The 142,577-nt window shown below is 50.0% G+C and overlaps 1 protein-coding gene across 5 annotated transcripts; it reads left to right on the forward strand.

Annotated features, from left to right (window-relative positions):
- The first annotated feature begins 7,394 nt into the window (after positions 1–7,394).
- On the forward strand, positions 7,395–113,959 carry CARD11 (caspase recruitment domain family member 11). 5 transcript variants are annotated; one of them, XM_059896604.1, is made up of 26 exons: positions 7,396–7,565; positions 19,905–19,973; positions 76,030–76,151; positions 83,722–83,934; positions 85,499–85,636; positions 86,722–87,047; positions 89,890–90,069; positions 91,019–91,171; positions 91,643–91,768; positions 92,326–92,523; positions 94,368–94,544; positions 95,490–95,541; positions 97,132–97,214; positions 98,265–98,365; positions 99,384–99,436; positions 101,551–101,683; positions 102,222–102,423; positions 102,836–102,962; positions 105,286–105,526; positions 106,169–106,265; positions 106,652–106,747; positions 108,267–108,402; positions 109,185–109,364; positions 109,728–109,852; positions 111,292–111,407; positions 113,282–113,959. In XM_059896604.1, the coding sequence occupies exons 3-26, from the start codon at positions 76,145–76,147 to the stop codon at positions 113,484–113,486; spliced, it is 3,465 nt and encodes a 1,154-aa protein (XP_059752587.1). In that variant the 5' UTR covers positions 7,396–7,565; positions 19,905–19,973; positions 76,030–76,144; the 3' UTR covers positions 113,487–113,959. The 5 variants fall into 5 exon arrangements, with proteins under 5 accessions (XP_059752589.1, XP_059752587.1, XP_059752586.1 ...); XM_059896606.1 differs by lacking the exon at positions 19,905–19,973 and having other exon boundaries at positions 7,395–7,565; positions 98,268–98,365; XM_059896603.1 differs by lacking the exon at positions 19,905–19,973.
- Positions 113,960–142,577: the final 28,618 nt, after the last annotated feature.

Genomic DNA, 142,577 nt, shown 5'->3' on the forward strand with positions numbered 1-142,577 from the left:
TGGGCGGTGAAGGCAGCCTTCACGGGAAGAGAGCGCTCTCTGGAGGGGAGGGGTGGCCGGAGGGGGAGGGCCAGCAAAGGAGGGGTCATTTAAGAGAGGGGAGGACAGAACCGCGTCCTGCCCTGGGCTCCTGGTCTCATTCCATTTTGCTTCCAATGCAACACAGAAACATCTCAAAACACAGCATTGTGACCGGAGCTAAGATTTGGCTCCGGGTAAAACCCATCTCTCATCTTTCCCGTTTCTGATCTCCTGTTGGGGCTCAGAGAACTCTGAAGCTGCGGTGTACAGCGAAAATTTTTCAGCGGGGAGGAAAACTGAAGATGGGGAGCGTTTGGCAGACATATTGAGACCTACAGGGGACCAAGAGTGAGAAAGGGGGGCACAGCAAACAGAGCTGACAATTCCAGGAACGGAACTAATTTCATGACCTTCCTCCAATTATGCAGCTGTGACACGGCTCCCTGCTGTTCTGTCCTTTCCGTTTCTGAGAGGCTGGTTCAAGGTGACCCCCTCTTGAGAGAAGCCCTGTTACACACACCTCCCCCTGGCAGCCCTCAGGCAATGGTTAACCAACCCCGAGCTCCAGTGCTTCCGAGGGGAGCAGGCTAGACTCCAGCTGGGATCACCTTCCCCTTCAGCCCCCCCACCCCCTGTTTGGGAAAGTGGGGTCTCCTGGAGCTCTCCCGATAGTTGCACAAAGGGGACAGAGAGAGGATACTGAAAGGATATCTCTCTCAGGCGTGGGTGTGGGTCTGCCCCTCGCGAAACCTGATGGCCGCAGCCCGTCCTGCAGAGAGAGACCTGAAGCCTGGGCTTTCCCAAGCTCGTCCCAAGCTCCCCGGTGACAGGTGACACGGATGGCGAGTGAGAGCCTGCTACAGCACTCGAGGAGACCCCAGAGCAGAGGCTGCAGGGGGCCTTCGGGCTGGGTAAGACCATGGCAGATGCTCACCCAAGTCAAGAGGGAAGCAGACCAGGACCCTGCTGGAGCCGGAGGTCAGCCCTGAATTCCCGCAGGGTGAGGGGCACCCAGGCCAGAAAGAGACGTCTTCCTCGCGGTCCTCAGGTCCTCCAAGCCACTTTCCTCCCTCACACTCGGGTGCATCTTGTGGGGAACACAGAGGGAGGGGCAGCTGTAGGAGAGACTAAACATTTTTATTCCAGAAAACCTAAAGGGACTGTTAAGTTACTGGATTGGGCTATATTTTAAGGCAGATAGAGCTACAAGTTTTATTTCTCCTACTGACGTGGAGGGGGCCCCAGAAGGAAGACAAGATAACTTCCAGATACAATAGAGGTTTTCTCTGAACGTACATCCGGTGGTGTGAGCGACCCTGCGACCCCAGCAGGGGCTCAGATCATGATAACTTGAACGCAGGGAGACATGGGAACTAAACTGATCGGTTCCCTCCTGGGTTCCCCCACCCCTGTTTCTTGTAGACATGATTTATTTTGATTATGAAAGAATTACACAGTATGGAAATACACCGTTTCTGGTATAGAAGGACATCCAGTGAAGACCCTTTGACCCTCCTCGCTCCTTCCTAGTTCAATCCCTTAGAAATGACCATTTTTCACCAAATACGCCTTTCAGGTCCATCTGACGTCATACTTTGTCCAATCCAGTAACTTCACAGTGCTTTCCAGTTCTTCGGGTGGCGAGGATCTGACTGAAAGCTCAGATACATCCTGACTTTTTTTTCGGCCTCCTGCATAGTTACTATTCCTTTTTATTATTTTCATGGATTTATTTTACTCTTTCCTGGATCCCATGTCTTCCTCTTCCCTAGATTTCTTTTTCATTTCATTGTAGTACCTTCTCAAGTAATTGTTCTTCTCCCCTGCCCCTGCCCCTGCCCCTGCCCCTGCCCCCTGCAACATGCACAGCCTCCCACTTTATCAACATTCCCCAGCAGAGCGGTACATGAACCTGCGTCAACAAATCATAGTCACCCAGAGTCCACAGTATACATTACTGTTACATTCTGTGGGTAGTATACATTCTATGGGTGGTTTTTTTTTTTTAAACCTTTTTTATTTTTATTTTTTAAATATTTATTTATTTTATTTTGGTCTTCGTTGTGGCACATGGGATCTTTGTTGTGGCACATGGGATCTTTGTTGTGGCATGTGGGATCTTTCATTGTGGCGCACGGGCTTCTCTCTAGTTATGGTGTTTTCTCTTCTCAGGTTGTGGCGTGGGCTCCAGAGTCCGTGGGCTCAGTAGTTTTCAGCACGCGGGCACTCTAGTTGAGGCGTGCGAGCTCAGCAGTTGTGGCACGCAGGCTTAGTTGCCCTGCGGCATGTGGGATCTTAGTTCTCCGACCAGGGATCGAACCCGCGTGCCCTGCATTGTAAGGCAGATTCTTTACCACTGGACCACGAGGGAAGTCACTGTTTTGTTTTTCAAGTATCCTTTTCTTTTCATATATATGCCTATATATTTACAGATGAAATTATATGATATTTGGGACGTGACTCAAAATAATCTGGAAATGGAGGGAAGTGTGTTGGAGCATAGTCGAGATTGGTAATGAGTTGATAATTGTTGAAACTGACTTAGGGGTACATGAGGCTTCATTATGTTATGTTCTCTAGTTTTGTTTATTTTTGAAACTTCCAACACTTTTTTTAAAGTTAAAAAAAAAAAGAAAAGTAATTGTGTTTCTGGAGAAGTGCTTGGGGGATAAATTTCCAAAGCCCCTGCATGTCTAAGAATGTGTTTATTTTGCTCTCACACTTGATCAAAAATTTGGTTGAATACAGGACTCTACATTTAAAGTGAGTTTTCGTGAGAACGTTGAAGCATTACTTCATTATCTCGTCGCTGGAAGATAATCCACTGCTGCTGATGAGAATTCTGAGCCCCACCTGAGCCTCGGCATCAGTGTGCTTTTTTCTTCCCCCGCTACAAGGTCTCAGAGTCTTCTCATTATCCATCTTTCCCTTTTCTTTCCTGAAATTTCATGAGACTGTATCTAGAGGCAGATCTTTTTTTATTTATCACATTGCTTCTCACTGGACCCTCTCATGGTGGAGAATCACATCACTCTGCAGCTCTGGCAAATATTATTATCATTTCATGATTAACTCCTCCCTCTAGTTTCTCTTTTCCTGCCTGGAACGCTTTCTAAGCGGACAAGGAACTTTTCGTGTTGATGATTTATGTCTCAACTTTTCTCTCGCACTTTTCCCGTCTTGGTGGGTTTCACTTGTTTTGGCTTCCAGCCTAGGAGACACACTCGACAGACATCTTCTTCCAGCCCTTCTATTAAATTTTATTTATTTTTCCTATGATTTTGGCAATTGTATTTTTAATTTCCGTGAACTGTCCTTTCTTCAGGCAGCCCGTTTCATGGCAATCTGTTCCTATTTTATGGATGTGATTTCTGCTTGCATCTCTCCGAGGACACTCATTAGAGGGTTTTTTGGATCATTATACTCTGTTCCCTTCCCATTTCCTCTCCACACTTGGGAGACAGTTGTCTTATTTGTTCATCTAGATCCCTCACTTTCAAGCTGCTGGTTTCTGCCCGTCTCTGCGAAGGCCCAGCGTCACTGATGTTTCCCGACCTCCTCGTCGAGAGGCCGGCTGGGCTCTCAGGGCAGATGCGGTGCCCCAGCAGGCTGCCTTCCCTCCAGGGCCGCACCACGCAAAATCTGGCCCGTGGACCCGTGTCCTCCTGCACGCTAGTCCTCGACAAGTGCGATGAGAACAGAAATCAAGACTGAGCACTCAGAAACCTTTACAGCATTTTGACATTGCCACGATAACCAAGCGTGATCAGTGGGCCTGTACCTTGAGCATCTGATTTGTAAATCGATTTTCTAAATTCATTTTTATTATATTTTACAAAAGTATCAGTCTGTAACAGATCAGAATTTTTTTTTAAGGCTGGGGGATGGAGGATGTCTTTCACTACAGACAGTTCAGAAAGCACAGCCCTAGGGGGCCGGGGCAGAGAGAGGTCTAGGCAGGCTGCCCTTCTGCTAAATGTCACATGGGGAGGGGTCTCCCTGGGCCGCTGCCCTCATTCCAAGAGCCCTTGACCCTCCCTCAGAGGAGGTTTCCTTAGAAATACTTCTCTGGCTTCGCCTGGGGGAGAAGCTTAAGGCGCACAGTGGAAGGTCAGAGGCGGGGAGTGCCCAGGGAACTCTACACTCAGCAATTCCATCTATCCAACATTCAGTGTCTGCCCCTCATTCCACCCTGCCCTACGCTCAAACCCAACAGATCTGTGGGGTTCCCAGTGAGAGAACCACTCCCATCTTTGCTGCCGCCTTCTCCCCTGCCCGCTCTGAGCTGGGGCTTCTGTTCACCTGCCTTCTATTCACCTGTCCACTCGCTTACTTTCCTGGCACCTGGATTAACTCATCGCCCACTGTTCTTTGCTGTCATTCCAGCAGGTTTCCAAAAGAGGAAGTGAATTTTGCATTTAGTTTGTCGTCTCGAACCAGCGTCCTTCAAAGATGTTCGAATCACCTTCGCCCTGGGGTCACAGAAGAATCAAGTTTTAAAAGGGCATGCCTGGGCAGGAGGGAACTTTCTGGGTGATGGTAGTGTTCTACATTATATCCATACTGTCCCATAAAAATATCATGGAAAATTTAAAATTTTCTAGTGGCAACATTAAAAAAGAAACATGAAATTCATTTTTTTTTCACACACACACACACTGTATTTTATTTTTACAAGAGATAGACTGACCCCAAGCATTGTAAATGGATGACCACAACAAAAGCAACAATGATTGCAATTACCAAACACAAAACACACTCATACTATGTCATAATATTGACATTCAGTCCAGTAATCCTCCACTGTAACAGCTCCTTTACTTTGCAGTGAAAATTGATTTGTATATTCTTTGCCTCTGAGTCCTTGTGGGATTTTTTTTTTTGAAATTCATTTTAATAATATATTTATTGAACCCAGCATATCCAGAATATTATTATTTCAACATGCAATCAATATCAAAATTATGAGTGAGATGTTCTGCATTCCTTTCTACATACCATGTCTTCAAAGCCTGGTGCGGTTTTTACACTTATAGCACCTCAATTTTCCTTGAAAATACTTCACCTGTATTTAGCTTTCATACAATTTACAGCTGAAAAAGCAGATTAATATACTCAAGATGCTCCCAACATACGTAAAAGTTTTCCAATAACAGAATTGAGTATCAGTTTTTAGATTTTAATTAAAATTAAATGGAATTTAAAATATGGTTCCTTATTCACACTACCCACATGTTCAACAGCCAAGTGTGGGTAGTGGCTGCCATACTGGACCACACAGTTCTATATCTTCACAGGGATTGGGGTTACACGGTGTATACACTTGTCAAAACTCATTTCATGATATCATTAAAATCTGTAGATAAATTTCACCTAAAAAAATCTGTCTAGTTAATGATATGTATGATGAAGTATTTAAAGTTGAAGTATGTTGATGTCATCAACTTTGAAATGCATCAAAAAAACAAAAAAACAAAAAAGAAGGATCGATGGCTAGAGGAGACAGATGGGTATGCATGTGATAAAGCAAATATAGCAAAATGTTCATTGTAGAATTAGGTGGTGGGATATATGGGTATTCACTATACAATCCTTCTAACTCTTCCGAATGTTTAAAAAGGTCTAATAAGGTGTTGGGGAGGAAAAGAGACAACATGTCTTCAACAAACCATACCTGCATGTAATCCCATGGCTAAATCTGAAAAACATAATATTGAACGAAAGAAGCTAGACCCAGAAGGGAATCTATGGATGGCTCCATTTATATAAAGTTTCTGAACTTTAGAGACAAGATATCTGGCGAAACTGACCTATGCTGTTGGAGGTCAGAAAGTGATTTATCCTTGGTGGTGGGGAGGGGCTGACAAGTAGGGGTGTGTAAGGGGGAGTTCTGGGGTGCAAAATTCTCTGTTTTGGTAACTTGGGCGTGTTCACTTCATGAAAATTCATCAAGCTTTTTTGCAGAATTTCTATCAGTTTTTGTTGTTGATTTAAGGCCTGCCTGCCCTTCGTACCCTGCATGAGGAAAACCAGAGTTCCCCTTCAAAACTACACGGGCTGATTTAAAGGTTCACCAAGTGCAAGAGAGAGTCCACCCTGGTCCCCAGCGAGTCACTGGGGATGAAGGACCCACGTGCTGTGGGCCTTGGCATTTATTTTAGGAACTTTCTCTCTCTGTGGTTCCTGATTAAGTTTTTGAACATGCTGTGCAGAAAGCAAACTCATGTCTCCTTTGGTTCCTGGCCCATGTGTATCCGTCAACTGCACTCCTCAACACCGCCAAGATTTTAGTCTCCTGTGCTTGGACCACAGCACATCATTTATTGATCTTCGTGCTTAGTTGCTTAATTTATTGAACGCCTTTCCCTCCAGGAGCTCAAGGAACTTTCCTCAAAGGACTTACAACACGAAACAGGAGGGAATGTTCTCCAGCTGTAATGGGGGGGTGCGGGAGGGACAGAAGTCAGGGGTCACTGAGGCAGAGTAGAAGGAGAGGTGCAGGGGCTGGGGAAACCGGTACATGCGCAGAACCCAAAGTTCTCTGGATGTGCCTGGTTGGCCCAGATTTTTAAGTTCATGATTCAGAAAAACCCTTGGGACCTTCCCCCCCTTGCAGCCCTGTGAGAGAGTAACACACCCAGGGGCCTGGACTGCAGCTTTGGGGCCAAATTATTAAACCGATGACATCCAGAAGTCACAATTTCCCCTACAGGTGTTGAGTCTGAGAGCACCGGGCGGGGGAGGGTGGGTGCGGAGGGCCAGAGGCAGTGGGGTGACAGACTCTGTCACCATCAAGGGTCAAGGAGGGGTGAGTGCGGCCCTCGGAGGTGTGCTGACCGCCAGGCAAGCCCCAGGAAGCTTCCAGAACAGAGGCTGCGGGAGAGAAGAGCCCTGGGGGTGCCCAAGGCCGCAGGATCCCTTGCTTCCCACTTCGTTGTGGGAAAAGCCTCCCCCGCAGGTCGCAGTGACGCCTCCGGGAGTTCTTCAAAACGGGGCCAATTCCTCCGAGAGGGCAGCTGCTCCAACCTCCGTCCCACGCAGAGCCGGGAGCGCCTTCAAGGGGGTGACCCTTCCCACGGCCGCTCCGGGCTCCGGGCCGGGCTCGGGGGCGTCGGTGTCGGAGCCGGCTGGGGACTGCGGCCCGGGCAGGGGTCCAGCCTCACGCGGCCCGGGGCCCGGGCCCGGCGCTCCCGCCCCGTCTGCTCGCCGCGCTCCCCGCCCTCCCCGCGGCCGGGACGCAGGCCCCGCCCCTCCCCCTCCCCCTCTTCCTTATCTCTTTTTCGAACCTTTTGCATTTTTTTTAGTCTCATTTCCTGTCGGGTTTTGCATTTCCCTCCCCCTTCCAGCCTGTGACACACTTTCTCTCCTTTTTTCTCTCTTTTGCCTCCTTTGGCCTCCGGACTGCTGCCCGGGTGGCGCGCGGCCCCCTACCGGCCCTGCAGCCCCTGGGCCGGCTGCGCCCCTCGCACGGTCCGGGCGGCGGGGACCGAGGGCCGGGGCCCCGGGGGGAAGACGGCGGCCTGCGCGGAGCATGAGCGGCCCAGGTAGGCGCGGCGGACGCGGGGGTGGGGACACGGGGGACGGCGGGGGCGGCGCGGTCGTGGGGAGGGGGGACGCGGGGGGCCCGGGGTCCTCGGCGGGCGGCGCGGAGTCGGGGCGCCGTGCGGGGGTCTGGAGGGGCTCGCTTTGCTGGTCCCGCGCTGCCGGACCGCCATCCCTCTCTCCCCATCTCTTTCCCCCTTTCCCCTCTGGCTCCATCTCTATCTCCCTCTCCCCGCCTGCCTTTGGAAAACTTTATCTCCACTTTCCATCTCCCCGTATCCCGCCTCCGAGTTCCTCTCGGACCGTCTGTCTCTGGGTGGCCCCGCCTGGCAAAGTCCCCAGCCCCCTCAGAGAAGAAAGGGATGAAAGGGGGGGGGCCGGCCCGGCAGGGCGCCCCTCGGTGCCCCTGTCCCAGAAGGAGGAAAAGAACTTTTCTAAGACCTGAAAGGACAGGAAGTTTCCAGACCACAGCCGGGCCTGACTCGGAGGCTCCCGAGAAGGTGGAGCCCCTGGGAGGGGAGGGGAGGGGAGGGGAGGGCAGGGGGAAGGACAGCCCCTCCCATGGGGAGAGTGTGGAACCAGGAGGGGCCCAGGCTCCCCGCAAAGCCAGGATGAGGCCCCAGCGGCCTCGTGCCTGAAGTCCCCAGCCCCGTGACACTGACCTCCCCCAGGACACTGCCCAGGCTGGAAGGGGCCCCCGTGGTCTCCTGAACTCTCGGCGCAGGGAAACGAGAGGGCTTCTCTGTCCCTTCAGAGTTCAGAGCACAGTTGGAGGGGCCCCAGGGAGACAGTTCTGGTGCAGGGAGCAGGGCCAGCTTGACGGGTACGTGCGTCTGAGCTCCCAGCTTCCTGGCACCTGGTCTGGAGCGTGTCAGCAGAGGACCATCCCCACAAACCTGGTCTTGTGGACCAAACCCACCTCTGCCCAGCCTGCCCCCAAACCTTTGATTTGTGGTAGGAAAAAATTTCTCCTGACATTTACCACCTCTCCTGAAAGTGTAAGGCTACCAGCCTCCCAAGGAAGGAAAGAAACGTTGGTCCATCACTGGACAATTATTGGGTGCCTCCTCTGTGGTTATTGGGTGCCGGAAGTCCCAAGCCGTAGGTTAATGCGAGGACAGGAATTTAGCTACAGTGTTCCACTTCTGTCCTTGCCCTGTGTCTCCACTTCTCTCTAACCCCCAGGCAGCTGTAAGGAAATGATGGTCCCCGCTGTGGGCCGGTGCTGATCAGGGGGCAAAGGGAGCCTGGGACTGACTCAGCCTCATCACATCCCAGCAAAATTGTCTGGATGTCTGTTCATTTTATTAGCACCCATATCGAAAAGGAAGTCTGTTAGCCCCACCAGCCCCTACAGTCCTGACTCTGTGTACAAATGTTCCTTTGTGTGATTTTTTTTTTAAATTGTAAAATACACATGACATAAAATTTACCATCTTAACCACTTTTAAGTGTATAGTTCAGGGGTATTAAGTACATTCACATTGTTGTACAACCATCACCACCATCCATCTCCAGGACTTTCCATCCTCCCAAACTGAAACTCTGTCACCATTAAACAACTCCCCATCCCCTTCTCCAGCCCCTGGAAACCACCCTTCTACTTTCTGTCTCTATGAATTTGACTCCTCTAGGGACGCCATGTAAGTGGAATCCTGCAGTATTTGTTCTTTTGTGTCTGGCTTATTTCACTGAGCATAACGTCCTCAAGGTTCACCCATGTTGTAGCAATTGTCAGAATTTCCTTCCTTTTTAAGGCTGAATAATATTCCATCGCATGGATGGACCACAGTTTGTTTATCCATTAATCCTTTATGTGATCTTTTACTTATTTTTTATTTTTTTAAAGATTTAATTTTATCTATTTTTGGCTGTGTTGGGTTTTCGTTGCAGTGTGCAGGCTTCTCCTTGCGGTGGCTTCTCTTGTTGCAGAGCCCGGACTCTAAGCGCACTGGCTTCAGTAGTTGTGGCTCGCGGGCTCTAGAGCGCAGGCTCAGTAGTTGTGGCGCATGGGCTTAGTTGCTCCGCGGTATGTGGGATCCTCCCGGACCAGGGATCGAACCCGTGTACCCTGCATTGGCAGGCGGATTCTTATCCACTGCGCCACCAGGGAAGTCCCTATGTGATCTTTTAAAATGACTTGTAAACCTAACTCTTCTTCTAAAGGTGGTGGCCCTTGTTTGAATCACTCAGTGGGCACTGTCTGGGTGACACTGTCTGGGTGACGTTACCAGCTACCATCGGGGACACACAGAAGGAACGAGAGACCCAGACATCCTCCCCTAAATAGTTCAGGCCCTACAGTCGTGTTGCCATGACCAGAGCGTGGCAGAGACTCAAACTAGAGGAAAGGATTGAGGGAAGGAAGGATGGCGAGAGGTGAGTGTGGGCGATGGTGGGACTCAGAGAGCCCAGCAGTCAGTGGAAGGTTCCAGGCTGAGACTGTGCTGGTGGGGCAACATCCCAACTAACTTCTCCACTTTCCGACATGCGTTTCTCCACCTTTCCAATGGAAGCCTTGCGGTACCTGGTTTGCTGATTATAGCACTTCATGCGAGAAGGGCCAAATCGAGTCCCAGTGCGCAGGTGATTATGGTGAAAAGGGACACCAGATGCTGATAAACAGAGCTCCTCCCATCAGTTTAAAACTGCCTTCCGTCCTCTCTTGCTTTGTCCCCACATTTGGCCTTGAAGACAGTGAGTGCCTCCTGGTAATCGGGACGATGGTGAAGTCCTGCGAGGGCCAGAATGCCCAGATGACCACCCCAACGCAGAGTGTGACCAGATCTGTGAAACTTGGGTTAAAAAGAGGTCAGATCAAGGGGGAAAGGCCTCAGGAGGTCCACGGTCCGCCTTCTGGGTCGGAGGCCGAGGCGGGGGGTGGGAAGGAGCCTCGGGCTATGGCCCAGACGCAGCGTCCAGCCGTGACTGCCCACCTGGGCCGGCCTGTCATCCCTTCAGCTCTCTGGGAGTCATCTCTCCCCAGTGAAATCTGGACATTAATACTGATTATTTTCAGTCTTGTCAGTTACACCAAGCATAAAATGAGAAAACTCGAGACGTGCCATACTCTTCCCGTTGCTGTTATTCCTGAGATCCGGGGAGGATGAGAGAGGATGGACGCTTAGGTCCGGACCTGGGGCTGGAGTGCGGCTTTCCCCACCCCGCGCCGGGTGGACTTCCTTTCTTAGTCTCCTGCTCTGCAGTCCTAATCTTCCAGGGCAGCCGAGAGGATTGAAGGAAATCTACCCTGTAGTTGTACTGCATTATCCAGGAGGTCTGGAGCATTTTGAATTGATTTAAATATGGGAACAGAAAGAAAAGGAAAAGACGACTATCAAGGAAGCCCCTGAAAACCGCTTTTCTGCTAAAGAAAAATTAGATTGGCAGATTCCCAGGTGCCAGCCTCCTCACCCGTGCCACGGCGCATGGGAAGAGCATGACCTGTGCACTTCACATGCAAGGAACACGCCCCGTACATCTTCCCCCAAAGTCTCCTTGAGCAGCTCCTGCTTGTGGGTCAGTGGTTTTAAGGGGGTGACTATTTCCAGGGGGGGTAACCTTTCTAGTTGTGATTTGTTCAGGGCTCTGAGATTGTAACGGTCGCTGTCAGATTGGTGTAATGGGCCAGTGCCGCGGGGTAACGAAGGGTCCCTGCTCCTGCCTCTGGCAAAAGCGCTCCGTCTTCGCTGGTCCAGTCCCGCAGTCAAGCTCCCCCGGCTCATCTCTTATGTCACGATCCTCTGGTCCTCCCAGCTCCTCACAAGTGGGTGAGCCAGAGCCAGGGCTCCATCCTCCCCGGGTGGTTTCTGTGTCAGGGGTGTAACCTTCCTTCTCACCCCAAATCCAACTCTGGAATGTATGTCCTCATATTCGAGTGTGGCGGTGACAAAGCGGGGCCCCAGGCTCTGTCCACATACCTCACAAATCCTGCAGGTACCACAGCAACACCTGTCAGACTCTGTAGAGTCAGCGCCATCCCCCGGTGCTGGACCCGTCCCCTGAGAGGCAGGTTCCTCCAGGTGGAAAGATCTACGGACTTCTGGAGCCAGGCAGAAAGGGCTTCTGCCCCGGCTCTGCCACGTACTAGCTGTGTGACCTCAGGAAAGTCACCGGTGGCTCTGAGCCTCAATGGCCACGTGTGTAAAATGAAAGTACCACCCCTAAATTAACATAGACCAAAGTGTTTCCAAATGAGAGTGCTCTGCTTTTAAAGGTGTACTACTGACTTGGTTATTTTTGACAGAGTTGGGGGTAGGAGGTAGAATAGAGTGATGAATTTGATGCAAAACTGAATTTATCTGAGAGAGCTATTTCCTTAATTTACAGAGAACTCTCAGAAGAAATCGGTGAGATGCAGGAATCGGCACACTTCTTCTGTAAAGGTCCAGATAGTAAATACCTGAGGCTCTGAGAGCCAGAAGGTCCCTGTGGAAACGGCTCTGCTCTGTCCTTGCCATGTGGCCAGATTTGGCCAGTGGGGCAGGATGGGCAGTGCAGGGGTGGGCCCTCCACTGCAGTTTGCTGACTCCAGAATTAGGGAACTCGACCCAAGAGAAAAATGCTTAAAGGATGTGAACAAACAGAATATGAACAGACCAATCAATTTACAATGAATAAATGCGAAGTAATACAACAGAGACATGCCTTTTTTTCACTGTCCGACTGGCAAAGATCAAAACATTTGATAAAACGTTATATTGGTGAGAGAAACGAGAAGCAGGTAGTCTAATACGCTGTGGATTTGACAATATGTACCAGCATGATAAGTGAATCAACCCAAGAATTCCACTTCTAAGAATTATCTCACGGATAGACTTGTCCATCTTTTTGTGCACGCTGATGTTAATTTGTAGCATTGTTTTTAATGGGAAAAAACTTGAAACCACACAAATGCTCCTCAAAAGCAAGATCCATCCATCCAGTGGAATTCTGTGAGGCCATTAATGAGACAGGGGCATAGAGGGAGTTTCTGGAAGAAAGCACTAGCACCTATAAGAAACTGCTCTAGTAGGACATCTGGGGAATGGTGGCTGGGTGGACGAAGGGGAAAATTCTAGTATTTTTTTTTTAACATCTTTATTGGAGTATAATTGCTTTACAATGGTGTGTTAGTTTCTCCTTTATAACAAAGTGAATCAGTTATACATATACATATGTCCCCATATCTCTTCCCTCTTGCATCTCCCTCCCTCCCACCCTCCCTATCCCACTCCACTAGGTGGTCACAAAGCACCGAGCTGATCTCCCTGTGCTATGCGGCTGCTTCCCACTGGCTCTCAGTTTTACATTTGGTAGTGTATATATGTCCATGCCACTCTCTCACTTTGTCCCAGCTTACCCTTCCCCCTCCCTGTGTCCTCAAGTCCATTCTCTAGGAGGTCTGCGTCTTTATTCCCGTCTTGCCCCTAGGTTCTTCATGACCATTTTTTGTTTGTTTGTTTGTTTTTTAGATTCCATATATATGTGTTAGCATATGGTATTTGTTTTTCTCTTTCTGACTTACTTCACTCTGTAAGACAGTCTCTAGGTCCATCCACCTCACTGCAAATAACTCAGTTTCGTTCCTTTTTATGGCTGAGTAATATTCCATTGTATATATGTGCCACATCTTCTTTAGCCATTCATCTGTTGATGGACACTTCGGTTGCTTCCATGTCCTGGCTGTTGTAAATAGAGCTGCAATGAACATTGTGGTACATGACTCTTTTTGAATTATGGTTTTCTCAGGGTATATGCCTAGTAGTGGGATTGCTGGGTCATATGGTAGTTCTATTTTTAGTTTTTTAAGGAACATCCATACTGTTCTCCATAGTGACTGTATCAATTTACATTCCCACCAACAGTGCAAGAGGGTTCCCTTTTCTCCACACCCTCTCCAGCATTTATTGTTTGTAGATTTTTTGAGGATGGCCATTCTGACCAGTGTGAGATGATATCTCATTGTAGTTTTGATTTCCATTTCTCTAATGATTAATGATGTTGAGCATTCTTTCATGTGTCTGTTGGCAATCTGTATATCTTCTTTGGAGAAATGTCTATTTAGGTCTTCTGCCCATTTTTGGATTGGGTTGTTTGTTTTTTTAATATTGAGCTGCATGAACTGCTTGTAAATTTTGGAGATTAATCCTTTGTCAGTTGCTTCATTTGCAAATATTTTCTCCCATTCTGAGGGTTGTCTTTTGGTCTTGTTTATGGTTTCCTTTGCTGTGCAAAAGCTTTTAAGTTTCATTAGGTCCCATTTGTTTATTTTTGTTTTTATTTCCATTTCTCTAGGAGGTGGGTCAAAAAGGATCTTGCTGTGATTTATGTCATAGGGTGTTCTGCCTATGTTTTCCTCTAAGAGTTTGATGGTGTCTGGCCTTACATTTAGGTCTTTAATCCATTTTGAGTTTATTTTTGTGTATGGTGTTAGGGAGTGTTCTAATTTCATTCTTTTACATGTAGCTGTTCAGTTTTCCCAGCACCACTTATTGAAGGGGCTGTCTTTTCTCCACTGTATATGCTTGCCTCCTTTATCAAAGATAAGGTGACCATATGTGCGTGGGTTTATCTCTGGGCTTTCTATCCTGTTCCATTGACCTATATTTCTGTTTTTGTGCCAGTACCATACTGTCTAGATCACTGTAGCTTTGTAGTATAGTCTGAAGTCAGGGAGCCTGATTCCTCCAGCTCCGTTTTTCTTACTCAAGATTGCTTTGGCTATTGGGGGTCTTTTGTGTTTCCATACAAATTGTGAAATTTTTTGTTCTAGTTCTGTGAAAAATGCCATTGGTAGTTTGATAGGGATTGCATTGAATCTGTAGATTACTTTGGGTAATAGAGTCATTTTTCACAATGTTGATTCTTCCAATCCAAGAACATAGTATATCTCTCCATCTATTTGTATCATCTTTAATTTTTTTCACCAGTGTCTTATAATTTTCTGCATACAGGTCTTTTGTCTCCTTAGGTAGGTTTATTCCTAGATATTTTATTCTTTTTGTTGCAATGGTAAATGGGAGTGTTTTCTTAATTTCACGTTCAGATTTTTCATCATTAGTGTGTAGGAATGCAAGAGATTTCTGTGCATTAATTTTGTATCCTACTATTTTACCAAATTCATTGATTAGCGCTAGTAGTTTTCTGGTAGCATCTTTAGGATTCTCTATGTATAGTATCATGTCATCTGCAAACAGTGACAGCTTTACTTCTTCTTTTCCGATTTGGATTCCTTTTATTTCTTTTTCTTCTCTGATTGCTGTGGCTAAAACTTCCAAAACTATGTTGAATAATAGTGGTGAGAGTGGGCAACCTTGTCTTGTTCCTGATCTTAGTGGAAATGGTTTCAGTTTTTCACCATTGAGGACGATGTTGGCTGTGGGTTTGTCATATATGGCCTTTATTATGTTGAGGAAAGTTCCCTCTGTGCCTACTTTCTGGAGGGTTTTTATCATAAATGGGTGTTGAATTTTGTCGAAAGCTTTCTCTGCATCGATTGAGATGATCATATGGTTTTTCTCCTTCAGTTTGTTAATATGGTGTATCACGTTGATTGATTTGCATATATTGAAGAAGCCTTGCATTCCTTGGATAAACCCCACTTGATCATAGTGTATGATCCTTTTAATGTGCTGTTGGATTCTGTTTGCTAGTATTTTGTTGAGGATTTTTGCATCTATGTTCATCAGTAATATTGGCCTGTAGTTTTCTTTCTTTGTGACATCTTTCTCTGGTTTTGGTATTAGAGCGATGTTGGCCTCGTAGAACGAGTTTGGGAGTGTTCCTCCCTCTGTTATATTTTGGAAGAGTTTGAGAAGGATAGGTGTTAGCTCTTCTCTAAATGTTTGATAGAATTCGCCTGTAAAGCCGTCTGGTCCTGGTCTTTTGTGTGTTGGAAGATTTTTAATCACAGTTTCAATTTCAGTGCTTGTGATTGGTCTGTTCATATTTTCTCTTCCTTCCTGATTCAGTCTCGGAAGGTTGTGCATTTCTAAGAATTTGTCCATTTCTTCCAGGTTGTCCATTTTATTGGCCTATAGTTGCTTGTAGTAATCTCTCATGATCCTTTGTATTTCTGCAGTGTCAGTTGTTACTTCTCCTTTTTCATTTCTAATTCTATTGATTTGAGTCTTCTTCTCTAGTATTCATTTTGAGTCCTTTTCTTTTCTTTGTTTTTTAACCCTGAGCAACTGTTATCATTCTGATTAAGAAAACAAGAAGGAAAAGCCAGGTTCAGAAGAGAACAGCAAGGGTGGTCCCCATGAACTGCTGTCCCGCTTAGTCTTAGCTGTCCTGATTCCCAACCTGCTGGGTTGCAGGAAGAGAGTTCCTCTCACAGTGACTTCCGATTTCAGTTGTGTCCCAGTAAGAGAAATCACAGGGCCTCCGTGCTCCTGTGGAAAGGCAAAACTGATTGGTTAAAAAAAAAAAAAAAAGGATTTGTTTTAAATTAAGGCATAGCACACACACAGTACACGTCCCAAATCTGAAGTGCACTATGGGGGAGGTTTCACACCCACCCACGTAGCCCATCACCCAGATCGAGACACGGGTCCTTTCCAGGCCTCCAGGGGGTAGGGGTCTCATGCTCCTTCCCAGTTGCTAAGCCCCCCACCCCTTTTGCCTGTCCTTGAATGTCACGTAAATGGCATCACACAGAGTGTGCTCTTGTGTCTCCAACTTGATTCATCCATGTGTATAGCCGTCATCGGGGTTTTTTCCTTGCTGTATAATGTTGCACTGTGAGCATTTACCACAATTTATGTATCCATCCTACCGCTGATGAACACGCGCGTTGTGTGCAGTTTGGGGCTATTGTGAGAGCTGCTGTGAACACTCTTGCAGAAGTCTTGGTGGTGATGACCCACTTTTTTTAATCTGAGGGCAAACAGAAACCTTGTGCCAGCATTACTGGAGGTTTAGCCAATTGTTATTTCAGTGGATGAATGCTGATACGAAGTAAAACTGCGTTTTATTGACATTACTGCTTCGTTCCCTGCCTCTGAGTAAGGATTCGGTCATTCACTGAACTTTTCTAAGAAGAAATGGCCTTTTTGAAAAGGGATTCAAGTGTGGCTGGTTCGGGGGGTGTGGGGGAGTGTGCGGTTGAATAATAATGATACCTTGCACTTCTCTCCGAGTCTCCTGGCTTCAGTTCTCAGATGCTTTTCAAAATCAACTTGTGAAGTTCCGTGGCGCCTGGGGAGCTGAGGCCACGGCCATGCCGGTTTGCGGGTGGGAGGCAGAGACGCATGGCGATTCCCAGTTCCTTGTGGGAGTTCTCCATCCTCAAAAATCGTGTCTTCTGTACTCTTAGAGGAGGTTCTGTCACGGGGCCCTGGAGACGCAGGCGTTCTGAGTTTGGGGAGGTTTTAGGCTGTAAAGGAAGGTGGCCCTAGGAAGGAGAGGGTGGTTTCCTATAACTGCTCCGAGTAGGGGAGACCACCCGACTACAGCAAAGCAGAGGGCTGTCCCCAAGGAATGGGTCAATCTCCTTCCCCCTCAGTTTTGTATAGAAATTCTGTATAATGTTGTATCTTTCTTAACTGATTTAAAAATATGCTTTTGAAACCCAACCATTTATGTCGGACTACCTGGGCCCAAGAGGTTCCCGTGCCCTAAGCTGATGACCATCCTTCGTCCTTCAACCCACCAGCCGCCCCTGGCCTCCCCTGGCCCCCGGCCTCTCCGGGCCCCCGGCCTCCTCCTCCACCCGCCTGGTCCTGCCTCCACGCAGGCACCAGAGCCACCTTGTACATGGCAGAGATGCTTCTATAGCGGTTGTCTCCTTTTTCTCCAGTATCATCAACTTTTTTCCTTCTCTCCAGGATCATTCCGACCAGAGTACAAATATGCTGCAGTTCCCCCCATCTTTAAAGAAAAAAACCCAAGCCTGCTTTGATTTCATACTCCCTTGTAGCTGTCACTGCCTTGCTCTGTACCCCTTTTCTGTTAGTCTGTCGGGGCTGCTGTAACAGAGTACTGCCGACCGGGGAGCGGCGCGGGGGAAGGGGGGTTAAACAACTGAAGTTTATTCTCCCAGTTCTGGAGGCTGGAAGTCCGCGATCAAGGTGTGGGCAGGGCTGGTGTCTCCTGAGGCTTCTCTCCTTGACTTGTAGGTGGCCGCCTTCTAGCTGTGTCCTCACGTGGTCAGCCCTCTGTGTGCGTGCACCCCTGGTGTCTCTCTGTGTGTCCAACCTCCTCTTCTTACAAGGACACCAGCCCCCCTGGATTAGGGCTCACCCTAACGGTCTCACGTTAACTCAGTCACTCCTTAAAGGCTGTATCTCCAACTACAGGTAGTGGGGCTAGGGCTTCAGCATATGCATTTGGGGAGATGCAACTCAGCCATCACACCTTTACAGACGGTCTCTTTGAAAGTGTTGTCTACACCATCTGTCCCCATTTCCTGTCCCCGCATTCTGTCCTGGACCCACTTCAGTCAGACTTCTGCCCCCAGAGTCCCCAAGTCCAGGTCCACTCGTAGTCCTCAGGGGCATTAGCTCAGTCTGTCTACCTCTCCTCCTCGGAATGTGGCATGGGTTCCCTCTCTTGGTTTCTCCCGCCTTCCCGGCCACTCCTTCCTAGTCTCTCTTTTCTGATTCTTCTGTGTCCCCTGACCTTTGAGGTCAAAGGGCCTCGGCCTCTTCTCCCTCTGCACTCCTTCCTGGATGGTCTCATCTAGCCTCATGGCTTCAAAGCCACCTCTGTGTTCATGACTCCCAAGTTTATACCTCCTGCCAGTGGTCTTGACTACCCGGACATGGAGTTGATCCAAAACCAAACTTCTGATTTTCCCATCCCTAAGTCCTCTCTTCCATCCTGCCAAGTGCTCAGGCTTTGAAACCTTGGGGTGGTCTTTGATTCCTCTCTTAGAAATAGGAATGTGTCCACTTGCTCAGCACAGAAAACCCAAGTGTTCTGGCTCGGTCACAAAGAATGTCATTACCATGCCTTGTTGGTGCATCTTTCAGGGGACTTGTACCCCTAACAGTTGGGGCACAGCATGATGTGCTGGAGAGAACCCCGGGCTCAGAAGGCAGGGGTGAGATTCGGGTTCTGGGCCACTAACCCATTGGGCCGTATTGGCCAAGTCCCTTCTCTGCTCTGGGCTCAGTTTCCTCATAAGTGAAGTGAGACAGGAGACGGGGCCGGGGACGGCAAATGGGTTTCACCTTGAGGGCCAGCTCCGCGGAAGAGAGTTCTGTGATCGATTGCCCATGTCTGCTGTGGGTGTGAAACTGACAATTGGAGCCCGGGTGCCCCCCATTAGTCATCCCTGCCCTGGCTCCTCACCACCAAGAACCCTTCCAGCTTTAAAAATCTGTGATCGCGCCCTGACCTTGAGCAGATCACTTCACTGTCCCAAGATTTTGTTTCTTCGCAAGCGAGGTGGGGATAAATAATCCCTGCCTTCCTACCACACAAAATTGCTCTGAGGAGCGTATGAGATAGTGGGTGAAAAATTGCTTGGAAAACAACAGAACGTTATATAAATGCAAGGTTTCATTGTTATTAACTGACCTCCCTGGTCATGATTTGTGTTAGTCATGCCTTCCTCTGAACCGTCTTCTAGGGCTGGGCAAGAAGCCTTTGCTTTCATTTTTGCCCCTGCCCCCCACCTCGGGCAAGACAGTGCCATTTGGATTTCCCTGGTGATGATGAGAAAGGAGATCAGTATGGATGTTGGGTGTGGGGGTGATCTTTCTGTGCTTGGACGATCTCAGCATCTTTCACAGCCCCCGGGGCAGGTGAAACCAGGAAGCCGCCTCCAGAGCCTTTCAGCTACTCAGCACCATCTTACGCTCCCACCATCACCCCACCACTTTGTGACACTTCTGCACAACAGGTGGGGAAAAATCTTCCCAAAGTAAATTTCTGTCTCCCTCAAGGGTTCATCTGTATTATCCAGATGTCTGGAGTGAAAGTAATTCCCCGGTTGGGCAGTTGGGAGCGGTGGGTCTCACCGGAGCACTGCTGAGCACAGCGCTGGTTAATTTCTGGAGCAGACACCCGCCCTGCAGCCTGCGGGAATCCAGGGGAGATTTCCAGATACAGCTACTTTTGTTACCTGATGAAAAAAGCATCTCTTCCCTCAATCTACAATTCTCCCCTCTTTCACCTTGAATGTTGTTAATGCCCCGTGTTTTCTGCCAAAATCCCAAAGAGAGTCTGTTTGCAGCTTCCTGTGTGCATTAACTTGTCCCAGAGACCCAGGGGAGCCATCTGTTCTTACGTTATTTGGTGTAAGCAAAGCTTTGGGGCATTTCTTCTTGCCAGTGGTGTGTTCTGAGCTGGTTTCTTTGCTCAGGCTCTTATTTATTGGCGAGCGCGTCTCATTTCCTTCTTCCCTCCTGCAGCCTTTGTCGTGAACAGTGTTCGGCGCGGTGTGAAATGAGAAGCATTCAGAACTCTTCTAAGACATAAAGGTTTGATTTCTTTTTTCTTTTTTTTTTTTTAAGTGGCAGAAAAATAAAGGACTTGAGTTTCCTGTAGGACTGGAAACAGTGAATCAGATTTTTGTTTTGCTTAAAACCTGAAAATCTCAGGCAGCAGTTGAGAGTCTCTGGACAGGGCTGAGTGCTGTGTTTGGGGGTTTAGGGTGATGTCCCTTCCCCACGGGCCATTCCACGGGAGAGGGGCTGGCCACCCACGGAGACTGATTTGAGAGGGACCAGAAAGGCTACCTGAGTCACAGAGCTGCCCAAGGCAGAGTGGGCACTGACACTTCCTGCCTTGCCTTTTCTGCTCCGTGAGGCATTTCAGTGATTCAGTGCCTGGTGTTATCCACAGACTAATGGGTGCAGTGAGCGTGAGCTCTCCCTCTCCCAGCAGGTGACCTTGAGCAAGTCGCTGAAGTCATTGGTGAAGTGGGGATAAGACGGCACCCTTCCCACAGGAAGTTAGATGAGATACCACCTCCCAAGTGCCATGAGGCAGGCAAGACATCCAGGGAGGCACGGTTGGGACAGGTGCACACTCGTGATACAGGTGTGCCATGCTCGTTAGCAGGATGCCCTGGAGAAAGTTCAGAAGGGCCCCTGACAAACCTATAATCTAGCATGAGCCATTTGCTTACATCCCTTGCCTGATCCCCGTTCGTTAACATCCATTACTACCATTATCCTTTTATTCATCCCTTAACGAGTACCCAGTGCCTGCCACTCCCGGGCACTCCACTAGGTGCCAGGGATAAACAGATCTAAGGGCGGGGTCCTCACCCCAATAAGCCTGTACTCAGGTGAGGAGACAGTCAGTTGCAAGATAAAGGAGGCACGCATTGAAGACGTGTGTGAGAGAGAGGGGCACCCGGGTCTGCCCAGGGAGACAGAGACCCCCAGGGCCGATAGAAGCTGAAATGAGACTTGGAAAATAACGAGGCTTTTGCCAGGCAGAGACGTGGGAAGGGCCCTCTAAGGAGAGAAACCGCACGTGCCCAGCCGTGGAGGTGTGATGAGTGTCAGTGTTGGCAAAAAGACGGGAAGATGTGGGGGCGGGGGAGGAGGGGCCACCGAGAGCCCCCGGATGCCTTGCCGAGGGGGCAGATGCTGTCCGGTGGGTGAGCACCAGATACTGGGGCGACTGAGCCGTGACCGGGAGCCAGGATGGATGTGCAGGTTCGAAAGGTCACACACAGCGGTGCGGAGAACAGATGGGAGACGGGGGGCAAGAGGCACGGAGGGCCCCCTCTGATGGGACGTGGGCCAGGATGAGCTGTGTCTTTAAGTAAACTTTGTGGGTGCATGACATTCACGCAGGAGGCGTGCACACATCCTAAGTGTGCAGCACGACGGATTTTCGCAAAGTGAACGCACGGTGTCCCCAGTACCCAGATCAAGAAACAGAACGTGACCAGCTGAAAAATAATATTTTAATGAAAAACAATAATGGCTTTTCATAGCATAGTAATTTTTAGTATAAGTCTGTCCCAAATACTGCACGGGACGTGCACGTTCTTCAAAATGATTGGTTATTCAAGATACAAGTCTAACTCAGCGCCCTGTATTTTATCTGATAACCCTGGATGCATCCACGTTGTTGCAGGTGGCAGTAGTTCTTCCATGTTTTTATTGCCAGCAAGAGTCTGTTTTATGACTGTTGCACGTTTTATCGAGACTACCACTGATGGATCACTGAGTTGTTTCCAATTTGAGGACATCATGAATGCGGCTGCTCTGAGCACTCTTACACTTACCTTTTGGAGACATGGGCTTGTATTTCCACCCAAGAGTGGATTTGCTGGATCTTAGACTATGTTTATATTCAGCTCTAATAAATACAACCAAATAGTTTTCCAAGAACGTTGTTGCAAACTACACCCCATCAGTAGTGGAAGAGCGTTCCAGTTGCTCTACATCTTTTCTCACACAGCATTCATTGTCTGTCTCTTCATTTAGCTATTCCAGTGGGTGTGCAGTCAAAACAAAGCATTGTGCAGTTTTAATTTGCGTCTCACTTGTGGCTGGGCCGAGTGCCTTTTCATGTATTGATCGGCCATTTTGGCTGTCCTCCTCTGTGAAGTGTCTGTTAGAGTTTTGCCCACTTTTCTGTTGTCATGTCTTTTTCTTATTGAATTGGAGCAGTTCTTTATATATGAGGAGTCCTTTGTCAGATAAACGTATTGCAGATATCTTCCTTCAGTTTATAGCTTGCCCTTTCGCTCTCTTATTAGAGTCTGCTGATGAACAGAAGTTTTTAATTTTAATGTAGTCCAGCTCGTGTGGGTTTTTCCATCATGGTTCACTCTTTTTTGAGTCCTGTTTAAGAAAGATATGCCTTATTAGTTTATCCAGTTTCATTACATTTTTTAATGTGGCTACTTAAAAATTAAAATTATATGCGTGGTTCAAAAAAACAAAAAAGAAAGAAAGATATGCCTACCCCAGAGTGTGTGTTTCCTCCTAAAAGCTTTATTGTTTCATCTTTCACGTTTAGATCTATAAACCATCTAGAATGGATTTTTCCTTTAATAAAGGATAACGTACGTACAATAAAACCCATTTTAAGTACACAGTCCAGGGAATTTTGATAAAAGTATATACCCATGTGACCACAACCACAGGCAAGATGTAGAAGATTTCCATCACCCCATAAAGTTGCTTTATGTCCTTTTGCTTCTCAGAGTGTGGTCCATGGGCGAGCAGCATCGACCTCACCTGAGAGCTGGTTAGAAATGCAGACTCTCGGGCCCCACCCCAGGCCGGCTGAATTAGAATCTGCATTTTAACAAAATCCCTAGGTACTTTGTATGCACTTTAAAGTTTAGAGACAATCTGAGTTCCTTTGAAGAAAGGTGACAAGTGAAAAATGCTTTTTTCTATTGTTATTAATGACATCGCCTGAAGCAAGGCAAGGTAAATGATAGATTATTGAGTTTGGGGAAAAAATGAAAGAGAAGAGAAAGACAAAGTTGGGAAGAAGTTTTGAAGTCATTACAGGAGCATCCTCTACTCCTTGGACCACTGCCTCTCCTGGAGACCTGGCCCCGCTGTTGTCCTGCAAAGCTGAGGGACAAGATTTGCCGTTGGGGAGGCTTGGGCTCCTGGGGCAGTGCTTCCTGGTCTGTGCCCTGGACCAGCATGGAGAAAGCCATCCTAACGACCAAGTCCAGAGAGACCATAATTTTTGGTTTGTTGTTGTTTTTTTTTTTTAACTTTTCTTTTTTTTTTAAGTTTAATTTTTATCTTTATGTAATATACGTATTGCTTTAAAATATCAAATACTTCCACGTGGCTTATAATAAAAAAATAGCAGTTCTCCAGCCCACCCCTCCCCACTCCTCCGACATTTTAATCACCTACTTTTTGGATGACCCCTTATCCCTCACACTGGAGTCCGGTTTTCCAGTGAGTAAACGTTCCTTCTGCCAGAGCTGGGGAGAGAGTCTGGGGGTTTAACTGCCCCTTTTACATATCTTCAGCCCATCCTCCTGGTGTTAATCCCACCCTGGTTGTCCGCCTTCTGTGGTCCAAGGTACCTCTATTTTCTGGGCTTTTCTGGGATTCTGCAGAGCAAATTGGCTTTTGTTCCTTCCAGCTCTTCTACCATTAAGCACTTAGGTTTTCTCCTTCTCTACTCACATTAGACATTTTTACATTATAAATTAAATTTCTTTTTTTAAAAAATCAAACAAAAGAATATATACATATATTATAAAGAATACTAACAAAAAGGCTTCATATCTCAGTCTGTGGAATTTATTTTTGTGAGTGGTTTGAAATCCAATTAAATGTGTTAAGTTAAATTAAATTAATTTCCAAAGGGCTATCCCAGCCCCATCCCTTCCCCTCTGACCTGCGGTGGCGAGTTTCTCCTGCATTATATCCCTGGCTCTAAATCTGAGCTCACATTTCTGTTCCTTAGATCTATTTGTCTTTTGCCAAAAAAAAATAAAATACCAGGCTATCTTTTTCCCCCTTTGTTTTCTGCCTTCTCAGGTTTTAAATGAGCATTTCATGATCCCATTTTACCCCTCTCAGCATATCAATTGTACTTCTTGTTAAGTTGTTGTTAGTGGTTGCCCTGTAGTTAAGAAAATACATTTTTGACTAATCCACGTCCCCCTTGAAATGACACTGGATGGTTTCCCATGTAGAGCCAGGCACCTTATAACCCAGTGTTCCCAGTTCCTGCCTCCTGACCCTGTGAGATTGTTGTCCGTCATTTCACTCACCATCCACTATCAGTTACGAGATATGTTGTTACGATGATGACTTTAAAAAACAGTAATCTTGTAGATCAATTAAGAATAAGAAAAATAAGGAAATCCCTGGCGGTCCAGTGGTTAGGACTCGATGCTTTCACTGCTGTGGTGGCCAGGGTTCCATCCCTGGTCAGGGAACTAAGATCCCGCAAGCCAATGGGCGGGGCCAAACAAAGAAAAGATCTTATTTGACTTTTATTTATTCCTGCGCCAATGCCCTTCCTTTCTTTATGTTGTTTTTCTTCTGCCCGAAGATCCTCTTTTAACACGTCTTGCAGGGCAAGCCTGTTGGCCATAAATTTCTTCCATGTTTGTTTATCTGAGAAAGTCTTCATTTCTCCTTCACGTTTGAGGACGATTTCGCTGGAAATTGACTTCTGAGCTGGTCGTCTTTTCTCTCTTAATACTTGCAGTATTTCACCCCACTCCCTTCTTGCTTGCCTGGTTTCTGATAAGGGGTCCACTGTGATTCTTATCATTATCTCTTCATAGGAAAGGTGTTTTCCCCCTCTCTGGCTTCTTTCAGGATTTTCTGTTCATCTTTGGATTTCTGCAGTTTGGATCTAATGTGCCCAGGTGTGTTTTTCTTGTTATTTACCCTGCTTGGTATTCTCTGAACTTCCTGGATCTGTGTGGTTTGGTTACAGATCCATTATTAATTCAACTATTAGTAACGTTCTTGGCCATTATTAATTCAACTGTTTGTTTTGCTTTCTTCTCTTTTGCTTCTCCCTCTGCTCATCACATTATACTACACTTTTGATATCATCCGATAACTCTTGCTTATTTTGCCCTGTTTTCTTTTCATTCTTTTTTCTCTTTACATTTCAGTTTGGAAGTTGTATTGACCTACACTCAAGCTCGCTGATTTTTTTCCTTGGCCACATCCAGTCTACCAATGAGCCTGTCAAAGACACTTTATTTCTGACACTGTGTTTTTGATTCTTCCTAAGAGCTTCCTTCTCTCTGCTTACGTTACCCTTCTGCATGGTGTCCAGTTTTTCCATTAGCGCCCTCAACCTATTAATCATATTTATTTTAAGTTCTCTGTCTAGAGTAATTCCAGTATTTGTGTCATATCTGAGTCAGGTTCTGATCACTGCTTTGTTACTTCAAAATGGATTTTTTCTTGGTTGTCACTTCAAAATGTATTTTCTCTTGCCTTTTGGCATACCTTGTGCTTTCTTATTGAGAGACATACGTGCTGTGTTGGGTAATAGGAACTGAGGCAAAGAGGGCGTTAGGGCTTTAAGTGTGAGGGTATCTGTTAATCTGGCCAGGCTTTGGGCTCCGTTCGGTATTTTTTGCAGCTGTAGGTGCCAGAAGCTTCAGGTCCTCGAGTACCCCTGCTTGTGTCTCCCTTCTTGACCCTGGGCTTCCCTCTGTTCTCCTCCTTAAAGAGAGTCTGGTTTTTTCAGCTCTTGTGGCTGTAACCACCGTGGTACTGGAGCCCTGTTGCTGTGGGGGGAGGGGAATGGTCTATAATCGACGACGAAATTTCAGTCTTTTCGTGGGCTGTGTTTTGGGGCTGAGGCGTTCACGAGGGATTCTCCGGTGATGTGGTTTTTCCCTCTGCCCCTGCCCGCCACTCCCTCCCCAGGTGCAGCATTCCCAGTCTGTCTCCTTGAAGCCTGATTCTGTTGACTATGGTCTCCCCTCCCGCTTTGGTGAGACAGGAAGGCTGGAGGGGTCCAGAGAAGGGAGGAACTTCTTCCCCTGGGTGGGATAAGGCTTCTGAATTGCATCTGGCCAAGTCCTCTCCCCTGGACTTTGTTATGACTAAGGCTCTGGGTCTACTTCACAGTGGTTCGTCTTCCCCTCCCTCTGCCAGAGACACCAGGGGGTCTTTCTGGGATCCTCACCATGAAAACCTGGAGGGGTTCCTGGGGGTAAACCCAAAAAAGTGTGGTGGCCTCCTAAGCCTGTGTCCCCTCCAGTTTTTCACTTTCACGCTAGTCCTCACTCAGCCTCCAGCAATTCATCAAAATCACCATTTAAGTGTTCCTTCCTGTTTATGGCTCCAGCAAATTCTTCTCCCTGTAAGTAGATCTCATTTGCTGTATCCCTCTAGATGTCCCCATCTCTCGGGCTTTCAGGGTGGCCATTTGTCCTGTGACCTTAGTTCTCTGATGGGTCCAAGAAAATTGTTGATTTTCAGTTTGTCCAGCTTTTTCTTGTAAGGATGGAAATGATAACTTTCAAGCTCTTTACATGTTGTAGCTGAAACCAGAGGTCAATACCAAGCTGTCTTCATTACTGTAAGATATTCATTAGGGTCGGCTACGCTGCGTAACAAATAGACCCCCAGATATCAAGGTCTTAAAGAGCAAGAGGTGTATATATTTTTTCTTATGTAAAATCAGGGTGGCTTTCAGGTCAGCAGGATAGCTCTCCTCCATGCAGTGCTTCAGGCACCCAGGCTCTTTCCATCATGTGCCCCACCATGCCTAGGCTACAGTGTTGTTTGCATCTGGGCAGCAGAAAGAATAGGGCAGAAAGGTGCACATATGGGAGGTTTAGTATGGACCTGGCCCAGAAGCAAAGCACAGTACTTTTGTTCACATTGCATTGAGAAGAACTCAGTCCATGCACCCAGAGAAAAAGAGAATGGAATTTCAGGAACAGCTACCATCCTCACCACTTACCACTTTACATTAGCTCTACCAGTCTACTTGACCACGTTCTTTGTCAGATGTGTCTCGACTCTTTTGGTCCTTTGCTTCTCCTTATATACTTGAGATCCAACTTCTCGTGTTCTATTAACCACTCTGTTGGGATTTCAATTGTATTAAATTTGTAGATCAATTTAGGGGGGACTGGCATCTTTATGATAATAAGTTTTTTCATGTGTGAACTTGGTTTGTCTTCCCATTTTTAAAGGTCCTCTATAATGTTTTCCAATAAAGCTTTAAAATTTTCTCTATAAAGGTCTTGCTTAGTTTTTGTTCAACTTATTCCTAATATCTTTTGGTTTTTTACTGCTATTACAAAGAATATCTTTTAAAATTTGCATTTATGTTGTTACTAATGTAGAGAAACACAGTTGATCTTTTTCATATTTAACCTTGGATTCATAACTATACTAAACTCTTTTTAACATTCTAATAATCTCTAGATTTTTTTCATTTTTCTATGTAGATAATATCATTTGTGAATTATGACAGTTCTTTCTTTTTTTCCATTTCTTAGATCCTTTGTTTCTTTTTCTTTTGTTCATTTATTTTTTTGCTGTGCTGGTTGGTATCCCCAGTAAAGCATTGAATAATAGCGGTAATTGTGAGCATCTATGCTTTGGCCTCAGTCTTGAAGGAAAAGCTTTCAAAGCTTCACCTTTAACTATTGTGTTTGCTAGAGGATTTTTGTGGATATATTTAATTAGGTAAGAATGTTTATTTCCTTTCCATTCGTAGTTCGCCAATATATTTTATCAGGAATGCATGTCAGATTTTATCAAGTGCTCTCTCTACACTTGTGTTTTTTTTTTACTGAAACAACTACACAGGCACACCTTGGAGATACTGCAGGTTCGCTTCCAGACCACCTCAGTAAAGCAAGTCATACGAGTTTTTTCATTTCCCAGTGCATATAAAAGTAAATCCTTGTTGTTTATCTATTTTTGGATAATAGTATGTATCTGTTAATCCCATACTCCTAATTTGTCCCTCCCCTCCTCCCTCTTCCCTTTGGTAACTGTAAGTTTGTTTTCTATGTCTGTGAGTTTGTTTCTGTTTTGTGTATAGATTCATTTGTGTTATTTTTTAGATTTCACATATAAGTGATATCATATAGTATTTGTCTTTCTCTGTCTGACTTCACTAAGTATAATATTCTCTATGTTCATGCATGTTGCTGCAAATGGCAATATTTCATTTTTTTAGTGGCCAAGTAATATTTCCACATCTATTTTTTTGGTGACTAATTCTCACCTCAGGTGTATCTATTCTACTGTTTAACCATCCTTTGAGGGCTTTAAAAGCCACATGACTAAGGACAATTTCAAACATACAAAATAGAGAGATTCAAATAAGGAACCCCCTCCCTTTTCCCATTGTCCAAGTTCAGTAATTATCCACACATGGCCCTTCTTCCTGTATATCTTTTTTTTTAATACTTATTTATTTATTTATTTGGTTGCACCAGGTCTTAGTTGTGGCACGCGGGCTCCTTAGTTGCAACTCCAGGGCTCCTTGGTTGTGGCATGCAAACTTTTGCAGCATGCCTGAGGGATCTAGTTCCCTAACCAGGGACCGAACCCAGGCCTGCTACATTGGGAGTGCGTAGTCTTATCCACTGCGCCACCAGGGAAGTCCCTTCCTGTGTATCTTTACACCCCACCACTTCTCCCCTCGCAGGATTGCTTTAAAGCAAATCCCAAATTCCACATCATTTCATCTCTAACCATTTTAGTCATAAAGTTTTTAATTTCAATGATTATAGTTTTTCATTTCTAATTCTGTTTGGTTCTTTTAGAAGTCTGCCTGTTTATTTTGAGCAGTTATTTACTTTTTATGTTTTGCTTCTCTTTTTTATTTATTTAAACATACTAAATATCATAATTCTATATTCTGTGTTTGATCAGCTTCTAATATCTGAATTCCTTGTGCATCTGATGCTGCATTTGCTGTCCTGCTAACTATTGGTTATTGGGCTTTGTTTCGTTTTATGATTTCTTTAAAATCGTGAGCTCATGTTCTTTGAAACTTTATCTCCAGGAAAATTTGGAAGTCCGATTGAGGGTTTGCTCCCCCCAAAGATGATGTGGGTCTGTTCTGCCGATGACTAGGTGTAGTATGAAGGGATCACTGTTTGTTTAATGTGAACACTTTATTGAACTATAACATACATACAAAAAAATACAAATCATTAGTGAACAGCTTTTGTGACCAAGAAACAGAAAGTGATCAGAACTACAGAATTCCCTCTTGCTCCTTCAAGTTACTTCTTCCCTTCAAAGGTCACCACTGTCCTGAGCATAGTTTTGCCTGTTTTCATGTAAATAGAATCATCCAGTCTGTGCTCTTTTTTCGTACCTGGCCTCTTTCACTTAGCATATATCAGTGAGGTTCATCCAGGTAGATGCGTGAGCAGCAGGGTTCATTTTGCTTTGTTGTATAATATTCCATTTTGGTTATCTCTCTATGGCTGGTGAGCACTGAGTGGTTCCCACTTGGGGGATGATGGCAGTGCTTCTACAGACTTCCTGTGCACGTGTTGTGGGAACATACCATGCCCTCCTTTCAGATTCATACGTAGGAATGGAACTAAGGGTGGTGGGCATCCACAGGATACTTCTGCTTTAATACTCACAGTTTTCCAAAATGGTCGTACTAACTTATATTTCCACCAGCAGCACAAGAGTATGGGGTGATTTAAATTAAATCCTCAGCTTGGTGCTATTTGGTCCATGAAGTCGGGTGAATTAAGGTCCTCAAGCTACATGGAAAGCAGTGGCTGCAAATTCAGAGAGAAGACTTTCCCCTCCACTCAGCTAAGGCTGAGACAGATGGGCAGCCTGAGCACCTGTTCCCTCCCTAACTTCTCTGGACTTCTGCAGCCGATTCACTTTCTGCCCCTGAGGACTTCTCTTAGTGTCTTGCCAGGTCAGTTGTGCACTTTAATAAATATTTTAAAGTATTTTATCTGGCATTTTAGCTATATTATGGTGGAAGTGCTTTTAGACCACATAATTTTCCCCAAAATAGTAGTCCCTTTCTGCTTTCCATTTTCCAAAATTTTGCTGACATCTCTCATCTGCTGTGGTCTTCTCCATTCTCTACGACCATGTGAAGATACACACACACACCCACACACACATTTCTTTACTGTTGAACTGGTGCAGTTTCAGGAGAGAGCAGAGAGAAACGTGTATGCATTTAACTGGAAATTCAGCTAAAAGCATTTTTCATTTTTTTTGGCCGTGCCGCGAAACGTGCGAGATCTTAGTTCCCCAACCAGGGATGGAACCCGTGCCCCCTGCAGTGGAAGCGTGGAGTCTTACCCACTGGACACCAGGGACGTCCTAAAAGCATTTTAAGTAATGTTTTTCTCTGTATTTACTGACAACTCCTCTGGTGCTCCTTTCTCTTCTCAAAAATGTGGTCATTAGACCAGCGGCTCTGATGTCTCTTGGATTCTCGTTAGAAATCCAGGCTCCTAGACCCCACCCCAGACTTTCTGAATCATTTCAAGAGCCCCAGGTGAGGGACTTCCCTGGCGGTCCAGTGGTTAAGACCCCGTGCTTCCAATGCAGGGGGCGCATGTTCGATCCCTGGTCGGGGAACTAAGGTCCTGCATGCTGCATGGTGCGGTCAAAAAAAAAAAAAATGAAAGAAAGAAAACAATAACTGGGAAGGCAAATTTATAAAAAACTATTCTATATAGAATGGGTAAACAACAAGGTCCTACTGTACAGTAGAGGGAACTATATTCAATTTCCTGGGATAAACCATAATGGAAAAGAATATGAAAAAGAAGGTATATATGTATAACTGAAGCACTTTGCTGTACAGTAGAAATTAACACAACATTGCACGTCAGCTATACTTCAACAAAATAAATTTTTTAAAAAAAGAGCCCCAGGTGATTCCTCCGTGCAGTGAACTTGGAGAGACACTGGTTGGCACCGAGGGTCTCACCTGGGCCCCTCCCCCTTCCTGCTCCTCCTCCCATCCTGGCTCCCTGCCCTTCTCCACCTTGGGTCCCTGAGAAAGCCGGCAGCTTAGGTGCAGACGGTCTCCGCCTGGAAGTTAGAAGCAGCTTCCCAAACTGACCCTGCCTGGGCAACACCAGGGCTAATCACATCCTTATTTGGGGCTGGGCTCTGAACTTGGTACTGTAAAACCTTCACAGGAGATACTAAGGTGTACCCAGGAGAGGCAGAGATGGTGAGAAACGGCCCTTGACCTTAAGACATTCTCAGCCTGGATCTGGGAGAACATTCTGGAAAATCAGAAACAGCCCCGGAGGGCAAAGAGTAGATTCCTGCACATTTAATGTAAATTACACGCTGTTACACTAGCACTTTATTGTTTTGGAGTCAGACGCCTGGACTTGTCATAAAAGCCCCAGAACTTTGTTTTCCTGGGATCTTGGGTTCAGTTGAAGCTCCCAGTGTTTTGCTGGCCAAGCTCAGGCCTCAGGTGATAATGTCATCCCACTGAACTCCATCCCTTGATCCAGGAGCCGCAGGGGAACCCAGGACAGATGGGAAGAAACACGAGACAAGGTGCCGTAGAACTCCATTCCCTCATGGTCCTTCTCCCCAGACACTCTGGCCTTGCCCTCGGTGGCCTTGTTCGATCTCAGAGGTGGAGGGGCGTCTCGGGTGATGTGAGTTGGGTCACCCCGGCCCCTCAGGTAAAACAAGACTCTGGCCGCCTGACATTCCATATCCTTCTAACGCCGCATCCTAGCTTTACCTGTTTCTAAGAACCAGGCCTTAACGTGCCCTAACGTTACTAAGTGGAAGACGGGCACTCTGAGAGTTCCATTCTCCAGGACCATTGCTTTCTCGTCTGCCAGGTGGATGAGTCACCTCAAGTTCCACCGAGATTCTGTGAGTTTTAACTAATGGTGCTATGAGAGTGGTTTGAGATTCCTGGATGCAGCCTGCGGTGTGTCAGTGCCTAATGTTGGTATTTTAAGTAACGGAGTCTCAGTGCCTTTAATTACTTCCCTGGGCGGGCTCTGGAATCAGAGTGTGGAACCTGCTGCCCACAGAGTCACCTGACTCAGCCAGGTGAGGAGGGGGCTGGCCTGGGAGCCACTCCATGCCGAAGGCCCCTGAGCGGGGGGAGTGCTATGGGCTGAATTGTGTCCCCTCCCCAAATTCATGTTCAAGTTCTAACGGTGAGTACCTCTGACTGTAGGTGGAGATGGGGCTTTACAGAGGTGATTAATGTAAAATGAGGTCACTAGGGTGGGTCCTAATCCAATAGGACTGGTGTCCTTATAAAAAGAGGAGGTCAGGACACAGACACCCGCCCTGGGCGCCAGAAATCATGGTGCAACGTTAAATACCGCAGCTGGCCGCAGTGCAGCCCCTGGGCTCAGCGGAGATCTTTCTCACGTATCTACAGCCCTCGGGTCCCCAGAGCAGAGCGGGAGGGTTGGCTGCAGGAGAAGCATTTAAGGTTCATGCCGTCCCCTCAGCCCCCGCTGCCATTCCCAGTATTACGGAGCACCTCGGTGGGCATCGTGCCGAGCTAATTTTTTTTAAATTGGCTTGCCCGACCCTCTGTGGGAGCTTCTGGGAGTTCATTTTAAAGTCAGAGAGAGAGGAAGCGGGAGCTGCCTAATTCCCTGGTTCAGTCGCACGCGAAATCTAGTTTGGTATCGTCCCCAAGTGACACGTCTCTTTTATGACATTTGGAAGCAGATGACAGCTCTGGGTGCCCTGCCTCTGCACTGAGGGGTCAGGACAAAAGAATGACCTCGTTACGAGGCCCACCGCCCTCCCTCCAGGCCTGTCTGCCTCTTACTGCAGACTTCCCATTATCCACTCAGAGGCAAAGGGGCACTTGGTGACACATGCCCGAGGCCACCTCTGCTGGAGGGCCCTCAGACCACCAGTCAAGTAAGCGTTCTAGACTCAGTGTGTGCACTCAGCCCAGCTGGTCGCCCAGACGCAGGCCCCGCCTGCTCCCAGCTGCAGCTCCGCCCCCGGGTGCTCCCTGCCCGTACCACCTGCTCTGCCATCAGCCGGTGCAGAGCCCACCTGTCGTGTGCCTCACTTAAGCCCCATGAAACCTGTTGTGGCTTTTCCTCAGCACTGCTGCCTACCTTCTCTGAATTTCCATTGCATTTTGTGATTGAAAAAGAAATCATGGTGGGAACGTAAAGTGGTGCAGGCGCTGTGAAAAACTCTGGCAGTTCCTCAAAAGGTTAAACACAGAATTACGATGTGACCCAGCAATTCCACTCCTAGGTAGGTACCCAAAAGAAACGAAAACAGGTTTTCAAACAAATCCTGCACACGGATGTTCATAGCAACACTATTCATAAAATAGTGGAGAAGCCAAAAGGTGGAAATAACCTAAATACACATTAGCAGATGAATGGATAAACAAAGTGTGGTAAAGCTGTTATTCAGCCATACTAAGGGATGTTGCAATGACACAAGCTATAATGAGGAGAAACCCTTACGCTCAGTGAAAGAAGCCAGACACAAAAGACCACTTATTGTAGGATCCCACTTATATGAAATGTCCAGAATTGACAACTCCAAAGAGACAGAAAGCAGATTAGTGGCTGGCAAGGGCTGGGGGGAGGACCTGACTGCTGAGTGGGTTTGGGGTCTCCTTTAGGGGTGATGAAATGCTTGGAATTAGGTAAAGATAATGGTTGCACAGCATTGTGAATTTATGAAATGCCACTAAATTGTACACTGAAAATGGTTAATTTTATGTTGTGTGAATTTCACCTCCATAAGAAGGAAGAAACGGTGGATTCTTAGAGCTCGAAGGAACTTTGATCCAGTCCAACCTTGTAGGGGATGCAGGAGGACACTGTAGGGTGTCCCCGACGGTCTCCCTACCTAGTGACCCGTATGTATGCGAGGTGACACCTGATGAGGAGAGGGGGCCCAGGCAGGTGACAAGCATTCAGGTGTGGGAAGGTGGCCCTCTCCTCCTTTCCCTCCTTCCCTCCCCTGTTCAACAGTCGTGTGGAACATTACCAGTTCTTATTTTAGCCTTTGGTTTCCCAGCAACGGCAGGCAGAGAAACAGCATGATGCAGTGGCTATGTTTTTTCACCTTTGGGGCTGGACAGGTTCGGTTTAAATCTGGCCTCTGCCAATAGGAGCTCTGTGACAGTGGGCAAATTCCCAACTTCTCTCTTAGCTCTGGTTCCTCTTCTGTGAAATGGGGGTGTCATCGGGATCTATCAGATACATTTAGGTAAGACGTCAGCTCTGTGGGGCTCAGGGCCACGCCTGGCACAAAGCACCCAAGAACAAGGTTAGTCGTTGTTGGTATTTGTGATCCCAAGTCCCTCCACTGTCCTTGTTTGGGTTTTCATGTTAATCACCAGCTCCATCTTCTCCTGGGTAGTTAGGGTGACCTTATAACTTACTGTCCAAACCAGGACACTTTTCGTCTTAACTAACATATAGAGGATTGACTCCCTTTAGTGTGTAGTTCTATGAATTTTGGCCCATATATGGATTCAAGTGACCACCACCACAATTCAGATTCAGAACAGCTCCATCGCCCCAGATAACTCCCTGAAGCTGCTCCTTTGCAGTCCACTCTTCCCTCATCGCAACCCTGGCAACCACTGATGGGTTCTGACACTATAGTTTTCTCTTCTTTAAGAATATTGTATAAATGGAATCATTCGGTATGTAGCCTTTTGAGACTAGCTTCATTCATTCAGCATAATGCCTTTGAGATTGATCCATGTTATCGTGTGTATCAATAATTTGTTCCTTTTTATTGCTGAGTAGTATCCATGGTATGGATGTACCATGTTTGTTCACTCATTGGTGGATACTGGGGTAGCTTCCATTTTGGTAATTATAGAGAGCTATTAGAAACATCCGTGTACAGGATTTTGTGGGAACATAAGTCTTCATTTTTCTAGGGTGAAATATCTAAGAGTGGGATTGCTGGGTAAATTTATATTTAACTTTATAAGAAACTGCCTAAACAGTTTTCCGAAGTGGCTTGTATATGCCAGTTTTCAGTCCCATTAGCAACGTGTGAGAGTTCGATTTGCTTCACGTCTTCACAGGTACTTGGTACTGTCAGTGATTTTTATTTTAAGGATGCAGAGAGGGGTGTCGTGGTATCAATATCTCATCATGGTTTTAACTTGCATTTCCTTAATGGCTAACAATACTGATGTCTTATCATGTGCTTATTTGGCATTCATATATCCTTTTCGATAAAATGTCTAAGTCTTTTGACCATTTTAAAACTGGGTTGTTTTCTCAGTGGTAACTTCTGAGAGTTCCTTTTGTGTTTTGGATCAAGTCCTTTGTCTGAAAGGTGATATGCAAAAATTTTCTCCCAATCTGTAGCTTGTATTTTCATTCTTTTAATAGTGTCTTTTGCAGAGCAAACTTTTTAATTTCCAAGAAGTCCAGTTTGTCGATTTTTCCTTCCATGTACTGTGCTTTTGGTATCTTGTCTAAGAATTCTTTGTCTAACCCATTCTCACAAATATTTTTTGGTTTCTTCTAAAAGTTTTATAGTTGGATGTTTTATATTTAAACATGTGATCAGTTTTGAGTTAATTTTTATATAAGGGGTAAGGTATCTGTTGAAGTTAATTGTTTTGCATAGGGCTGTCAGTTATTCCATCACCATTTATTGAAAAGACTGTCTTTCCTCTATTGAGTAGCTTTTGAACTTTTGTCAAAAATCATTTGGGCATATTTCTGTGGGTTTAATTTCTGAACTCTCTTCTGTTCTTTTGATCTATGTGTCTATACTTTCACCAATACTCTGTTGATGACTATAACTTTATAGTAGTTTCAAAATCAGGTTTTCAAAATCTTTTTGATTATTCTAGTTTCTTTGCCTTTCCATATAAGTTTTGAAAATCAGCTTGTCTTTATCTACGAAAAGTCCTGCTGTGATTTTTATTGAAATTGGGTTAAATCTGTAGATCAGTTCGGCGAGAATTTACATCTTGTCCATGTCAAGTTTTTAAATCCATGAACATGGTATATCTCCCCCTTTATTAAGGCCGTCTTTGATTTCTTTCATCAGTGTTTGTTCAGTAAATAGATCCTGTTCCTGTTTGGGGAGATTTTTACCTAAGTTTTTTATTTTGAGTTTTGGTTGTTTTTTGTTGTTGTTTTGGGTTTTTTGTTTTTTTGTTTTTTGTTTTTTTTTGGATCTCCTTTAAATCAAACTTACTCTTAAGACTAAGAAGAGGCACTGTTAATAATTACACCAGGGCAATAGGCATAAGCCAGTGTCGTCCTGGGCATATTGGGAAGTATTCTGATAGAGCATGATGCTCAGACTGGACACAGAACTCCAGATGTTTTCTAACCTCCCAACACACAGTGGGGCTGTTATCTCTTAGGACCTGGGCACTCTACTCCCACTGTTATGAAGTAGCCAAGATTGCATTGTTGTTTGGGTTTTATATATATATATTTTTTTTTTTTCTAAAAACTCATCATGAAAACATTCTTTTAAATTTTTCAAGTAATGTAGACAAAGCTCTTAGGTTTTCCTTTACAAGCATATCATCAGTGCTGGTACACAGCCTGAGGAGGGCTGTCAGTCTGGTGTGGCACCTTCCAGACCTCTCTCTAGGCATGTGTGTGTAGCTACAGAAATACATGTTTTAGTTTAGTGGTTTTTGTTTTGCGAAGTAGCGTCATACAATACTTATTGTTCTGCAACTTGTTTTCTTCACTTAAAAATACATCTTATAGATCTTTCCATGCTAGTGTAAGTGCCACCTCATTCTTTTTGACACCTGCAAGGTCTTCTGCAGCATAAAAGCATTATGTTTAATGTAATCAGCCCTCTATTGATGGGCATTTAGGAATTTTTCCAGTCTTTGCTCTTCCTTGTCTGCACATGCCTCCTGTGCAGAGAGGTGAATGTTTCTCTAGCTTAGGTGCCAACATGGAATTGCCAGGTATAGGGTACATGTATTGTGTGTCTTAATGGATGTTGCCAAATTGCCCACGAAAATTGGCTGGACCAACTTATATTCTCACCAAGACAGTGTGAGAGTATTTTTTTCCTCACACTCTTGCCAGAACTTTATTTTACCAAAATGGAAATTTTTTGCTGCCCAGATTGCTGCAGTGTGCTAAAGGTAATCATAGCTAATGCCTATAGATTGTTGATTATGTTCCAGGCACTGCCCCAAGAGCTTTGCTTATATATATTGACTCATTTAATCCCATAACAATCTTTTGAGGTGGGGTTTTTTTATTGTTCCTGTTTTATAGCTGACAAAACTCAGGTGCAGAATGAAATCTTATTGTTTCAAATTTTTCCTCTATTATTCCTGAGCCAAAGTATTGCTTCATGTTTATTGATCACATAAAACTCTATAACTTGCTGGTTCATTTTCCTAATTTCCTTTTCTACCATATTCCTTGTCTTTTTCTTATTGTCGTTCTGCACATTAATCTTTATTTCACATATTACAGATGTTTTCCTAGAACACAGCTTATGCATTAACTTTGTTGCACTATTTTCCATCACACAGAAGTTTTAAATTATGATGTACTCACATTCATCAATCTTTTCCCGAATGACATTAGCATATTAATGCCTTGTTTAGGAAGGCCTTTCTTATCCCAAGGTTATAAGCATATTTTAAATTTTGTTTCCTATAAAACTTTTGGAATTCATTATTTAATTTTTAAGTCATTGATCTATCTGCAACTTATTCCTGCAAAGGGTCAAAGTAGGAATTTAATTTTCTCCAAATTGTTAGCAGATTATCCCAACAGTTATTGAATACTCCTTTTACCTCTGTGTTGATTTAAAATGTTACCCTAATCATGCACTAAATTTCTACACATAGGTGAGTTGTTTACCAGGCTTTTGTTCATCGATCCAATTATCTGTTTCTGTACCACTATAGCCTATTGTTTCTCAATATGTTTTAATATCTGGAGAGATATAAGTTAACTTGTATTTAGCCACCTTACTGAACTCTTATATTCTAGCAGTTTATGATCTCCTTATTGTTCCTTTAAAAATAACTTTTAATTTATGTTTTTATATTTCTTTGGTGTATAGATTGGAGATGGTATTCTGCAATTTTAAAAAAATTTTATATTTTCATCAGCAAATATGCCACATGTTATTTCTGCTTTTCATTATCGCTTGAATTTTTTGTGGCTAATACATGGTGAATTTTTGTAAAATTTCCACATGTATTTGAGAAGAATTTGTCTTCCCTGTTTGTTGGGTACAGAGTTCTGTAGGTCCATTAGGAGCAAACATCTTAATTATTTTGAATCCTCTATAACCATGCTTATTGGTCCCCTTCTTAGGGGCTTTATGAAATCTGTTACTGTGACAGTGTCTTTGCCAATTTCTTCTTGTATTTCTCTCAGTTTTGCTTTATGTGCTTCAAAGCCATGTTGTGAGGCACATAAACATTCATGATAGTTGATAGTTCCTCTTAGTAACATAAAATCTCCTTTGTCCCTTTTAATGTTTTCCCTCTCAATTTTCTTGTTAACCCTTTTATATTTGTTGTAATTTATGATGCATTGGACTTATTCTTAATACCTTATCTTGTGATTTTTTTTTCTCAAAGGTTTTTTTTAAGCTTCTTCCCTTTTGCAGAATAAAGCAAGTTCTCTTTGTTCTACTTTTTCCTGTAACTATTTGCTCATCATTGTTTCTTATTGATCATCTGTCTTGTTGTTCTATTCATTATTAAAAGTGGGTTACTGAAGTCTCCAACTATTACTGTAGAGCTTATATTTTTCCCCTTAATTCTGTCAATTTTTGCTTCATATATTTTGGGGGCTCTGTTGTTAGATGCATATGTGTTTATAACATATTTAATCAATTGATTGACCCATTTATCAATATATAAAATCCTTCTTTGTCTCTTGTAACATTTTTAACTTAGAATCTATTTTGTTTGATATTAGTACAGTCACCCCAGCTCTCTTTGGTTACTATTTGGATGCAATATCTTTTGCCATCCTTATTAGGACCCCATCCTAACGGCCTCATTTTAACTTAATCACCTCTTTAAAGACCTTATCTTCAAATACACTTACATCCTGAGGTACAGGGGGTTTGGCTGTCAGCATGTAAATTTGGGGGACACAATTCACATCATATCGGGCAGGTACCATTGTTGCTTATGTCCTATTTTTTCCCCTTGGAATTTCTTTCCTCCTTAGTAATGTGCATCATTTGGTGATTGTTTAATTAAAGGTATGGATGGATGGTAAATATTTTGAGTCCTTGGATATGTGAAAAATATGTTTTTTCCCTATTTTATACTTGAGTCATTGTTTAGCAGAATATAGATTCTAGTTTAAAAATCATTTTTCCTCAGAACTTTAAGGATAATGCCCCCATTATCTTCTTGTATCTGGTATTGCCAATTAGTTGATCTTATTCTATTTCTTTGTAGGCAGTATATCTCTTCCAGCTTTTAGGACTTTTCCTTGTGAGCCTTGTGTTCTGAAACTTCATCACAATGTGAATAGACGTGGTCTTCTCTCTCGGCATCTTCCCTGTACTTTTGTGTGTCCTTTTAAGCTTTTTTCAATTCTGTCTTTTTTCAATTCTGGAAATTTTTTTTCTTAGAATGTCTTTGAGTTTATCTTCTCCATTCTTTTCATTTTCCCCTTCTGAATCACCTATAGGAGAAATGTTGGAACGTCTGGGATTCCATTCTCTTGACTTTTCTTTCATTCTGTCCAGACTTTTTTTTTTTTTTTTCTGGATCCTGGGAGAATTCTTCAGTTCAGTCTTCCAGCTCAGAAAGTCGGTTATGGGCTGTATCCATTCTGCAAATTCAGTCCACCTGCTGGCTTTTGTTCCAGTGTTCTTTCTCCATTCAGTCTGCATTCGCTGAGCCCATATTGCTTGCAACTTTCTGGGGACGTTAAGTGTGCGTGGTCTAGTGATTTGTTGTGCTGGCTCTGTGAACCACTTCCCTGGTGCAGGCTGTTTGTTGCACGTGGTTGTTCCTCTGTCGTGGTGTTGACTTGCCTTGAATGTCTGGTGTTTCTTGGTGAGGGGACTATATTTACATTGGACATTTGTTCTCTATAAGCTGTCTGCCATGGCTCTATCTGTTCACTGCAGCCTTTGTGTGAGACATGATCCCAGGTGTGTTGTGGGGAGAGATGCTTCAAGAACGCCGTTTCTTGGCTCTGAGGCCGCCTGTTCCTCCTGGGTTTTACCTGCACACCCTATCCCTTACCCCAGATACTGCCTTGCCTCTCTGACCCCCAAGCCCATAGTCACAGCTCTCACGTGCGGGAAGATGGCCCCAAGGTTTGCTGCCTGGCCATGGGAGGTGGAGGGGTTTGCAGCGGGTCAGCCAGCGTGGCAGCTCCTGCCCTGGGCTGGGTTCTAACTCGTCACCCTAGGGCCACTGCTGTATCTGGCACTTTCAAGCTTGGAAGTGACCTTTTCTGCTGCCATTTGGACTTACGTTTTCTCATTCAGTCTTCTAGTTATCAAGAGATTCTTCATAATTTCTCATCCACTGGGTTAGGGATGGGAGGAAAGGGAGAAATTCCATCATGTACAGAATTTTCCTTCTTCATACAATCTTACATTATTTTTTAAGTACCCGTTTTACATTATTGTGTCACTTTGAACATTAAGTTAATCCAAAGAGCCCAGGATGTTGTTTCTTTTTTTCTTTTTTTTTCACAAGTCTCTGCCATGCCAAATCTCCCTTATCCTGGCCTTGTACACTTTTTCAGGGCAAAATTCAGCACTGTACATCTATTTCTGTTGAATTCCATCTTGTGATTTGGGCCTTATAGTCTTGGCTGTCAAATCTCTTTGAATATTGATGAGAGCATTTATCATAGTAACTATCTCTTCCAACTCTGTGTGACCTGTAGAACTGATAAGATTCTCCTTTATGTCTCCACTCCCCTCATTGCCAAAAATGTTGAACACAATGGGGCTAGAAATGAGCTCTTTGGTGTCACCGCTTGAGACCTTGCCCAAGGTTTATTTATTTATTCAACAAACATTTATAAAGACAGAGCTGTTGTCAGTACCCCTTAGGTAATGCTGTTCAACAGCTTGTGAGTTCACCTATCAGGAAAAACAGTCGATCCAAATTCTATTATCTTACCTTCAAGGTTATCATGAAAAATTAGTCAGAAGCTACCATCGGACTGTACTGGTTGTTAATCCTAGCAGATTAGCATGAAATTGTCTTGCTGTTTCCCGGTTGCTCTGGTGTGTTGGTTTGCCTTCCCAGATGGAGAATGGGTTTCGTGGGGAAGGGTATTGATGTCATTTCCTGGGGGGGGTGATGTAGAGTTATGCACACACGCTCATTCTGACATGGAAGCCAGGGCAGCCTACGTTTTCTGCATATTAGTATTAATATTAGTATTAGTATTGATTAATTATTTAATTCACCACACCACGGTCCTGGAGATGTTATGATTTCGATTTTATAGGTGGGGAAGTACCTTGCATAAGTTACCCAGCTGGTTATAGGGGAGTTTGTTGGACTGTCTGTCTCCAAGCCCAGGCCTCTGCGTTGCACATCCTTCCTCACGATTTGGGAAGAGGTTCAGAAAATGCCATCCTCGGAAATTCCACCTGACAGGAATTGAGGTAAAATGAACGAGCTGATCCCCAGCGGGGGTCACCCACCTAAAAGGTCAGTTGAGCTGGCTTGCTGGAGTGACTGGCTCCTTCCCGCACCTCCCCAGCAAGCACCAAGCCAAGTTGGCACCGAATGCAAGGTGATGTCATGCACTGAGCCTGTCCGTTACCAGTACGGCGCCGTAACAGACACGGCGCACTCTTACCTAAGGGTAAGAATTGGCCGCGTGCTTTGTACCTGAGCCACCCTGGGGACGCCATGGCCTGAGGCTACTGACAAGTTCCCACTTCCCAAACAGACGCAGAAAGGCCTGGGGGGGCACCTGAGTTCATCAGGCTTCTCCAGGTTGATCGATGCGTGTCCCGAGATGGTGTTTCTCAAAGTGTGTGCCGCACAACGCTAGCCCTGTGAGTTGTCTCATGAAACAAAGAGTCCACGGTCAGACAGCTTGGGGAAGGCCGAATGCTGCGCCTCCCTCAGGGAGAGTCACACGCAAAAGCTTTGAAAAGTCCTGCAGTGACCCAGGTTTCCAATCAGTTGGACCGTATCACATACTGGACTCCTCGCCTTTTTTTTTTTTTTTTTTTTTTTTTTTTTGGCTAAACACACTTTGAGGGACGTCCTGACCCTGAAACCTTCCTTTCTTTACTCTCATTTGAACTTATCCATTGGGCAGGTACGCCCCTCCTTTATCCTCTCTCTGGCATAACATTCAGTTTACTTCCTTCTGATCTCTTATCACAGTTTCTTAAGATGGGCTTATTTCTTTCATGCTAGTGCACCACCACTGGACCGTAAGCTCCATGAAGGCACGAATCACACTATTTTACTCACCACTGTAAACTTAGTGCCAAGCAAAGTGCTGGCACATAGTAGGTCCTCAGAAGGATGTGTTGACAGAATAAACGTGTTGCTGAGTTTCCACGTGGCAGGACCTGAGCTAAGCTCTTCCTACACGTTATCCGTTTACTCCTTGCAGCCATCCTGTGAAGCTCATACACTGTCCTCGCTCCCATTTTACGGGCAGCACCTTCGAGGCTCGGGGAGTTGAAGCCCTTTGCCCCACTCACTCAGCTAACAAGCAGCAGAGCCAGGTTCAGACCCAGGCCTGCCTCACTCCAAAGTCTGCTGTGTTGTGTTCCCCTAGGGGAAAATGACCACGTATAATGATAATAAAAATAAATTAGTGTTTATGAGTCGGCCCCATAAGAGTCCAGTGGTCCAGATGACCCAGAACGAAGGGGAAAGTATTAAATTCCTCAAAACTGAGCCCTACACCCCAAGGGGAAGGTGACCCCACGAAAGCATCACCAGCTTCCTGGTCTCTTTCTGGAGATTTCACTTTCCTCTCTGTGGTCAAATTTTCCTGCCAAAAGAGACCTAGCATGGCACTAGGCATGTTAAAGCACACCGTAGACAGCTGCAGAAGCAACAGTTGAGATTAGCCGGCATGAGTCCTTATGTGGGGAGGCCTGTGGGGTCTTCATGGCAGGCTGGGACGTTGAGGGAGCTGCTCACCTCTCTCCCAGCCCATACTTGTGCTTTACAGTCAGCGTCTGATTTCTTTAGCTGGCTGGAGTTTGGCCGTCGGTTACCCTCAAAACGCCCAAGGATGCTGCCCTCGGCTGAGCGTGCTCCCAGCAGGTGATCTCAGCTGTTTCTCCTCTTTTGGCCTCTCTTGCAGTTTCTTTCCCAGACCGTTTGGAGCTTTGAAATCTCCACTCCAGCTGGTCCCGGGTCTCGCAGCCCCTTAACCCATAACACTCATTCACCCGGCAACTCTGTGAATGTCCTGTCCCCGTGGGGACCAGACATCCCATCTCCATAGCAGCCTGCAGAAAGCTCGTGATGGCCTGGGACCTGGAGTCCTTGGATGTGGCCTCTCCCCATAGGGACCCCAGGTGGAGAAGAAGTGATCTGGGGGGTGGGGAAGAGGAGGCCCCAGTGCCTTCTGGGGCAGATTGGAGGCATCCTGGAGGTATCCTTTCCTGTGCCCTTCCTGACTTTGCGTTCTTACCAAAAACACATCATGGAGCTGATGTGACACTGGATTACGGCTAGTGAGAGGCCCTTCAGGCAAAGATTCATTATTAATAGGCCAGGCTGTGATGATTAGTTAGGCAGGAGAACAGCAGACCACCTGGGGAAGCTCGTGCAATCTGCTTCAGTGCATACGGCCTCCAAATGACTGGGGGCTCAGAAGCAGGTAGGACTCTGCCAGCACTCGGAGACTGTTTAATGAGGTCTGGGCCAGGCACTAGGGAGACAGAGGTGAGTGAAACGGACGAGGTCTCCAGTATCAGGAAACCTTCGGGGTGGCAACAGCAGTAACCTCTTGTGTGTGCACACCATCCGGTACCTTAATAAGGTCCTTCTCCTCCATGGAAACGGTCAGCCCTTCCATTTCCACTGCCAACATCCGACGTCCAAGGTAACTGTCATCCTCTGCCTCCCAGGCTGTCCCCCTCCTCCATTCTTGTCTCCCCAGAGTCTGTTCCCCACCTGAGCCTCTTCAATCTGTTTCAAATGCAGGCCACATCCTGTCACTCTCAGACCCGAAACCTGAATAGCTTCTCCAGGGTCCTTCCCAAGACCCTCAGGGCCCCCCTGACCTGGCCCTGCCGCCCATTTTGATGACACATCACGCCTCCTCTCCGTGTGGTCCCAGCACTCCAGCCCCACTCACCCTCCGACAGGTCCTCCCTCTGTGCCGTCCAGCACGGGGGCTGCTCCCCAGCGAGGCTGTTGGGCACTTGAATATGTTCTGTCCAAACCGAGATGTGCTGTACGTGTGAATACACTCCGGGTTTCAAAGTCTTAGGATGAAAAAGAAAAAGGATGCAGAAGATTTCATCAATGTTTTTTATACTGATCACATGTCCAAATGATCATATTTTGGTTATATTAGGTAAAATACAATATGTTGTTTAAAATTAATTTTACCTATTTTTTTTTTACTTTCTTTAACGTGGCTGATAAGAAAATTTAAGATGACATCTGTGGCTTGCATTCCTGGCCGACGTCTTCCTATTGGACGCCGCTGTCCTGGACCACCGCAGGCCCTTTTATTCTGTATCTTTGTGCCAGGATCTCTGGCCCGCTGATGTTTCATTTAGTTGGTTCCTCCTCACCATTTGGGTCTTGAATTAAGACTGACACAGGCCTCCCTGACCTCATCTAAGTGCCTGCACCTCTGTCAGCACCTGTTTGTTTCTTTCCTGGCACTAGTCACACTAACTGTTGCAATTTATTGTGTCTGTTCCCCAAACACACGATGTGCCAAGCACTGTTCTAAGTCTTTTTTCTCAGGTATTCAATTTCTAAAGCCTCACCACCACCCATTTTACAGATGGGGAAACTGAGGGATCCCCACGCAGGGGTCTGGCCCCAGAGCCTGCTGTTCTGACTTAGCGAGGGCAGAGACCCCGCCTGCCTTGAGTTCCCATTTGGCACATGTTGTGCAAAATAAGTGTTTGTTAACAATCCAAATGTCCATCAACAGATGGACGGACAAGCACACTGTGGTCCATTCACACAATGGAATACTATTCAGCCATAACAAGGATGCGGTGCTGACGTGTGCTACAGTATGGATGGACTTGGAAAACATTACACTGAGTATAAGAAGCCAGACACCAAAGGCCACGTGTTGTGAAATGTGCACAGAGGGAATCCATAGAGACAGAAAGCGGATTAGTAGCTGCCAGGGGCTGGAGGAGAGAAGAAATGGGAGTGACTACTGATGGGTATGGGGTTTCCTTTGGGGGTGGTGACAGTGTTCTGGAATCAGATGGTAGTGATGGTCACACAGCCTTGTGAATAGATTAAAACGCACTGAATCATACACTTGAAACGGTGAATTATGACGTGAATTAGAGCTCAATTAAAATAAACAAACATATGAATCGTGTGTTGATTGGCTGAATCCTCACAGAGGCAAATGGGAAAACCCAGGGTTCATCACCTTTCTCATGGAGCCACCAGGAAGCTGTGCAGATGCAAAGAGAAGTTGTACCCGAGTCATTACTCATCGGTATTTCTCCTGCATCTGCAAAGATGCCGGGCACGTTGCCAGGCGTCATGTGCGCGCTTCGAATAAGACAGATGGGGTTCCTGCCCTTTGGGCTCCTGCAGGGAAGACAGGTGGTTCTATGAGTGCTTACAAGGGAGTGGGAGGAGTGGGACCCCGGGGCAGGGTTTCTTAACCTGGAGCTCAGAGGCCCCCCTAGGGATCCACGGATAGAATTCAGGAGACCCGTGAACTTGGATGGAAGAAGTTACATCTTCATTTTCGCTAACTCTAACGAAAATATGCCATTTCCTTCAATTATGAATTCAGGTGACAAGCCATAGTAATATCAGAGGCACTTTTAACTTTGTCGCCCACAGAAATCACAAATATTTTCTTTCATATCCCATTACGGTTTTTGCAGATACCGCAGGATATTGTTTGTCTATCCCTATTTCAGAATCGGGGCAGTTGTTAGGCCTCAGTGCTAGATATTATTTCATGCCTTAATAAGGAGGCACACATATTAAAACTTCACAATTATTAAAGTATTTGATAACTCTGTTTCAATATACTAATTTGTAATCCTCTGTATGTTCTTTTATGTATTTAAAAACATTATTCTGGAAGTGGTTCCAGATACCAAATGGATTTCAGAAAGTTAAGAAGTGCTGCCCCTCAGGGACAGGCTCCTTGTTCTGTAATGAAGGGAGGAGGCAGGCCTGAAAAGGCAGAGGACTGACAAATGGGGGCCCACCCAGGTGGCCACACCAGGGCCCAGAGGCATGATGCTCTCATTCTAAAAGTGGCCGCAGGGCAGAATGGAGCTTGTCATGTCTGGTCCTCAGTGGGCCCCAAAGAATGTGAGTTGTCGTGTGTTGACAAAGGACAAGATGACCAGAGAGTTCTGGGGTCCTCGGGCAAAGGACAACTTCTTCAGAAGGAAATTGTTCTTCTAACCAGCCTTGGGTTGTAGGGTTTGGCCTTTGTTGCTTGAAAAACACTTTGAGGAAGTGTAGATGGAGAAAGCTCCAGGGAACTTCCTGAAATACACAGTCAGGGTTGGCGAGCCTTTGTCCACTCATTCCAGTGTAAGAGGGGAGCCTCCACTTCAGGACGGTGATGAAGTGGTCCCACGTTTCTGTTGCAGGAACGGCAAAGGCAAGGAAGGCGCATTACGAATGGCGCGTCAGCCATAACTCTGAGTTTCTTGGTTTTATTGGTCTGTGTCATAACCTTAACGTTACTTAAATGTAATTTGGTGGTGTTTTTTAGTACGGTTTCCCCTTCTTTTCCTCACGGCCACTAACATTTCCTGTCTCGGCTCCCCACTCTCCCTTGTCACCATTATCCATTACTGCCACCGCCCCGCCAGGATGTCCTTGGAGGGGACTCTTAATGGAGCTGTCCTGGTTAAAGAAATTCAATGTGATTGAACTGCAGCGAAGAATCAAAATCCAAATATCTGAAAGGGATGAATAATAACTAGGTATTAAAGCATATTGGTTATTTATTACTGGCAGAAGGCAGGAAAACATTAGCATGTAAAAAGCTGTAAATTAATCACAGCTGGGGATAGGAAACCTGAAAAAGTCACCTCTATCTTTGTTAACTCTGTTTTGTTATTCTTGATGTGTTCCCACGTCCCTACTTCTGTCCTTCCGTGATAGATTTTCATCCCAGCTGGCTAGCTGCAGGCACGAAGAGGGGAGATTAAACCCAAAAAAATGGTTAATCTCATGTCACCTGGTGTTGAAAAGAGGGCGGCCGGGGGAATGTGCGTCTGTGAGCTGACCTAGATTCAGACCGTGGCCACACTGCTCACTAACTGTGACCTCGGACAAGTCACCTGACCTCTCCAGACGTCGGGTCTCCGGTCTGTCAAGTGCAAATGATTGTAAAACCTTCCTCATAGCACTGTCATAGGGATTAAATGAGATCCTGCCTTTATGTGTTTAGTCCCGTGTCTAATGACTGCTGTTGGTGACAAAGGGACAAAGGCCTTGCCAACTCAAAATGCTATCAGTGGTCCAGCGTTGCATTAAAATGCCGATTCCCAGGCCCCACCTCTGGCCTCCTGTATTAGAGTCTGCATCCGACAAGATCCCTGGGCGAGACAATTAGACCTTAACGTTTGAGAAGCCCTGACACAAGTGTTCTTGTACATATAAGGAATTTTTTAGTGAACTGGAGAAAGGGTGTTCTGTTTTACGATAAAACCAGGAAAAAGATTATTCACGTTCAAAGAATGCATTGACTATTGGAGCTGAAAGGTACGCTGGAAGGCTTTGAATCCTGCTGTCTTTACCGTTGAGGACTCTGAGGTCTGGAGAAGTGAAGCATCTGTCCGAGGCCACAGAGTTGGTGTTCTGGTTAAGTGCTGTTGCATAAAAATCACTCCAAAACTGAATGACTTGAAACCACAGTGATAATTTATTTCGCTCACGAATCTGCATCGTGGGCTGAGCTTGGCTGGAAAAGCGTGTCTGCTCCACGTGCCAAAAGTTTGGGGAACCAAGATAGCGCGCTCCATGGCCGCGGGCTGGGAGCTGGGCCTGAGGGCTGGGAACCTCCCTTCCTCTCCAGGGGGCCTCTCCCCGGCTGCTTCAGCCCCCTCATAGCATGGTGGCTGGCTGTTCAGAGTGCGTGTCCCAAGACACAGGCCGTGGGAGCCGCCAGTTTCTTACTGCCTGGGTCCAGGCCCTGGCTGTGCATCCCTCCACTTTTTTGTATGGATCAAGGAGTTGCAGAACCCAGATCCAAGGGAGGAGACATAGGCCCCACCTGTTGATGGGAAGAATGGCAGAGAATTGGGGGTCATATTTTAAAAGTGCCACAAGTAGCCATTAATAGAACTGGGATCCAGCATGGAGCTCTTTCTACAGTTCCAAGTTCAAACTTCCCTCCTGATCTTTCCTTGGGGAAGAGTAGACCCTGTCAACTTGATTTTGCATGGGAACAAAAATAACTCCATCTTTTCACTTTACAGTGTGAGCTCAGAGCCCAGGGCCTAGACCATCATCCTGTTCCTAGACAGAGCCCCCAGGAGCGGCCATGGGGGATGTCTCCGCTCTGGGAAGCTTGTTTTTCACGGCACAGGGAGGCGGCGGCAGCTGCCTTCCCTGCCAGGGGCCTGCTGGTCTCAGGACTGACTGAGTTAACACAAGCCCCCAATAAGACGTGGCATCAAACTTCGGCTAGTTCTGCCCACCTGCACCAGCCCAGGGCTTTGCTCCTCCCTCCCACGCGGGTTGGGCTGCAGGGGGCTTCTGGGCTTCCCGACTTCGTTCTCCCTGAGAAAGGGTGCGTGTCCATCTGCCTGGTTTAAGGTTTGGGGGTGGGGCTTTGTGTGTGTTGTTTGGTTTGCATCCAATGAGCCTTTGTTGGAGCTGGGATTTGAGCTCAACTTCACCTGCCCACAGCTCTGTCTACCGTTCCAGACCATGACGTCATCTGGGTTCCTTCAAAGTGGTCTGTGAGACAAGGATTTGAACTGGGATCACAGAGCAGGGAAGTGGGACAGGGAAGGGAAGGCAGATGATCGATGAAGGCCTTGGTTCCACTGGTGAAAAGAAGGGTCTCCTGCCTCAAGGGCAGATCCTTGAACGGAGAAGGCACGTGAGCAGAGTACAACCTGATGTGACAAACGCTGTTCTGAAAGTTGCGTTTTGGGAGACACGAGGGAGGGAGCCACACTGCTGCTGGGGGGGGTTCAGGCAGTGGTGGCTCTGGGCCCTGACGGGTGTGTAGGAGTCTGGCAAGTGGACACAACAGCAGAGGCATGGCTAAAATACTTTGGCACGGCTGCTGTGTGGGCTCTATACCTTTTCCAGGGATGATGTCACACACACAAAATGATTGGAGTCCTCTCCTTTTGCAATTGTTTTTCAAGCTTTAGGACTGTAGCTTGTAAACTCACTGAGAGCGTTTCAAAGGAGTTTCCTTTGAAACAAACTCAAATTTGTTGAGCAGTTGCAGCGTTGTTGGAAAGACTGTCTTAAAGGACTGTGTTCATTTGGGTGTCATCAGTGAAGTCTCCTTTGTTTAAAAAAGTCTATTTCGGGGCTTCCCTGGTGGCGCAGTGGTTGAGAATCCGCCTGCTAATGCAGGGGACACGGGTTCGAGCCCTGGTCTGGGAAGATCCCACATGCCACGGAGCAGCTGGGCCCGTGAGCCACAACTACTGAGCCTGCGCGTCTGGAGCCTGTGCCCCGCGACGGGAGGGGCCGCGATAGTGAAAGGCCCGCGCACCGCGATGAAGAGCGGTCCCCGCACCGCGATGAAGAGTGGCCCCCACTTGCCTCAACTAGAGAAAGCCCTCGCATGAACCGAAGACCCAACACAGCCAAAAATAAAATAAAATAAATAAATAAAGTAGCTATAAAAAAGAAAAAGTGCTAAAAAAGTCTATTTCGGTTCATACATCCCGTCATGTTGGGGGAAGAGGAGGGATGTTGAGTTACTGCTTAGGGACTGAATTGTGTCCCTCCCTAAATTCATACATTCATGCCCTAAGTTCCAACATGACTGTATGTGGAGAGGAGGCCTTTGAGGAGGCAGTTAGGGTTAAATGAGATCATAATGGTGGGACCCTGATCCAGCAGGGCTGGCATCCTTATGAGAAGAGGAAAAGACACCAGGGGTAAAGGCACCCAGAGAAGAGGCCATGTGAGGACACAGTGGGAACAGCCGTCTGCAAGCTAAGAGAGGCCTGCCCAGAAAACAACCCTGCTGGCACCTTGACCTTGGACTTCCAGCCTCCAGAACTGTAAGAAAATCAGTAACTGTTGTCTAAGCTGCCCAGTCCAGGGTGAGCTGACCAATACAGTTACCAACAGAGAACTCAGCATGTTTAAGGGGGGCATCTTTAAACATTCTTGCAGACTTCTGAGCTCTGTCTGGCATTCACGTGTGGACACCATTACAGCTCAACCCTTTACACATACGTTTTCTCGCGTGTAAACAGTGTTATGTTTTTGAGGCCCCTCCTTTTCTGGAAAAGTTCTGCCCCTCCCCCACCAACACACACACTCAGATCCCTGATGTTTGAAAACCCTCAGTCAGGCATAGCTATTTTCATGGTTCCGGAACAGGTGTTCATAGACGAGCTGACCAGCTGCTGAGCCAGACGTACCTGAGCGGGGATGGGGCCTGGCCAGTGCCCACTATGTTACTTGGGCAGGGAATCCATGTGAATTAATGTGCACAGGAATATCTGCATCCCGGGGGTGTGTGAGCCCGTTCCACCTGGAGAAGGCAACTGGTGGCTCTGAGTCTCCCCTCTCCATGCCTCTCCTGAGAGAGGGTCTTGATGGGACAAGATTAAAGAGACATAAGGACTCTTGAGTACTTGGTGGATAGACCGGGGGCCCTCCTGCCTGGAGAATGAAGAGGGGTGGGGTGTTGGGGTGTGTCAGGGCAGGTTTACTGAGAACCAGCTCTGCAGCCAAACCTGCAGGAGGTTCCCCAGCTGAGGAGCAATTATTCACCCTGCGAAGGTTAATTCCTCTATGGCGAAAGCAAATGGCCTTAACTCCTTCAAAGAGAAAAGGTAAAGGCAACTCTGACCAGAGCAAAAGGCCCAGCCTTTGGCTCTCTCTGTGGATGGGGGCTTCTCCCCGGCACAGCCCACTCCTCTTTCCTGCAGACTTAACAGATGTATGTTTGATTTTATGAGAACTGCCAAATTATGTTCTGAAGTGGCTGTACTATTTCACAGCCCCACCAGCTGTGTTTGAGAGTTCCAGTTGCTCCGTGTCCTCACCGCGTTTGATGTCATCAGTTTAAAAGTTTTAGCCATTCCGCTGGTTGTTTGGGGGTATCTCATTCTAATTTGCACTTCCCTGATGACTAATGATCTTGAGCTCGTCTTCATGTGCTTATTAGCCATTTGTATTTCTTCCCTCCTGAAGTGCTCATTCAAGTCTTTTGTCCTCTTTTTATTAACTTGCTGCTTTTAGTTTTTATTTGTGATATTCTTTATATGTTGTGGGTACAACTCCTTTATCAAATATTTATATTGTGAATATTTCTTCTATGACTGACCTGTTCATTTTCTTACTAGTGTTTTGTGTTTTTTTGAAATAATTGGGAGTTTAGATTTTTTTTTTAATTAATTTATTTATTTATTTATTTATAGCTGTGTTGGGTCTTTGTTTCTGTGTGAGGGCTTTCTCTAGTTGCGGCGAGCGGGGGCCACTCTTCATTGCGGTGCGCGGGCCTCTCACTATCGCGGCCTCTCTTGTTGCGGAGCACAGGCTCCGGACGCGCAGGCTTAGTAGTTGTGGCTCACGGGCCTAGTTGCTCCGCGGCATGTGGGATCTTCCCAGACCAGGGCTCGAACCCGTGTCCCCTGCATTGGCAGGCAGATTCTCAACCACTGCGCCACCAGGGAAGCCCCTTACTAGTGTTTTTGATGAGCAGTTTTTCATTTTTTAAGTTTTTTTGTTTTGATGAAGTCCAATTCTTTTTTTTTTTCAGTTTTGTATTTAGTACTTTCTGGCTCTTGTCTAGGAAATCTTTGCCTACCTCAGGGTTGTAAAGGTGGTCTTCTTTTTTCTTCTAGAAACATTGTAATTTTGGATTTTATGTTTAAATCTGTGATCTACTTTGAATTAATGTTAGTGTCCCGTGTGACATAGGAGTTGAGGTTTATTTTTCCCATGAAATGGATATCCAGTTGTTACAGCACCAACTGTTGAAAAGACTTTCCTGGCACCTTTGAATTGTTTTGTTGACTTTGTCAAAAATTAATTGACTATATAGCTGTAGATCTATTTCTGGACTCACTCTTCTGTTTCATTGATTTATTACTTATCTTTACACAAAAACCACACTGTCTTGATGACTGTAGTTTTACAGTAAACCTTGAAATTGGGTACTTATATTTATATATAAAATATTTATAATATATAAATGATAATATAATATATAATACATAAATGTATATAATTAATACATATATTAATGTGTATTCCTCCAATTTTTTTTTCAAAATTGTTCTAGCTATCAAAGTCTCTTTCTTTTCTATATAAATATTGGAATTTGTATATACTATACCAAAAAATCTTGTTGATATTTGATTGGAATTTATTGAAGTTCTAGGTCAATTTGGACCTAACTGGCAGTAATATTGAGGAGTCTTCCAATCCATGAACATGATATATCCCTCCATTTGAGTTAGGGCTTCTTTAACTTTTTTAAGCAATTCTTTGTAGTTTTCAAGGTAGATATTTTACACGTCTTTCATTATATTTAAATCCTAAGTATTTTTTTTTTGATATTATGTTTTTAAAAATTTTTGTATATTGACCTTGTATCCTGTGTCCTTGCTAAATTAGTGTATGATAATTAGTAGTTACTGATTATTACTGATTCTGATAGTAGGTTTCTTTTTTATAGATTCCTTTGGACTACTTTTCTATACACAATCATGTTGTCTACAAATAATGACAGTTTTACATCTTGCTTTCCAATCTTTGTTCCCTTTAATTCTTTTTCTTGCCTTGTTGCACTATCTAGAAACCCTAGTACAGTGTTGAGTATAAGTGCTTAGCATGAATATCCTTGCTTCATTCCGAATCTTAGAGGAAAAGCATTTAGCCTTTCATCACAAAGTATGAGGATAGTTGTTGCCAGGTTGAGGGCAATCTATTGCATTTTGCTGAGAGTTTTTAAATATGAATAGATGTTGAATTTTGCCAAATGATTTCTGCATCTATTGAAATAATCATATGTTGTTTTCTTCTTTATTCTCTTAATATGATGAATTATATTGGTTGATTTTCAAATGTTGAACCAGTCTTGCATTCCTGGAATCAGTCCCACTTGGTCATAATGTATAATCTTTTCTCTATACTTCTGAAATTTTGTGCTGAAATTATGTTAAGGATTTCTTTGCATCTATCTTTATGAGGGGTACTGGTCATACTTCTCTTTTCCTGTAATGCCTTTGTTTGGTTTTGGAATCAGCATAATGTTGGCCACATAAAATGAGATGAGAAGTATTTCTTCTCCCTCCATTTTATGTAAGAGTTCATGTAAAATTGGTGTTATTTCTTCCTTAAATGTTTGATAGAATTCACCAATGAAGCTATATGAGTCTAGAGCTTTCTTTGTGGAAGGGTTTCTGATAATAACTTCAAATTCTTTAACAGAAAAAGGGCTAACTCAGATTTTTCTATTTCTTCTTAGGTCAATTTTGAGAATTTGTGTCTTTTGAGTAATTTCTGTGCTTATCATCAGTGTTGTAGAATTTATTGTCATAAGGTTTTTCATGATATTTCCATAATATCCTCTCAATCCCTGGTGGATCTGTAGTTATAGCTCGTCTCTCATTTCTGATATTAGTGATTTTGTTTTCTCTGTTTTTCAGTCAGTCTAGCTAGAGGTTTATCAGTTCTGCTGATCTTTTCAAAGCTTTTGATTTCACTGGTTTTTCCACATTGCTCTTATATTTTCTATTTTATTGTTTTCCACTCTTATCTTTATTATCTCTTTTCTCTACTTACTTTGGCTTTTCAGGCCTCTTCATGTAGAAACTTAGATGATTCATTTTAAATCATTCTTCTTTTCTAATATTAGCATATAAAATTATAAATTTCCCTAAAAGCATTGCTTTAGCTGCATGCTAGAAAGTTTGATATTTTGTTTTTATTTGTATTCAGTTCAAAACATATTCAAATTTTCCTTTTGGTTTCTTTGATCAATGGGTTATTTAGGACTGTATCAGTTAATCTCCAAATAGGGATTTTCCAGATACTGACATTTAATTATCAATTTCTGATTTAATTCCCTTTTGTCAGAGAACATATTTTATACAATTTTTATCCTTTTAAAGTTATTGAAACTCATTTTATGGCCCAACCAAAAGTCTTGGTGACTGTCCCATATTCACTTGAAAAGCATATGTGTTCTGCCGGTATCCTGCAGTTGTTAGCTGGAGTGTTTTATAACTGTCAGTTAGTTCAAGTTGGTTGCTGGTGTTGTTCAAATCTTCTGTATTCTTAATTTTTATCTACCTGTCCTAACAATTACTGAGAGAAGAATGTTGAAATCTACAACTGTAATTGTGAATTTATCTAATTCTTTCCGTTTTATCCATTTTCGCCTTATGTGTTTTGAAGCTCTGTAATTAGGTGCATTCAGCATTGTTATATTTTCTTGGTGAATTGACTCCATTATCATTATAAAATGTCCCTCTTTATCTCTGATAATACTCTTTTTCCTGAAGTCTGCTTTTCTGGTAATAATGTATCCATTGCAGTTTTTATGAATAGTGCTTCCATATTTTACTTTATCTGTGTCTTTATATTTAAAGTGAGTCTCTTATAAACAGCATATAGTTGAATAATGTTTTAATCCACTCTGATAATCTCTGCCATTTAATTGAAGTGTTTAATCCATTTACATTTACCATCTAAGTGTTTTCTTTTTGATGCATCCATTCTTTGTTTTATTTGTTCCTCCTTTTCTGCCTTCCTTTGGATGAATCAAGGTCTTTTTTGATATTTCATTTTATCTCCTCTGTTGACTTGTTAGCCTATTTCTTTGTTTTATTTGTGTACGTGTGCAGTTGCTCTATGGTTTATACAATGCACCTTTAACTTACCACTGCCTAACTTGTATTAATATTACATCACTTCGCATATAGTGTCAAGACTTATGGCAGTATATGTTCACTTAACCCTCTCTCATCCCTTGTGTGATTATTGATTGTCATGTATTTTATTTCTACATATGTTATAAACTGCACAATAGATTGTTGTTAGTTTTGCTTTAAGCCATTAATTATATTTTTAAGAAATTGCAAATGGAAGAAATTTTATCTTTACTCACCATTTTGGCACTCTTCAGTCCTTTGTGCAGATCCAAGTTTCCATCTGGCTTCATATTTCTTCACTCTGAAAAATATCATTTAACATTCCTTATACTGCAGGTCTGCTGATGATGGATTTTTTTCAGCTTCTGATTTATCAAACAAAGAGCCTTTATGTCATCTTATTTTTGCAAGGTATTTCGCTGGATAAAGAATTCCAAGTTGGCCTTTTGTTTCAGCAGTTTAAAGATGTGGTTCCATTGTCTTCTTTCTGACATTGTTTATTATGAGGAGTGACCAGTATTTTTATCCCTATTTCACTGTATGTAATGTGTCTTTTTTCCTCTGTCTGCTTTTAAGATTTTATTTTTATATTTAATTTTCACCAGTTTATGATATGTATGATTTCTTGTTTATTTTGCTTACAGTTCATTGAATTTCTTGGATCTGTGGGTTGATATTTTTCATTAAATTTGGGGAAAAAATTAAATGATTTTTCTTCCACGATTTCTCTTTTTCCTCCCCTTCTAGGACTCTAACTACATGAATGTTAGACCACTTGATATTATTCCTCAATTCACTGATTTCCTGCTCATCCTTTTTAGTCTTTTTTCCCCCTCCATGCCTTAGGTGTGTAGTTTCTATTGCCCTTTTTTCAATTTCACTGATTTTTTTCTTCTGCAGTGTCCAAATGGTTGTTAAGCCCATCTATTGAATTTGTAATTCATATATTCTAACTTTTAGGTTGAGAATTTCCATTTGGTTATTTCTTGTTTCACATCTTTTTCCTTATTCTGTTCATATTTCCGTTAAATCTTTGACATAATAGCTGTTTTAAGGTCTTTGTATGCAAAGTTCAACATTTCTGTAATTTCTGGGTCCATTTCTATTGACTGGTTTTTCTCCTTGTAATTTGTTGGCTTATGCACATGTATAGCAAAAATTTTTTATTCAATTCTGGTCATTGTGGATGCCAAGTTTCTGGATTTTGTTGCCCATAAGTTGTGATAAATTTTGATCTGGCAAATAGTTATGTGTGAATAGGCTTGATTCTTTTGGAACTTACTTTTAAACTTTGTTGGTTACATCTAGAGTGGTCCATATTCTGGAGTTAGAGTAGCCCTGCTCTTCAGGCATGGACTTTCTAGGTCTCTGAATTCTCAGGTGACCCAGTGAGGTCTTCCAAGTCTGGCTAATTGGAACCCCAGCATTTGTCTGTCTTGTGTCATATGAAATCTCTCGGTTCACAGCCTCTTGGTACTTGTTCTCTGCTCAGCTCATGGAGTCTTACTTGCACATGTGCAGTTTAGTATTTAGCCAAACTCTATTTCTCCGTGTACTTCCCTCCTCTTGGTACCCCTCCTCCCAAATTGCAGACCTCAGCAGCCCTGTACTCTGGACTGTCACCTCAGTTTGGGCTCCACCCCTCTGCCCCGTGGTATGTAAAGTGCATCCAGGCAAAAAGCCAGCGATCACGAGGCTTACCCATCAATTTACCTTCCATCAGGGTCATCCTGAGCCCCCTGTTGTTCAATGTCTACAAACAGTTGTTTCAAATATGTTGTTCCATTTTATAATTGTTCAGTGTTTTAACTGTTGTTCATAACATGTTACTTTCCACAAACCTCACAACTGATCTGAATTCACCAGGCCAGATAAGAAGCTATCATAAAAGATTGGCAATGAAGTAGGTTTCATTGTATGAAATATTAGATTTTTATAAGAAATAATTGTGAGGCGTAATTCTTACTTTGCAGAAGCCTTCACTTTACAAAAGGGCTAGCTGCAAGTAAACAGTGTTCTTCCTTAACCCATTTAAGAGATTGGAAAATGACTGTTGAAAGCAGAGCTAGGTGATGGGCAGCAGAGCCCTCAAGCCTGTCCTGGAAGTTGCTTCCAGGTGGAGCTGTCAGTCAGGAGTGGAGTTAACGTACCATTGAAGTGTCAGCGTGTCCAGGGATCTGGGGCCCACTAGCGAGGCCAAAAACAAAGTGAGGGGCACTGCGGGATGAAGTATGAAGACCTGGACGGACTGGGTTCTTTCCCCATCATGTTTAGGAAATTAACAATCACGTTTTAACCTCAGCTTCTTGGATAATGCTTGCAATAGTCCATTTCTTCTTAATAGGGCGTCAGATGTTAGTAAGTTCTCGACTTTGGGTTTAACTAATGAACTCGTGCACGGATGATAATGATGACAGCTCCCATTAATTGAGCATCTACTATATTCCAGGCAGGTGCTTTAGAAACGTGTTTAATCATCACTAAAATTCTGCCAGCTGTGGGCATTATTATTCCCGTTTTGTAGATAAACTGTTTATACATTATTTATGGGTTCCTATTTATAGAGGAACCGAGGAGGGGCAGTTGGAGGAACGGGGTGGGTGTCGGGTCTGGCGTGTTTTGTGAAGTGTGGGCACCATGAAGTCACTCACCCACCAGTGTTGAGCATCAAGGAGAGTCACTGAGCTCTTTCAAAGCTCTAGTGGCTTTTCCTTCAGCTTCTTGGCAAAGACTCCACTTTCTTCCCAGCCCCTTCCTTCTGCCGGGCAGACAGAGCCGGGCCTCTGACCGGGCCAGCGTGCCCGGGAACTTCTCACCAACCCAAGGAGGAGACATCTGAGCCCACGGCCACATCCAGTCCTCTGCCTGAGTGAGCTCCTGGCCCCCGTCCTTTCCGGCCGAGACGGCCTCTCTGCTCTCCAGGCCTTGCAGGGGGTGAGGGGCAGAGGGAGAGGCGAGAGTTAACGGGAGGCCGGCTCTGTTTTACACGGGATATGCTCTCTTCCCCTCTCTGTTTCCACGGCAACTGCTAATTAGCAAGCTGCTAATTAAAGTTCATATTTATGATCAGAAAATAAAATCATTGGACCTTTCCGAAATAGGATTTTATGAGTTTTGGCTCCAGCAACTGAGTCAGCAGTGAAGGGCCTGTGTTGTTCAGGACCGCAGTTTCAAGGCGGAGATAAATAAGCAAACAGCGCGGGGAGGAGGCTGAACCCACGTCCTTGGGCAGAACTGGGCCTCGGCGGGACCGCCGGCGGGAAAGACGGGGCTCTGGGACGAGGTTCCTACACCGAAGCCGTCGGTCCACGTCGGCTATGTTCCGTCTCTGGGGTCACCGAGCTCCCGTGAGGCAGTTTTCTACTGCAGAGCCAGCTGTTTTTGTTCTTTTCTGTTCTCGCCATACTAGAAAAATCATCACCCACAAGCTCAGACTCGAACCTCCCCAGGTGTGTGTGCAGGAAGCTCTCAATGCCACTTCCTTTCACATGTGACTTGGTTACTGCTGCTTCTCCGAGGGGTCTCCGGGCACCCTGTGGCCTCGAGTAACCCCTCTTCCTGGAAGAATTCAGCTCCTTGGGCCCTTGGATGTTGGCTTCATCCCTTTTGTGGGCCCTTGACGAGCCCAGTGGGGATCTCCTCACCCAGTTGTGGAAAAATTCTGCCATCTATGTTTGGTCTCTCTGACGGGGCGTGTTTCAGAATCCCAGAGTTGGAAGGGACTTCGAGGGCATCTGGCCCCCCCGGGAACATGGCTGCACGTCCTTTGCCCTGAAATCTCCCCCAAGGCTGGGCAGCTTCCCTCCGCTTGCCTTTGGCGATGCCATCCTTGCTGCCTGTCCTGCCCGAGCTTGGAAGGATCAGCTTTCTCCGAGGGGAGAAGAGGAAGGTGTGGGGGAGGGGGTGATGGAAGGTCAGTGTGCCGGGCTGTGAAGACCACCGTCAGTCCCTGCTCCTCCCCGCACCCCTTTGGGGGGTCCCAGGCCCGGCGTTCGACGCCTCCACCTGCAGCCCGTCTTCTGCAACACGGAGGGCAGAGGGCCCTGTCCCACTGGCGTGCGCGGCAGGAGAGAACACGACGGAGGGCCCAGCAGGCGCGGAGCCGGTCTCGCAGGGTTGTAATTCGGCCAGTCCTTCGTGTCACCTTGGCCCCTTCCGCTCCCTAGCGTGTGCGAGGCGGTGCTGGTGGCTGAGACGGCCCCCGAGAACCCTACCAGCTCTGCAACTCCATTAGTGTGGGCTCGGACCGTGTAAGATTGAATCTTCACGCTGTGCTTCCCTCCCATTGATTGGCTCAGGGAGGCGTCACTCCGTTGACAAAGTCCCGGGTGATGCCTACAGCACAGCAGGTAACGAGGGGGCCCTGAGCCCACGGGAGGTACAGCGAGTCCCCCCGCGTCCCGTGCGGAGCCAAACCGGCAGCACTTCCCGCCGCTTCTCACGGGCTGTGGGCTGAACGCTGGGCCCCCGAGTTCACACGTTGAAGCCCAAACCCACAATGGGATGGTACTTGGGGGCGGGGCCTTCGGGAGGGATGAGGGTTATTTGAGGTCTGGGGGGGACCCTCGTGATGGGATTAGTGATCTTAGAAGAAGAAGAGACAGCAGAGCTCCCCTGCCCTCCACGAGCTCAGGAAACATGAGGACAGAGCAAGAAGGTGGCCGCCTGTGAACCAGGAAGGGGTCTCTCACCAGACACCCACCTGCCAGCAACCGGTGGTGGGAAGGCAGGGTGACAGGGCCACTTCTTCGGGAAACGGAGTGGGGACTTATTACAGAGTTCAGCGTGCACCTCCCAGACGACCCAGCAGAAGACATGACAACGTGTGCCCCCGCGAAGATGCGTACAGGAATGTCCCAATAGACAAATCGGGCCAACAACCTAAATGTCCGTCAGCAGATAAATGGATACACCGTGGTCCACACATCAGTGGACAGAAAGGGACAAGCCAGACCCTAGAGAGAGCTGGTCATGCCGACCCATTTTCCTGAGGTCCAGAAAAGGGAAAACTGAGAAAGCACAGTCGTGGTCGCCTCTGGGGTGGGCGTGCGGAATAGGATGCAAAGGGCCGTGAAGGCACTTGCTCGCGTGGCGGCCGTGCCCTGTTTCTTGATCGGGGTCTTGGTGACGGGGTGTCTTCTTTGCAAAACTCATTAAATTTAAGATGCATGCGGCTTACTGGTCATACTGCAATTTTCAAGAAAAGGAAAGGGAACAGAAAGGCTACAGACTGGGAAATAGAGGAATTAGGCAGAGCTGGTAGGTCTGGGCTCTGCTGTGTAGGGCCGCGGAGAACAGCGTGAGAAGCTCCTGTCTAGCTGTGTGGGACCAGAGGGGCCTCGCAGGCTTCTAGGAAAGGGGAAGGGCCAACCTTTAGGGATCACCTACTTGTGCAGGATGCTCGCACAGGCCAGGCAGGCAGGCGACTGTCACCCGTCACCTCAATCTAACTTGCGCTCTCGCTGAGCGTTTGCCAACCCGTGCTCCTCCAGGCACCTATACTGCAGGGCCTGCCCGGGGTGGCGGGGGTGGTCCCAGCCCTGCTGCAGCTCGCGGTGGAGGTCCAGCTGGATTGGACAGAGAGAAGACACGGTGGTCAGAGGAGCTGGGTCAGTGGCCAAGGCGGATGCGGGCAGGGGAGTACGAGATGTTGGAGGAGAAAAGAGGGTGATGGTGTATTTGGCTCTGGGAAGCCCCGCGTGAGGCCCACTGGAGCATCCTCCCCAGAATGTTCTAGGCCCCGCACTTCCATCAGCTGGCCTTCCTCTTCGGTGCAGTTCAAAGTCAGGACCGTGGTCTCCGGGGTGAGGGCCGGCAGAGCTGCGGGGCAGCAGGATGGGCGGGGCTGAGCTCCTGCCCTCCCATCCTCACCTTCCCCCACGGCGGACACGGCTCCCGCTCTCTGCAGCGCGCCCCCTGCCGGAGAGACCACAGTTTCCTCCTCTTCTCCCAGCCTCCGCCTCTGCAGAAAGTCACCCACAGCCTCTGCTCAGAACAAAAATAAAAAGGGAAGTATGGCAGCCCACCCCGGCCCACACCTCTGCCCCTGCTAAAAACAGAGGCAGCCTGTGAGTGGGGTGTTGCGCCAGCTTCCGGGGGGGGCCGCTGCTCCCTGTAGCATCAGCGCTTTCTGGGGGCCTGGCAGCCACTGTGCTGGAGGAGAGGGAATTTGAGAGGACCACGGAGAGACCCCCTAGCCAGACCTGAGGCCGAGCTAGTTTGCAAACATGTGAGTATACTTTCCAGCCGGCTGGTCCTCTTTCCTCTGACACATGTGCGCGCAGCTGGTGAATCCACATCCTCGGTCAGGGAGCGTCCTCTGTGGCAGGTCTGGGGGCTGCCGTGGAGTCCGCCGCCCCACCCCACCCCCGCCGATCGGTCGTGCTCTCGTCTGAAGCCTGAGCTCTCATGGCTCCACGCGTGTTCTTTTACCATCTTAATTTCCTAAACGACACGGGAGACTCGACAGCGGGTGCTGGGGCAGCTCTTTTATGCTGTAGCTTTGATTGCACAGAGCGTGGACCGGAGCCCAGAGAAGACTTTCAGTAAATGCCTGATGACCGATTTGGACCAGAACGCTCTCATTTTTACGTGCTGGGTTTTTTTTAACTAACTTTCTTCTGAGGGAGGACGGTGCAGAGGGCCCAGGAGTGGGGGCGGGTGCCCAGCGTGTGTTCCTGTTGAAGGAGTCAGATGCCCGCAGCCCAGCTGGGTGGAGGGGAAGTGTGTGTGCATCTGTTCCCAGAAGCTGGGGCCCTTGCCTTTATCGGCAGCTCGCAGCCCCACAGCCTTGCCCTCTCTGGGGTTCCTGCCCTCCCCGGGGAGCACCTTTCAATCAGTTCCTCCGAGGTTTATTGAGGTTCCGTACACAGAGAAACAAGCCTGTTGCTAAACGTTGTACAACAGCTAGCGCAGGCCCAGGCCCTGCCCGCAAGCAAAATGGCATGAGAGAGAGAGAGATTGCCGAGCCAGGCCAGGCAGGAGACGTGTGATCCAGAATCCGGGGAGGAAGGGCGCAGTGCGGGGCGAACGGCTTACCAAGCAGGCAGAAGGACCAGGCTCCCAGGGGGACGTCGCCCCTGCAGTACCTCTTGGAGGCATCTGAGAAGGTTCCTCATTTCCTAACGACATGCTTCAGGAATCCAGTGAGTTCTGGGAGGCTGAAGAAACTTTTGCAGCAGTCCCTGGGGGTCCTTTGCTTATCAGAGACCGGAGTCTAGTTTTCGGGGGGGGGGGGGGGAGTGCAGGGGGGAATCAAACTGACGTCACTGGTTTGAAGAAGTCAGCTGGGTCGTGGGGGCGTCCTGTGCAGACATGTCACATCGCCTGCCGGTGAAGCCTGGGCTGGCTCACAAGCCTGGCTTCCTGCGTGGACTCGTTCAACGATCACAAAAGCAGCGGGGTCCCCCGACTCCCTTGCTACCAACATCCCTAACAGCCTCAAGTCAGTAACCGGCTACAGTGTCTGGGTGCCGTTTTGATGGGTGCCTTAATTACTGGTGATTGTGTCATTTGGTACATGCCAAAAAAAAAGTCTTTCCAGTTTGCACCTTGATTCATAAGCTTTCGCTTACATGGCAAGAAGCTAGAGCTGATCTCTGAGCGTAAAGATTCCCGCATTCCTATCACTGTTACTTTCAGAGACTGGGTCAAGTTATTTCCATCCCAACTGTGTGGGAAGGATACAACATCAGAAAAACACGGGCTCGTATTTGCTGGTGCCTGGTGGCAGAGAAAGTGACAAAGAAACGCCCACCAGCCTCCAACCCCGACAAGTTCCATCAAAGACACCTTGTCACAGCAGACCATTCAAAGAGAGGCGGTGGACACCAGCCTTCCTCAGAAGGAAAGTCCGCGTGTTTGGAGACGTTTTGCGACGTTGTCTTCTCTTCCTGACTCCCCTGATCTCGCACGGCTACGTGGAAAATGTGAGTCTCGGTATTTGTAGGTTTCGAGCTCGCGTGTGGCTTCAAAACAGGTGAGCCGGGTTACAGGAAATTGCTCAGTTCACGTGGGCGGCGCTGGGGAGCTTCCAGAGGAGGGATGTGACTGACGGATGCAGAGACGGGGGCAGTCCTTCCTGGCTTCCCCTTTCCCCAGCCCTCCCGGCGCCCGGCCCCCAACACTCCTCCCTTCACGGCGGCGTCTTGCTTCATTTCTCTGCCCTTTTCTCGGCCCCGCACCTGCGGGGACTAAATAAAGGTCTGAGTTCCGGTTCCCTTTTCTCTGTCCCCAACCTCTAAGCCTCGCCCCACCTCCCTCTGCTGCCCCCTCTTCTCTCTCGCCGTTTCCTGGACACCGAGGCCCTCAGGAGCCTCTCGCTGGATTCCCAGTCGAATCCGGAACCGGAGGTTTAAAAGCCGGCGGAGAGAGACGCGACGAGCACGTGACTCCCCGACTCCCCTCCCCGCCGGGGTGTCCCCTCCCCCCGGCCGCAATTTCCTGACTTATTCATCAGAATTGATGGTTTGAAGGGTTCGGGTTAGTCTTGGTTGGCGACCCATCGTAGCTGTTTTTATTGACGCGATGTGATTTGATTTGAGGTGACATTTGCATATCAAAATTCACCGTTTTAAAGTGAACAGTTCCTTGGTATTTGGCACATTCACAGTGTCGTGCAGCTGCCACTTCCGTCTAGTTCCAAACCATTCTCGTCACCCCCAAATAAAACCCCATACCCACCAGCGGTCGGTCACCCCCTCCGTTCTTCCACCGCAGCCCCTGGCCACCGCCAGTCGGTGGATTTGTGTCTGCGTGGATTTCCCTGTTCGGCACATTTCGTATCAACAGAATCTTACAATACATGGCCTTTGGAGTCTGGCTTCTCTCGCTCAGCATAATGCTTTCGATGTTTGGAGTCTGGCTTGTCTCGCTCAGCATAATGCTTTCGATGTTTTCGTCCGTGTTGCAGCGTGGGTCAGTACTTCGTTCCTTTTTTATGGCCTAATAGTATTCCACTGTGTGTAGAAGATGTCTTTGTGTTTATGGGGTCTCTGGTGCTGAGGGTTCGCGGCTGGCAGGACTGGCATGGGGGCTGGGCAGAGGGACGTGGGAGAAGCGGGAACTTGGCCCGTGGCCCCCGCCCACCCCCAGGGCGGTTCCCTCCTGTGGCCGTGACAGCTCCGAGCCGCCCCCTTGAGGGGCACGGGGGAGGAAGGTGCAGCTCTGGCCAGCCTTCCCGAGCTGCGGTTCGGCTGTGCTCCTGAGGACATTGTAACGGTTAATTACAGCCAGCCCTTGATTACCCGAAGGGGTAGCCCATTGAAATGTGGGGCCACAGGGGTGGAAGCAAGGGAGGGGGCCCCGTTCCGTGAGAGAGCCGTGTATTTCAGAGTTAATTTTGAGTAGGGAGACCCTTTCTGAGTCTCTCTTCCACCTCCCCACCTCCCCCTCCCTCCCCCTCCCCCCCTCCCTCTCTCCCTCTCCCCCCCTCCCTCTCTCCCTCTCCCCCCCCTCCCTCTCTCCCTCTCCCCCTCCCTCTCCCAAGCCTGCCGCTTAATCGAACGCGCAAGCCTGTTTCGCTCCCAACATAGCGGATGCTCCACGAGTGCGTTAGAACTAGCCGCCTCCCTTGCCATCTCTTTGGCAGAGCATCTCAGGATAGAAAATCAGGTTTGGATTTCACTTTCCTCGCAGGGAAACGCTTATTGTTGTAATAGCAGTGGCAAAGAGAGCACTGTATTCTTCTAAAAATGCCTCCGGTAAACGAGGATGCTGCCACAAGACGCAGAGATGAAGTGGAAATAGAAAAAATCAGGCGTCTGGAGCCGCCCCAGGCTGGGCCATCGGTCCCAGAAGGATTGGGAGACGGTCGTTGTCGCTCTTCGCAGCTTGCCTGTGAGTCCTTTTCCGAACCCGCGGGTGTGCTGGGTAGTGAGGCGCCTCTCTTGTTTTCCTGCCCAGTTAAAAACTAAAACTCGCTGCTGTGTTCTGCAGTTTTCCATCACCGGCGTCTTGATTGTCCGTTCCCTGCCGGGAGGCAGGGCCGCACGGTCTGGAGTCGTCCTAGCTGAGGTGCCAGCGCACTCCGCGATCTCGTGGAGGGCAGGCCCGCCAGCTCTTCGCCCTCCAGCAGCCTCGTCTTAGATCTGCCTGCTCCGTCCGCCGGGGATTTTGTTCCTGAGTCACTCTGTGCCCTCCTCAGGTCTGGAGCCAGTGCCCACTGGGTGTCAGGCCCCCTGGCACAGCAGGCCCTGTGCCTGGGGTCCAGTAGTGTTTCTTCCGAAGGTCCGCTGGGGACGCGGTTTCTGTCAACTTCCTGTCACCTCCCACAGTGAGGGGTGACGCGTGAGGCCGACTCCCCAAAATGCCGGCTGGTGTCGGGTTATTCGTTTTCAAAGAATTAGGATTCCACAAACGGAACCCCAGCGCCCCAGTGGCTAGAACTCTGAGTCTCCTTGAAAATGCAGCAGGTGCTTCAGACTCCAGGAGGGCCCCACGGAAGGAGCACATTGCAAAAAACCGGTGGTTGCCATAACGCTGACGCGATGTGTTGGGGAGAGTGAAGGCAGGTGGAGGGTTCTCCCCAACAGAATGGAGGACCCGCGTGGGCGTTTCTGCGTGTCACCCGGTGGAGATGGTTCGTGACAAGATGTCTCTGTCCCTGTAGGTCAGAAGCTGAAGGGATGGGTATTCTATTTTATTTACTTATTATTTTACTAGAGTGTGGTTGCTTTACAATGTTGTGTTAGTTTGAGGCGTACAGCAAAGTGAATCAGTCATACACATACGTGTATCCACTCTTTTTTAGGTTCTTTTCCCGTACAGGCCATTACAGGGTATTGAGCAGAGTTCCCTGTGCTCTCCAGTAGGTCCTTATTAGTTATCTGTTTTATATGTAGTAGTGTGTATATGTCAAACCCAGTCTCCCAGTTTATCCCTCCCCTCCCACCCCCTGGTAACCATGAGTTTGTTTTCTACATCTGTAACTCTATTTCTGTGTTGTAGATAAGTTCATTTGTACCCTTTTTTTCAGATTCCCCATGTAAGCGATATCATATGGTATTTGTCTTTCTCTGTCTGAGGGATGGGTATTCTAGACTTCCAGCCCACGACTGACTGAGACTACAAGATAGATTGGCGCTTAGATCTGAATTGCAGGCACAGCAAAACCAGTTGGGTATGACTGAAGGGCATACGATCCTGTCAGCCAGCTGTCATGTGAAAACCCTCCCCACAGCCACCGAGGGAAAGGTCTCATCCAGTGAAGAGAGGAAACTATAACAAGAGAGCCAGCACTTATCCATTGGAAATCAATCACTTTATAAATAGTAAACGCCTATTTGTGAAAGATACTTGCTAGACCACGGTGCGCACAAGGAAGCAGGAGATGGTCCTGCCCAGAGGATTGTAAGCAATATGGTAGACAGATTCTCACAACACCAGGTGGGAGAGTCGCAAATCAGAAGCCCAGACAGAAGGGTTGAGGACAGACCTTTATAAAGTTTTTCCCTAAAGTCTGTTTGGTGTGGAGGTAATTATACAGAACGCCAAGGCAGAGACTTCTCTCCATCCTGAGTTTGCCACGGGCTTCCGAAAGGGTGGACTAAGTGATAATTGATTAAGTGCCTCCCTGTGTGTACTGCAGCAACCCTAAGGTGTAGGTGCTCCGTGTCCAATTTTACAGAATGATCAATGGGGGCTCAGAGAGGTTAAGCAACATGCTCGAGGCCACACAGCTGAAAAATGGCAGGATCCAGGACCATATCCTTTCCTCTAGAACACAGGGAAGCAGAAGCTGCTGGTTTTCTCTCTTGATGCAAAGTTTTGGTTTGATTCTTTTTGTGTGATTAGAGTAGAATTCCTGCAGTCCTTCTCCCACAGCAGCCCCCATCTTTTTTTTTCACGGGGGAGTGGGGAAATCCATGTCACTTCCCACCCACAAACACAATGTATTTTAACCTCTGGAGGGCAGGAGTTACATCTTGTTGTGGGGGGGGGGGGGGCGGGGAGGTGCTTCACTTGGAACCTCAGTCCCCCAACTCTCTAAGCCGACAGCGGAAGGAGTCTTCACAGAATCACTCTCCCCCAGCCTTCACCACCTCCTGCTTTGCTTTCTTCTGCTGCCCGGAAATCTGCCCAGGGGACTGAGGTCTGAGAAAGGACAGTTCTGACCTCAAGCCTTGCACACCTCGGGGTGTTCGCGGAAGTCTGAGATCTACATAAAAGCCTGGTCTGCTGCTTCCTGCACCGGCGTTTTGACCGGCCCCCAAAGGCTTTTCTAGAAAGAGGCTCTGGCAGCCCGGTGCAGCCAGGGACAGCCAGAGCCTCAGGCCTCCTCCTTGGCTTCCCTGCTGCGGCCGGGGTGACCTCCCTGATGTCAGCAGTTGGTATTCTCCCCGGATGATGATGGGAGAATCAGAAACACCCCACCCTCCAATACAACCACCCTGTGGCCATATAAGAAAACCTGGAATGTGCCTTTTTCTAGATCCTAGCCTAGTTGACTGAAGTCATCGGCAGCATTGTGTTCAAACACATGGAAATGTGTTTAGGAGTGTTACTGTGTTTACCTGTCCCCATGACATTTCAAAAAATAGACGGCCCCACGACTAGAAATGCGTTTTAAATTGATCGCCGTATCGATCCTAAGTAGATTTTCAGTGTGCCTTATAAACGCAGAAGCGAGAGAGCTTGTTCTGTGTGCAGCCTGTTCGCCCCGAGTCCTCAAAGGATGCAGCTCTGGGCCCTGGAGATAACTCCGTCTGAGCTGCAGGGGGTAACTCGACCGACCTGCATTCCCCAGCCCTCCCCCAGCGCGCTGCACTGTGCCTCCGATTTGCATTTTCAGAGCTAATGCTCACCTTTAAAATAAGGGCCAGGCCCAGCTGTGGTCCAGGCTCCCTGTCCTTCTTTCCCTTCTTCACCAGTCACTGCTCCCATCTTTCTGTCATCTCTTCTTCCGATGAATCTGCGAGGCTTTCTTACCTTTGTTCCTTCAAGTTTCTTTTTCTGCCTCCTTTGCTCTGCTCTGAACATCCCTAAATGTGTCACTTGTGTCTTATCCTCACTTGTCCTTATTTTCTTTTCTCCTGAACCTTCTCATAGTCTCTTTCTTTTTCTTACTCTTCTGTCGTTCTCTGCTAGTAATGCTTGTTGAATCCAATGGGTGGATGGGTGGGTGGATGGGTGGGTGGATGGGTGGGTGGGTGGATGGATGGATGGATGGATGAGTGGATGGATGGGTGGATGGATGGCTGAATGAGTGAGGCTCCCACTCTCCTGCTTCAAGTCTACTCTGATGTATCCTCGTTACCAAACTCTGCAGACGTGCCCCGGTAGACGTCCAAAGGCCTTGGGCCCCCGCCTGGTTTCCTTTTTTAACCTTGTCCCAGGCTCCCATGGGATTCCTGTGCAGCCAGGCGAGACAAGCAGGAGATAAAGGGGGAGGTTTAAGTCTGCACGTGGCTCCCACAGAAACTGCCAACTCTCATTTTTGGCTGCTCTAAGAGTGGGCTTCTTATTTGATGACGCTGGTGACCTTTCCTACGAAATGCAAGGACCCAAACTTTTCACTTAGAAGATTCTCGGGGCCGCTGGGCTCACCCCACACTCTCGTGCCAGCCCCCAGACTCCCAGGAGCAGGACTTTGTGTCAGTGCCCACGTTTATGGCTGTGCCTGCCCCATGTCCAGTTTTGTCCCTTCCAAACTGCCTCACCCAGACCCCAACCCGGAAAGGAACTCATGGTTTCCACCCACCTCTCCTGTGCTAGAATTTAGCTTAGATGAAGCCAGCGGTCTCTCTTTGAAAGCACAGAGGGCTCCAGAATGGGAACCAACTGGTGGTCTCGGTGACTTGACAGCCCCCGTGGCCAAGGCGGGCTTGCTGACCAGGCCTGGAAGGCACCCGCAGGAGAAAACAGTGTTTCATTACCATCAGGGCTGGCCCGGAGCAAAGCTGCCCTTCCGGGAATGAGAGAGGATGACCTCACGCTGGGCTTTGGGTTTGGCAAAGGGGTGTCCAGCCACGGCTCACGGAGACCATCGGAGCTGTCAGTTTGCTGTGTGCGCAGCTCTGGAATCTAGACGGAGCGAATGCTTGTAAAGAGCCAATGTGATAAATTGATACACATTTCAGAACAATTTAAGTCTGTCATTCCTAATTCTGCTTTTCACAAAAGCTTCTCTGCAGTAGTGGTAGAAAAATGAGAGCTGGAGGGGGGGAGAGGGGGGAGCAATGTCCTTTGGTCGTGCACGAGGTGTACGCCCTTCCAAACTTCTCTGCCCTGATGGGTGCAAGTCAGAAGCCACTACAGGAGATGTCTGGATATGTGGCAGGGCCTGGGGAGGGGGAGGGCTGGTGTTTGCCACGTCCCCCAACCACCCCCAAATCCTGACTACCCAAAGATGCTTCCTCTTTTCCCAGAAGCTATCAAGTTGAGACATTTTCATGCCACAGAAGCCATTAGCCCTTTGCCCGGGTCACCTGGAAGTGGATGGGTGGAGCACCTTGAGGAGTGTCAGGTGGAAATATTACCTGGTGGCCTGGTGCCCAAGGAGATGCCCTGGGGGTGGTGGGCAGTGCCCTAGGCTGAGGGGCCGGACATGCCTCGGATGATGGCTGAGAAGTTTGGCTGTAACTCGAGTTGGGGGGAGGGGTGCATGTGGAATAAAGAGGAGTAAAGAGAAGAGATGGATTCCAGTGGATGTGATGGAGGCTGGAGACGTGACCAGAGATTGGCTGAAAAGTGAGGGGCACGGCTCCGGATTTGAGGCAGGACCCAGCGGGCAGGATAAATCATCTGGCGTATGCGTTGGACAATGGTGTGGTGTTAGTTATCACTTCCTGGGCAGTGCCCCATCTCCCTCAGGGTCACGCTGTTTGTTTCTGTCCCGGGCAGGCCTTTGTACATGGGCAGTACTTAGTCCTTATTGATTGCTTACTCTGGTTTTGTACCTAGAAAAAAAGGAACAGGAACAAATAGATAAGGAAGTTGCTCAGATTGTAGGGCTTAAGAGTGTGTGGCTGGGACCAATGTGATTTTCTCAAAAGGCTTAGATCTTGTTTGTAATGTGTATCTGCTGGGATGATTTTTGGTTGCAAGCTATAGAAACAAAATCACAGTTTTATACATACTAGGGATTTTATTCTTCTCATGAACCAAGAACTCAAAGATTAGCTTGGACCCAAAGTCCGTGAAGCATCTTATGCAGCCATACTTAGAGTGTGGACTTTGTCTTCATGCTCACAAGATTGCTGCTCTTCTTCCAAGCATTGCATCCACATTCCACGTAAGAAGACCGGGAGAAACAAAAGGTGCTTCTCACCTGATTCCTCCTCCTCTACAGACCCTTCCTAGATGTCTCACCCAGAAACTTCCACTTACATCTCATTGCCCAGAATTGTGTCACACACCCACAATTCTAGCTGCAAGGGAGGCTAAAAATACAGTTGTTTTTTTTTTTAAGGTGGGTGCAGTAATGCTCCAAACAAAATTGGGGCTCTGTTGATAAGTAAGAGGGAATGGATATTGGGTCGGCAGCTGGCAGTGTCTGCCACTACGCTGTGAATTTAAAATGATAATTGCTGCTTTCAAAATATGTATCAGCGAAACTCTCCTGATTACTATACACATGTTAATTCATGGAAAATATTATCATCTCAATATTTCAGTTGAATGAGCTGAGATAGACAGAGGTTAAAAAGTTAACGGGTTCCAGAGAAGAATTTTGCAGGAGGAATTTTCTAGCTGCTTCTCTAAGTGCCCTTTTTGTAGGAATGAAACGGATTGTAGGGCAGGAGACACACAGGAAGGGCTGCATCTGGTTCTTTCCCACTAAGCTTTCATGTCAGAGCCGTAAACACAGTAGACATTGCTGGTGTGTACCGGCGTCTCCAGCCTGTTCTCACAGGCAGTAGATCATCCTTCTCAATAATTTTTCACCCGTTTTTATGCCAGAAGTCCTTTCAATTAAGTGGAGGTTTCATTGGAATAATTAAACCCTCCATCTCAAGCCTCTCACTCCAATCATCCAGACAGATCAATTAAAACCAGAGACGCATTTATCTTAACTGATGGTTGACCCCCTTCTTATTCCAGAGCTTCTGCGCTGGGGCAGCCCGCGGAGAGGAGAGATGTCTGTCCCATAGAGACAGCTCATTTCCAAAGGGCTTGGCGCTCCCTGGATCTGAAGTCATTGCAGCCTCGTTTATTTTATTCAGGTTTTGACTTCCATTTATTCACCCAACAAATATATATTGAGCACCTCCTAGGAGTCAGACCCCGTGCTGAACTTTACCGGGGAGGCGGGAGTGAGGGGGGGATGCAAAGATGAAGCAGACATGTGACAGGTAGCTGAACCCCTCTGAACCCACTTCCTCTTCCATAAGTTGGGGACAGTAGTGGTATCTACCTCATAGGGTTGTTGTAGTAAACGAGGTAATCCACATGGAGCATTTAGCCCAGTGTCTGCTTATAGCAACTACCGTGTCCCTTTTCCTAGACAGCTATTAGAGGATATGCTCCAGCAAAATGAGGGAATAAAGCAAAAAAAGAGAAAGATACGGAGCCCAGGAAGCAAGGAATCTGATTAGATTAGATGCTATGCTTCGTCAGTGTTAGCTGTGATGATGGCGAGTTTTAGACCAGGTCATGCTGAGTCGGTGAGGGTTGACTTGGACTCTCCGCTCTGCCACTTAGTGGCTGTGGGATCTCACCCCGTTATTTAACTCTCTGATCTGACCTCCTCGTCATAAAACGGGAATCCTAAAACCGACCTTGTCAGGCTCCTGTGAGTGTTAAGCGAGGCAGCATCTGTGACATGCCCAGCACATAGTCAGCGCTTCTGGTTTAGGAAGGGGTGAGCTGTCTGACAAGTTTTACCAAAAGTAGAATATAGTACGTGTTCAGAGAATGGAGGTAACTGATTGATTCTTTATACTGAAATGCCTTAAATCGTTCCAACTATTGACACAGGTAATTTTTTTTTTTTTACCATGATAATACATACATCATGCAGAGATAAAAAGTAAAGTAGAAAAAAAAAAAAAAGTAAAGTAGGCTTGTCATGAAAAACATCCATCCCCAGCCCTGATCCCCAGAGGCAGCTACTTCTAACTCTTTTTCTACATGTTGTTTTCTTCTGTTATTTACCTCCTTATTTCTAAATAATATGCTTACGTTGCTATTTATCGATATGTCGGTTTTAAGACATTATTTATTGACACGCCTTTAGGTGGATGATAATTTAGCTCCCTTTTCCTAGTTCCCCACTCCATGCACTTCGCCCCCTGCCCCCACCGCCCGCCATCATCTCGGTACATTTAGATCAGTTTTACCTGTTACATTATCGTGACCAGGTAAATATTGTTCGTGTTGAGGCAAGTTGTATGCTGAGATTATGTTTCCTTTCCTATCTTTTTGTTTTTTCCAAAGTTAATATCGCCTCTCTTTTTTTTTTTCACTTGCTGAGGTTTTTTTAATGTACCTATCCTCAATTTTTTTCTTTCTGACTCTCAGACCTGTCATTTGCCTAATAATAATATTTTCTAAATTATGAAATATATCAGATAATGGTTCATTATTTTCCCCCTGGCAGTCTGCATCTAGTGGGCCCTCCGTGATCCTGCCAGAATCTTGGCCGGCTACTTTTTACTGCATCCCTCTCATCCTGCAACTTGCCTTGCTGCTCTGTTTCCTGGCCTTCATACCTTCTTCTTTCTTGTTTTATTCCCTCATTTTACTGGAGTATAGCCTGAAGTAGCTTCCTAAGAAAGGGTGCATGGGATCTAAATGTTTAGAGTCCTCACTTTTCTGAAAATAGCGTCGGTCTCTTTTCACACGTAATAGTTTGGGTAGGTATAGAATCCTAGGTTTAGAAGTCTCTTCCATTGGAAATGTGAAGGCATCACCCAGCTTCCAGCATTACTATTGAAAGATCTGATGCCAAAACATGCATGCCACAACTAAGAGTTCACATGCCACAACTAAGGAGCCCACATGCTGCAACTAAGGAGCCCGCCTGCCACAACTAAAACCTGGTGCAACTAAATAAATATTTTTAAAAATAATAATAATAAATAAAAAATAAATAAAACTGAAGACTCATGTTTTTACATTTGAAGAATCCTCTAATACTATTTTCTCTGATAATTTCATCCTATAATTGATATATTGTATCCCCACAAGATATACAGGAAAGGAAGCATAATTTCTGCATGATTTCTATTTATTGGATATTAGACCTTCTAAATTGACTTCATTTCCCTCCTTTCTTATTTTCCGTCTCTTAACTTTTTGTTAACTTTCGGGGCAATTTCCTCAACTTTATCTTCCAAACTTTCTATCGATTATAAACTTCGGCTACTTTATTTTAATCATGAAGAACTCTTTCTTGTCCTTTGCTCCCTTGTCAAAGCACCCTACTATTGTTTTATGACTGCAATATCTTATCTAATCTCTTAATGGATTTTAATTATTGGATTGTGTTTTTTCCGTTTTCTCTTATTCTGTGCACTGTCTGCTTTCTGCCGTTTCCCTGTATCAGTTTGTCTCTTTCGATCTCTTCCTTTCATGTGGAGACTTTGCTTAAACATTAAGTGCCCCTTGCCTCTCTGTTTAGTCTTATGTGGGAGGGAACAAAAACTGTGCATGCGAGTTCTGCTTGCATAATGGGCTTCCCTGGAACGTGAATAATCACTGGCTGACTGTGCTTTGAATAACACCAATGACGGGGAGCTCGTAACTCACCAAGCAATTGACTCCTCTTTTGAGAAGCAGGAGTTACTCTTTTGAACCCTGAGCCAATATCTGCCATCTTAGAACTTGGTTTTAGTTCTGTCTTAAGTTTGTGTGTTAAAGTGATATTTCAGGGAGATTTTGTACATACACTTTCTGGTTAGAGTCATTTAAAAGGTAAACTTTTTAAAAAAAGGCAATTCTAGGGGCTGTATGGTAGTGATTAAGTCCAAATCCAGCCTTCCATGCTAATCATATGACTTTGAACCTCTCCCAGGTTTGATTTTCTTGGCTATACTGTGGTGATGACGGTGACGACGGCGATGATGATGGTGGTGGTGGTGATCAAACCACCTGTCTCTTGAGCAGTTAGGCTTAGCCAAGTGCCTGGCAGGCTAAGTCGTCTATAAACACAGGGATGATGTGTCCACCAGTTGAATGTCGTACCTATGAGTCAATCGCTCAGGAGACATAGCCGATACATTTTCCCCGACCTTAGGACCAAGTTTTCGAGGGTGAACTCAAAATTCAAAGGGCAGAAATAGAAAGTTCAGCCTCATTACTGGGTGTCTTGTGCCTCAGTTTTCCCAAACTACATTGACACATCATCGGATAGTACAAACCTGCTTTCCCTTTCCTGCAATTAAAACCTCTCCTACTATGAATTTTCTTAAAGCTTCTTCTTCCGATTATAAAAGAGGAAAAATGCAAATGCATTCTTCTTTGTTTAATGCAAATACAGAGAAGTATCATTTCCCTGGGCCTCCCTGGGCCTTGGTTTGTTGGGCTGAGGACGGCCCTGCCGATCTTGACTAGGGCACCTGGCCTGCCCATAGATTTCCTGCTCCCCCAGCCCTCGCCCGGGGCCCCACAGCCAAGGAGACCAAGAAGACAGTGTCCTCTAGAGAAGCATGTCACTGCCACCTCCCCGGGGCTGAGGGTCTGAGACAGCTGACTCCTATCCAAGCTGACACCCAACAAGAAGAGCTGCTGTCAGCCCTGGGAGATCTGGTGTCATCTATGATTAATCCTCAAAGCCAAAACCCAACAAGTTTCTGATTAAACGATGGCATCCCAGGGTCCCCATCACCCCTGAGTGGAGCTGTGGGTTTGGAGCAGCCGTCTGGAGGCCCCACCAAAGGACCCTGGCAGCTGCCAAGACAGGTGTCGGGGACTTCCCTGGTGGCGCAGTGGTTAAGAATCCTCCTGCCAATGCAGGGCACCCGGGTTCGAGCCCTGGTCCGGGAAGATCCCACATGCCGCGGAGCAACTAAGCACGTGCCCCACAGCTACTGAGCCTGCGCTCTAGAGCCCACGAGCCGCAACTACTGAGCCCGCGTGCCACGACTACTGAAGCCCACGCGCCTAGAGCCCGTGCTCCGCAACAAGAGAAGCCACCACAATGAGAAGTCCTGCACACCGCAACGAAGAGTAGCCCCCGCTCGCCGCAACTAGAGAAAGCCCGCAGCAGCGAAGACCCAACACAGCCAAAAATAAATAAATAAATAAATAAAATTGCCATCTCTCAAACCACTAAAAAAAAAAAAAAAAAAACATTAAAAAAAAAAGAAGACCGGTGTCGTCCCCTCCTCACCTTCTCAGGGTCTGCGCCTCCCCCTCCCCCGGCCCCCTCCTCTACCGCCCTTTCTCCAGAAGGAGAGCCGGCCCGTTCCCTCAAAACCCACAGTCCCAGCCGGGCTCCTGGAGCGACTGGCTGGGCATGACGGCCTTGTCAGTCACCATAAGGAACGCCGCCCTGGGCAAGTGACGGCGCGTTCCTGCCCAAAGCCACGGCGAGCAGAGCTGAGACGTCATTCACAGTGAAGGGAGCGCTTCTGGACTCAGGAGTGTGGTTTGCTGCTTTTGACCTGATGAATTAGTAGCTGATTAGAACATCTCCACTCTGCAGACGCTTCCATCAAAGACTTCTAACGACCTTCCACCCGGCCACGGGCAGCCCCACAGTTACCATGTGGCCTTCTCTCCACTCCCAGAGCCTTGGGACCTGGGGCCAGTGGCCTTCCCGCTGTCCATCGGTGGGAACAAAAGCCCGTCTCCCCCAGCAGCTCCAGGCCGTGGTCCACTGCGTCCCCGTCACCTGAAGAGATGCGGGCCCTGGGATTGCGTGGCCTTTGCTTCCAAAGCAGCGGGCCCCTTCGCCGCTTGACTGGTTCTCTCTCTCCAACCTGTGGCCTTGTTTCAAGTCATATTATCTTTCCTCTTACAGATCCTGCCCATCACACCTCCACATCCAGAAGGAAACTGGCTCAGGGAAGGACCAGCCCCAGCCAGAAGGAGTAAAAAGAATAAAAGTCACCTCTTGTCTATTGAGTGCCGACTCTATGCCAGGTACTTCACGTGTGTCTCCTTTATGTAAAATAAATAGAAAGCGAGGTCACCTGAGACTTGCCAGGGGAGCGGGGAGGGGAGGGTCCCAGGCAGAGGGAAGTGCAGGAAGCAGGTTCTGAGCAAGCGGGCACCTGGTGGAGAATCAGAGACCGTCAGGCGAGATGCGACCGTGGGGGCTGGCGTGGGGGTCAGCTCGGAGGTCAAGACGGAGATGCTGAACTGTATCATAGCAGCAGCTGGGGCCACACGGTCCATGTTTCCAACGAATGGCGGAGGGACGTGAGACCAGCAGCTGCCATGGAGTTTGTCCACGGGCAGGTAGCCTCCTTGGCCTGTAAAAACTTGCGCAAAATAGCCCTTCCTGTAGAATGTGGCCCAGGAGCCTTGAACCTGCTTTTTCTGGCTGTGTGTAGAAAGACAGATGTGGTCTAGGGTTTGACTCAAGACCAAGCCAGACCCTGCTGAGGGTACTGTCCGAGTTGCCATCAACTCTGGCTACGGTTGAGGGGAGGGAGGACTGTCCAGCCTGATAGGCTGTTAAAGCTCAGGGCCTCGGTGTCTAAGAGTGTGTTTCCGAGCAGATGTTTCATCCAGGTTCCTCCAGGTGATGGGGCCGAGTCAGGCTGAGTTACAGGGAAGCGTCTGAGAAGAGAAATACATTTGAAATTGTGGTCAAGGTGGTTTTTTTTTTCTTTTGAGCCTAGCTACACTATCCAGAGTTCCTGCCCATGAAATATTTCATACGTTTTTATATACACACACACATAAAAATGTATACGTGTATCTATGAAACAAAGAACAGTAAAATGGACACACGTGTCCCCAGCTGAAGCAGTATTTCCAGGATCACCCATGTCACCTATGTGTCCCTCCACGTCACAGCCGTCCTGCTGCCCTCACCCTTCTGACGTTTATCAGACCCTTGCTCTTCAGTACAGGTTTGCAGTATATCCTCAACCATATAGCTGAGTTGCGTATGTTTGGGAAATTTCGTGGGCGCTCCCCTATCGCACGTAATCTTTCGCGACTTTCTTTTACACTCAGCGTCACCTCCCCGAGGTCCGTCCATGTTGACGCACGAAGCCGTAGTTCTTTTCCCCTGCCCTGCTGTAGGGTACGCCATCGTTGAATACGCACATTATTTACCCCCTCTACTTGTGTCGGGACGTCTGTATGGTGTCCAGGTTTTTTGGATACACGGTGCCTCTGTTGAATATTCATGCACGAGTCTCCAGCTCAAATTAATGGGGAGATTCTTGAAGGTCTGTAGTAAGGACCAGACATCACACGTGGCCAAGACTTTCAGGACTGGGAAGTAGAGTTATACGCCCAGAGAGAGGACTCTTGCCACTTCTCAGGGGCCCTCGGGGTCTCAGTGCAGCTCCGCCTGGCAGACCAGCTCCCTCCGCCTCCATAGCCTCGACCTGCCTGGGGCTCTGCTTTACTGTGGCCAAGTTCTAGCCTCCACTGTGGCCACCCTGATGCCACCTCCTAGCTAATTCCCCACAGCACATTCACCCGCCCCACTGTCTCTTTGGCCCATAGGAAATTCCCAGGTCAAGGGATTGGGCTAGTGCAACCAGCCTCGGGATTGGTCCTCTTTGGAGCAGGTCACTCGGCTGTGGCTGGAGGGTTTATTTGGTACAGACACGATATCAGGGCTGTGGCCATCTGAGGACGTGAGCAGGAAGGCAGATATTAGGTATTGGCGTATCGATTTCCCTAGACTTGGCTGTCATCTTTGTTCATTTTTCTTTTTCTCCTTTTTCAAACTATACACATAATACATTGACACGTGTGTGTGTTGTAAACACTAAAACAGTATAGGTAACAGCCAAGTCCTCCTGGCCAGTAACCTCAGAATTCCTCCCTCTTCTTAGATAGAATCAGTACAATCAGATCCTCTCAAACTTTTCCCCTCCCTCCTTCTTTCCCTCCCCTCCCCTCTCCCTATTTCTCTCTCCCCTCTCTCTTTCACACACACACACACACACACACACACACCCCTACCTATATAATTACAGGCGTTGCATTACATGAATGATTTTATACTGTGTTGTGATATTTTTTCTGACACCAAAGGTATAGTGTTTTCTTGACACCAAATACGTGTCATTTTTTCACACATCCACCAGTTCTCTGACACCAACTGGGTGTCCAGCAATCCAGTTCACTTCTGACACTAACTGTCCAGAGGCAGCAAAGATGCCACAGGCTAAGGGCTCAATCCCACAAGCCTGCCCCCGCCTCGGATGCCGGCCCCAAACCCAGGGCCACCTGCCCTCTGACTGAGCAGCTCTAAATCAGGGTCTCCCATAGCCTCCTCGCCAGGTGCAGTAATTTGCTGGAATGGCTCACAGAACTCAGGAAAACACTATACTTACTATAACGATTTTAAAGGATACAAATGAAAAACACATATGAGGAGGTCAGGAAGGGTCCCAAGCACAGGAGCCTCTGTTCCCATGGAGTTGAGATGAGCCACTCGCCCAGCATGTGCTTGAATTCAGAAACTTGGAAACTCTTTGCCCCTCATCGTTGAGGGATTTTCATCAAGGTGCTATTACGTGTGTGATTGATTAAATCATTCTCTGTTGGTGATTGAGTTCAATCTCTAGCCTCTCTCACCTCCCCTGAGGCAGGAATGTGGGGCTGAAAGTTACAACCTTCTAATCACTTGCCTGGTTCTTCTGGCATTCAGCTCCCATCCTAAAGCTACTAGGGGCCCCTTACCCAAGAGTTATCTTGTTACCATACAAAAAGCATTCACACCCTCGTCACTCTGGAGATTACAATCCGTGCTGGGAACCCGGGGCAAAGACCAAATATATTTTTAAATTATACCACATGTATGTGTGTACGTATTTACTTTTTTATTTTTATTTTTTTAACATCTTTATTGGAGTGTAATTGCTTTACAATGTTGCGTTAGTTTCTGCTTTATAACAAAGTGAATAAGCTATACATATACATATATCCCCATATCTCTTCCCTCTTTCGTCTCCCTCCCTCCCTTTACTTTTTTAAATAAACGATGTCTTGGGATCTTTTTATGTCACTACATCCTTTCAAAATGTTATTCTATAGTGCAAAAGGATCATGGAGTATCTGCTGAAGAATGTTTGGATTGTCTACATTTTTTTCCTATTATAAATAGTGCTAAATTTTCAAGTAAAAAACTGGGGGGAAATTAAATATCCATTATAGGGAAATGAAGAAATAAATTATGGTATATTCTTGCAATGGAATAATACATCCAACAGTTAAAAATGAATAAACCAATAGAAATTAAGGGATTGCCAGATTAGATTGAAACAACAAGATCACATGTATACTATCTACAGGAGAAAAACCTTACATCCAAAGGTACAAAGAGGTTGAAAGTAAAAGGATGGAAATATAGACTATGCTAAAAAGAATCATAAAAGAGCTAGAGTGGCTTATATCAGACAAAATAGATGTTAAAACAGAAGTGTTACTAGAAATAAAGAAGAGATTTCATAATGATAAAAGTGTCAACCACCAGGAAGTTATAAGTTATAAGTATAACTTAACCCAAACAACAGAGCCTCAAAATACATGAAGCAAAAACTGACAGAATTGAAGGGAAAAATGTAAAATTCAACAATAATAGACAGATGGAGATTTTTAATACTCTACTTTCAATAATGGATAGAACAATAGACAGAAGATCAACAAGGAAATAGGAGACTTGAACTTGGACTTGTCTATAGTACATGCCACCTAACAGCAGAATACATACTCTTCTCAAGCACCCACCTGGAATGTTCTCCATATGCTGGTCCATAAAACAAACTTCAGTAAGTTTAAAAGGATTGAAGTGATCCAAAGTATGTTTTCCAACCACAATGGAATTAAATTAAAAATCAATAACAAAGTAATTTGGGAAGTTAACAAATACGGGAAATTAAACATCGCACTTCTAAATAACCAATAGGTCAAAGAAATAACACAAGAAAATAGAATATTTACTTTGAGACAAACGGAAATGAAAATGCAACATACTGAAACTTAAGTGGTGTCACTAAAGCAGTGCTCAGAAGGGAATTTATAGCTATAAATGTTAATATTTTTAAAAGATCTCAAATCGGTAACCTAACCTTCCACTTTATGAAACTAGAAAAAGAAGAGCAAACTAAAACTGAAGCAAGCATAAGGAAGGAAGTAATACTATTAGGACAAAAATGAATGAGTTAGAGAAGAGAAGAGCAATAGAGAAAATCAGTGAAACCAAAAGTTGGTTCTTTGAAATTTCAACAAAATTGACAAACCCTTAGCTAGACTGACCAAGAGAAAAAGAGAGATGATCCAAATGACTAGAATCAGAAATAAAAGAAGGGACATTACTACCAACCTTACAGAAATAAAAGGCAAAATAAAAATAAAGGAATAATATGAACAGCTGTTTCCAATAAATTAGGTAACTTACACGAAATGGACAAATTCCTAGAAAGACACAAATTACTGAAACTTACTCAAGAAAAACAGGAACCTACAACAAGTAAAGAATTAGTAATTAAAAACCTACCTACCAAGAAAAGCCTTCCTTGGTGACCTCTACCAAACAAAAGACAAAAGTATGCCAATTCTCCATAAACTCTCCAAAAAAAATAGAAGAGGAAGAAACACTTCCCAATTTATTCTAGGAGGCAAAATTTACCCTGATGTCAAAACCAGTCAGACATCACGAGGAAAGAAAACTACTGACTAACATCTCTCATAAGGTATGGATGCCAAAATGCTCAAAAATATACTAGCAAACCAAATCCAAGAAGTCCATAATTAACTGGGATTCATAGCAAGAATGCAAGGTTTGTTTAATACCTGAAAATTAATGTAATATATTAATAGAATCAAAACTAAAAACTATATGGTAGTTGGATGCAGAAAAAGCATCTGACAAAATCAGACATCCTTTTGTGACAAAAATACTCAGGGAATTTCCTCAGCCTGATAAAGAACGTCTGAAACACACACACACTTAACCAGGTAACATCATACTTAACAGTGACAACTGAATGCTTTTTCCCCTGTGATCAAGAAAAGGATGTCCATTCTTGCCCCTTCTATGTAACATTGTGTTAGAAGTTCTAGCCTGGGAAATTAGAGGGGAAAAAAAGAGAGAAGTAAAGAAAAGAAAAGGCATCCAGATTGAAAAGACAGAAGTAAAACAATGTAATTGCAGATGACATTATCTTACATATAGGAAAATCATATAGAAAAAATCCTATCATAAGGAATCCACTAACAAACTATTAGAACTAATAAATGATTTCAGTAAATTTGCTGGATGGAAGAGCAATATACAAAAGTCATTTATTGCATATCCATATGTTAACAATGAATTTTATTCAACAAATAAAATTAAGAATACAGTTCACATTTACAATGCCATCAAAAAGAATAAAATACTTAGGAATAAATTTAGCAAAAGAAGTGTACACTGAAAAACTACAACACATTGCTGAAAGAAATTAAAGAAGATCTAAATTAATAGAAACACATCCCATATTCTTGGAGCATGACACTTAATTGTTAGGTAGTAATACTGTTCAAATTGATCTACATATTCAACAGATTCACTATCAAAATCCCAACTACTTTTTTTTGCAAGTATTGACTAGTTGATCCCTAAAATTCATATGGAATTGCAAGGGGACCTGAATAGCCAAAACAGTCTGAAATGGGAAGAACAAGGTTGGAAGACTCATACTTCCCAATTTCAAAACTTACTGCACATTTACAGTAATGAAGACAGTGTGGTACTGGCATAAGGATAGACATGTAGGTCAATGGAATAGAATTGAGAGTCCAGAAATGAACACTCACATTTATGGTAAATTGATTTTTGACAAAGGTGCCAAGACCATTCGATAGGGAAAGAAGAATCTTTTCAACAAATTGTGCTGGAACAACTGAATATCCACATGTAAAAAACAGTTGGACCCTTACCTCACACCATACACAAAAATTAATTCAAAATGCATCATAGGCCTAAATGTGAGAGCTAAAAGTATAAAACTCTTAGAAAAATAAATAGAAGTAAATTTTTATAACCTTGAATTAAGTAATGGTTTCTTAGATACACACCAAAAGCACAAGTGAAAAAAGAAATTGGACCACATCAAAATTAAAAACTTTTGTGCTACAAATAATACCTTTAAGAAAGTGAAAGGGTAACCAACAGAATAGGAGAAAATATGTGCAAATCATATATCTGACTTGTATCCAGAACACATAAAAATTCCATATTAAAGACAAAGATCCAATTTAAAAATGGGCAAAGGGTTTGAATAGGCATTTCTCAATGCACAAATGGCCAATGTGCACATGAAAAGATGCTCAACATCATTAGTCAGTAGGGAAATACAAATCAAAACCACAATGAAATACCACTTCCCACCCATTCAGATGGCTGTACTAAAAAAGATGGACAAGAATAATTGTTGACAATTAGAACCTCATACATTGCTAGCAGGAACGTAAAATGGCGCAGCCACTTTGGGAAACAGTTTAGCAGTTCCTCAAAATGTTAAGCATAGAGTTACCATATGGCTTATCAGTTCCATTTCTGCATATCTGCTCAAGGGAAATAAAAACATGTGTTGACAAAAAAATGTGTACATGAATCTTCATAGTAGCATAATTCATAATAACCAAACAACCCAAAGTCATCAATGGATGAATAAACAAGATGTGATATATCCATACAATGAAAAAGTATTCCTCAATAAAAAGAAGTACTGAAACATGCTACATACAACATGGATGAACCTTGAAAAGAAGCCAGTCACAAAAGACCACATGTTATACAATCCCTTTTAAGTGAAAAGTCCAGAACAGGCAAGTCTATAGAGACAGGAAATAGACTAGTGGTTGCCTAAGGTTGGAGGAGCAGGTATTGGAGGGAAATGGGGAGTGACTACTAAAGGGTATGAAGTTTCTTTGGGGGGGTGATGAAAATGTTCTAAAATTAATTGTGCTGATGGTTGTACAACTCTGTGAATATACTAAAAAGCATTGAATTGTACACTTTTAAAAGGTGAATTGTATGGTACATGAATTATATCTCAACAAAGCTGTTTTTAAAAATGAATGAATTAGGTCTGTATGTATCAACCTAGATACATCTCAGTAAATGTAGAGAGAAAAAAGCAAGTTGAAAAAGGAAACAGGAAAGCATATAGTATGATGCCATCTATGTGAAACTGTAAAACAAAAAGTATAGCATATATTGTTTCTGGAAATATAAATTCTTAGTAAGATATAAAAGCTTGGAAGGAAAGGATATACTCCAACTACAGAATTCTCCCTCTCTCCCTATAATTTTTTTAAAATTTTATGGCTTATCCGTCCATTGTTTGTGTTCAGTACATAAAGAAATATATGTCTATTCATATCCCTTCCTTTCTCAAATAAAAGGAAGACTATATACGCTTTTCTCTACTTTTTTTTCACTTCACAGTGGATACTGGAGATCTCTCCAGAGTTTATAGAGCTATTCCAGTGAGGCTCTTTTATTAACCTTGTTGGGGTTTCTGTCTAAAAGGAGGAGCGCCAGAGATGGATGACTATATGGAGACACTGAAGGATGAGGAGGACGCCTTGTGGGAGAACGTGGAGTGCAACCGGCACATGCTGAGTCGCTATATCAACCCAGCCAAGCTCACCCCCTACCTGCGCCAGTGCAAGGTCATTGACGAACAAGATGAAGATGAAGTGCTTAATGCTCCCATGCTGCCGTCCAAGATCAACCGGGCAGGTAACCTCGGGAAATAACTTACCGTTAGCTGTAGCAAAATGAAGTTCCTCTCAGTCAGGGATGTTTAACTAGCGTCCACAGACCCCTCTACCCACCCCTGGTCCCCCACCAAACTGTCCATGGGGTAGAGAGGGTCTATTAACTTGGACAGGGGGAAATTACATCTTTATTTTACCAACCTAAGACTTAGCATTCCCTTCAATTATGGATGCAGGTAGGCAATAAATCACAATGATTAGCAATACTTGTGTCTTTGTCAACAGTAAACATTACAGATATCTTCTTATCACATTACAGCTATTACAGATTTCCAAAATATCATTTACACTCATCTCTCCCTTGAAATTATAGTAGTTATTAGACCTGCCAAGAGGTTGGTTTATTTAATGCATTAATAAAGAAGCACATTTATTACTGTGTCACAAATTTAGTATTTGTTAACTGTGTCTTATTGTCATTGATTCCCTTTGTAATCCAATGCATTTTATCTGTTTGAAAATGTTATTCTGATAAAGGGTCTTTTCAGACTGCCTAGGGGTCCATGACACTTTATCACATTCATTAAAGGTAGGTAGTGAGTGTGGTTTGTGAACATTGTTTTGATTTTATATACATCTGTGTGTGTATTCACACATATGTTTGTAGCAAAATATGTCTTTGTGTGTAAGCATGCGGTCACAATGTAAAATACATTTCTTTCTGTGGCTCACAGTTTAAGAGGTTTGAAACTCACTTGCCCACAGTATGACTGGTGATAAGTAGCTCATATGCTATGACTCTCTTTTGCATACGTGACAAACATCACTCATCACAGCGTGTTTTCCTACTGAGCTTGGATGTAACTTTAGAATCCCTCTCAACACAGTGCTCCAGGCAGCTTTGACAAACAATCAGTTGACACAAGATGAAATTTATTTATTATGTCTACCCTAGGGGAAGGATTGAGTTTTAGGACCTCAAGGGAAGAAACAGCTGAAAATAAAATGTTTAAGGAAGGGGCAAGAAAGGTAAACAATAAGTGGAACCAGTAGGATAAAAATTGAAAACTGCCAAGGAAATTACACTTAGATTAAAAATGTTTCCAGACTATGTGATAATCCCATCGAAGAACATGGAGCTATTCCTGCTTCCTGTGACTTTTCCTAGCTCCCCACCCAAATGCTTATCTTCCTGGTCTGAATCCCAGAGAACCATATATTATTCTGTAACCACTGCTGTACATCCGTCCTCCTTCAATCACAGATGTGCTGATGCCTGTATGGTTAATTTTAGCCCTGGTCAATTGGGAAGCTCTTTAAGACTGTTGGTTTCCTATGGCTGCTCTGGGTCTACCAGTCTTTTGGAGAAAGGAAGCTAACACTCACAATCCCTGCTGAGGGCCTGGCACTTTGATTTACATTATCTGGACTGTAAGATATAACTCAGGAGTGACAGGATGTGGTGAGACTATCTTCTTAAGAGTGTCCTGACGGATGTGAGCCCAGCATAAGACTGGATTTGGAGACTTGCATCCAATCAGACATGTACGCTTCTGCCCACTTGAGTGATTTGGCCTTTCCTCTAGGCCGACTGCTGGACATTCTACATACGAAGGGGCAAAGGGGCTATGTGGTCTTCTTGGAGAGTCTGGAATTTTACTACCCAGAATTGTACAAACTGGTGACTGGAAAGGAACCCACTCGTAGATTCTCCACCATTGTGGGTAAGTGGCTTTACCATCAGCATTCGGACTGTGATGGGAGGGGTGTGTGTGTGTGTCCAGTGGTGGGACAGTTCTAAGGTTATGGATCTGTGACATCAGGACAGCGCCCCAGTGGCACTTACGAACTGTCAACCACTTATTTCTGCCTGATGATGAAATGTAGGTGACAGAGGAACAAACTGAATCAAGAGCCAAGAGAAGTGGGTGTTTACTGAACATCCCCCATGAATGTTGGTGGGGTGGAACTCCCCCTACCCTCTGGATCTTGTCCTTGCCCTGCCTACCCTCCTGCCGGTATCCCATGAACCGGAGCCCATGGTCATCTCATCTTAATTTTCCTTCCTAAATATTCTTAAATCAGTCTTTTCTCCATATACACCACTATCCTAGTCAAGACCCATACAACCCTATCAGCTCTTTATATCCATTCCTGCTCTGATCCAATGAGTTCTCTACTCCTCATGTTACCCTCCGCTACTTAAAACCTTTCAGTGGCTTTCCACTGTTTCCATCTAAAGACCCCAGTGCAGCCCACAAGGACCCTACATGGTCCAGCCCCTGATGATACTCCCAGCCTCACCTTTCTGCCTCTCCCTCTCTCTCAGCTCCAGCCACTTTGGTCTTCCTTCAGTTTCTGAAATGTGCCAGGTTCCTCTTCCATTCCCATAGGACCTTGGCAATGTTGTTCCACTTTACTAGAATGTGTTTTCTCTCCTCAATACTTGAGCTCATCCATCAGGAGCCTTCTCTGACGCCTCTGTCCACTCAGCTGGATCTGGTCCCCCCCACCCCTTTACACACTCTCATAGTCCCCTATACCTTTACTTTGTGCGGTCCTCTCAATCTGTAGTTATATTTGTGTGTGATCACTTGCTTTTTTAATGTCTGTCTCCCTTACCAGACATAAGCTCTACCGGGACCAAGGCTGTCTTGTGCACCCTGAATCCCCGGTGCCTAATGGGTAGTAAGAGCTCAGTAAAGTGTTGCTGAGTGAATGAGTGAACGAATGACACCTGCCCCACGTCTGGAACCCCCTTCTTCCCCTCCCCAGTCCTCAGGCCTGACTGGGTGCCCCCTCTCCACAGTGGAGGAGGGCCACGAGGGCCTCACGCACTTCCTGATGAACGAGGTCATCAAGCTGCAGCAGCAGATGAAGGCCAAAGACCTGCAGCGGTGTGAGCTGCTGGCCAAGTCGCGACAGCTGGAGGACGAGAAGAAGCAGCTGACGCTGACACAGGTGGAGCTGCTGACCTTCCAGGACCGGTACTACAAGATGAAGGAGGAGCGGGACAGCTACAACGACGAGCTGGTCAAGGTGAAGGACGACAACTACAGCTTGGCCATGCGCTACGCCCAGCTCAGCGAAGAGAAGAACATGGCGGTCATGCGGAGCCGAGACCTGCAACTCGAGGTGAGGGGCACGTGGCGGCGGCTGCTGGGCCAAAGCGAGTGAGGGGGACGTGAAGGCCACTGGGGCAGAGACCACCAGGCAGGCAAGGGGCAGGGTTTAACACTTGGCCAGGTGAGGGAGGAAGGAGGACACAGGAGTTCTGGGGGCCTAGATCCACTGTGCGCATGCCAACCCAGTGAGGCTTGGCGCCGCAGTTTAGCTCCCAGAGCCACTGCGCATGTGTGCACAGGTGCACACAGACCCAGCGAGCTTGACGTCCTGCACAGGAGCCCTCTGGGCCATTGTGCGCATGTGCAGACTTGCGCACCTGGACCCGGTGGAGCTTCCCTCTTGCTCCGGAAGGAGGATCCACCAGGCGCCTGAACCAGAGATGCGCACATGGGCCGAGCACGTGCGCCCTGCACCCGTGCTGGGTGAGGGGCAAGATGGAGGATTCAGGGGCCTGCCCAGCTGTATGGCTCTCGGGAAAATCAGCGAGGAGGTGGGCACAGCACCTGGCCCGTGGATTCATGAGATCCTTGAGGCCAGGACTCTGCCCTTCAACAGCTGTATCCACAAAGCTTAACATGACACAGTGGAATAGTCACTTATCAATGAACAATCCAGTAGCCAAATGATAGACGTCACTAATGAGTTTACCTGCAAAAGGGAGAGGGAGAAGGGAATTGGCTTAACTCATTCATTCCTTTTATTGTGCACTGCCTTGCACCAGGCTCTTTTCCAGGGATACGTAACTCAAAACCAAAGCCCTGCCGTCATGGAGCTCACATTCTAACAAGGAAAAAATGCATCAATAGCTGGTAGTAATAAGCGCTATTAAGGAGAGGGAGAAAAGAGTTTAGGGATAGTGCGTGAGGGGTGCTGTTTTAAATAGGATGGTCAGGCAGCGTGCCTGAGAAGCAGACACAGGAGCAGAGATCTGAGGAAAGGGAGGAGCCAGCCATGCAAGTCTCAGGGGAAGAGCAAAGAGCGAGTGCAAAGGCCCCAGGTAGGGGCCATGCTCGGTGTTCTTGAGAAACAGCAGGAGAGCCAGTGGGGCTGGAGCCACATGAGCAAGCGGGAGATGGCCAGGGTCCAGATCCTGGGGGCTTGGTAAGAACTTTGGAATTTATTCCAGTAGTGATGGAAGCCACTGAGGGATTGAGAGCTGCGAGTGACAACTGATGTATATCTAGAAGGATCACTCTGGCTGCTGGGTGGAAAATAGACTCTCAGAATATTTATTAAGCACCTGCCATGTGTAAGGCACGGTGCTAAGCACTGTGGGGGACATAGGCATAAATAACCTGGTTTGTGCTCAGGTCACTCACAGTTTAGTTGAACCAGACAGATCAGTAAACAGTCCACTAGAAATCAGGTGAATTGAGTCAGTGGCATAGCAGGCAAAGAGCAGAAGCTTTTAAATCCTTTGGATTTGAGTTCAAATCTGACTTCTGGCTTCTGGCTTTACCACTTAGTTAGTTCTTGGCCTCAGTTTCCTCATTTGTAAATGCCAATTACATGGCAATGAACATAATACTACGCCCTAGGATTGCTGAGATACTGAAATATGTCTTTGGCAAGATGGCTGACCTAGTAAGCACCCACTTTGTGTCCACTTGGATGGGACTGGGGATCTAGACCCAGAACAGGTCACTTGGGTTCATCTTCCAAGACTCTGAGGAGGATTTTTTTTTTTTTTTCTTTGCGTGACCAGGAAGCAAGGTTTCTGTGCTGTCTCATCTAAGATTTGGAGGTGTTAACCTGTGGCGGGGCTTTAAAACTTTCTCTCCTAGCACTTTCTCCTGTTTTATGTTTTTCTGGCCATATGGTAACAGTGAGAAACCATATCTAGAACTTGAAAGAACGTCTGGCCAGCTGAGTCCTAGGCCATTTCTCAGGCCCAGGCTGCTTCCCTGCATTCCCTTGTTCCTTCCCTCAGACCACAGGCGTCCAGCCGAGGTCCCTTGCTTGCTAAAGCCACCACCCTCTACCTGCCAGAGTTCTTGAGATGTTCCCCCCATAAGCCTAGAATTGAAAAAGGACACTCACCCATTTGGTGCCCTCTTCCTTGCAGACCTTGAAAACAATCTTCTTATTCTAGGTGTTTTGCCAAGGCTGATCAGTTTGGGGAAGCAGACAGGCTAAGTCACAGAGGTTTAAGAAGCTGCCTCCTGGGTGAAGCTCAGCACAACTGGAGAAGTTGTCCCATTTCCAGGGGTAGTAACTGCCTTCTCCTCCAGGAAGCCGCTCTTTCTTACACACTAAGTCTGGGCAGGTCCTTTAGGCCAGAGATCGTGTCAATGGCAGCAATGCCATTTGTTCAACTAAAATCTTGTGTGAAACACAAGAGGCCCAAACATGTGCATGCAGAGCTACTCTGGGGTGTGAAGTCGAGGTGGGGCCCGGATCTCCCCCATCCCCATCTCTTTGCTCCCTTCGATAACACGAGGGTTCTTCGGGGAATCTTGACTTCTGAGGCTCAGAGTTTGAAACCCATCCTAAAAGACCTTTAAAATGGATAACATACCTCAGGGAAACACCAGGTTGGGTACCTTTTATCCTAGTCTGTAATCTGTTCCACCCCACAAAAATTGCCTGAGGGAGTCTTCCAGGGGACAGACATAACTGCTTTAGAACTATTCTAAGTTAATGGATCAGGACCTCTCCCTCAGCAAGGAGGGGGTGGTTTGTTTCACTGGAAGAGGTTTCTTTGAGGCCTTCTCTGTCGCCAACTGGAGGAAGGAGAGAGGGGGGCAGAGCACAGGTCATGCTGGAAGTCCAGTAGGATCTGGGAGGCACTGCCTTTTCTGAACGTTTCCTGCCAACTGCATTCTCCCCTTGGCACCTGTGGGTGTTTCAGATCGACCAGCTCAAGCATCGATTGAATAAGATGGAGGAGGAATGCAAGCTGGAGAGGAACCAGTCGCTGAAACTAAAGAACGACATCGAGAACCGGCCCAAGAGGGAGCAAGTTCTGGAGCTGGAGCGGGAGAATGAGATGCTGAAGACCAAGACCCAGGAGCTGCAGTCCATCATCCAGGTGAGGGCCCGCGCGGCACGGTGTGCGGGAGGGAGGACGGGGGCCGGGGACGGACGTGCCTGCCTGGCCGTGAGTCCCAAAGCCACCACCTGCTGACCGCAGGACCACAGAGAATTCATGTCGTCCTTGGGCACCTTAGTCCCTCCTCTGTCAGCGGGGGTGACCACACCACCCACTTCTCAGAGACACGACATTATGTGAGATAAAACTTGTGACGGTGTTCCCTTGGCTGAATCACTCCGTGAAAATCACCACTCACACAAAATCACTGCCCTGGGTGCTGTGAGAAAAGTACATCCGAGAAATCTTCTTGCCTTAAAGATTCCAAGAAACTCAACTCTCAGCTCTGTGTGATTTGTTAAATCTTCAAGAGCCTCCCCACTTTGGCCATCACAGAATCATCTGTGGGTACAGAGGAGTAATATCCCAAAATACACCTTCAGGGAAAGAAAAAAGGCACCCGCCCCTTCCCACAGAATGATCCCCCCCGGCCCCCAGGATTGGCTGCGTGGCGTGGAAGGCTCAGGTTCAGAGCAGAGGACGAGTCCCGGTTTAGTCGGAGAGATTAATTGATATTTCAGGGGAGGCATCCGGAAGACAGATCAGCCCTCTTTTTGTCGTCACCTGTGCGGTGTGTGGAGAAGTAGCAACTGTTCCTCTGAGCTCTGATAAGAGCTGGGGCAGAACAATAGGCATCGGGATATTTCTGAGCAGAAGTGGGTTTTATGCTTCTTTCCAGGTGATAAAATTCATACATAATAAGCTGCTTAAGGACCCCAAGAGACAGCGACTCTTGCCTCTCTCTGCTTCCCTGGCACAAAACCGTCTGCTTGCTCAGTGTGTCACTGGCGCTCTTGTCTGCCGCCTTCCCGGGCCCCATGCTCCCTGCCCTTCCCCTGCCCCCAGCACCATTAAACGTTCCCCCCTTCCGCACCCGCCACCCGCCCAGGCCGGGAAGCGCAGCCTGCCAGACTCGGACAAGGCCATCCTGGACATCCTAGAGCATGACCGCAAGGAGGCCCTGGAGGACCGACAGGAGCTCGTCAACAAGATCTACAACCTGCAGGAGGAGGTCCGCCAGGCGGAGGAGCTGAGGGACAAGGTGGGACCCCCATGGGCGGTCGGGGCAGCACCCACCCAGCTGGCACCCTCGGGCCGGGAGCCCCTGTGCACTGATGTGTGTTACTGGAACCTGCAGAGCCCACGCTCTCTTCCAGGGACCAGGTCTGACCCCTGGTGTAAATTCCCGGTGCGTCAGCACCTGCAGTTACTTGTGAATTACTAAGCGTCAGCACGGCACCTGTCTTGCCCCTGGCTGAAGGCCACAGGAGGGCACACGTGGCGTCCGCCCTGTCTCCCGCTCATTCCCTGGCACATAGTAGGTCCACAGCAAATCTCCGTTGATGGACTGGCCTTTTACCTTGGTCCCTCCTGGTCAGAGAGCTGACTCTCAGAAGGTCAGGCCCTGTGGGGAGGGGCCGGCCGGCTCTGGGAGGACGCAGCTGGAAAATGGCTCTCGGCCCCGGTTTGCTGATGGCCTGACGCGTGTGTTGATTTCTCCCTGTGCTCGCAGTACCTGGAGGAGAGGGAGGACCTGGAGCTGAAGTGCTCGACGCTGGGGAAGGACTGCGAGATGTACAAGCACCGCATGAACACCGTCATGCTGCAGCTGGAGGAGGTGGAGCGGGAGCGGGACCAGGTACGGGCCTGCCCCGGGGCCGCTGCGCCGCGGGCCCGCGGGCTCCGAGCCGTGGGGTCCAGCAGGATGTTGTGTCCAGGGCAGTGTCCTTAACTCTGCCGGAATCACGCGTGAATCCATCTTTCCTGCTTCCATTTCCAGAATGAGTTCTATCCCAGTTCATTTGACTAGGCTGGGGGCCTGAGCTGGACCCCAGTGGCCTGGGCTTTAGAGTGAAAGGGCCAGGTCCAGACCCTGTCACCCTTCAGACGCGTGGCTGCGGGCAAGCTGCCACGCCCTGGAAGCCTCGTCTGTGAAATGGGAATAATGATAATAATAGTAGCGCCACTCGCTAGGGCGGAGGGTGGGCTCCAAGAGACACAGCCGGGGCTGCACAGACGGGGGCTGTGGCGTGTTGCTAAGGATGGTATCGGCTGAAACGCCCAAGGGTCAGGGTCCAGAAAAGGGCCGGAGGCCTTGTGGCTGACCCGGGGGCTGGGGGGCGGGCGTCTGGGCCTGACTTGGGAGTGTCGGGGCGAAGAGCCAAGCGGCCTCCTCCTCCGCCTCCTCCCGGGCAGGCCTTCCATTCCCGGGACGAGGCGCAGACCCAGTACTCCCAGTGCTTAATCGAAAAGGACAAGTACAGGAAACAGATCCGCGAGCTGGAGGAGAGGAACGACGAGATGAGGATCGAGATGGTCCGGCGGGAAGCCTGCATCGTGAACCTGGAGAGCAAGCTCCGGCGCCTCTCCAAGGACAGTGGCAGCCTCGAGCAGGTGGGGCTGGCCGGGCGCGTGGGCCCCCGCGAGGAAGCGCACCCTTCCCTCCCACGCCCAGCACAGCCGTGCCCCTGAACCGTCGTGTGTCTGGGTCGTGATGAGTAGAAGCCGCTCATTTTGAAGCTAGGAGAGGCGGGACAAAACCCTGGCCTGGCCGCTTGCTGGCCGGGTGATCTCGGGCAAGTCGCTTCCGCAGCCGTTAGCCTGCCGCTGGGTTTCCTTAAACCCCTCTGGACGGTCATCGGGTGTAAGATGCCCCGCTCCCGTTAAAGTCAGTAGGGTCGATAAGGAAACCGTCATTTATCTCGATATGAAGTTCAAGCACGTGTCACAGCAGGGCCCCAGGCGCTCCAAAGTGAACGATGCCATGGTGAAGGCAGATGGTATTATCACTCTCGTAGCTGTGAGCTTGGGTGCCGTTGTCTGCAGGTACTGTGCTAAGTGCCTTCTGTGCCACGGGACTGCCCGCCAGGACAGTAAGATCGCTGTCTTCCTTTGCCAAGGGTAGAATCCAGAAATAAGCAGCTGAGTAACTTGCCCGAGGGCATCGCTAGTCAGTGACCTGGGGAAACCAGGATAAGACCCACCCTCCCAGCCCCTCGCCCAGAGGACTCAGATCTAGTGCTGGACGCAGATCCAGGAGCGTGACATTTCAACGCAAATGTTGTAAATTACGCGTCGAAGGGGTGCTGTAGGCGCCCAAGGGAGGAGGCCTCCATTCTGTCAGGGTTCCGGGAAAGACTCCCTGCAGGAGAAGCCAGCCTCGGGACCTCCATTTGGAATGCTGTCCCCGGACTTCACCTGGCCAAGTTCTGACCCCCCTTCTGGGGTTGACTGAAGTGTCAACTTCCTCAGCTAGGCCTTCACTGGTTCCTAATGGAAACCAGGAGCCTCTGTGTCATGCCCTCAACTTTTGAGCGTTTCCCACAGTTTGTAATTACGCAGAAGCTCCGTGTAGGCCCCTCTGTTTGTGCAACACGTAGCATCGTGACAGGCACAGAGTGGACCCTCGGGGAACATCTGCTGAATTTATGAACGAAAGCTGTGATGGCACCTGGCTAGGTGAGGAAAGATGGGGCTGTATTCCAGCCCACGGGGACACCACAAGCAAAGGCCTGGAGGTGTGACACCCATGGCATGCCGTCGGGAGGCCGCAGTTGGCAGGTCCGTCATCCATGGAGTGGAAGGCGGGGCCGGCAGGAGGTGGGCTGGAGCGGGTAGCAGGAGGGAGCAGAGTGGGCCTGTCGGCTAAGGAGCTTGGTCGTGAGTTATTCTTGGACGTGAAGGATATTGTGCGGGGAAGTAAGGCCAAAAGCTTTGGGTTTGGAGGCAACGTAGCATGAGGGCATAACGTGGCTTTGAGGGGATCAACCAGAAGTTACTGAATACTCGTGCACCTCAGCTTCAGATAATGGCTATAAATCACTTAGGACAGTACTTGGCACTGTGTTTATCGTTATCCAGTCATTCAGCAACATTTCTTTTATCTGTAGCTTAGGCATAGGGCTAGAAATTGTGGATCTGATGGTGGTGTATCAGATAAGGGGCCAAGACCATCTGGGAGGCAGGCCGTCTACTACTGTAAAGAACACAGTACGAGTGTCTGCGCCAGGGCCCCGGCGGGAGGGAGATGGGGGCGGGGGTCTTGTGAGGAGGAGAGTGGAGCTAGAATGATAGGTCTTGGCATCGAAGTGGACGCGGGGGTCAGGAAAGAGGAGGAGGCCATCCTGAGCTTCAAGCTTGGGTGCCCGAGGGAGTGATGGCGCCATCAGAGCTTGTTTCTGCGCGTGGCAGCTGCTCCTCCGCGCTCCGTGACGGACACGGCCTCTCCTTGTCTCCAGAGTTTGCCCAGGAACCTACCAGTGACCATCATCTCTCAGAACTTCGGGGACACCAGCCCCAGGACCAACGGTCAGGAGGCTGACGATTCTTCAACCTCAGAGGATTCGCCGGAGGACAGCCGCTACTTCCTGCCCTACCACCCGCCCAAGCGCAGGATGAACCTGAAGGGCATCCAGGTGCTTGCACGCAGCTGGGGAGGCGCCAGGGCCCTTGTCGGGCCATCCTGGGGCGGGGGCGGGGACCGGGGAGCTGGGGGCCCCCGGAAGGCGGGGGAGGAGGCAGCAGGGCCTCACGTGGTCCTGGGGCGGGTCTCAGACCCCTGATGCGACTTGACCGCCGTCAGCCCTCTGAACGGAAGCCGTGCCAGCTTGTGCTTTTTGCTTGTTTGTTTTGGCTAATTCTTTCATCTCTCACGGATGTAGTACAAGTTAAGAGAGAGGAGAGAGAATGACATAAGCGTTATCTCCAAATTCATTTGTTTATTCAACGAATAGGTATTGAGTGCCTATCGCGTGTTTACTGACGTCAGTGGCTTGCGATGGAGCTGGAGTTACAGCCCTTATCCTATCTGCTTTGCTCTGTCCCTAGTGCACTCCATCAGCCGAGGAATGAATGAATGTGAGTGAGTGAATGAGACGGTCTCACTCGCGGGGCCTGGCAGTGCCTCTGCTGGCCCCGCCCTCGCACACAGGGAGCGGGAAGGCCTAGGGCAGCACCTCGGAGGCCAGCCTGGAACCGCCAGCACCTAGTGCCAGGGGTGGCCGGGGCCGCTGCCCGGAAGCCTCATCCTTTCCTGAAAATTCCCCCGTGCCGTGTAGCCAGTTCTGCTCAGCTTCACAGTACCACCCCACCTCCACTCTCGGCCCTTGTACCATCCGAGCCACGTGGCACCGCCTCCCGTGGGGCGAGCGTGTCTGTACCAGCAGCTGCCTGCGCTGGGCCAGGGGAGCCGCGGCCGTGGAGACGGGCATCCTGTGCCCTCCGTGGTTCCTGCAGCCACGTGACGAGGGCGGCGTGGGCTCGCCTCAGTTTCTTTCTTTCCTTAGCGCTGGTGACGTGTGTCTCAGGCCTTGTTTGATTCGTGTCCTCTGTCTCCTTTCTTCCCCTCCCCTCCCTTTCAGCTGCAAAGAGCCAAATCCCCCATCAGCCTGAAGCGAACATCAGATTTTCAAGGTTAGTGAGACGCCCGGATCCGTCTCCTGTCTGTCACTCTGACTCCCGGTCCATCTGTTTCTCCCATCGTAGGCGTCGATCCTGCAAGGTTAACCCGGGAGGGGTCTCGGGGGCCCTGGGGTGGCAGGGTGTCCAGATGGTGATTACGGTTCGCTGTCATCGGAGAGGGCGGGAGCCCTGACCACGGAAACGTCACATCTGAGGTCCTCTCCCCGTGGGTCCGTCCGGAGCCCCGATACTTGGCCTCCCTCCCAGACTTCCGGCCAGGCAGTCCCCGGCGTGGGAGACCAGTTCACCCCTAAGCCCCGGGTTCTCCGAGGAACACTGTCCTCAGAATTCCTCTCACTCAAACTCAGCGCCACTCTGGAGCGACAACTGGCTAGCGAGGGTTTGCCTGGGTGAAACCGGGCACCTACTGTGTGCCAGGTGCTGGCAGGTGCACGTAGATGCTTCCAGAGCCCACGTACTCGGGCAGGGCCATGGGTGAGGAGGTGGAATGTGGCTCTGGACACCCAAGAGAGCGGTTGGAAGAAGGCTGGAGAAGGATCTGTCAAGAAGGGCATGTGTAGACGGGGCCTAGAAAAGGGAGAATTGAGGCCGCTGGGCACGGCCTCCGGAAGGGTCCCCCGGGGCGGAGCAGGAAGCAGAGACACGGACGTGCAGCCTGGAAAGCGTGTGATACAGAAAGCTGTGCTGCCTCCTGGGGTCAGAGCAGGACGGCGCCGGGAACGAGCCCGCAGAGGTTGACGGCCAGGCCCGAGTTCACGGACTTCATCCCTCCAAGGAGAGCAGGGCAGCCAGGGGTCCAGATCTGGGCTGCGCCTGGCGGGGACACCGGGGGAAGGGGAGCCCTAGGGTGGGGGCCGAGCCACTTCCCTGGTGGCTAGACCAGGTGTTTTAGGGACCTTGTACAGAAGGGAGGTGTAAAGGGCCTGGGGCCTGCAGAAGTGGAGAGGGCGTTTGTGCCGAGGAGAGGGAAAGGGGTGCAGCGGAGATGGAGCTTTGCCGGCTGCCTGACGTGGGGCGCTGGGCCAGGGAGGGGACTGTGGTTCGTCCCCTCGAGGGCGCCACGGACCGGGGTGCACGTGTGCGGCTGGCTGTGCACGTACACGCACACGCACGCACACGCACCAGCGCGTGGGGCTGTGGATGGGGGAGCTGACCGCTCCCCTCCAGCAAGACGAGGGCCGAAAGGAGTGTGCAGAAGCCCCCAGGCAGCCTCGAAGGAGCACAGGGGCCACGGGAGGCAGCACACCCCGCCCATCGGCCCCGGTCCCCAGTCAGGCTGTTGAGTGGGGACGTTCCGGCCCCAGTTCCCGCTGTTGCACACGGAGTGCCAGCCGGGATGCCCACCTCGGTCCTCAGGACAGGGCATCGTCCAGCCTTGACGAGGCCGCCCTGGGCCTGGGTGGGGGGAGGGACGTGGTGGTGAAAAGACCCGGCTCTTCCTCAAGCAGAGGGGAGAGGAGGCCGCCCCACCGGACAGGACGGCCCCCAGGGGCGCAGTGCCTCAGGCTCTCACTGACCCTTCCCTCCCCATTCTCCCCCGGCCCTTCCATCTGCGCCTCCTGCCTGGTTCGCCGAGGACAGGGAGGGGACACGAAGAAGATGTCATGGACGCCAGCCCCAGCTCCTCCAGGTCGCTGCCCGTCACCACCTCCTTCTCCAAGATGGTGAGCAGGGAGGGCCCTCAGCGCCGCTCCCCGTTCCGGCTCGGAGCTTGGGCCAGGCCCCCCACCCTGGCCTCGCCCGCCCCGCGGGCCCGGCCCGCTTGCTTTCCTCTCCCGGGGCTGCAGCCCAGGCCCTGCTCGATGTCTCCTGGCCTCACGATGTATTTACACCTTCTTGCCGCCTCCTTTCCCAATTTAACACTCGGTGGGCGGAAGAGACGGGCCTCCGCGGGGCTGCGGCGAGTGGCACAGGTGGCTGACGACCCTGCAGCCGCTTCTCAGCCCCTGGCGACTCCGGCCGCTGGAGGGGGGCAGCCGGCGGGGGCCGGAGCGGCAGAGCAAGGCCTGCCCGGCGCCCACGCGCCTCCCTCCAGCCCAGCTGCGCGGAGCCGGGCAGGGTCGCCGCGGCCACTGCGGTGTCACTCCCCCCGGCCAGGCAGCAGGAGGCGTGGGATTAGAAATTCTAACCCCGAGGGGAAGCCCTGGGAAGCTGGTCAGCTCAGCTCCCAACATCAGGCCCCGGAGGAGAGAGATGTGATAAGGAATGACTCCTGTCTGAGCCCAGCTCTGGGAGGGGAAATCCCAGGCTCTCATTTCAGGCATTTCAGGCTCCTTGCCGGGAGCCAGTGGGCCTCGTCTCAGAGGGCCACCCTCCAGCAGCCAAGCTGTCTGGGGGGGCATCCGCCAGCCCCAGAGGTCTTCCTCTCGTCCAGAGCAGGTGCCCAAGGCTGGGCAGCTCTGGGGACAGAACTCAGCCTGTGCTGGGCACAAACAAGGACCGCCTCTCGGGTTCCCACCCGCCTCCCCGCTTCCTGTTCCCGGGGCGAGCAGATGTGCACCAGGCTTGGTGGCTCCGGCCGCCCCAGGCCGAGCACGAGCCTTCTCCGGCCAAGGTCGCCGCTGAGAACCGGCTTGCGGGCCCACACTGCCTGTGTAGCAGGCGGGGACGCATCTGAGTTAAATTTAGTCCGTGTGTATATAATATTTATGCCCGCGGAGGCGCAGCGTATAAATATCCAGCTCCCTGTAACACATCTGTGTGTGTGTTTGAAGCAGCCCCATCGAAGCCGTTCCAGCATCATGTCAATCATGGCCGAGCCCCCAGGAAACGACTCCATCGTCAGACGCTATAAGGAAGATGCGCCTCATCGGAGGTGGGTGACAGGTGGAAGGAGGAGATGGGACATTTTCCTGGTGCCTGTTGTGCCGCTCGACCCTGAACTAACTCTGCAGTCCTTAAGGGAAGCTTGAAATATAGGCAGGATGGTGCCCATTTTACAGATGAGGAGGCTGAGGCTCAGAGAAGGGACATGGCTTTCCCAGGGCCGCCCAGCTAGCTAGCAAATGATGAAACCAACATCACTTTGCCCCCTGCTACCGAGAAATCAGGTTTCTCCATCCCATGGTTCCAGAGCTTGGCTTTTTCTGCCAAAGAGTGAGGGACCCTGCGAAGGTCCCCCTCATTCCTACTCCCTCTCCCCTTTCCTCACTGCTTGGAGACCATCAGTGTCCCCAGTGTGGAAACCACAGTAGCGATATGCCTGGGCATCCAGATGTTTCCAATCAGCCGGATATTTCGCATCTTATGTTCGGAGTCAGAGGTTGGTGGTGGTTCCTAGAAGGGCCAGACCAAGGAGTGGCCGGCGGGGCTGGATCTCCAACTTGGGTCCTGCCAGCCACCTGGCTGGGGCCTCATTACTGCGTCGCAGGAACCATACAGGGACAGCTTAGAACTCTTGGAACACACATCTCACCCCCGTCCAGTCCTGTCCGAGGGAGGCTCAGCTCTTTGGGCCCGTCACACGGTGCAGCCCGTCCGAGTATAAACGCTATTAAGCGCTCTGCGTCCGGGGAGAGGAATGAGTGGGAAGGAGCAGGTGGGGCTGTCGGGGACTCTGCTCACCAGGTCTTCATGTCCGTCCTCACACCAGCTCATGTGGCCTCTGCAGGCTCCGGGGCCGCCCTGCCCTCCCAGCAAAGCACCCAGCCTCGTGCAGCCCTCCCAGGGCCCACAGCCCTCCACCCACCTGCTGACCTTCCTCCCCCGCCCATCCTGCCCTCTCAGAACCAAAGCCTCTCGGACAGCCGGAACGTTCCGGAAGCTTCACTCTCCCTTGCCCACCTGCACACACAGTCAGGAGAGCTCCCCTGTCCCCCCCTTATGTCTTGCAGCACAGTTGAAGAAGACAATGACAGCGGTGGCTTCGATGCCTTAGACCTTGACGGTAGGTTCCCAGAAGATCTGAGAGGCGCCACAGGTGTGGCGGCCACGTCGGCCACGTCCTGATCCTCCAGCAGGGCCTGCCTGGGGCGAAGCCTTGTGCACAGTAGGTCCTCAGGAAACGCGTGCAGAGTGGATTCCGAGAGGGCTGTCTGTGCACAAGGAAGCCAGGCCTCCGCCCGCTGAGCGGCTTGGGCCGGAAAGCGCCTGAGGAATCCGGCCCAAGGTGTGCAGACAGCAGGAACCATCCCGATGCTGGGTGTAGAAGCAGAGTTAGGTCCGGGTTTTTAAGAAAGCATAGCTCTCGTGATTGTAGCCAAGCACTGTGATTCAGTTCCAGTGACTCTCAGCAGCTGTTTTCAGAGATGCCATAGTTGTCCTCGTTTTGCAGATGAAGAAACAGAGTCTTAGGGAGACTAAGGAGGAGTGTGGTGGAGGAGGGACCGGAAGCAGGGAGACCTCTTGAGAAGCCAGGTGTTAATTAAGCTGTTAACCAACCTCAGCGAGACGAGTGGCAGGCCTGGGGCCGGGGCCCTGGGATGGAGATGGGGCGGCAGTTAAGGTTGGTTTTCATCCCCTGAAATTGTAGGTGTGGGGCAGGCAGGCACTGGGGAGACTGGAGGGGGTGTGGTCGCCCTGAACCCACCCCACGGGCAGAGCTGGTGTGATGGAGGGGATATTCCCTTGGCCCAGCATGTTGCCACGCAGAGCCGGAAACGAAGGCTCCGTCTCCGGGGAGTAAGCATGCACGCAGCGCCCGCCAGCCACCGCCCCTCACAGCCGCGAGGCCCAGCACACGTTGAGTTCCTGCACCTCACCAGGCCCTGTTACAGCTGCATGGGACACAGAAAGCTGTGTCCCTGAGTTCTTGCTGTGGCAGAGACTGTGGTGGCATAGTTGAGAACCAGTGGGGAGGCCAATGCAGATTTGCAGACCTGAGCTGGTGCTTTTTTTTTTTTTTTTTTAATATTTATTTATTTTATCCTTTATTTATTTTGGCCGCACTGGGTCTTAGTTGAGGCATGTGGGATCTTTTAGTTGCAGCGCGCAGACTCTTAGTTGCAGCATGTGGGATGTAGTTCCCAGACCAGGGATCAAACCTGGGCCCCCTGCATTGGGAGAGTAGGGTCTTCCCCACTGGTCCACCAGGGAAGTCCCCAGACCTGAGCTTCTGACTGGATGGACGGGAGAGAGAAGAACAGGAAGGGTTCTGGCTTCTCGGGAGATGGCTCGGCGCCTTGGGATGGTGGCAGCGTCCTCGGGCCCCGTGGAGCTGGCAGCATGGAGACAGGCTCAGAATCTTCCGGGTGTGGCCTGCCAGCCCCCTCGGTTCCAGGGCCCCCGCCAGCCTGCCTCCACCCCCCGCCAGCTCAGGCTGCCAGCAGATAAAATGAAAGATTAGTGGCTCTCCTTAATTGGGGACCATCAGAAGCTTTCAAGTGTTAAAGAGAGGTCGGCACCTAATCGAGGCTGGGTAATGGGAAGAACTCAAGGAGTTTGGAAAGGGGAGAGCTGGGAAGAGAATTCTGGGCAGCTGTCCAAAGCGTTTTGCAGTGTCGGGACAGATTCTCTCTGCAGAGATGCCTTTGTTATCAGCCCAGAGCAGGGCTTGCGGATCTCCCGTCCCAGCGGCCTGAGCTGTGCGGGGTGGGCGTCTTTCCCTGGGGGGCTCGGGGTTCCGCTGAGCTGGGAGGAGAGGGGGCTTCCTTACTCCGTCCAGACGCTGCTCCTGCAGCTCCGCCCCAGACCCATAGAGGCCGGTAGATGGTGGTTAGACCTGAGATCCCCAAATGAAAATTTGGACCCCGATTCCAAAGCAGAACAAGTGTCTGCTAATGGCGACCCCTTTCCAGATTCCCCCCTGGAGGCGGAGGAATGACTCTGATGGAGAGGATGTCAGGACTGGACCCTGTACCCCCCAGGGTCTCCGGGACCCAGCTGACTGAGGCTGCTCCCTCATCCGGGGAGGGAGGATTTCCCAGGAGGCAGAGAGGGAGGAGCAGGGGCTGGAGGGCCCGCCCTGACCCCCCTCGGCCATCTCAGGAAGTCCATGGGCTGCCCTCCCTCCTCCATCGACCACTCGGGGGCCTGAAGGGTCCGACCGTTGCTCCTTTGCAGATGACAGTCACGAGCGGTACTCCTTTGGACCCCCCTCCATCCACTCCTCCTCCTCCTCCCACCAGTCTGAGGGCCTGGACGCCTATGACCTGGAGCAGGTCAACCTCATGTTTAGGAAGTTCTCTCTAGAAAGGTACCGAGGTCACGGGAAAGGGGAGGCTGGGGTGGGGGGCAGGGATGAGGGGAAGGCTGCTCACCCCTCGATCCCCTGCACAGGGGAGGGGATCGTCCACATCACCCGTGTTCTAGAATCAGAGTCTGGGAATCATAGTGTCCCAAAGTCAGAAACCACTACCCCGACCCCCAGTCAGGCCCATGTAGGAAGGGGCTTGCCCGGGGCCACACAGCCTGGTAGAGGCAAGGAACGGGACTCCGATGTCGGACCGGCCCCGGGCCCCGCCGGTGACTCCCCGAAGCCCGCTGGGCTGTGCCCACACGGCCTTCCCGGTGAGCAGCCGGGGCGCGTGTGACCTCAGTCCCACGGTGGCAGTGTCTCCCGGGGCCCCTGCTTCTCGTCTGTGCCGTGACCGCAGGAGCCGGTCGCCAGCTCTCTCCTAAGGTGCCTGCTGCTGTGACTCGCGGGGACGCCGCAGCCCAGGCCCCGCTCTCCGGGCGTCCCGGCCGGGAGTCCTAACGACAGCTGCCTAACCCCGCCTTATCTCCCGACCCAGACCCTTCCGGCCGTCTGTCACGTCCGTGGGGCACGTGCGGGGCCCCGGGCCCTCGGTGCAGCACACCACGCTGAGCGGCGACAGCCTCACGTCCCAGCTCACCCTGCTCGGGGGCAACGCGAGCGGGAGCTTCGTCCACTCGGTCAAGCTGGGCTCCCTGGCCGAGAAGGCCGGCCTCCGCGAGGGCCTCCAGCTGCTGCTGGTGAGGGGCTGGGGCCGGGGGAGGCGGCAGCTCTGATTCCTCCGCGCGTCTGCGGCTGACAGCGCAGGGACCCCCACCCCCACGCCCGCGTTAAGCTGCGGATTCCCGGCCGGGAGGAGGGGCTGCGGGGGGGCGGGCCTGTCAGCTCCTCTCTGGAAGCCCCTCCCCGCGCCCTTCTCTCCACGACTCTTTGCTCGTGTTTCTAGAGCCCGTGCGCGCGCACACGTGCTCCGGGCGGCGGACGGGAGGCACGTGAGCCCCATTTCGGTGCGATGCTTTTTTCCCGCAGCGGCGCTGAGCTGGTCTTTGTTGGGGGAGAGGCGCTTTTATTCCCGGCGGGGCAGTCTCACCCCTGCGGCTCCGCTCGCCTCGCCGCGGAGCCCAAGCAGGACAATGTGTCTTTGATATCTAGCTAGAAGGCTGCATCAAAGGCGAGAAGCAGAGCGTCCCCTTGGAGACGTGCACGAAGGAGGAGGCGCACTGGACCATCCAGAGGTGCAGTGGTCCCGTCACGCTGCACTACAAGGTCAACCAGGAAGGTGAAGACCCCAGACGGGGCGGGAGGTCCCTCCCCTCGCTCAGCTGCTCAGCAGGAGGAGGGCAGTCCCGGCCCCGCCAGGAGGACTGAGGGGGCAGGTGTGGGGCGGGAAGGGCAGACGCGGGGACACACGTGGGCACAAACCTGCCCCGGCATGCCTCGGGCCTCTGCCCCACTCACGGTGGAGACGGCACGTCCAGCCACAAGCGGACTGCTGGCCAATGGCCACGTCCCTGCCTGGCCAGCCCCTCCCTTGCTCTGCAAGGCTGAGGTTTGTCTTCTCTCTCGGGCTTCCCGGCCCTGACGTAGGCAGTGACTCTGGGGTGGCCGCTCCGGCACCCGCAGGCCCACTGAGCCACACCGCGGCCAGGCCGTCTGCTGCGGGACAGCCGGGGCTCACCCCCTTCTCATCTGGCCCCTCGGCAGCTTTCTCACGGTGTCTCCTCTTTCTCGGCCCAGACTCCTCGGCAGCGTCTGTCTTCTCCCAAACTCTGAGTTCTCCTTCTCACCTCTGGGTTTCTTCCTGCATGATTATCTCTGCAGCTGGATCTTATTTTTAACCACCAGGGGCTCATGAATGTTTCAACAGAGCATAAATAGCCACTCTCTCTCCAGCCGTTCCCCACTGCCGCCTGCTTGCCCGTGCCCCTTCCCGGCAGTGCCCGGTCAGTGCGGAAGGTGATAATGATGCTCTGTCCCCAAACACAGGGCCCAGCCTTCTCCTCCTGCAGGCGGGCTCCTCCCCTCTGCCAGGCTGGCATCCCAAAGTCTCCGGGCGCTGCCCTGCCCTCCAGCCCCAGTGCCGTAGAGCCCAGTATGAGCAGCGCCCCCTGGCTTTGTGTAGCAGCAGCCCTGCGTCTGGAATTCAGTGGAAGAAGGGTTCCCTCTGGCAGGATCCCGTTTGTAGGGCCTTTCCTCCCCGCTGGTGGAGCGCTCAGATGGTGATTGGTGTTAACTCCGCCCAGGTGGGTGGGAAGGGCCCAACCAGGAATCCCCGTCTCTCCATGAAAGGTGATCAGACAGGCCTGCTGGCTCAAGTCTCCCTGGCGTGTGAGGTGTGGCCTGTGAGAAATAGCATTTGAGGAACTGTTTCTGGGCCTGGCGATTAGGACTGCTTTAGCTTCCACTGTGTTATGGCTGTCTGCATGTGGGGCTGATTTCAGGATTTATATTATGGATTTATGTCTTGGACGTTTGCTGAAAGTTACTGCATTTATTATATTCATAGCTTTATGCCTCGCTTCCTTCCAAAAGGAGTCATAAAGTTTCACACTAAAGGGCAATGGTGTTAACTAAGGTTAAAACGTGTGCCGTGGTCCTACCACTTTGGAAAACCATTTGGCAGTATCTACTAAAGTTAAATGTATACACGATCAGTGACCTAGTAATTCCACTTCTGTGAATACATCCAAGAGAAATGAGTACATACGTCCACAAAGGTATAAGAGTGTTCATAGCAGAGGTATCCATAGTAGCCGAAAACTGGAAATGGGATAAATGTGCACACCAGGGAAAGGATAAATCAGCACCGTGTGGAATACTCTACAGCAACGAAAAAGAACACACGGGACTTTCCAGTGGTTGGGACTTCTCCTTCCAATGTGGCAGGGTGTGGGTTCGATCCCTGGTTGGGGAGCTGGGATCCCACATGCCTCGTGGCCAAGGAGCCAAAACATGAAACAGAGGCAATATTCAATGGGGACTTTGAAAACGGTCCACATCAAAAAAAAAAAGAACACACGATGCTACGTTGCAGCATTGCGGTTGAATCTCACAGGCGTGACGTTGTGCAGTGAATGCCAGGCACGTTCTGGCCGGAGAGCACGTACCGTCTGCTTCCACTTATATGAAGCGAGGCAGAGCTCACCTGTGCTGCTGGCGGTCAGCATAGAGGTTACCACTGCAGGGTTCTGACCTGGGCATGAGGGAAGGTTCTGAGTGGTGGTTACCCAGGTCTAGACATTTGTGAAAATCCATCGTGTGGAATGCTTAAGGATGATGGGGTTTACTGCATGTAAGTTACCTATCAATTAAAGAAAAAAAATGATAAAACACAAGCACTGTGTTTCGGTAGGGAGGGACATGGAGATCGCAGCAGAGGTCCTAGATTTGCTGCAACTTGGCACAGAATTTCTCTCTGAGCTTTTTGGCAGCCAAGACAGAGAAAGCCATCAGTAACTCAGCGGCTCACTCATCGGGGAGGACAGACGTTTCCCTAACCACGCCCCTGTGATGGGAGGACCGCATCACGGGGGTGTCATCCGTGGGGAGCCCAGCAGTGGGAGGCCGTTCACCGATGGCTTTTGCGTCTTCTCCTTCCACAGGGTACCGGAAGCTGCTGAAGGACATGGAGGAGGGCCTGATCACGTCGGGGGACTCCTTCTACATCCGGCTCAACCTGAACATCTCCAGCCAGCTGGACGCCTGCTCCATGTCCCTGAAGTGCGATGACGTCGTGCACGTACGCGACACCATGTACCAGGACAAGCATGAGTGGCTGTGTGCGCGGGTCGACCCCTTCACGGACCACGACCTGGACATGGGCACCATCCCCAGCTACAGCCGGTGAGGCCGAGGGGGCCATGCAGCTCAGCAGAGGGGCTCACGGCGGGGAGCCTTTGCCTGCCGACCGGTGACCGCCCCCCATTCCCTCCTCCTCTTTGAAGCCCCCCAGGAATGTTGCTCTCTTAAATCCCGTTGCTTCACTAAATCCCAGAGCTCCGTCTTTCTATCATTACTGGACAGCTTAGAGCCTGAGTTCATGCTCCCTGTGTTCGACAGTCATCTCTCCCGTAGCCCATCTCCCCAACATCGTTCTGTAATTATATGGCAGTAGTCGCCAAGGGCTGAACATCAGCCTGCCCCTGGTTAGACGCCCCGGGCATCTATAAAGCATCCACAGGCTCTGACTCTGCTGCCCAGGCCAGCCCTGCAAGGCCAGCGTCAGTAGACCCGATTTACAGATGAGGAAACCGAGGCTCAGAGAAGTTAAGCGACTTTGCCCCAGTACCACGATGAGTCAGCGCCAGAGGCAGGATTCAAGACCCGATGCTCAGTGCCCAGTCCTCCCTGGTGTATCCCTGGGGCTCAGAGCTCACACCCTGCATAGAGCCCCCTGCCCGGGCCAGGCCCCCGCCGGCTTCCCCAGCCTCGGCCCTGGGGTCTCTCCAGCCCCTGAGGCTCCGCCCTCCCCTCTCCCCTCCCCAGAGCCCAGCAGCTCCTCCTGGTCAAGCTGCAGCGCCTGATGCACCGGGGCAGCCGGGAGGAGGTGGACACGGCCCACCACACCCTGAGGGCCCTCCGGGTAGGTCACCCAGCACCCCGCCGGCTTCACACCACCTCCCGGGCTCTTTTTGGAGGGGATCCCGAGTGGGAGCTATCCGTCTCCGTGGGATGGTGGATTGCAAGGAACCGGGCTCCTCAGGGAGGGGCCGCCCCCCCCAGAAGGAGCCCCACCTCTGCACCCTCCCCAGCTGCGGTGCACGCTCCCCTCGGCCGGCTCTGGTCGTTGCTGGAACAAGTCCTGAGGCCCCTCTCACCCCCTGAGCTTGCTCTCCTGTCAGGAGTGCTTTGATGCACGACGGATGTTCTCCCGCCGTGAGCACGGGGCGGGGCTGGGAGCCGAGAGTCTCCCGTTCTCAGCGGCATCAGTATGCCAGCGGGTCTGACCGGTTGATAAACTGATTTCAGAACACCCTGCAGCCGGAAGAACCACTTCCCACTGCGGACCCCCGGGTCAGCCCCCGCCTCTCACGAGCGAGTTTCCTTTTCGGCCAGCTCCTTCAGGTAAAGCTCTCGGAGCGCCTGCTGACCTTCATCCACGTTGTGCCACAGCCCTGCCCTCTCCCTACCGAGAAGAGGCTGTATCAGAACAGCACTGCTCTGTGTTTGTCCCCCACTTGCAGCTTTTCACAGCACCTTTTACATCTTCTGCGCATTTTATCCTCACAGTGACGGGTCAGTAGACAGTCTGCAGCTGTTGGAAGCAAACCTCGCTTTCATAAAAGATTTGAGCAAACTTAGGGCTAAAAGAAAGTTAAACATCTTAGCTGCTCAAATATTAATGGAGAAGTGAGGAGAGGAAAACAAACGTTCCAGATATCCAGGTCCTCAGATTGAGCATTAAATTTATCTCTGAGCATCCTAGCAGCCAGGGAAGAAAGGGAAACCCAGCAGAGTCTTTAAATCTTATCTGGTGCCAAAACGTTTTAGCTCTTTGGGACCAGGAAAAATTTTTCCCTTGTACTTGATTCTAAGAGGTTTTTTTTCTTTTTTTTTTGGCATGGATCGTTATACGAGGAACATTGAACAGCCTCATGGGTGATGTGTTCAGAAGTGATTTCACATAAACGCAGAAGCAATTCGTGCAGCCTTTTTCTCTATCACCAGTTGACAAAAGCTGAGAGTACTATTAAGATGTAGCCCCGCAAGGATGTTCCTGTGTTGGCGCTGTGCTAATTAGGCCCCAGCAGAGCTAGTGTGTCACTCCACTGCTCCATCCTAATGTTGGAACATAGGAAACCCAGAGAAATGGTTCACGGTGTGACCCCAAAACCCAGGCAGAGGCAAACAGGTAGCAGAAAGACACCTACGGAGGTGGAAGGGAACCCTGGTGAAGTCCGAGGCACCCCTGAAGGCAGGACCACGTGAGACCACACGTTTTTGTGCCCACACGTCATGCATGAGTCCAAAACCCTGAGTTTTGGGGGGACTTGCTCGAAGGCCGGTTAACAACAGAGCAGGGCTGACATCCCGGTTCCCTGGACCTTCCTCCCCGCAGAGGGGGGGCGTGGAGAGTCTCAAAGTAGCCCAGGGAGTAAGGTGCCCACCGCTGGGCGTGCCTTTCCGCCCTCCAGGACTCAACTCTGAATGGTGGAAGGGCGCAGGCACTCCCCCGGAAGACTCGGGGATGCCGAGGCAGGGGGTGAAGTCACCTGCACCCCCCGCCGGGTGGGCCGTTTGGGGGCGGCCAGGGGTCTTCCACAGCCAGAGCGCTCCAGGCCCCACAGTGCCCGTGGATCCCCTAGATGTGGGTGGGATTGCAGGGGGGCTCCACTGAGGGCCTGCTTGGGACCAGCCCCCTGGCAGGTTACGCCCAGCCGGGGAAGAGGGTGTGAGCATTTGTTCGCTTACTTGCCTGCTGACGGCGTCCCAGACAGCTAAAGAAGGTGTGCCACCTGCTAGGTGTCCCCTGTGCTGAGCGGGGGCGTGACTGACCCAGGCGCCCGGGGCGGAGCCCGGATCTGAACGGGGGTCTCCCGAGCCCGGGTTCCGCCGTCCTCCACCCGCTCCCGTCTGTCCGCAGTTCGTCAGCAGGTCCGAGAACAAGTACAAGCGGATGAACAGCCACGAGCGCGTGCGCATCGTCTCGGGGAGCCCGCGGGGGAGCCTGGCCCGGTCCTCGCTGGACGCCACGAAGCTCCTGACCGAGAAGCAGGAAGGTGTGGTGCCGACCTCCCCGCCCCCGCCCCACGCACGCCCGGCGGCCTCAGGGGTCTGGGCGGGCCGCGGGGGGCCCCCGAGAGTGGGGCTGGGACGGCTGCTCCCTCCAAAGCAAGGGTATCACCTAGGGAGGAGCTGCCCGGCCCTGGCCAGGAGGACCGACAGCCGCCCGGGCGCATCCTGCCAAGTTCCCCCGACCGACGCCCGCCGTACTTGGTTTGAGCCCAGACGCTCGTGTTATTTGGAGCTGTTTGCCGTGGAGCGTTTACTTATTGATTCTCTCCCTGCTGAGCACCGACTGCCGTTTATCGTGAAGCCAGCGAGGGGCCTCCCGGTGCGCAGTCCCCTGCAGAAGGCCCTGCCGGCGGCGAGCCAGCCTTCCCAGGGCCACGCTGGCCCCAGCGCTGACGGTGACGAGGGCCAGGGGCGCCTCTCCACCCCAGCCTCAGCCCAGGCCCTCCCTGGACAGCTTAGCGCCTGGAGGGCGTTACGCGCTTCTTGCCGGCGCCTCCTGGCCCGTGAGCAGGGCCGTCTCCCTGGCTCAGCGCTGTTGGCCCAGCTCCCGAAACAGCCCGGTCCACAGGTCACCCGTAAACTTGCCTGGATGGCGGAAGGGCGTTCTGGGCCGCTGGCTTGCGTCGATTTGTACAGCGGTTTTTGAGAACTAGCCCCCGGTGTCCCGTCCCCACTCCCAAATGGTTTTCAAGGCTCCATGGAGCTGAGAGGGCACCCGGGCTGCCCCTGCCCCAGTCAGTGCCCGCCCTTCCCTGTCCCCTACCAGAGCTGGACCCCGAGAGCGAGCTCGGCAGGAACCTCAGCCTGATCCCCTACAGCCTGGTGCGCGCCTTCCACTGCGAGCGCCGCCGGCCCGTCCTCTTCACGCCCACCATGCTGGCCAAGGCGCTGGTCCAGAAGCTGCTCAACTCAGGGGGCGCGATGGAGTTCACCATGTGCAAGCCAGGTGGGCTCCCCGCTGCAGGCTGCCCTCTTCCCCCTCGTTCTCCCCCTCCCCGTTCTCCCCCTCCCCCTCCCCCTCCTCGACCTGTTCCTCCTCCTCCCCCTCCTCCTGCATCAAGGGCTCAGGAGCGGATGGAAGGGTGTGGATGGCTGGCTGCCGTGGGGACTGTAAAGTGTGACCCTGACCTTGCCCTCAATTGGGAAGCCTCGGGGTCTAGTGAAGGAGATGAGATTCACTTAAACGTGGCCAGAAAGGGGTCAGACATGCAGCTCTTGCGAGCCCAGGAAGCAGGGCGGAGGAGCCTGGACGAGACAGTCGGCCCGAGACCACCGGTGCTGCCCTCAGGACTGGCCCCTCTCCCCACAGATGTTGTCACGAGAGACGAGTTCCTCAGAAAGCAGAAGACAGAGACCATCATCTACTCCCGAGAGAAGAACCCCAACTCCTTTGAATGTGTCGTTCCCGCCCACATCGAGGCTGTGGCGGCCAAGGTGAGGCCGGCTGGAGGCTGGCAGGGCTCGTGAGCCACGTGCGCCATGGAGAGGGCGATGCTGTCACCTTCCCGTGGGGAACCTTCTTCCTCTCTCCCTCTACCATGTGCTGACACCTCCAGGCCCTGTCCTGCGGCTCTGCCGTGCGTTTATATTTGGAACCTCCTGTATTTCTGATGGCTTCCTGGTGCCGGTCCTCTGGTCCGCGTTGTCCAGGGATGTGTGCGCGCCTGGCTGTGATAACGGGGGCCAGAGATGGCGAGCAAGCGGGCGACAGGCACCGTGCTCGCCAGATGGGGGAAGTGGGCCTTCAGAAGGGTTCTTGGCAGTGATGCAGAAAAGGCGTCTGCACGCAGTTTGGAGTCTTCTGGAGCCAGACCTTGAGACCCTGGCCGGCCCTGAGCGTGGAGTTCTTCCTCGCTCCAGGGCTGGGTGAAGGCGGGGCTCTCGGCCCACGAGGATGGTCACGGCCCCGGAGTCTGGGACGGTGACCTGGGGGACGGCAGGAGCAAGAGTCCAGCCGGAAATTCTGAATTTGCCGCCCAGCTGATGGTCACTCCCGCACCCTCCCGCGTTGTCACACGGATCAAGGCACGGGCAGAGCTGTCAGCCAGCCTTGAAGAGTTTGTTGGGTATTAAAGCTTAGGGAATTGTGACAGCCGGACCGGATAGACAGTGAGTGGGCAGGGCTGGAGCTGAGAACATTTTAGCTGCGAAGGGGTTACCAGCCAAGAATCTGTGCTGTTAGAAATCCCGCAGTTGCTAATGCTGGCGAGACAGAGGAGCAGTGACCGGGGGCACAGGGGCCTGGGGCTGGCCATCTCTGCCACTGGACCTGGGTGCTGGTTCGACCGGCACGTTCAGTTTGTGAAAATCCACTGAGCTGCAGGCTTAGGAGAACGTGCACTTTCCTATATTCAAGTTCTGTTTCAGTGCAGAGGTTTAAGTGGCACCTTCAACAAAACAGGGATCGTCCTTCTTCAGAAACGATGCGCTCTCCGGGCCTCAGGGAGTCGTGCTTGAGAACCCTTACATCCTCCCGGGACCATCCAGCCGCCTCACCTTCCCTGTGTTTTCTACCCCCGTCCTAGTACCAAGAGCGCCTCCGCAGGCAGAATAGAGTAGCAGGTGTTCTCCGCACTGACTTGGGTTTTTATTAAGACTCACGCACACTGCCTGATTCACCCCGGACTGGGTGCCGGGCCTCTGCCAGCACCCATCCCTGTGCAGGGGGAGCCAGGTGTCCGGACGGGGGGCCTTGTCTCTCAGAGGCTGGGTTCTGCCTGGGTCGTTCTCTGGTTCAGCGGGGGCACGCGGGGCTGTCTCGCCCCCGGCTCTGTCCCGTGGAGCCAGACCCTGCCCGGTGGACCCGCCCCAGGCACCCACACAGGCCGAGGAGGCAATGGGCCCCCGCCGACCGCCGGCCACTGTGTCCGCAGAACAAGCACTGTCTACTGGAGGCCGGGATCAGCTGCACCAGGGACCTGATCAAGTCCCGCATCTACCCCATCGTGCTCTTCGTCCGGGTGTCGGAGAAGAACATCAAGAAGTTCAGGTAGGGCTCTGGGACCTGCCTGCAGGGGCCCTAAAGCAGCCGTCCTCTCCCCCGGCCTCACCAAGCCTCTGGGGTTCCCGCCAAGAACAGCTGGCTGTGTTGGGCCCACCCCTCCCCCGAGCATCCCTTTAGTGAATCCTTATCGAGGGGTCAGTCCCCAGTCCAGGGGGACATGGCCCTGACCCCTCCAGCAACGGAGACAGTAACACACACACACACACGTAAAACACGTCCAGGAGGATGGGTGCCGGGAGGGATGGGGGCGCCCTGGGACCCAGGTGGTCCGGGAAGCCAGCATTGGAGCAGGACCCACCACAGCGAGGCCAGGCCGGGCAGGTGCAGAGGGCACAGCTGGCACCCAGACCCCCAGGCGGGGATGGCCCAGAGGAGGCCAGTGTGCCGGGCAGAGCGGTGAGAGGTGCCTGGGGCCGAAGGGGGTCCAGACCACACCGGGCCGTGTCGGCCACGGAAGGATGTGACGTCTCCTTCTGAGTGAGACGGGAGCTACTGACGGTTTTGAGGAGTGACTTAATCTACTAAGGGATGTAAAGGCCCCGCTGGCTGCTGTGTTGAGACACAGGCATCGTGACAACCCACACGAGGGGTAGCGATGCTGGGACCACATCCTGCCCGGCGGGCGATGAGGAAAGGCCTGATTCTGGGTCCGTGTTCAAGGTCGGGCCTGTGTGATTGCTGAAGGGTTAGCGGTGAGATTTGATAGGAAGAGGAAATCAGGGTGATGCTGAGGTTGGGGAGGGGCGTGGCCTGCCTGTCACGTGGCACCATCTCTGATCCCCACCCTTCCTTGCAACACAACTGCAGCTGACACTGAGAGAGGTCAGGCCACTCCATTCTCTCCCCAAATGTTTACTGAGCGCCTGTTAAGTGCCAGGCCTGGGACCCCATGAGTGAGCAAAAGAGTGCAGAGTACCCCCCCTCACCACCTCCCACACGTTAGGACAGCTGCTGTCCACAAAGCAGAAACTCACACGTGTTGGCCCAGATGGGGAGAAATTGGAGCCCTTGCGCACTGCTGGTTGGGAACGTAAAAGGGTGCAGCTGCTGCAGAAAATAGTAAGGAGTTTCCTCAAAAATTAAAGTAGAACTACCATGTGATCCAGAAATCACACTTCTCGGTCTATACTCAAAAGAATTAAAAGCAGGGTCTTCAAGAGGTATTTGCACACCCATGTTCACAGCGGCATTATTCACAGTAGCCAAAAGGCGGAAGCCACCCAAGTGTCCACTGACAGATAAATGGATAAACAAAATGTGGTCCATCCCTATGAGAGAATATGATTCTGCCTTAAAAAGGAAGGAAGCTGACACATGGTGAAACATGGCTGGACCTTGAGGACATGATGCTCAGTGAAACAAGCCAGACACAGAAGGAGAGACGCTGTGCACTTGCACTTCTACGAGGTCCCTGGGGGAGTCAGATGCACAGAGACAGAAAGTAGAGGGGTGGGTGCCAGAGAGGGAGGGGGAAGTGATTGTTTAATGGGTAGAGTTTCAGTTTTGCAAGATGAGAAAGTTATGGAGATGCACATCGCTGCGAATAACTTACCGCTGCTGAACTGCACACTTACAAGTGGTCAAGATGGGAAATTTTATTTTACGTGTACTTTACCACAATTAAAAAGACTTTTTTTTTTTTTTAAAGTCCCCACCTCTTAGGATTCCCTAATGAACAGAATAAAAGGGGACAGTGCGTAAGGTGCTAAGTGGTAGACGCGATGGAGAAACAAAGCAGGGAAGGCAGCGTCGGTGGGGTGGCCGGGGGGTGGGCGGCAGCACAGGGGGGTCCCGCAGCGCGGGTCCGCCCAGCCAAACCACGCCCCTGTGTGTCTCCCTCGCCCTCCGACCGCCTGCAGGAAGATGCTGGCCCGGCCCGAGACGGAGGAGGAGTTCCTGCGCCTGTGCCGGCTGAAGGAGAAGGAGCTGGAGGCCCTGCCGTGCCTGTACGCCAGCGTGGAGGCGGACATGTGGGGCAGCGTGGAGGACCTGCTCCGCGTCATTAAGGACAAGATCGGGGACGAACAGCGCAAGACCGTCTGGGTGGACGAGGACCAGCTGTGAGGCGGGGGCACCGCTGAGTCCCAGCGGGACTCGGGAGGGGGTCCGGATCCCGCGGGGCCGCGCCGAGGGGCGAGGGGCGTCCTGCTGCCTAGACGGCCTGGGGGCTCTGTCCTCCCGTTGAGGGAGGCCCTCCAGGAAGGCCCCCGGGGGCAGATGCTGGTCGGGAGGGAGCAGGGAGCCGTCCACTCCACCCAGGGCTGACCCGCTGAGACGGCCAGCCCTGCGGGCGTGAGTCGGGAGACAGGACCCCACGAAGGACACAGAGCCAGGTCGGAGGCCAGCGGCCCCTGGAAGCCGGAACAGCAGTTGAATGTCACGCGTGGAATAGGTGTGCTGCCCGTAGGGAGGGGACCTGAAAGCCAGGCATCCCCCAGCCCTCGGGACACAGGATAAGCGCATTCCCAGGCAGAAGGGGAGGTGTGCCGTGCTGTTATTTTTCTTGCATTAAAATTTCTCCAATTCCTTGTTTTCAACCAATTGTTTAATAGTTTGCAGAGGCTTTCGGCTCTTGCACCCTTCCTCACCTACAAACCACCCCCAGCGAGCTCAGGTCAGGCCCCGTGTCATATGCAGGGTGAAGGTAGGGTGACCGTGCATCCCAGCTTTCCCAGGACAGGCCTGATGTACGCCTGGGTTTGGGGCTGATCACTAACAGCACCCCCTCTGACTAAGATGCGTCCTGATTTGGACGATAAATTGTATCGTCACCCTGGGAAGGGCCCCCCCCCTTTCATAGGCTGCCGGGAAGGTCTCGCTGTCTACACCCCTGCGTCCCCAGGCTGCAGCCGCAGGCTAGGCCCTCCTGACTCCGCTCCCCGGCATGTGTGCTCCGTCTGTCTGGGCAGGTAGCATCCTACGTGATGCAGCCTCGCTCCTTCTTTCAGTTCAGGAAGCAGCACGGGGGCTAAGGCCCTCCCGTGGGCTTACTGCCCACGGCCCAGGAGCCACACTCCCTCCACAGCAGACAGCAAAGGCTTTACGGGCTCTAGAACCATTCTTCTCCTCGACCCTCTCAATGCAAACTTCCTGAGCACAGCCCCAACAGGCACAACCAAACCAGGCCAGCTCCAGCCTGGCACCATGGCGAGTATTCATTCAGCAGCTGGTAGGTAGCAGGCTGGGTTCAGACCTAGGTCTGTGTGTTCATGGGAGTTGTGGGAGCAACTGCTCGTTGACAATCCACGTCTACGCTGCCTTTCTCACCAACCGAATCCTGATTGTATCCTGGGAAACCACGTGCACAGCTAAAAGACCATAGTCCCCAGCCTCCCTGGCAGCTGGAGTAATCAAGGAAATGTAAGGCAAGGTTTAGGGTAGAGACAAAGCAGACAAACAGCCCTTCCTCCCGTTTCCTGCCTAAAATACAGACGTGATGGCTGGATCTCCCGCAGTCATTTTGGATCTTGAGGTGCCCTTGAAGAGGGAAACCCTGCACAGAGGATGGTGGAACAGAAAGCCAGAGTCACTGATGACACTTTGGAGCCCAGGACTGCTGCTTGGGTTTCTTTTACATGAGACTGAAATAAATTTTTATCTTGTATTAAATGGCTGTTATTTTGGTTCTCAGTTACTTGCAGCCTCGAGCAGTTCTTAACAGACACAGTTTTGAATTGCTTTATGGTTTCAGATACCATGGACATGAGTTGATGACCCTCTGGTAGGTTTTTGCCACATATTGAAGATATGAATTATTAATAAAAGAACTCTTAACGAATACCTCATCCTAAAACAATAGGGTGTGTCCTGTAGCAGTTTCTAGCATTTCAGCTCTTAGAAATCGCATCAGCACCACAGAGCCCTGGGAGATGTGAGTTGGGGGTGGGGGCTCCTAGGAGGGGGCCGGGTCCTCTCCTCCCTGTGATGACCCATCTCTACAGCACAGGGTCTGAGTTTGCCTGGGAGTATGATGCCTTAAAAAAAAAAAAAAAATTTCTCCAAGAGCCAGTAAGCGATGCTTCTTTCTCCAAAACGGCCCCCAGAAACAAGCTGGATGTGCTGGGTCTGGAGAGGCCATGATTCCAGAGGTCCAGCCGTGATTATTTAGGGCCAGATAAACTGCCACACGAGGAGATGCAGGAGCTGGAAGGTCTTCTGCTTCCATCTTGTTAGCGCTCTAAGTCAAACAGTAAATTTTCCCCAAGCCCAGGCAATCGTGTTTCCACTTAGAAACCGTGCTTCCTTGTAAGTACTTAGAGCCAAGGGGACAGACGTGACTGGAAAGGAGTCCCGAAGTAAAAGGCCTGCTGATTTATTTATATTTATTTATTTAACTTCAGAACTCTCAGGCTTGTGCAGAATAACCAAACCCGCAGCTCGCATGTAATTGGGGTTGGCGGGGGGGGGGGGGGGGGGGGGGTGGGACAAGAAGGGATGAAGACAGGCCACGCTTGGAGAAAATACCTTAAAAGAACGTGTGGTGGGTTTTTTTCCCAAGTAATTTCAGCCAGGCTCCAGGATCACAGGGCTGCAGTGTTGTATATATGTTAATCAGCTGGGGTGGGAGGAGAGAAGTGAGGGATGAGTTCCGAGCCCTGGGTCACTCCCTGCACGAAAGAAAGTCGGGAGAAGGCGGTGGGAGGCTGGGGTTTGGTACCCCTGGGAGTCAGGCCACGTGAGGATTTCAAAGGAGACCCGTGACAGCATCTGCTCAAGCTCCGGGCTCCCGACTGGCCTGGGAAGGAAAGGGGCCTGCGGGGCTGGGTGGTGAGGGCGCGCGCGGAGCTCTCTGCAAAGTCTGGCTGCAGCTGGAGTTACCACACCAGGGCCTGCAAGGTCAGTGTTTCCTTTGGAGCCAGCCCAGGACTCCGGGAGGCTGCCCTGAGCCACACAGTGGGGCTGTGCCAGGCAGATAACACCACTGACAAACGCTTGGTTCACCTCCAAGGGCATCAGCCACACAGCTCAGAGCCCCAGAAAGCATGTTGTATGTGTAGACCTACATTTTTCTTGGGAGAAAGTCCAGGCTTTCTCAGATTCCTAAGGGGTCCTGTAATCCCCAAAAGATTAAGGACAATTGCTCTTGGGTTGGGCAAATATTAACAAGTTTTTGAGCTCCTACTCTGTGCCAAGCACTTCCTAAATGTTCTTCTACTTACTGATCCCAAAACTCTTCTCCATGTTATACGGGAGAAAATCGGGGCTCAGAGAGGTTAAATAACTTGACCAAGGTCACACAGCTGATAGCTGGAACTCCACCCAGGCCTGGCTGATTGGCTACCTGCAGGCTCTGAACTGGATCTTCCAATTCAGAGGTGCTGTTTGGGGCCCTGGTGACATCTGTGTGCCTCTCCTCTGCTCTTCCAGTGACTGGGGAAGTGGTTGGTGTCCAGGGCAGTGTCTGGTTTGGGGCCAGGTCAGTGATCACATCAAGAGGATGTGGATTTCCTCTCTTGGAGCCTTCTCCTGCCCAGCAATACCACCTGGGCAGGCCCTGGGTTTCTACCTAATCAGGCCACAGTCTGGGGGCGAGGTGGGTGGGAATGCAGGAAAGGAATGTCTTTGAGCTCCAGTGCCGTGTGCTGTCACGCTGCTCTCAAAAGCCATTGCATCCGAGGGCCTTGTTCTCCTGTAAGTGTGTCCGTCTGGGTTGGTGTCCCCCTCCCAGCCCTGTTTCGCTCCCTCTCCGAGGTTTGTCTTTGGCAGTCCCGCCAAGGTCAGCCAGGATGCTATGTCCGCTTGATGGGGAGGCCCGGCTCCCAGTGCCCTGCTCCAGCCCATTTTATTATCCAGAGTGTTCTGCAGGGGTTCCAACAACTTCCAGAAAGCCTTGCCTCTGTGCTCTCAGGGCCTGGCACCAGAAGGGGAGAAATGCAAACTCCAGAAGGGAAAGGGGCTGCTCCGGCTGAGGCTGAACCTTGGCTTTTAGTTTCAATTTCAAACCCCAGGAACCCAAACCGAAAGCAGCAGGAAGTGTTCCCCACCCCTCCCTGTTCTGGCTCCCACCCTCCCACCCACTCAGGCCAGCTTGCTGCCCCAGAGACCCCCATCCTTCTGGGGTCACCGGGCTGTGGGTAGCTGGGGAAAAGAAGAGAGCCCCCGGGGACAGCTCCATCCTCAAGGGGCTGTGACCAGCTTGAAAGAAGCAGCAAGTGCAGAGCACCTGCTGGGCCCGTCCCCAGGCAGTCGTGGGACACGGGGACATGAGGCCATCCACCCGTCACCTGCACGGTACCGGGAACCTCAGAGAGGGGAGAGGCATCGAGGAAACGTGGTTCACCCTCGTTTTTAATCTGGAATTTTTCTATCTATTTTTAATACAACATCCAGAGTTCAAAAGCCGCACGTTCTAAAAGGCCATCCATTTAAAATTCTCACCTCTGCCCGTCCCCATTCCCCCCACCCCAATACACACAGGAAACCACCTTTCTTAGGTCTGTGTGCCTTTCACAGTTTTCATGCACAGACAAGCGATACCCACTCCTTTTCCCCCTCTGCTGCACGACCGAAAACATTCACACTGTTCTCTGCTTGCCTTTATTTATTTTATTTTTTTTACTGAAGCCTGTTTCTGGGGGCTCTTTGCTTATTCCTTCTCACAGCTGTCTAGTGTCCCCTGTCTGGATCCCGTCATTTCCTCGGCTGCCTGCGTTGATGACCCAGGGAACAGCTGTGCCTCTGCATCCCTTTACCCGGAGGCCCTGCAGGACATGCTTCCCTGAGAGGGGTTTGCAGTGGCGGGTTCCCTTGCCTGGTCCACACTGCCCTCTGCCGGGCGGTGCGGGTCCTCGCGGCCTGGGGCTTCTGCTGCTGATGGCCTGGCGCCCGGCTCTGGGACTCTTCCGTTCGGGCCCATCCGACCCGCAGGGGCCGCTGGCTTCTGGAGGGCCGACTCGCCACCACCTTGTGCCTCGGTTACACTTGGCGGTTCCAAGACCGTGACATCTGGTGCTGTTCTTTGCTGCCAAACGGTGTGTGTGGTTTGTGAACTGTGGTCCCTCCCAGGGGCTCGGGGGGTGGGGGGGGAGTTTGGTGCTGGGACCCCAGTCCACCTCCACGAGGTACAGGCCGACCCCTCCCCCATCCTCGCAGAGACACTCGTCCACACAGGCCTAAAACTGAATTCACGCCTTCACCCCACCCGCCCCTGACTCGGTCACTCAGCCAGAAACCTGGTTTTCATTCTCTCTCTCGCCTCTCTCTGTCTTCCTGTCTCTGTTTCTGTCTCCGTTTCTCTCTCTCTCTCTCTCTCTCTCTCACACACACACACACTCTCACATCACCGCATTCTCTGTCACCTCATCTCACTGATTAAACCCTTTACTCCCCCAGCCACCACCCTGGTCCAGGTGGTCCTTGTCTCTCACAGGACGGCCAGAAGACCCTCCCACACCACACTTACCACACCCAACCACATCAGCCCTCTTGCTTTTCCTCTGGACGCTGGGGCCTCACACACACTGTTCCTCTTCTCTGAAACACTGTTCCCTTCACTCTGCCTGATTAACCGCCACTCACCCTTCAGGTGTCAGCTGAACCATCACCTCTGGGAGGTGGAGAGGCGCCCTCCCTGGCCTGAGCTGAGGTCCACACCCTGTCACAACCCTCATCTTCCCATGTCGGAATGACTGTTGATTGTCTGTCTTAACTGTGAGCGTCACAAAGGTGGAGAGCATGCCTGTTTCGTTCACCCCTCGCCTCCAGTGCCTGGGTGCTGGCGGCCTGCTGGGATGGACACACAATTAAGCAAGTCATTGCATTGCCATTGGAACTTCCCAGGGTCCAGCAAGGATGTTCAAGAGTGATGCGGGCCAGAATAAGGCAATAGGGACAGATAGGGACCATGGCAAACTGGCAAACACATAATCCATCTAAAAGGGGCAGCTGGAACTCACCCCCAGTTGCTTGGTTGCGTGTAAGAAGCAAGACCCTGTCTTGCCAGATCTTCTGATTAGTCAACATGCGTTCCCCAGTGTTCCTACAGAGTTTGGACCGGGCTGCGTCAGGCATCCACCCTTGGTGTGACCAGCTGTGGGCACCAGCAGGCTGGGGTTGGGGGACTTGCCATTTGCAGAAAAGGAGTCATAAGTGGAGGCCCCCAAGGCACTCCCACAAGCCCCAAAGACGCTCCCCACTCTGTGATTCTGGCTTTCCCTTGTGGCCTTAGCCTTCAGAGGAGAAAAAATCCAAGCAAGACACCAGAGGGATAATTTTCCACGTGGGCGGCTCAGAGATGCAGCTCAGAGAGAAAAAAGGCAGCACGTGGCCGCACCCACTCCGTGACCTTTCCTGGGCTCACTCACAGCTAACTTTTCTCTGGGCCCAGTTGTGTGGTTGAATTTTTATACATTTTTTTAAATGTAAACTGAAGGTGGAGGCCACTTTTGTTCATGGGGCTCATGGGGGTCTCCGGGGAGCTGGGTCCGGCTGGGCTCCTCCTAAGGGGCCAAGTCCCGCCCCTCGCAGGCCGGGTCGGGTACGCAGTTGGCCGGCCCAGCAGCCGCTGCCCTGTGCCAGGCAGCTCCCCGGCCTCTTGTTAGCAGAGCTCTGCTGATGGATGCAGCAGCAGCCCCGGGGTGGGGACGCCGTGGCCCACGCAGGCCGCCTTCCCACACCCACATCGATTCCCCATCACCTCCCATTAATTATTCGTGCGCGCCTGCCTCTGAGCACCACTTCGGGTGAGCTCTGCGGGATTGCTGCTCCCTTTGGTTTGGGGGCCTTAGACCTCTGACCTCAAAAAAAGACCCTCCAAACTAGCCGAAGAGTGCCACCCCCTCCAGCGGACCAGTGCGCCTACTGTGTGCCAGGCACATTCACGAATGTCATTTCCAAGCCTGGCACCCATCTGTGCCGGTGGCAAATATCATCCCATTTAATAGATGGGGAAACTGAGGCTCGGAGGGGCTTCGCCGCCAGGAAGGGGCAGAGCTGAGGCTTGAAGAGGGAAACCTCAAGACGCTCGTCACAACTGCCTAGGGCTTCCCTGGTGCGGATCACCTGGAGCTCATATCAGGCTCCAGTTTAGGGGCGGGGGTCAAGGTCAGACAAAAGTCAGGGAGGCTGGAGTGCTCAGGAGGGAGCGCTGAAGAGAGAGAGGGATGCCCCAACCCTGTGCTGAGGGGGCCTGTGGGAGAGGCCACAGGTACCGAGATGCAGGTGGGTCTGCCTCCTTCCGTCCTGTCCCCTCACCGGCCACTCATCCGTGCTGACCCAGTGCCCTCACTCCCTGAACTCTCCCTGCCGCCAACAAAGCCCTCTGCCGCCAAGAGCACTCGGGCTGGGTCCCTGGGCCCCGGGGTTTGCCCTCCGAGGCAGGGCGAGGCGGCAGGAAGTCTGGGGCTCCTGGGCGTGGGCAGAGCCGCAGCTGCCTGTGAAGGGGGTGGGCAGGGAGGGGGCGTGGAGGAGAAAGAGGAGAGGAGGTTTGGGGCTTTCTGGTTTGTTTGGATACTAAAATTAGCCATTGGTGAATGAGGGGGCAGAGGGCTCACACTGTCCTCTGAGCCCAGGCTGCTTCGAAACCCCAGGTGCTTGGCTAAAAATTGTATTGAAAGTTTCCGAGCCAGTCGGGGTGACTGGAAATGAATCTCTAATACAGGAATTTCTTTCTTTCCTATCACATGTCATGTTCGGTTCTGATCTTGTTTTGACCGATGCTGCGTGTCTCCTCCAGCATTTGTGTCTCCGACTGAACGTGAATGTGGGTGTGAGGCTGTGAAATTGTGTTTGCCTCGGGGTGGAGGTGGGGAGAGATGGAGAGGAGCAGAGAAACAGAAAGAGACAGACACACAGAGGGACAGAGCTCAAGACTGAAAGGCCCTCATCTCCTCCAGAGCAAGGCCCGCTCTTCCCCTTCTGTGCCCCCAGCCCAAGACCTGGCACGGGGACAGCAGGCATCTCGGTGACAGGTGTGCTCAGGTGTGGCTGCACAGTGAGTGAGGGGTCCTTGGGCATCTGTGGGCCGGAGATGCAGCATCCCAGGGATGGAATGGAGACTTCTGAGTTCTAAGATAACTTTCTATGACCCACCCCAGTGAAGGTCATCTGTAAAGTGAGACTATAAAACCTGGGTGATGTACCACATGGAGTCACTGTGAGGACCAAGCAAGCTCACACAGGGAGCCCTCCACTTGGCATCTCTGGCTCAGCTGTTGCTAACTGCGGGTCTAGTGAGGCCAGGGCCCCTTGGCTTCTCCAGTGGCATTTGCCCAAATTAGATGTTCAAACCCAAACAAATGTGCCATTTCCCTCCCCAACCTATTCCTCTTCCCGCTCCGTATATGGCATCACCCCCTCACCAGTCACTCAAGCTGGAAGGTTAACACTCAGCCTCAATTCACAGCTTAACCTGCTTCTCTCCAGCCCCCACCCCCGGCCAGCCCTCCTGACTGGATCACTCTCTGGTCGGCCAGCAGCAGTTCTAACCCATTTTTGTGCCATGAACCCTTGGGCATCTGAAAACCCAGAGACTCTCTCAAAATAACATTTTTAAAAATTGAAGTATAGTTGATTTACCATATTGTGTTAGTTTCAGGTGTACAGCAAAGTGATTCAGTTATATTTTTTTTCTTTCCATTATAGGTTATTATAAGACATTGAATAATAGAGTGCCCTGTGCTATACAGTATATCCTTATTGTTTGTCTATTTATATATAGTTGTACGTATTTGTTAATCCCAAACTCCTAATTTATCCCTCCCCCCCTTTTCCCCTTTGGTAACCATAAGTTTGTTTTCTATGTCTGTGAGTCTGTTTCTGTTTGTAAATAAGTTCATTTGTATTATTTTTTAGATTTCACATATAAGCGATATGATATAATATTTGTCTTTGTCTGACTTCACTCAGTATGATAATCTCTAGGTCCATCCATGTTGCTGCAAATGGCAATATTTTATTCTTTTTTATGGCTGAGTAATATTCCACTGTGTGTGTATGTGTGTGTATATATATGTGTGTGTGTGTATACACACACACACATCTTCTTTATCCATACGTTTGTTGATGGACACTTAGGTTGCTTCCATGTCTTGGCTATTATAAGTAGTGCTGCTATAAACATTGGTGTGCATGTATCTTTTCGAATGAGAGTTTTTGTCTTTTCCACATATATGCCCAGGAGTGGCATTGCTGGATCATATGGTAACTCTATTTTTAGTTTTTTAAGGAACCTCCACACTGTTTTCTGTAGTGGCTGCACCAATATACATTCCCACCAACAGTATAGGAGGGATCCCTTTTCTCCACACCCTCTCCAGCTTCAAAATGACATTTTTTAATGCATAAAATAAAATGCACAGGCTTGCAAAGGAAACTGTCTTTGTTGAAATACAGTTATCAAAATATTTAAAGAGCAAACCCATAATCTGGTAATTTATGCCTTTGTTGTAAATGCGTTAAATAACAATATTCAACAAGAAGATCCAGTGATGGGGCGGACCACTGTCATTATCCCAAAGTTGTGATGAGCATGGCGGTATTTCAGGTCACCTGTGACAGCCACAGGAGACACAAAGATGCCGGGTTTCTGTCAGTGAGCAAGTCCCAGAGCCGCGCCCACAGCCCTGTGGTCATCACGTCTGTTCACAGTGGAAGGAAACACTAACTTTCAGTTAGGGGTTAGGGAAAACGAAGTGGTAATTTTTCCAGTCAAAACTCACAGACACCCCCCCCCCCAACCCGGATCCTGTGCATGGGCCCAAGTGCAGAACCCGTGTCGGAGGGGTCTTCCTGGAACACGACTGGGTCACATCATTCCCCTGCTTTAGACCTTCCCCCTGGGAGGTGCTGGGGTTGGATGAGAGTGACTGACCCTGGCCCAGCAGCCGGCCCCATCCAGCCTCTTCCGGAACCTTCTTCCTCCTGCTTTCCACATCCAGCCACGCTGGTCGTGCTCCCTCTGGGTCCCCCAAACTCTTCCTGTCTGAGGCTTGCAGAGCTTCTGCTCCCTCTGCCAGGGATGCACCCCCTCAGCCCTCTCTAGCCCTCCATGTCCCCCCAGATAGGTTGAGGAGCTAGCCCCCAATACCCATGGAGATGCCCTTATTTGGAAATAGCATCTTTGCAGATGTAATCAGGTTAAGATGAGGTACACAGTTTCAGTTATACAAGATGCATGAGTTCTGGGAATGTATAGATCAGTGAGAATGGGTAAAAATACTGCATTGTATACGGGAGTTTGCTAAGAGGATACATCTTAAATTAAGAGTTCTCACAACACACACAGACTGGCAACCATGCAAGGTGATGGATTAGTTATTTAACTTGATTATGGCAATCTTTTCACAATGAATGCATCTATCGAAACATCAAGTTGTACCACTTTGAGGTATACAATTTTTATATGTCAAAGAACTTCTCTGAATGCAACAAAGGAAAGAGGAGGTCATATTGGATTGAGGGTGGGCCCTAATCCAATGACTGGAGTCCTCATAAGAGAAACGAGAGGGAGATTTGGATACAGGGACACAGAAGGAAGACGGCCCTGTGAGGACAGAGGCAGGGATTGGGGTGATGCAGCCACAAGCCAAGGAACGCCCGGGGGCCCCCAGAGCGGGAAGAGGCAGGAAGGATCCTCCCCTGGAGCCTTGGAGAGAGAACAGCCCTGCAGACGCCTTGATTTCGGACTGGTGGCATCCGGAGAATACATTTCCGCTGTTTTAAGCCCATGGTTTGTGGTAATTTGTTGCGGCGGCCACAAGGAACAGACACAGAACGTCAACTCCAGCAGAGCCTGGGCTGCCTTCTCGGTCACTAAGTCACATGCCTGGCACACAGTCGGTGCTCATGAAGTGTTCGGAAAGGGTGAATGCGTTTCCGGAGATGTAAACCTCCGTCCCGGCAGGGGCGGTATTTTTGTCCTCAGCGACACAGGCACCGGATCTCAGTGCTGACCACCCCCTGGACCCGGGCCGGGTTTGCAGTCGGGGTTGGCTCTGCCGCTCCCCACATCCCTGGGACCCCCTCCTGAGTCACTTTCATCCTTCTGTTCCCCAAACCTAGCAAAGCCTGGAACCACGAAGTGGTGGCAAGATGGGGGCAGGGAGCGAGTCCTGTAGCCACAGTATAGGGAAGAGAGACAAGGTCTGGTGTGCGGGGCAGAGCCGAGGACGGAACCAGGGCCCATAGGGTGCACGCTCGGTCCTCGAGCCCGGGTCCCACAGCAGAGGCCCCTCCAGCCTCCTTACAAGTGGCCCTGAGGGTGTGTCTGACCTTGAGCATGGCTGGGGGCCCCTAAGCAGGAAGGAAGGCAGACCTTCAGACAGAGCTTGAGCCTGGGAGGCCTGGCCCAGAACTCACTGTGAGAAAGACCATCCTTCCCTGTCCCTGGAGCCCTGACAGCTTAAAATAAACAACTACCCAGATACTCACCATTGCCCTGAGCACCAGATGGGAGGGAGGAAAGTTATGCTGCAAGCCCGGGTCAAGTAAGAACAGCTCGTGCTGGTCCTGGTTCTCCCGGAGAGACGGCGAGCTGGGGGTGGGACCTGGGCTGCATCCTCCCAGGCAGGGGAATCCGGACACGGCAACATCTGCTGGACCCATTTCAGGTCGCAAGTGGGAAGCAGGATGGCCAGCTAAGAGCCAGAGACATTGCCACCTGAAATGCAATTTCTCACCGCCCCTCAGGCTCTTAGTGGTGCAGAAAGAAGTTAGAAGGCGGGTAGGGAAGGAGGTGCCCGGGTGCCCCACACCTGGAGGAGGGGCCAAGGCAGCGGGTGTACGTGTTGGGAGAAATCTCAGAGCAGCCCATTGATCTCGGAGGGAAAGCATTAAATATCTCTGTTAATGTGGCACAGCCCCATTCATGCTTTATTATGATCAGCCTCCAGGATTTATAGCCATCGGCAGCTTGAATTACCATCAACTGCTATATTTTTCTAAGGATTTTTTCTTTTTCTTTCTGTCCTCCTTTCTTTTTTTTTCTTTTTTGACTCTGTGTGTGTGTGTGTGTGTGTGTGTGTATGCGCCTACGTGTGTATGCGTCAATTTCAGCAAATGAGTTTCTAGGCTGGAAAGACGTCTAGTACCCTCTAGTGGTGAGAAGGGCTTCATTATGCTGTGTAGGTGTGTACACGTGTGTGTTTGGGAGTGTGTACACGTTTATGTACATGTGTTTGGGTATGCACAGACGTGTGTGTGTGTTTGGGGTGTGCATGTGATCTCTGTGTGTTTGTGTGCTCATGTACAGGCATGCACGTGTGTTTGGGTGTGTGTGCACATGTCTGCTCATGCTGGGGTGTGGGGTGTCAGGTCTGTGGTGGTGCACACTTGGGTGCTGGGTCCCCAGTCATAGGTCACACACGTGCATGAAGACCCCAGCCCCACTGGTGGCCCAGTTCCCTCCAGGCTGTGCCCGCCACCTGCCCCCCATGCGCCCCACCCTCTTCAAATTCTCCCAAACAGGCTGCTGCCAGCTTGGCAAACCCAGCCTCCTGCAGACCCTCTCCCTCGGGCCCATGGCCCACCTTTCCATCAGAGTGACAGGGAGGGGTGGCTGGGGTCCCGTTCCCCCAACCCAGAGTTCTGCAGTCCTTGGTGACATAAATCTCCCAGGATGACGCTTCCCCGGATCTGCGGAGAAGGGGCCTCGCCTGGTCACCCCTGGGGCCGCAGACTCCCCGCACCGGCTCCTGGAGCAGGAATCGGTGGCTCACCTTCTGGGAAACAACACGGAGCAGAACGGGCAGGCTATCGTGCCCTCCTCTGAGACCCAGCACTGCCCAGGAGGTCCCCGGACCCTGAAAGTCGTCCCGATAAATCCCGTGCCCTCCACCGCTGGCCCAGGGTGGCCCGGCTGGAGGGGAAGCTTCTCTCCGGGCCCCCCCGTGATTACTGAAGGCCCCAGGAACAGGATTTGAGCCTGGCTGGCCCCTCACGACTGTGTGAACTTGAACAGCTGTCTCAGTAGTTCCAACTGTCTAATGGGCATGGATCTGTATGACATTGGCAAGCAACACCGCGTAGATCATATAGGGTTACATACAATATGCAGTAACAATACACGTTCATGCAATGGAGAAGTAAATAACCAGTGCGGAATGTGGCTCTTTCTCAGGGGAGAGAAGGGACAGGATCGGGGTAAGGGACATGGCGAGAGGGGCTTCAGCACCCCTGTCATTGTCTGCTTCTTTCATAAAATCCCGGGAAAGCACCTGCACTGGAAACATTGGAACTCAGTGGAGCTGGAAGGCGGGGGGCCCACGACAGGCTCATGCTGCTACTCTCTGCGGCCTCCTGCATGTTTGAATTACTCCACGAAAAGATAGCAAAATGAAGTGGGGATATTAAAACCCCTCCGAGAGCTGCTGGGAGGATGGATGCAAGGCACCTAGCCCAGTGACAAGTGCTCACCCGACACCCAGCCCACTCCGTCCCCAGCCCCTGCGGCCAGCCCCCCACCTCCCGGCCAGCCCGGACCTGGGCCACAGTGTTCCTCCCCGACCCCAGCAGACCCAGCCCGGCCAGCGCATCCTCGGGAGTGGGTTCGCTCGTGCTCAAGCTGTGCACGTTTTAGCAACACCCGGCACAGCAGTAAGACCTTCACCCGAAAGCACTCAGCCACCGGCTCAGAAAAGGGAGTGTTTCCAACGTGCAACACGCAAGTGATCTGAGAGGTATGTGGGCTTTTCCAATAAGATAAAATACAGTATAATGATATATATGTGATATATAGAAATAATATATACACATATACATATATTATATATGTGATATACATTATAATGTACTACTATAAGATGTGCTGAAGACATTTATTTTTATGTTATTGTCTATTTAGGCAAACAATGCTGGTTTCCCATAAATCATGGCAATGGAAAGTTTTCTTCTATCATCAGTTTGTGTATATTGAAAAAAAGGTGACTTGACTTAAAGAAAGACGCAGCTGGGGTCAGGATGGCACGTCGGTGCAGATCAAGGCCTTTTGCACCCAGCCGGGGTCCGAGTGGGGCTGACTGTCTGCCTGTGCCCACTCACCAGGCCACACTGGCTGTGGCCGCCCAGAGGATGGGCATCTTTTTCTGTATCTGAAGGAACTGTCCAGGCACCAAAAATTGTAGGGGTGGAATTTTAACTCTGGACCAGAAAGGGATGTCAGGACACTCCTTTCTGCCCGGTGACACAGGAACAACCTGCCTTTTTTCCATCCCCCTCATTCCATGGGGCCCACAGGCCTGATGATGCCACACCCAGGTCCATGCCAAGGTGGCCCAGGCTGGTCCCAACTCTCTCGCTCACTTGCTGTGTGACCTCAGGCAAGCACCTGTCCCTCTCTGGGCCTGTGTGTCTCCATCTGTAAAATCAAAGGTGGGAGCTGTTTTCTAATATATTTTTTTTTGTACTAGAGTATAGTTGCTTTACAATGTTGTGTTAGTTTCTGCTGTACAACGAAGTGAATCAACTATATGCATACATATATCCCCTCCCTCTTGGAACTCCCTCTCACCCCCTCCATCCCACCCATCTAGGTCATCGCAGAGCCCCGAGCTGAGCTCCCTGGGCTATACCGCAGGTTCCCACTAGCTATCTAGTTTACACATGGTAGTGTATATATGTCAATCCTAATCTCCCAATTCATCCCACCCTCCCCTTTCCCCGTCATGTCCACATGTCCGTTCTCTACATCTGTGTCTCTATTCCTGCCCTGCAGATAGGTTCACCTCTACCATTTTTCTAGATTCCACATATATGTGTTAGCATACGGTATTTGTTTTTCTCTTTCTGACTTACTTCACTCTGTATGACAGACTCTAGGTCCATCCACGTCTCTGCAAATAGCACAATTTCGTTCCTCTTTATGGCTGAGTAATATTCCATTGTATATACATACCACATCTTCTAAAGGTGCCTCAACACAGACAGTCTGGGGTTCCCCCTTTTCCCCCACTCCTCTGCCATGCACACACCCTGTGTCTAAACCGATGGCTTTACTTGACATGACAGATCCAGCCAGCAGAAAAGAGTTTCCACCTGAAGCCGGTGATTTACATGTGGCTCATCAGCCTAATCAGCTCGTCCCAGCTTAGTGACGGAGGCAGCACTGCCTCCTGGCCCCTCCACTGGCCCCTGGTACCTGCCGGCGGGGCTGGGAGCAGGACCGGCCCAGAGGCCCCGTGGTTGCCTGGGTGAACGACAGTCAGGGCACAGGGTAGGGAAGAGTCCACAGACCCTCAGGAGCCAGGCCACGCCCCTGCCTTACTAACAGGAGGCCTGTGGCCTGCAGCTGAGGCAGCTTGCCAGGGGTCACACCAGAAGCCACTGGCAGGGCCCAGACCAACATCCAGGTGCCTGGCGGGGCCTCACGGTGGGAGGGGCAGAGGAAATTCCAGGTGTCGCTCCCGGCCTCCCAGGCCAGTCGGGGGAGGCCTCAGCCCCTCCTCGCCCCTCCTCGCCCCTCCACTCTGCCCCTCGGTCCAGCTTCAGGGAAGGCCCTGGCCCTCTGGCCCTGCCCCTGGCAGGGATAACCCCTGCTCCTGGGATGCCCAAGAGCCCTCGCCGCTCTGTGAAGCTCCTTCTCACTGGGCCCAAAAAAAGACCCTCATTCTACCTTGGCCACAGTGGTGGGTGCTGGTGGCACTCACCCCGCCAGCCCCACCGTGTCATCTGCTGAGACCTGAGCCGCATCTGGGGAAGCTCCACTGAGAACGTGGCCTCCACTGTGGGCCAGGCACTTAGGAACACGACCTGCCGAACCTTCGAAACACCTGGGATGGAGAAGCTCTCCTCACCTGCAGCCGAGGAAGGGGGAGAGCGGGTGGTGCTTTCCCAGGGCAGGAAAGATGCAGCTGGGATTTGCAAGCAGGCCAGTCTCACCCGGCAGTGTGGGCTCTGTCACGTGGCCCTGAGAGCACGTGCGCGATGTGTGCACTCGGCAGAGAGGTCAACGCCACCCAGGGCGCCCCACGCTTGTCAGGCTTTGGAAGATACTGCATTAATGTGGCAACCAGCAGCAGCAGGTTTGAAAGTGTCATCTTTGGACACCTGGGACAGGTGAGTTGGGGACCCCCGAAGAGCCCGCCGAATCATTCGCCCTCCCCTCCCCCAACATCTCATCCCCACCTGGTCCTAGCACCTCGTGGGGCTTCCAGTGCCCGCGAAGGGGCGGAATAAGGAACCTCCCTTCACTGAGCCCACGGGAGGTTTGCACCTGAGCCAGGCAGCTACGACCAGACGGGGCCATGAAGCTCAGGGAGGTCCCACAACTTGCCCAAAGCCCCCCGCTGGCAGGACTTTGAAACTTTGGGGAGCAGATGCCACCCTGGGTTGCCCATCACTCCCCCCTGTAGGGTTTGGCTGCTGCGGCCCCCACCCCGTGAAGGAGCCCCCATCCCGGGGCTGAGCCCACTTCTGCCCAGGCGCTCCCCACCGCCACCGTAGGCTGGGTATAAATTAAAATTCAATTTCATTAAGCCAGTGAGCAATCAATCCCTGGCTCCGGCTAACAATGCCGGGCAGGGGGCCTCGCTTCCGCCGTAATTCACTTGGCCTCCTCCGCTCTTGTTTGCAAACTGCTAGAGCTGCACTTTCCGCCCAAATTTATGGCGCTGGCAGAGTCTGGGGCCTGAGTTACAGCTGCAGGTTTGATGGGGGACTGCATTATTCTGCATCTAATCTTCACGCCCTGACAGCCAGGGGAGGGCCTGCTGCTCTCCTGGAGCCGGGCATTGTTCTCCTGCTGGCCAGGCGCTGGTGGAGGCCCGGATCCTGGGCCTGAATCCTGGGCCCGGGCCCGAGCCACCCACGCCCAGGCAGAGACCCGAAATCAGAGAGCTCAGCCCACGTGGGTGGTAACACCCGCTGAACAGTCAGTCACCCATTTCATCCTGTAAAGGAGGGCGTGGAATCCCATTTCTCAGATCAGCAAACCGAGGCACAGAGTTAAGTGACCTGCCCAGGAGATCTGGGCCTCAACCCCAGGGCTGGCTAACAGCAGAGCTCGCTGTTGAGCCAAAGCCCAGAGAGCCGACTCAGCCTCGGCGCTGCCAAAACACTAGCCCAAGTGCACACCAATTGTGTCCACGGGTGCCCGAGGCAGCCTTGCTAGTAATTGCCCAAAAGAGAAGAATTCAGTAGGCCACAGAGCAACAAATAATGGGATCCACAGAATTTTAGGTTCATGAAGTAAGCAAGGGAGCCCCATGTGTCCTGACGTGCAAAGATGTCCAAGATACACCGGCATGTGGAAGAAGCAAACTCTGAAACTATGTGTCATACGTGCCCCAAGCATGTATATGTTCAAGTGTGCAGGCTTGCATGTGCACAGACAGGTCTGGGGATGGAGACGCCACATGTCAGCAGGGCTCACCTCTGGGTTTAGGACTGGAGGGAGGTGGGCGGTGCTCGCTTTCCGCCTTGTAAGGATCTGAATGTTGCAACGAGCACGTAACACTTCTGTAAAGGTAAACACCATAAAGCGTTTCTCAAGACCCACATTCCCACTCACAGAGCATCTGGCTGCATCTGGAAGTTTCCACACCCCCAGCTGGGCGTCAGGTGTTCACGTGGGTCCATAGGAGGAGGGCTCAGCAGTTCATGCCCCCCACGCCCACCCCGCTGGGAGCCCCTGGGCGCCTCCACAAGGACTGGGACGGCCAGCCAGTCTCCCTGGCCTCTGACCTCCTCCTTGGGGGAGGGGAATGCTGACTCAGGGGCTGCAGAGTCTCAGGGGAGACGTTGGGATGGCCAGAGCTGGAAGCCCCAGGCAGGGAGGAAACAAGAAGTGTGGCCCTGAGGCAACATCTCTTTCGAGATGCTGTGGGTTCGGAGTCATCATTTCTGCTCCACGGGGCCCGGCCGGGCCTCCGCTTCTGCCCACAGCCTCTGTGAAACCGGCTGATGATTCCTACAGCGCCAGTAAGTTCCCAGAGAATTGCATGCTCCACTCTGGGGGTCAGTAGAAGGTGATTCTCTCCCCAGTTCACATTTTTCTGTTTCGAGAACTAGTGTTTAGGAGAGCCTCTTTCGCATCCCTGAGTGCTGCAATTCCCAGACAGGACCCCTGCCCTCCAGGGATTCACGGCTCGGAAGAACAGCAGAACAAAGTGCATGGAGAGTCAGACGGGGACCCAGGGTGAGCCCATGCCAGCCTGGGCAGCGGCCCAGCCACGAGGGCCACGGGGCAGGGGTGCCACGCACAGTCCTCCTCTGTCCATCGTGGCCTCCGCCCCGAGCCCAGGCCACCGTCACCTCCCGCTGGGCACAGCAAGGGTCTCCTGCCTACGCCAGCTCCCCCTGCCCTCCTCTCCTCTCTGACATCCTCCCGGGTCCTGCGCATCCTTCAGTGGGAGGGCCGGACCGCAGCCTCTCCGCAAGAGGCGCAACTCCTGGTGGGACCGAGAGGCTCCTTGCTTGCTCACTGGACTTCTTTGTGACTTGAAATGTATTTTTCCCGTTCCTAATTAACTCGCTGCCACCCCGCTTGCAGGAAAGCCTCATTTATTTCTGCCTCTCTACATGCATGGCACGGGCTATTTAATCTCAGCCAGCGCGGACTCCAGCACACCGTCTCAATGGAAGGCAGATCCCTCATCCCGGTCGCATCCTGCCGGCTCTCTTCCATCTCCCCACTGTCCACAGGCCCGGCCATCCCGGGCCACCACTGCTGTAAATCACACAGTCTCTCTTTCCTAATAACACCCTCTGCCCTTTGGCCACATCTGTCAGCACGACTCCGAAAGCAACAGCTGATTGCTCACGCCTGTGGGCAAATCAGGCCTCCGAGAGGCCTGGGCTGGCTAATCCCCTGGGAAGCCAGGTGTCCCCCCAAGTCTGGCCCCCAAAGCCACGCCCAGATCACCTGGAGGCACATGCCTTCTGGAGCCCTCTGCCGGAGAGCACGCCCAGCCAACTCCAGGGCAGGCCAGAGGGCTAGAGTTAGCTCAGACCCCCAACCAAGGAGGGGCGGGAGCAGTGTGGTGAGTTGGTAATCGAAGGAAAAAATAAAAACCCTGATTGGTAAGGTTCCCCAATTTCTGTGGTGTAAATACTCCTCCCCGTGGCCAAGGTCAAGCTAGCACCATGCTGCTGATGAAGGCAAAGTTGAGAAGAGATGCCCACCAAGCCTTCAAGGCTGGTCTGAGCCGGCTCCACAGGGTGGGAGCGGGTGGGGGAACACCTCAGCCCCTCGCCTCCGGGGGTACAGTTCTGAGGCACGTTCCACCAGCCTCGTGAAGGATCACCAGCGAGACTGAACCCCAGCAGCCCACAGCTATAACCCCCTCTGTTGTGGGTTGAATTATGTCCCCCCAGAAAAGATAGGTTGATGTACTAATTCTTGGAATCTGTGCACATGATCTTATTTGGAAATAAGGTGTTTGCAGATGTGATTAGTTAAGATGAGGTCACACTGCAGTGGGGAGGGCTCCAATCCAACGACGTGTGTCTTTATAAGAAGAGGGAAACTGGGGCACACAGAGAGGAGAACGCCATTTAAAGACATATTCAATGGGAAGGAGGAGACATTTGGGCTGGGTATGAAAGGGTGAGTAGGAGCCTGACAGACAGAAGTGGAGGGGACGGCAGGGCATCTTCCTGGGAGAGCAGGAACAAAGCCAGAAGTGCCAGTCACTTTCATGGCAACTTTTTAGTTTGTTTCAGAAATTGTCTGCAGGGCAGGACAGTCTTGACCAAAGCATGCCGTTACCATGGCACCCAAAACAGCATCTGGCACTGCATGAACACCCTACTCTGACTGCAAACAGATGGATGGATTTCTTTTCCAGAAGAATGAGCCTCTGAGCTCTACTTCATGATGACAACCACCCAGAAGAGAAGGTTCTTAGACCTCATCCTAGAGCATCAGGCCAGCCATATGGGCCGGAAGGCTTGGAATGCCAGAGAGCGCTCGGGAAGCATTCCCAAGGCTGGCTGGGGGGTCTGGGACCAGGACCCGCGCCAAGTCAGCAGAGGAGGCTTGGTCTGAGGTGGACCGGCTGTTGGAATCAAACAAATCAGAGGACAGCACCAAACCCCCAAACGTGGCCCTCAGGCTCTTCAAGACTGGCCCTTGCCACTGTCACAGCCTCGCCTCAAACCATGATTCCAGCCCTCAGTTTGCTCCCGAGATGCTCTTTGGTCCAGTCCCTCAGAGAAATTCTGGTCCCTGCCCTCTGACACCTGATCGGCTTGGTGCTTTGTGACCAACTAGAGGTGTGGGATAGGGAGGGTGGGAGGGAGACGCAAGAGGGAGGGGATATGGGGATATATGTATACGTATAGCTGATTCACTTTGTTATACAGCAGAAACTAACACACCATTGTAAAGCAATTATACTCCAATAAAGATGCTAAAAAAAAAATACGTTGGCTGTCGGTCATCTCCCCGCCCTCTGCCCTCGGTGGAGAGCCTGACGCGTGAGCCTGTCCCCCTCCCCGCAGCAGTAACGCTGCAGTGCTGAGGTGGCCCCGGGCGCGCACCATTCAGCTCTCCTTCCAGGAGGCAACCGCCAAGAGAGCACAGTGAGCTGACGGCCTGGGGACAGCACCTGGGGCGTGAGGGGGCCATTCCCGCCCACCCGGCACCTCGCAGAGCCCCCTGGGGCCAGGCACAGACACTGCCAGAGCTGATTGCAGCCCAAGGCTCTTCCTACCCAGCCTCCTTCCTCCCCTCTGTCGTTCACAGGCATCAGACCCGCATCAAGGTCCGAAGGTGTTCCCTACCTGTCCTCACACCCTCTCCCCTTTATCTTGCACTGACATCACCTCCAATAAATCTCTTCCTCATCCACCTCTGCCTTGGCCTCTGCTTCCCAAACAACCCAAACTGACATGTGTAACCAAACAATTACATCTGTAATGAGTTCCCTGAAATCTGTCCCCCCTCGATGGACTGCAAGCTCCATGAGGGCGGGACTGCATCTTTCTGGTGCATCACTGAACCCCCAGCATCCAGCGTAGAGTTCCACAGGCCCTATGAGCTCAAGAATTACCCACCGCATGAATGAGCAAGTTAATGAAGACGTCTGAGGACAGTGGGGCATGGACCTCACAGGCTTTGGAGGGACCTGGGACTCCACTCCTCATAAGGCGGATGATCTCGGGCAAGTTTTAAACACACTGAGCCTCAGTCTCTTCACCTGTAAAATGGGGATGATCACAATATTCACCTTGCAAAGTTGTTGTAAAAATTCAATAAATGTGTGTAAAGTATTTAACACATGGTGAATGTCCAAGACTGGTAAGGTGTTATAAATATTAACTGGGCTGGGCACACAGCTTCTTTGTTATTGTTTGTTTTCTTTTCAGACTTCGTTTTTTTAGAGCAGTTTAGGTTCACAGCAAAACTGTGAGGAGGGTACAGAGATTTTCCATACACCCCCCCCTCACAGGTACACCCCCCCCTCACAGGTACAGCCCCCCACTATCAGCACCCCACCAGAGGGTACATCTGCTACAACTGATGAACCTGCATTGACACGTCACTGTCACCCTAAACCCATAGTTTACATTAGGGTTCACTCGCCATTGTACATTCTATGGGTTTGGACAAATGTATAATGACATGTATCTACCATTATAGCATCATACAGGGTAGTTTCACTGCCCTAAAAATGCTCTGTGCTGCACCTGTTCATCCATCCCTCAAACCCCTGGCAACCACTGATCTTTTTACTGTCTCCAAAGTTTTGCCATTTCCAGAAGGTCATATAGTTGGAGTCATACAGTGTGTAGCCTTTTCAGATTGGCTTCTTTCACTTAGTAATATGCATTTAAGGTTCTTCCATGTATTTTCATGCCTTGACAGCTCATTTCCTTTCAGTGCTGAATAATATTCCCTTGTCTGGGTGGACCACAATTTATTTATCCATTCACCTACTGAAGGACATCTTGGTTGCTTGCTTCTTTGCTTTTTATTTTTAATTGTGGTCTAATCTACAAACACTAAGATTCACTCTTTGGGGTGTACAGTTGTGTGTATGAATGGATACAGCCGTGTAACGACCACCACCATCAGAATCCAGGACAGTCGTATCCCACCCAAAATCTCCCTACCCTGTGGAGTCCACCCTTCCCCCACCCCCCGCCTGGGCAACCACTGATCGGCACTCTGTCCCTGTAGTTTTGCCTTTTCCACAATGGCGTACAGATGGAATCACGCAGCGTGTTGCCTTGTGACTCTGGCCCCGTCCACGCCGTTATATGCATCTGTTGTGCATTCCTGTTGTGCTGAGTGGTGTTCCGCCGTATGGATGCTTATCCATTGACCAGTGGAAAGGTGTTTCAGTGGTCTCCACTGTTTGGTTCTCATGCATTAAGCCTCCATAAACATTCTCACACAGGTTTTTGTGTGAACCCCCGTGTCCATTTCTCTTGGGTAAGTATCTAGGAATGGGATCACGGGAATAACCTTATAAAAAACTGCCAAACCACTTTCCCAAGGGACTGTGCCCCTGTGCTTCCCCGCCAGCACCTTGTGAGTCCGGGGGTTCTGCATTCTTGGCATCACCCGTGTTGTCTCGTGGTTACCGTTCTAACAGATGTGTCTCCCCTACTGGTCTTCATCTGCCTTTCACTGATGGCTAATGATGTTGAATGCCTTTTCACGTCCCAATGTACCATCCAAATATTGTTTTTAGCAAAGTGTCTGTTCAGATCTTCTGCCCGCTTTTTATGAGGTTGTTTGTTTTCTTGTTCATGAGTGTTGAGAACTCTTTGTATATTGTGGATACAAGTCCTTTGTTAGTTACATGTTTTGCTGCAGCCTCATTTTAAGACCAAGGCCCAGACCCCAAGGGTGTGTCTCCGTGTACCTCTAAGTCACAGTCATTTATTTTAAAACAAATCTGCCCCAGTGACCATTCAGTGGTGTGGTCAGAGCCCTAAGGCCAGGGCTGGGTCATCTGGAGGAGCCAGTGGGGGGCCATCCTGGGCACACGGGCAGAGCCGATGGGTTAGCCTGGTAAAGGAAGAGGAGAGAGTGCACTGGGAGAAGGAGAGAGCATTCCAGACCAGCTCTGTCCGGTACGGTAGCCACTGGACCCAGGCAGCTCCTGAGCTCTTGACATGTGGCTTGTGAGACAAAGGAACCACATTTTTAATTTTATTCAATTTTAATTTAAAAGCTGATATCAATGGATGGACAACAAGGTCCTACTGCATAGCACAGGGAACTATAGTCAATGTTCTGGGATAAATCATAATGGAAAAGAATATCAAAAAGAATGTAGATATATGTATAACTGAGTCACTGCAGTACAGCAGAAACCAACACAACATTGTAAATCAACTATACTTCAATTTAAAAAAAAAAAACCTGATATCAGATTCAATTATTGGGAAACTTTTAAGTATGTTTGGTCAACTCGTGTATGCTAACCTACTTTTCCAACTGTTAGTTTTGTGAAATCTAATACAGGTCAAATATTGCTGGTTAAAACGTAGCGTCCGAGTTGAGATGTGTTGTAAAACACACGCCAGATTTCAGAGACTTCATGCAAACGGAATCACTTAAGCTACGTCACCAACAACTTTTATATTGATTCCATGTTGAAATGATGACATTTGGCACCTATCGGGTTAAACGAAATATATTCTTAAAATTCATTCCACCTGTTTCTTAATGAGACTAGGAGACAGTTTTAGGTTACCTACATGGGTTGTGTTTGGGGCCTGCATTCTGTTTGTGAGGTCAGAGCTGCTCTAAGAGCAGGGGCAGAAGCCCAGAGCGCTGGTAGCCCGCGTTCACAGCCTGGCACACACCTGCCCCAGCCCACGGCATCCAGATCTTAGGAACGAGGCCACACCCCCGTCACGTGGAACAGGAGTGGTTCAGAGGGACCGGGTGGAAGGACGTGGAGCGTTAACACACGTGAAGCACGTGCACACAGGCATGCACGCACGTGCACACACTTCTTTCCGACCCTCCCTGCTGGGTGGGCAGCCATCCCCTCAGAGCAGAGAACTTAATGCAAAACCTTGACCATTATGTTCTTAAAAAAATGTGGTTCTAGAAAGACTTGGGAAGAAAATAAGATCCTGAGAACATCTGGGTTCTGCCTGCTCCCAAACGAGATGGAGATCCCTCCAGTGGGGGGGCCCAGGGGAAGCAAGCCGGTCGGACACTACCAGGGGCTCTGAGAAGGGGTCCTGACCCTCAGGCAGTTGGGGCACAAGAATCCCCCAGAGGCCGGACACCTGAGGACAGATGGAACCCGGGGAACTGGTAAGTGGAGGCACACGCAGGGAGGCAGGGAGGACGAGGGCCCAGAGGTTAGCACGGGCCAGCGAGAACAGGTCGACACAGAGGAAACACTCTCCGTGGAGGACCGGGCACCTGGAGGACGCCTAGAGCGGGGGGATCAGACGTGACAGTGTCCCTTCAGGGGACGCCAGCGCTGGGGGCACTGTTGAAAAAACAGGCGTACCCCAATGCCACAAGTCTCCATAACACCCTAGAATGTAGCTGCCACTCCAGGCCAAAGGAAGGGCAAAGGACCACCCCCAAACTGTCTGAGTTCAAATGATCACGTTTACCTGGAGTTGGCCAAGATGACTTTATCCGCCGTCAGTCAGAATAGGGGCCCGGTAGCTGTTGGGTTGAGTTACAGAAACACACAGGCCGGGTTTTGCTTCGCCTGAGTCCGTGCAGTGAGAAATGCATCCCCACTGCCCGAGTGACCACTTCCTTCTCACGCATCCAGGAAGCTTCCAGATCTTGGCTGTGTGGCTAAAGGCAGGAATGGCCGGACCCCTGGGGCTTGAAGCACGCACCCCGAGCTAAGACCCTGCAAAGGGAAGAGGGCCAGCTCCCTTGGAGCTGTGCCAGGAGGCCGACCTCGCTCCTCCGGGCCGGCTGAGCGTCCAGAGAGGGCAGCCTGGGCCGGGGAGTGTTGGGCGGCTGGTAAACGGCCTCGCACAACCAGCCTTCCCTGAACGGCCAAGGCCAAGGCTGGTGGGCAGGAGTAGTGGTCAGTGGCAGGGCTGCTGGATGAATGGAAGTGATGGTCACAGGCCTCCCAGTTCTGGCCCCAGTGACCCCTCCTCAAGGCCATCCTGCTTCCTCACCTACAGCTGCCCATAGCTGGGGAGGGGGCCCCCCTCAGCCCACAGCGCTGGTCACACCTGTCTGGTCCTGGAGGGGGGACTCTGGGCGCTCGTGAGGACAAATGGCAGCCTGGAGAGCTCATTTGTGGCCCACAGATGAGATTTCCCGCGCCCTCTGCGCCCTCGATTCTGGAGCCCCACGCTGGGTGTCCTGGTGTGGTGTGAGCGACACCTGGTGGTTGCAAGCGGGAACTGCAAGTCATGTTCTCCAGGATGCCAGGGACCCCCCCAGGCTGGACCCCACCCTCTGCGGGCAAAGGCGGGACCACCACTGAGCACTGCCTGAGGACTTCGCACAGAGGCAGCAAGGTAGAGCTACAGGGACCGCACCTCCCAGTCAGGCGGCGTTCATTCTTTCCCTCCCCCAACGCTACTGAGTGCCTCCTGCACACAGGGCATTTGGGAGAGAGAGAGGTGCCTGGCTTCACGGAGCTCACGCCACAATGGGGGAGGCAGAGGGCAAGCATATAAGTCATGAGACAGTGTCACGCTGGGTTAAGCGCCATGAGGATTTACAATGTTCAAGAATAGAGTCCAGGCTTCCCTGGTGGCGCAGGGGTTAAGGCTCCACCTGCCAAGGCAGGGGACACGGGTTCGAGCCTTGGTCCGGGAGGATCCAACATGCCGCAGAGCACCTAAGCCCGTGCGCCACAACTACTGAGCCTGTGCTCTAGAGCCCACAAGCCACAACTACTGAAGCCCGCGCACCTACAGCCCGTGCTCCGCAGCAAGAGAAGCCACCGCAGTGAGAAGCACGTGCACCACAATGAAGAGTAGCCCCCGCTCGCCAACTAGAGAAAGCCCGCGCACAGCAATGAAGACCCAAAGCAGCCAAAAATAAATAAATAACTTTATAAAAAAAAGAAAAAGAATAGAGTCCAGAATCTTTCTCAGGGCCTCCTGTGGGCCTCATCTCAGCTTCATCTCCCAACACTCAACGCTGACACAGGCCGAGACCCACCCTCATGGAGCGCCCTGCAAGTCCTGATCTACGGTGCCGTCCAGGCCTCAGGGCCTTTGCACATGCTGTTCCCTCTAGCTGCAGAGCCCTTCCCACCTCATGCCCCGACAAATCCCACTTGCCCTTTACAGCTAAACACAAGGGTCACCTCTTCCATGAAGCCTACCCTGGTAGTCCACGGGCAGAATCAGCCCTCTTGCCCCCCACCATATTATCCCTGCACCTTGTGTGGACTCTTCCAGAAGGTAAGAGAGTGGGGTGACCATGAGCACTGGACTTGGAGCTGGGGAGACCTCGTGTCCAGCCCTGAATGTCACTTCCTAATTTGGTCACCTTGGGCACCTTTCTTAGCCTCAGTTTCCTTGCCGGTGAAAAGTGGACTTATAATAACGCACATCTCCTAGTTATGAACATTTAATGCTTTCATGTCAGTAAAGTGCTCAGCGCATCTCCTGGCACCCAGAAAACACATTAGGGAAACGTTAGCTGCAGCTGGCATTGATCTTGCTATTGGTATTGGTATTGGTATTGATACTGTAATTGTATCCTGAGGCCAGACAGGCAGCTGTTTGTTGTCTGGCTTCCCCGAGAGACTCTGAGGGTCTTATCGTGTCGTGTTTTGTCTCATGGAGGGGGCTTTTCCTGTTGCCTCTGAATTGTGGTCTGGGACTCCAAGCTGGCAGCAGAGGGATATCAGGTAACCCCAGCCAGCAGCAAAGGGGGTAAGAAGGCTTCTCAGGGCTGAAGAGGTGGCCAAAATTCTGCCCTGCCCTCCCCCCACCCCCCACCCCGAATCCGTCCACCCCCAGGCACATAAGCAGGAGACTGTGAAAGAGGCAGAGGGACCATCAGGAGTCCTAGGCCAGGGCCACGGGGTGGGGGTGGGGGGTGGGGGAGGGGGAGGGGTGGGGATGGGGGAGGGGGGAGGGGGAGCAACTTAAGCAAGAGACTTGGGTTTTTCCCTCCCCCTCCTCCTCTTCCCCCCCAACACCCACGGCCCAGCAGAGAGGGAGGAAGAGGAAGGAAAAGCAGGCGGTTCCCTCTCTCCCTCCTGGAGAGCAGGGCAAGGCCTGGCAGCTCTGTGGAAGGGAACAGGATGAGGGTGAACTTGGATTTGAGAAGGAAGTTTTAGAGTCAACCAAACCGGCGATTTTATTGCTCAAACCTCCCCGGGATGACGGAGTCTGCCCGAGCCCTAGCGAAGGAACAGGAAGCAGAGATCGGAAAGAACGAATCACTAGTGGGGAAAAAATCAAATTATTTCCTTTGCGTTCCCAACAGGCCAGCAGCTCAGCTGGTCTCCCAGCGCCTGGGAGCAAGCTGGTGGCCGACCCAGCCTCCCTGGAGGATGGGTCACTCCCTCCACCAGGGAGTTCCATGTCCCAGACGTGCTCCCATGAGGGTCTTGTCCCTGGACGCCCCCTGCCCCCCAGAGCCCATCTCTCAGCAGACTCAGAGCCCCTGCACAGAAATGCCCTGCTTGATTTGATGCTCTGTTGTCCCCGTCTTGAAACTCTTAAGACCTTTGCGAACAAGGGACCCCACATTTTCCTTTTGCACTGGACCCTGAAAATTATTCAGTTGGTCCTGGGATGGTTACTTTCTTCCCAAGGTCACAGCCAGCGAATGGAACCCACCCCTCAGGCCCCAGGGCTCCTGTGCAAACTGCTCCCCACGGCACCTTCTGGGGGTCTCCGAGCCCAAGCAGGCTCCCTGCCTTCCTCCTTCCCCAGAAGGAAAGCTCTGAGCCCACCACCCACTTTGCCTCTCTTCTCTGAGAGCCTTGGCCTGCACAGACCACCAGAAGAGGGGCCCCAGCCAGCAGGAGCGGGTCACCATCCGACACAGCTCTTGCCCATCTTGGGGGGGAGGCGTGGGGTGGGCAGCGCTATAGGTCCTCTAGGGCACAGAAACCTACAGGAAGTTACACAGAATTTCCAGAAGCTGCAATGGAATGAGAAGGCCAAGGGCAAGAAGGGAGACAGTCCCACAATAGGAATCAAGTAAGTGCGAAGACTTAGCACTTCCCGGGCGCCAGGCTCTGTGCTGAGTTCCCTACATTACTGGGGTCAGTGTGTTAAGCGGCTTAATCTTCACAAGCATGCCGGCTTGACTATTTCATCTCTATTTTACAGAATAGGAAATGAGGCACAGAGAGGTAAGTAACTGATCCAAGGGTCACCGTACCTAGTGAGTGGCAGAGCTCCGGTGTCCCCAGGGTATACTTTGTGCCCTGGGTGTTTTCCATTTGTTATCTCTAACCGTTGCAATAACTCCACAGTGGTGATTAATGCTAACCAAAGATTTTGGATGTCTTCATGGTATGTGGTAAGATGGTACTTTCTGGCCCCTTTGTTGGGGTGAACTCAACTAGATCTGCATTAGTTTGGGGGTTCTCCAGAGAAATAGAACCAGCAGGAGATTATATTCATATAATGTTACATATAATATATATTATATATACAATGATTATGTAATAATTAGACATAATATGGTTATATGTGTCCAAAGATTTATTTTAAGAAGTTGACTCACACAGTTGTGGAGCTGGCAAGTCCTAAATTGTAGGGCAGCCCAGCAGGCTGGAAACTCAGGCAGGCGTTGATGCTGAGGGCTTGAGACAGAGTTTCTTCTCTGGGAAACCTCAGTGTTTGCTTGTAAGGCCTTTCAACTGATTGGATGAGGCCCAGCCACATTATAGAGGGTGATGTCCTTTACTTAAAGTCAACACACCTCCAGAGCATTTTCACAGCAGCATCTAGATTAGTGTTTGATTAAATCACTGGGTACGATGGCCCAGCCAAATTGACATATAAAACTAACCATCACCAGTTCTGACCAGTAAGCCCTGTGCAGAACTTGCTTGTCGCTTGCAGGTTGTGCATTTAATTGTCAGTGCGAAGCCCTCCAAAGCGCCTTCTTCTGCTCTGCTCAGTGACCAGCAATGTTCAAGATGGGGGCTGCCAGGTCAGCCTGGGTCCTGGACTGAGGTGACATGAAAGAGGTTTCCCATACAACCTTGATGTGATTGAAGGGGGAGCCAGAAAAAAAACTCTTGGATTTGGGAGAATTTTGTGAAGCTAAACCAGGTCTAAATAAATTTGGTCCCTCTGCTTCACCTTGCATTCGTGCAACCCTCGTGAACTGGCTTGCTG

This window comes from Balaenoptera ricei, chromosome 15, assembly GCF_028023285.1.
Source record: "Balaenoptera ricei isolate mBalRic1 chromosome 15, mBalRic1.hap2, whole genome shotgun sequence".
Classification (NCBI taxonomy): Eukaryota; Metazoa; Chordata; class Mammalia; order Artiodactyla; family Balaenopteridae; genus Balaenoptera; species Balaenoptera ricei.

Bases quoted from the DNA above. Each gene is read 5' to 3' on its own strand.
- CARD11 (XM_059896604.1), top strand. The intron at 94,545-95,489 runs GTGCTTGCACGC...CCTCCCTTTCAG, and splicing joins TGAACCTGAAGGGCATCCAG to CTGCAAAGAGCCAAATCCCC. The intron at 102,963-105,285 runs GTGAAGACCCCA...CTCCTTCCACAG, and splicing joins CTACAAGGTCAACCAGGAAG to GGTACCGGAAGCTGCTGAAG.